At 44.3% G+C, this 129,792-nt stretch overlaps 1 protein-coding gene across 1 annotated transcript; it reads right to left on the bottom strand.

Annotated features, from left to right (window-relative positions):
* Positions 1–8,235: 8,235 nt before the first annotated feature.
* Positions 8,236–111,974, bottom strand: LOC115462199 (EF-hand calcium-binding domain-containing protein 6-like). The gene is made up of 11 exons (XM_030192215.1): positions 111,846–111,974; positions 110,634–110,830; positions 106,619–106,726; positions 105,978–106,043; positions 88,997–89,107; positions 34,537–34,675; positions 27,065–27,189; positions 24,258–24,501; positions 19,645–19,817; positions 9,404–9,572; positions 8,236–8,778 (listed from the first exon to the last, which is right to left on the bottom strand). The coding sequence occupies exons 1-11, from the start codon at positions 111,972–111,974 to the stop codon at positions 8,521–8,523; spliced, it is 1,719 nt and encodes a 572-aa protein (XP_030048075.1). The 3' UTR covers positions 8,236–8,520.
* Between the last annotated feature and the right edge of the window lie 17,818 nt (positions 111,975–129,792).

Below are 129,792 nucleotides of genomic sequence, written 5' to 3'. Positions count from 1 at the left end.
TGTGTGAGTCTAGGGCAGGCTTATGATTTGGAAGATTTTCTGCAATAATGGAATATTGTAAAAACGTCCAGGGCAAAACAATAGGATGTTTTTGGCTAGACCTGTTTCAATAATGATTACGTGCCAAAAAAGTGCCCAAACTGACCAGATTACCACTGGAGGGATAAAAGCATAACCCCCCTTAATGCCTCAGTGGTCAGTGACCCCCTTCCACCCCCTAAGAAGTGAAAGTGATAGTACATACCAGGCAGATATAATGTCCATTCCTCTTACAGCAGCAAGCAGGTCTTTGGAGTACCCTAGTGGTCAGTGCAATGGACTGTAGAGCGGGAGACCCAGGCCGATATCCCCAGGGGCGGCCTGACCATTAGGCCAGCTGAGGCGGGAGCCTTAGGTGGCACTCTACAGGAGCAGCATCTCGGGGAGTGGCTTCATGGCGTTTTACCTCATTACGATGTTCCAAACCCAGCAACGGCAGCAATTCCCATTTGCTGCCCTGCCACCACTAGCACCCACCTCTTCCCTTTACTGCGGCCAACTCTCTGAAGTAACTTCCTGTTTTGTCAGAGGCACAGGCAGCTGCAGTAAAGGGAAGAGGTGGGTGCCGGTGGCGGCAGGGCAAGGTATAGGAATCGCTGCTGCAGCCGGGTTTGTACCATCACCATGACAAGGTAAAACGGCAGGGGGGGGAGCATGTTAGCTCCGCCTCAGGCAGCATTTTGCCTTGGGCCGGCCCTGCATATCCCACTTTAACTGGTACACTTGTGATGAAAAGTGTGAGCACCCCAAACACTACAAAATACCTACTGAACCCATATATAGGTCACCATCAGGCATAAAGTCTATTGTAGTAGGGTACAGTTGGGTACAGTACATATTTTGCTATTCCTGGAGGGCTCACAATACAGTATAAGGGGGTTATGATGTGATGTATTCCTGGGAACTTTTATGTGAAGTCCCCTGCAGTGCCCCCTAGGCTGCCCCACTGTTCTGCTGGAATGTCTATTTAGCCAGACTAGTACGAATGCTGGCCCCCAGACATCCCAGTGGCTTGTTTATGTGTCTTTTTCTCTAGGATATTTTTTGTTTGTCCTTAAAGCACAAAAACATCTAAAATAGGGCAATTTTCAATCCATAAATATAGATATTTTTCTGGTTTGAAAATGACCATGTTTGGCACTGGATATTTGGGCATTTTTTGCAAACATCCAGCATCAGATTTGAACATCATAACAAAAATGCCCCTCCACATATAGGGGCCATTTTACTAATCTGCGGCAAAAAGTGGCCTGCGGCAATGCGAGTGCATCTTTTGGGCACACGCTGGGCCATTTTTTGCCACATCCTGGAAAAAGGATCTTTTCTAAAGGGGCCAGAAAATGGACGTGTGGCAAAATAAAAACCAGCATGCATCCATTAAGGTCTCACGCGCTACCTGGGCAGTAGGCATGCACAGGGCCGCCGAGAGATTGGGCCAGGCCCCGCCCCCACCCCCCTCCATAAGAGCCAACATTTCAAAATTATTGGGGGTGCTAAGCCCAATGAAAATAACCCCTCCTTGGACACATACAAGGAATTTTCTCAATATTGGGGGTGCTCAAGCACCCACAGCACCCACAGAGTCGACTCCAATGCCCCCCTCCATTCACCACTGGGCTGGGCCCCCCTTTTATTCAAATCATAGCGCCTCACCTCGACCTCGCTCCGTGTGAAAGAAGCGCAGCAGCGGCAGTGTGCAGATCGCCTCCCTTCAGGCCTTCCCTCCTGTGTCCCACCCTCGTATGACGTAACTTGCGTGAGGGCGGGACACAAGGAGGGAAGGCCCAAAGGGAGGCGATCTGCAGACTGCTGCTGCTGCGCTTCTTTCACGTGGAGCGAGGTCGAGGTGAGGCGCTATGATTTGAATAAAAGGGGGGCCCAGCCCGGTGGTGGACGGAGGGGGGTGGGTGGAGGGGACTGCGGCGCCGGGCCCCCCTTGGAGGCCTGGGCCTGAGGAACTTTGTCCCCCCTGTCCCCCCTCTCAGCGGCCCTGGGCATGCAGCAAACACAAACTGCTCTTTATCACCGGGTAAGTACCACACAGAAGAGAATAGAAAATATTTTCTACCACGTGTTTTTGACACATGCCAAATTCAGAATTACCACTGGGGCACGCAGTAGCCAGGTGGTAATGCTGATTTGGTGCATGCTGGATGCACGTAGGGTCTTACGCACCTTTGTAAAAGGGCCCCATACTGCCTATAAAATAGGCTTGCCTAGGTGGTATACAATAAAATAAATTAATAGTTAAATAGGGAAAGAAGGCAAGAGGTAAAGGAGGCACAAGTTACAAAAATAAGTAATATAAAATATTATTAAAATAATTATACCAAAAAACAAGTTTCATTATAATCTAGTTAAGATAAAGTAGAATATGAGGTTGAGAATGATGCTACCAGGGCTCAAGCCAACATGGTAAGAAAAGAAAACAATGAATATGAGCTGGGCAAAAATAAGTACATAAGTATTACCATACTGGGACAGACCAATGGTCTCATTTTCAAAAAAGAAGGATGTCCATCTTTCAACATAAATCGGAAGATGGGCGTCCTTCTCACAGGGTCGTCCAAATCGGTATAATCGAAAGCCGATTTTGGTTGCCCCCAACTGCTTTCCGTTGCAGGGACGGCCAAAGTTCAAGGGGGCGTATCGGAGGAGTAGCGAAGGCGGGACTTGGGTGTGCCTAACACTTGGACGTCCTCGACCCATAATCGAAAGAAACAAGGATGTCCCTGACGAACACTTAGACGACTTTTACCTGGCCGTGTTTTTCTTATGACCAAGGCACAAAAAGGTGCCCAAAATGACCACCGGAGAGAATTGGGGATGACCTCCCCTTACTCCCCCAGTGGTCACTAACCCCCTCCCACCCTCAAAAAACATCTTTAAAAATATTGATTGCCAGCCTCAGATGTCATATGCAGGTCCATCACAGCAGTATGCAGGTACCTGGAGCAGTTTTAGTGGGTGCAGTGCACTTCAGGCAGGCGGACCCAGGCCCATCCCCCTCTACCTGTTACATTTGTGGAGGAGACAGCGAGCCCTCCAAAACCCACCAGAAACCCACTGTACCCACATATAGGTGCCCCCTTCAGCCATAAGGGCTATTGTAGTGGTGTACAGTTGTGGGTAGTGGGTTTTGGGGGCTCAGCACACAAGGTAAGGGAGCTATGTACCTGGGAGCTTTTTATGAAGTCCACTGCAGTGCCCCCTAGGGTGCCCGGTTGGTGTCCTGGCATGTCAGGGGGACCAGTGCACTACAAATGTTGGCTCCTCTCACAACCATACGGCTTGCATTTGGTCGTTTCTGAGATGGAAGTCCTTGGTTTCTATTATTATCGCCGAAAATCAGAAACGACCAAGGCTAGGGATGACCATCTCTAAGGACGACCAAATTTCAGGATTTGGGCGTCCCTGATCGTATTAGCAAAACAAAAGATGGACATCCATCTTGTTTCGAAAATATGGGTTTCCCAGCCCCTGGATGGAGACGATTTGCGAGGATGTCCAAATTGAAACGTGGACGTCCCTTTCGATTATGCCCCTCCTAAGGTCCATCAAACCCAGCATCCTGTTTCCAACAGCGAAAATTTTTCATTTTGATGCACGTCCATTTTCGGCAAAAAATTTAAAAAGGCATTTTTTACAGGTGCACTGAAAAATGATTCTGCGCGCACCCAAAACATGCGTCTACACTACCGCAGGCCATTTTTCAGTGCGCCTTTGTAAAAGGCCCCTCTACAAATTTCTACATATAAGAGCAGCCAGTAAAGGAGCCAAGCTCCTAAATGTAATTTTTACATTTTAAGGGCATTTTAAATATCAGAAAGACAATTGCCTCCTCAATCACTCTTCTAAAACCTCTTGCCCAAATGAACAGTTTATTAGCACATATGCATGCCTTGGAAGAGTTACAAAGGCTGATGGGGAAATTTCTAAAAATATGCTTGTATTTCCATGCAAAACTAGGAATATACATATATTTCTTTGCACTGCCCAAACCAAGGCTGGCTCACATCCCTATAGAATCTACACCATTATACCTGCAAATGACACAACCATTTTAAAATGACTCACTGAATATAAAATAAAGATTTAGGTATATTACATAAACTTTTGAAAACGATAATCGCAACAAGAGCTTTCTACGACAAGAACTGTAAGCCACATTGAACTCGAGCTTGTTTCGGGATAATGTGGGATATTAATGTCATAAATAAATAAAAACTCAGACCTCAGAAGACAGCACTTTTCCCAAAAAATGTTAGGATTACTTTAAAGGTCACATATCTCAGTCTGTAATACTGGGAGATAATTCTGTAAGGAGACACCTAAAGTTAGGTGGCAAGTACGTGTATAAATATGGGTATTCTAGTTGTATACATACATATGTGAAATAGCAACAAAACAATCATTGCAGTGGAGGAGTGGCCTAGTGGCACCGGTCTTGCAATCCAGAGGTGGCCGGTTGAAATCCCACTGCTGCTCCTTGTGATCTTGGGCAAGTCACTTAACCCTCCATTGCCTCAGGTACAAACTTAGATTGTGAGCCCTCCTGGGACAGAGAAATTCCCAGAGTACCTGAATGTAACTCACCTTGAGCTACAACTGAAAAAGGTTTGAGCAAAATCTAAATAAATAAATAAATCTTGAGTAACTGGTACCGAGCCAACTTGATCCTGGGAGATCTGAAAGAAGTTGCCTCAGTACCAGTTACTCAAGATAAGTGCAATGATTGCTACAATGAGTTTTGAATGTTTGCACTAGTAGAATTGAACACTGATTTCATTTTGAAACATTTATTGAAATGTTCACATAAGAATGGAAGGTTTTTGTCAATGATAAAGAGTAGATCTTGTTGCTCACATCTGGCTCTACAAATCATATGATTTTGAGTTCTTTGAGGCTTTTCCTTCCTGTTTTAATAGACTGTTGTCTCTATTTTTGGGGAGGAACATATTGTTTTGATGCTATATTATTGATTTTGTGTTTCCATACCCTCATTGGAATATCATACATATGTGAAGACATATGTGCATAGATAACAGTAGTCCAGTGGCATGCTATTTTGTAAATATATGTATATCTTCGATAACTTGTACTTTGCAGGTAGGTGTTAACATGGGCGGAGTCTCTGTAGATTGTGGGCGGTACATGCATTTATACATATATCTTTTAGAACACCATAAGTTATGCATGTATCTCCTGAACCAGCTCTATGGCTGGTGTAAGTGTTTGTGCCTAAACACATACTCGCACTTATACTCAGTTACACTAGTAAGCCCTAAAAAAAAAATAGGTGCCTATTTTCCTTTATATTTATTTTTTATTATTATTTATTATATTTATTGACATTTGCTTTTCTGTAATACAACCAAATTGCATACAGGTACTTTCTCAGTCCTTAGATAGTTCACAATCTAAGGGCCCTGTTTACTAAGGTGCACTAATGTTTTTAGCACATGCTAAAAATTAGCACACACTAATGCTAGAGACGCCCATAAGAATATATGGGTGTCTTTAGCATTAGCACACGCTAAAAATGCTAGTGTACCTACAGCACAGGTTAGTAAACAGGGCCCTAAGATTTTGTACCTGTACCTTTAAAGAATAGGCACCTAATTACAGCCACCCCATTTTACAGAATTGCCCTCATGAGGCATAACAGCAACAACCAACAGAAGAACAAACAATATACAGGACAAAGAAGAAAAGGAAAGAAATGTCAATGAGAAGTTTGTTTAATTCATTTTTTACCATTTAGCTGAACTTGAAGAATAGAAACACTACAAAGAGCAGAACAGATGAACAGCAGAGATCACTCCTAAAAAGAAGTATTCAATGCAGTAAGAAAAACATTGGCCTCAGCTAGTTCAACCCCTAACAAACACACCAGTGTTAAATGCAAAGCTTAGGTCCATGTTTAAGAGGGCTCTTACTGCTGAAAGAATGGAAAACCTGCAGCTTCTTAGGATACAGAGGTTTTCCATTCTTACAGCAGTTCGGGGCCCTTTTACAAAGCGTGCGTCAAATTGGCATTACTACCCAGCTAGTGTATGTGCCTGGCGGTAGTTCTGAGTTTGGTGCTACCGTGGGGATGTTACCGGTGGTAATCGGCAGTTGGCGCGCACTGGATGGTGTTACCACATGGTGCTGTTTTTTTTGTTACCACATGGGTAACATGTGAGCCCTTACTGCTAAGTCAATGGGTGGTGTTAAGGGCTCAGGTCGTAAATAGACGTGAGCTGTTTTTTTTTTCCAGACGCAGTGGAGAAATGGTCCAGCTCGCATCCTATACATGCACCCATATTGCCACAGGCCACTTTTTGGCAAACCTTTGTAAAAGGAGAAAGTGGTGAACCCTATTCGCACAGGTATTGATATATTGCTTATAACTGTTTATATATAAGGCTCAGTCTTTAACAGATTTCAATTACAATGCTAAAATTGAAATGAAAGCACATGAGTGCATTAATGAGACAGAACTGGGGGAGCTTCACCAAGCTATCAAATGTCTGTGTTTAAAACAACTATGAAAACCAATCTGGCCCTGCACAATATATAATTTCAGGAGGCCACATGGAAAATAGTATTATAATAGCTATTCTACATTAGTTAAGTTTATTATGTTGCATAAAAGTAGAATTATTCAAGCATGTCTCTCATAGTTCCTCTGTATTTGAGCATAACCATTCCCAAATAGGCAGGGCAGTGGCATGAATTTTATTTTTTTCTCAAATCCCCTAGATAAAATGCAATAGTTTCCATGAATAAAAGCCAAATCCCTTCATCAGATCAAAACAGAATGAGGATATAAAGACAAAGATTGTGGTCCTCTGATATTCTTCATCTTGATTTCTCAGTTTTGATGTGATGAAAGGAGTATAGCTCCCAAAAGCTGGTCAAGAAATACAGAGGCCCTTTACTAAAACATGTTAGAAAATGGGTTTAGCACGTTTAGGGGTTATTTAGCCAAATGGCAGTGACAGGGCCCCTGCAGGGGTGTCAGCGCATGGGTTTGCCGTGCACCAAGGCCCCCATTAACTGTCACCAGTACAAGACTTAAAAAAAAATGGCCGTGTGGTCATTTGCCATGTGGCCATTTCCTGGAGGAGCCCAGTGGTAACCAGGTAGCGTGCAACACTGCCCGATTACTGCCGGGCACGCCCCCAATGCAAGAAAATACAGAAATATTTTCTAGCATCAGGAATGGCACATGGTGAGGGTTTGAACTACTGACGGGCTCCCCCGGGAGCCCAGCAGTAGAGCTGAAATGCTACGTAGTAAGCCTGCGGTAGGCTTGCCGCACTTTCATAAAAGGGCCCCTTAATGTGGCACATTCCTGAACGCTAAGCCCATTTCTAACACTGGCTTCGTTAAGGCATTTTTCAATTATTTTTTTGTCTTCTTGGAAGAGTTGTGTTGTTCACGCTACTCGCTTTTTGTTGCATTCCCTGCCCATGCCACACCCCCTCTGAAGCATATTTTAAAATATATAAATAATGTGTGCTTAGCGCATGCTAAGAGGCAGATTGCAACAAAACATTTTAGAGCATTTTGCAGTAAGCCTTTTCCCATGCATGAAGCGTGCATCAGGGCTTAACACCCTTTGGTAAAAAGACCCATATTCTTGGTCCAATAGAAAGTGATCACCTTATTTTTCTGTTGATCTTTGTTTCCATTAAAAATTCCTTAAAATACAAGTGTTTAGTTGGCAAAGGACCAATAGTGCTGTTTGCCCAGAGCACTTTGGAAATTTTGCCAAGTACCTGATAGGCGCAATTCTATCCTGTACTCTTGTGGAATGTCACACTTAGGGTTCTTTTACTAAGGGGTGCTGAAAAATGACCTGCGGTAGTGTAGGCGCATGTTTTGGCTGTGCGCAGAATCGTTTTTCAGTGCAGCTGTAAAAACTGCCTTCTTTTGGCAGAAAATGGACGTGCGGCAAAATGAAAATTGTTGCGCGTCCATTTTGGGTCTGAGACCTTACGCCAGCCATTGATGTAGTGCTAAGATCTCACACATTAACCAGGCAGTAATGGTCAACATGTGTTCAAATGCCAATTACCACCCACGCGCCAGAAAATAAAAGTATTTTCTGGTGCACGTAGTGGACGCGCGTAAAAAATGAAATTACCGCATGGGCCACATGGTAGCTGGGTGGTAACTCAGAATTGACGTGCGTTGGGCGCGCATAGGCTCTTACGCAGCTTAGTAAAAGGTCCCCTGACTTTGGGCTGTACTCAGATCCATATATGACTCCCATTCTCAAAAATGACTGAGTGTAAGTCCTCCCGCCTCAACCATGAAGATCTATAGGTAACTGAAAACACTATGCACACTGGTTTACAGCCCACAAGTACCAAGTCGTCCATGTCTAAGATAAGAACAAACAGCTTTTAACTAAAAAAGGTATCAATTTGGACTTGGCGTACATTACAAGACTTTCTCTAATGAGGGTAGTGTATGTTGAAATCCATATTATGGTGCACTTGAAACTGATTTGCCGTTGCTAGATCTTTGTCTTTTTTTGCAAGCTTCTTCCAAAAATGATTTGTAATGAATTTGCCCGTTCAGATTTTGATCATATTTCGACATGATGTGATACACTTCATCTTCATCAAGAATGAGGTTGCAGAGCTTGAGAACAGATCTGAATTCTGGCAGAGACAGGTAGCCGCTGCTGTCAGTGTCCAGTTTCTTAAAGGCTCTGCGGAGAGTCTTCCACTCACCTTGTAACTGCAAATTCAAGGGAAATGATCACTAGACTGTCTCACTGCACACTAATTTTCCACATAATTAGTTTGAGGATACAATAACCATTATAGTAATATATGATATGAGGTAGTCCCTATATGCTGCCCGCTTTGAGAGGTAATTTTCATACTATCCTCATAGATGCAAAATCAGTAGGTCCTTTTTTACCCATGGACTTTGCACTATTGAAAATTGGTACAAAGTCCACAGGTGAAAAATTGCCAAAGTAAATGGTCCCCACAGATTTAAAAAAAAAAAAAAAGGGGGGGGGGGAGGAACCTAAGTAGTTACAGATGACTATTCCTAATGCTATTGCCCAGTGGAGGCTGGCTCTAATTTGATCTGGAAGCCCAAAGGAGCTGAAGAAAACTTCTGAGGATGAAACTCCATGGCTGAGGGATAAAGTAGAATCCCACTTGTTAGGCAGGCAGTGAGCCTGTCAAATGTGTAGCTACAGCTTGATTAAAGCTAGCTTTTATTTTGCATGTGTCTGACATTCTGAGTCATTGTTTGGGGTGGCCACAAACTTGAAAATAGGAAGACACTTTGGTGTGAGAGTAGCCTTTTCAAGGCAGTATTTAGGAGATGTTGCTCCCAGAAGAAATACCTGCTTTCTTATTCTTGCTGTCAGGGTCTCCAGTGCTTCCGGCGGAGCTCCTGCTTTGAACTGGTAGGGCTCTCCTGCTGCTGCCTGCATAACAGCCTCCATGTTGTTTACATTTCTCCAAGTCTGCCTTCGTAATGCAAATGGTTGCAGAAATTCAACATATGAAACACTAGAATCAGAAGGTGAAAAAATATACATAAAAATTATTTTGTGTACAGTAATAACATACCTTGCATGTGAAAGCTGTTAGTCAGGAAATTAACCTGTCTACTTTTGTGATGTTATACCTGGGACTCACTTACCAGTCGACACAGTGGACGAATATTACTTAATTTGCATAAAATAGATACAATTAAGATGAACATTAAAATTTTGCAAGAAAAACATTATTGACAAAAAGAACAGTAACTATTTTTTTCTATTGGATGTTTCAGATTTTAAATTTGACTTGTCAAATTTTTTTTTCTTTTGTTAGCTGCATTTCATTGACCTATATTGCCTATTACAGACAGATGATCAAAAGCCCCACGCTATTCCAAACAGCGCTCCAAAAATAGCACTGGAACAGCACGGGGCGTTATTAGACCTATGATCAGAGATAATTGTATGCAAATTTAAGCACACAATTATCTCTGATCATGGGGTAGAAGTGCAGGAGAATTGTGCCTGAGCACTCGCTCAGCACAATCCTCCCGCACTTGTTTGACAGGTCTGAGCTGTCAAAAGCTCAAACCTGTCAAACACATGGGCTGCAGGTCCATGGGACCACCTACCCCTGCCCCGAGCAACAATCCCCCCCAGGTTCAGGGAGGGCTGGAGATCCGGTGGGTCTCCAGCCCCCCCCCCTAACTCCCCTCAACATTTCCCAAACAGTCCCTGGTGGCCCAGTGGGCGACCAACCCCCCCCCCCCCCGAGCGACAGGGGGGCTGGAGGTTTCTCCTTTATATGGTGTGAAGCCCTGCCCAGCGCATCCCAGGATACACTGGGCAGGGCTGGGCGCCGCCATTCTGCGGCGTCGAAGGAAGAGGAGGGAGGCAGGCTACCTCCCTCCTCCAACCCACAAGGTAGGGGGGGAGGGGTAGGGGGGAGGGAGGGAGGTGGATTGATCACTGAACCACCAGGGATCCTTTGCTGGGGGGGTTGGGGGGGCTGGAGACCCACCGGATCTCCAACTCTCCCTGAAACTGGGGAGGTCGTCAGGGGGACCAGAGGTCCAGCGGACCTTCAGCCCTCCTGTTGCTCGGGGGGGGGGTCACCCACTGGGCCACCAGGGACTATTTGGGAAATGTTGAGGGGAGTTGGGGGGGGGGGCTGGAGACCCACCAGATCTCCAGCCCTCCCTGAACCTGGGAGGGGAGACCAGAGGTCCGCCGGACCTCCAGCCCCCTGTCGCTGGGGAAGTCTTTGGGTTTGCTTTGTTGGGGGGAATGGGGGCCTGCTAGCATGCAAATGCATGCTGGATAGGGCTCACCATTCCTCCCCAATGGTCTGCAAACCTTAACGCCAGCTCGGAGTTGGCGTAGGGTTTGCTTCGGCCAGCGACCCAATCTCTGGAGCGCTGGTCGCTGATTATTGGCAATGAATACGTTTAGCCCTGTTTTTCATGCATTTGCATGCTAATTGCATTCAGAGCCCTCAAGCAAATTGTTTCACGCGCTCGGGGACTCTGATCATGGGGCGGTAGCAAACACCAGCGCTAGTATGGTACTAACAGCCTCTAGCGCCGGCGTTTGCTTCTGATCATGCCCTTGTTAGTGAGGGTGGGTCTCTCTATCTGTCCATTCATACGAACAGATTTTTCATATACAAAAATAAACCTCTGTATAGTGCAGCACCCTGGGGAACTCAAACTCCATACCACAAGATGTGGCTTGCCACAGTTGGAGCCACAGGAAGAATGGAGCTACCCGTGTCACAAGGAGTCCAAACCCCACAGCCTAATAAGATTTAGTCCATCATGATGGGAGCTGCAGAAAGAATAGAGCTGCCTCTACAGCAAGGAGCCAAATTTTGTGGCACAAGAGGATTGAACATGGCTGTAAGGAAAGATAGTAATATGTTAAGGGGAAGGGAAGAGTGCAAGGAAGGAGGGGAGAGAAAAGCAGGAAGATGAGTGAGAACACTCCAAAAAGCATAAACACACCATACCACGTACTTACCTACCCTAAAACCACAAACTCCATGCACAGATTACACTCTCATATGACAGACACCCCACAAAACTCATTTCACATATACTGGCACATGGCCTCCAGACATCCCCATAGGCACATACATGAGCTCTCTTTATACAGACCCCACTCACGAGCATTCAGAATTCCCAAAGATAACCAATCACAAAACAGACTCCATATACTTCCTCCCCCCCTCCCACCCCCAGTATCTGGTACACTTGACAAATATTTTAATATGTCTCTTCCGACAGAGTCCTCTACACAGACATGCCTGAGATGGGGCATGGAAGAAAGGGAAACATGCCATTGTGTCACACTGGCATTTTACTAAGGTATACTCACGTTTTTAGCGCACGCTAAAATTGGGAGCATGCTAAACGTTAGAGACGCCAATGCATTCCTATGGGTGTCTCTAACATTTAGCGTGCGCTAAAAACGTAAGTGCGCCTTAGTAAAAAGCCCCCTATCCACCTTATAATTGAAAGAGAAAAATGCCTAGATTTCGACCCAAATCGGGAGATAGACGTTTAACGTTTATCTCACAAAAACGAATAAATCGATATAATGGAAAGCCGATTTTGGACGTTTTCAACTGCACTCCATCGCGGAAGCGTACAAAGTTGACGGGGGCATGTCGGAGGCGTGGTGAAGGTGGAACTGGGGCGTGGTTATCGGCCGAGGAGAGATGGGCGCCTTTCGCCGATAATGGAAAAAAAGTATGCGTTTGTAGCTAGAATTTAGGGCACTTTTCCTGGACCCTGTTTTTTCCACGAATAAGGCCCCCAAAAGTGCCCTAAATGACCAGATTACCCCCAGAGGGAATCGGGGATGACCTCCCCTGACTCCCCCAGTGGTCACTAACCCCCTCCCACCACAAAAAATGATGTTTCACAACTTTTTATTTTCACCCTCAAATGTCATACCCACCTCCCTGGCAGCAGTATGCAGGTCCCTGGAGCAGTTGTTAGGGGGTGCAGTGGACTTCAGGTAGGTGGACCCAGGCCCATCCCCCCCTACCTGTTACAATTGTGCTGCTTAATGCTTAGTCGTCCAACCCCCCCAAACCCACTGTACCCACATGTAGGTGCCCCCCCTTCACCCCTTAGGGCTATAGTAATGGTGTAGACTTGTGGGCAGTGGGTTTTGAGGGGGATTTGGGGGGCTCAACACACAAGGGAAGGGTGCTATGCACCTGGGAGCTCTTTTACCTTTTTTTTTGTTTTTGTAAAAGTGCCCCCTAGGGTGCCCGGTTGGTGTCCTGGCATGTGAGGGGGACCAGTGCACTATGAATCCTGGCCCCTCCCACGAACAAATGCCTTGGATTTATTCGTTTTTGAGCTGGGCGCTTTCATTTTCCATTATCACTGAAAAACAAAAACGCCCAGCTCATAAATTGTCGAATAAAACATGGACGTCTATTTTTTACGAAAATACGGTTCGGTCCGCCCCTTCACAGACCCGTTCTCGGAGATAAACGCCCATGGAGATAGACGTTTTCGTTCAATTATGCCCCTCTACGTTCCCTAAATAATTCTTACCTTTCCTGTCTACCTATGATTCTCCATCATACATTCACAATCAAGTACAACTTATTCTGAAAACTCTATGCTGATTGTAAAAGAGCACACTTGCAATACCACTGGGAAAAGAAAACATATAACTGAAACCAGTGTTTTCATTGGAGAGAATGGCGAAAATAGTCCAAAAAGATAAACACACTGAGTACAGCAACGTCTAGAAACATGCAAGTCAGGCCACACAAATAGCAGGACTAAAGTTATTTGAATAACTTCATCGAGGTATATTCAGTGGAACTTATCTGGGTGCATTTTTTATACAGAATATCTGGATAATGTTATCTGGCTAAATTTCAAACAAAAAAGGAGACGGTCCAATCCTCACGGATAAGCAACAGCGACAGAAGTGAAGAGTGAAGTCGCAAATGGAGAGGAAACCAAGCATGTATTTTCCACAAACTTCATTGCCTGTTTCAGGAGAACTCGAAATGGCTGTGTTTGGGCTAGTGTGCCTGTGTCAGGCGTGGTGGACTGCATTGTTTTTTTTAGTTTTACTCGCTAACTAGCTTGCTGTTTTATATTTCATGATATGATTGTACATATTGTTTTGAGATATACATTTTTTTTTGCATTTGGCCTGTCCATTCAATATTGCTGATAGATAACCTTTGTTGTAATTACCATATTATCATATATCATTAAATGAATGTATATTGAGAGGCCATTATTGTCACAGTTTATGTGCAAGTATTTATGTATTTATCAGTATCTGCATTCATTATTGTTTTATCTGTGCTCATTCATTTATAGCCATCTGCCATTGTTTTTATTTTTTGCTTTTAACCTTCAATATACTGTTTTTGTATAGGGAAGCGTGAGGTCTTTTATGATTTTAATTTTAAACCATTATCAGTATATATTATTTTCTATTTTTAATTGTGTTAATTAGTGCACCTGTTATTGTTTTATAGATAGATATAGATATATATACTTTTTATGTTTCTTATTTATATACTACTGATGTGTTGTTTATTTATTCTTTGTTGTTTTTGGTAAAGAAATTTCACTTCTGACGCAGGCACACTTGCCAAAACATGATCATGTCGAGTCCTCCTGAAATAGGCAACAAAGGGGCCCTCTTACTAAGGCATGTAGGTGCCTACACGTGTCCAATGTGCATCAAATTGGCACTACCACCCAACTACTGTATGCCCTGGGCGGTAATTCCATTTTTGGCATGCACCCGGCGGTAATCGGCATTTGGCGCCTGGACACTTACCGCCCGGTTAGCGCATGAGACCTTACCACTAAGTCACTGGGTGGCATGAAGGTCTCAGGCCGAAAATGGATGAGCACTGGTTTTCATTTTGCCGCACGTCCATTTTCTGGCACAATTTTTAAAAAATCCCTTTTTTCCCAGGTGCGCTCAGGAAAAGGACCAGCCGGCATCCAAAACATTCACCTACACCAGCACAGGCCAATTTTGGGCATGCCTTAGTAAAAGGGCCCCAAAGTTTCTGGAAATTGCATGGTTGGTTTCCTCTCCAATTGTGATCTCACTCTTTGCTTCCGTATCTGGCTAAATTTATAAGATAAGCTTCCCGCACATTCCTTCATTGCACATTGGGCCTCTTAAATGTCTATTGATTGCAGGGATGCAAACTTTTACAGTTTACTACTGCTATTTATCATTGCTCCAGCATTACTAGGTCTATGCAGCAGTGTATATATATACTAGTAAAAAAGGCCCGTTTCAGAAACAAATAAAACGGGCGCTAGCAAGCATTAGTATGTGTGTGTGTGTGTGTGTGAGACAGTAATTTTGTATGGGTGTGAGAGTCACAGGAGGGGGTGGGGGGTGGGGAACTATGAGCGTACATGAGAGTGTGTGTGTGGGGGGGCAATGGGTCTCTGTGATGCACGTTGCAGGCTGCAGCAGTGCATTTTTGTAAGGGTTCAATAGTAATTGTTGTGTTTTGAGTGTGTGTCTGTGATAAGGTTTTTTTTTGTGTGTATGTAGGGCAGTGACACAGTATGTGTGAGAGTGAGTGTAAGAGTGTATTTTTGAAACAGTGAGAGAGTGTGGCAGGCACCCACATATGTTTATGAGTGTAAGTGAGTATGTTTGAAAGAGTGAGAGAGTGTGGCAAGCAGCAACAGTGCTTTTTTGTAAGGCTTCAAGCTTTTTTGGGGGGGTTTTTTTGGTCAGCCTTCCGCCATTTCCATCCATGTTACTCTGCCCTTCCATTTCCCTGCACCGGACAGCTGACTTGAAGGCAGTGATTGTTCTTGTGTTGTTCCGTTTGCTGTGGGGGGGGGGGGGGGTTTGTGGGTCGGAGGGGTGTGCTTTTTGCGTTCCGTTCCTGTGCCTCCTGTCATTGTACCTTCCACCGTTGATGTGTTTAGGTGCGTGATGGTACTGTGTGTTTTCGCTATCGTTTGTGCTGAAGGCTGCCTTTTGATTTTTGGTTGGGGGGGGGGGGGGGTTTGAAGTTGTAGGCAACTTGTTCGATGTGCCAGAGACGTCGGGATAGTGGTTGTTTCCTGGAAGTGCGTTTCTTATAGAGGCAGCACATACCTGCAGCAGGAGCATGGGCGTCAGAATAGTAATCTCCCGAGTGAGCGATTCCACTCGCTGAGTGTCAGTGCTCTGCCCTCGACGTCATGACGTTGTGACGCGAGGGCAGGGCACACACTCATGGTGGAGCAGCGATCTACACCATGACGGAAGTTGGAGATTTGCGATTTGGCTTCATTAGAATGTTGAGGTTGTGAATTATGTCCGGAAGGGGCATGGCTGAGGGCAGGTCTATGGCTGAGGGCGAGTGGTGCTGACAGCCTAGGAGGGTGAGTGGTGCTGACAGCCTAGCCTAGGAACAGTAGATTCAGTGCTTCACTGAACGTTGGAGGTGAGAATTATTTATATAGATATGAGAGGCGGCTCCTTCTACTTAAAGCTGGCAGTCCAGTCAAGATAACAAATAACTTAAAAAAAATCTGTGGGAATCTGATTTATAAAGAAAATAGTTAAAACCCATAAGGCTGTGATCAGGAGGAATAGGGGTTAAGATTTAAAAGCGGCCTGTGAGTTTTTAGAGTAGATGTGAATAAGGGCAGGGAGAGGCAGCTTATGCACAGTTTGCCTAGGAAGTCACAAATTTTAGAAAAAGATTAGAGGAGTGTGGTAGCCGTGTTAGTCCACTCTTAAGGTTATCAATAGAAATCAAACAAAATAAAACATGGAAATGAAAATAAGATGATACCTTTTTTATTGGACATAACTTAATACATTTCTTGATTAGCTTTCGAAGGTTGCCCTTCTTCCTCAGATCGGATATAAGCAAATGTGCTAGCTGACAGTGTATATAAGTGAAAACATTCAAGCATTACTTTGACAGTCTGACAGGGTGGGAGGATGGGGGTGGGTAGGGGGTACGCATGGGGACATCAAAGCATATCATTGATATTCTAACAGGATGGGTGTGGATAGGTGAGGGGTGGGGTGGGGTGATCGACAGAGAAATACAGCTTTATGGTTTATAATGGGCTAGGAACCCCAGATCCTTGTTAAGTCCTTTCTGTTGGGTGTTAAAATATTCAGTCATTCTGACTTCAAAGGACTTACGTTCTTGTATGGTTTTAAAGTTACCTTTCAGGATTCTCACTGTGAAGTCACTGGTACAGTGTCCTGGTCCTGTAAAATGCTGACCAACAGGGATGGGAGCCCTACTGGCACCAGTATTGTTCATGTGATGTCTATGTAAATTGAATCTTGTCTTAAGCATCTGGCCTGTTTCTCCAATATAGCATCCTTCGTTACATTTTTTACACTGAATGATATATACCACAATGGAAGATGAGCAAGTGAAAGATTCCTTTATGTTGAATATCTTTCCTTTGTGGATGACTGTGGGGTCCTGTGAAATGTTTTGGCATAGTTTGCAACTGGATAAATTACAGGGAAGTGTGCCCTTCTGTTCCTTTTCAGTCTGTGATGGAAGTTTACTTCTGATTAGCTTGTGTTTTAAGTTGGGTGGCTGTCGGAAGGCCAGTACTGGTGGGGATGGGAATATCTCTTTCAGTAATTCATCCTCCTGGAGTATAGGTTGTAGATCTCTTATGATTTTCCTCAGTTTTTCCAGCTCTGGGTTGTATGTCACTACAAGAGGGATTCTGTCTGTGGCTTTTTTCTCCTTGTACTGTAGCAGATTCTCCCTGGGTGTTTTGAGGGAGGAGGCAATATTCTTGGAGATTATTTTGGGGTTGTAACCTTTCTGTTTGAAGGATGCAGTCAGGCTTTTAAGGTGTCTGTCTCTGTCCCCTGGGTCAGAGCAGATACGGTGGTATCTTGTGGCTTGGCTGTAAATGATAGATCTTTTTGTATGTGAAGGATGGAAGCTGGAGTTGTGGAGGTAGCTGCATCTGTCTGTGGGTTTCTTGTATATAGATGTTTGTATACAGCCATCACTGATTGCGACCGTGGTGTCCAAAAAATTGACTTTTTCTGGGGAGTAGTCAATTTTGAATCTGATTGTAGGATGGTATGTATTGAAGGAAGAATAAAATTGTTTCAGAGTTTCTTCACCCTCCGTCCAAATCATAAAAATGTCATCGATGTACCGGTAGTATTTTAGAGGTTTGGTCTGGTGTGTATTCAGAAATGTCTCTTCCAGCTCAGCCATAAAAAGGTTGGCATATTGAGGTGTTGTCCTGGTGCCCATCGCAGTGCCCATTATTTGTAGATAGATATCATTGTTAAAGCGGAAGTAGTTGTGAGTTAAAATGAATTTGATTAATTTTGTAATAGTTTCTGGTGAGTATTGATGGTCCAGTGTGGATTTTTTTTAGGAGTCTTCCACATGCAGCTATGCCATCCGTATGTGGAATGTTGCTGTATAGTGATTCTACATCCATCATGACCAGAAGGGTGTTAGATGGTAGTTGCTTGATATTTTTCAATTTATTCAGAAAGTCTGTGGTGTCTTGTATGAAGCTGTTAGTTTTGTGTACGAGAGGTTTCAGAATTCCCTCTATGAATCCAGATATTTCTTCCGTGAGTGTGCCAATACCTGATATGATTGGTCTGCCAGGGTTTCCCGGTTTGTGGATCTTGGGTAGCATGTAGAATGTGCCCACAGAAGGCTGGTTTGGTATGAGTTTCTTCAGGTGAGGTTGCGCTTGTGTAGGAAATGTTTTGATAAGTTCTTTCAGCTGTTTTGTGTAATCCTGTGTGGGGTCCTCAGTTAGTTTCCTGTAGTATTTATTGTCTGAGAGCTGTCTGTGCCTCTCTTCAATGTATTTTTGTATGTCCATAATTACCACTGCGCCTCCTTTGTCTTCGGGTTTGATGATAATGCTTTCGTTAGTTTGTAGGGTTCTTATGGCCGCTCTTTCTGGTGGGGTAAGATTATACAGGATTCTCTTTTGTTTGTTGGAAAGTTGGGATTTCACCCTATGTCTGAAACTTTCTATGTAATTATCCAGCTTGTAGTTTTGTCCCTCCTGTGGGGTGAAATAAGTGTTCTTTTGTTTAAGGCTGTATTCCAGTCTGTTTGGTGTCCCTTTATTATAGAAATGTGTTTTAAGGCGCATTTTTCTAAAGAATTCTTCTAGGTCTGAATATAGTTGGATTTCCTCTAGTTTACTGGATGGGCAAAATGAGAGCCCTTTGGAGAGTACAGAGACCTCATGCTGTGATAATTGATGGTTTGAGAGGTTTATTATCCCCATTTGGTTTGCATCTGTAAAGGTGTGATCAGTATTCCCTGGTTTATTTGGGCTCTGATTTTCACATGCCTCAGATGTGTATCCAAGTGTCTCCAAGGTGTCTGGGGATGTTGGTTCTGCAGAGCTGTAGCTATTCAAGGATAAGCAGTTTCTCTCTTGATTTTGCAGGAGAGAATATAGCTTTATTTATTTTTTGCAGATAGCAATGTATTGTTTTTCTCCTTGGATGTTATGTAGTTCGTCTTTAAGTTGGTTCACAAGGCGTGGATGTAATTCCTCCATGTTCCTCATGATTACATCCCTTTGGATCTGGGATTCCTAGCCCATTATAAACCATAAAGCTGTATTTCTCTGTTGATCACCCCACCCCTCACCTATCCACACCCATCCTGTTAGAATATCAATGATATGCTTTGATGTCCCCATGCATACCTCCTACCCACCCCCATCCTCCCACCCTGTCAGACTGTCATAGTAATGCTTGAATGTTTTCACTTATATACACTGTCAGCTAGCACATTTGCTTATTTCCGATCTGACGAAGAAGGGCAACCTTCGAAAGCTAATCAAGAAATGTATTAAGTTATGTCCAATAAAAAAGGTATCATCTTATTTTCTTTTCCATGTTTTATTTTGTTTGATTTCTATTGATAAGAAAAAGATTACAATGCATATTTGTTAGTGGATGAAATACAGGAAAACAAAAATTGACTGCTGAACAAGGGCTAAACCTTTAAGAGATTTATTCTGCTATATATAGTTTATTGATTGTTTGATTGATAGTTGTATGTTGCACTTAGTTAAATTAGTGTTCCAACTCACCGTCCATCTTCATTTACTGCAAATTTTTTCATCAACATTTCACATTCATATTCATTCAGGTGCACACAGAGTTCTGTCAAAATATCTTTAAATTCCTCCTTACTGACAAAACCAGTGTGATAGGGATCAAGGTCTTCAAATTCTCTTTTCAGATCATCCCAGAAGAGCTCTACCTAGGACAAACAAAACACTGGAAGTCTGATTATTGCTGCATACATATACAGTCATTGAGACAACCTTGCACAACTATCAGATATACACAAGCGGGTAACTGCAATAATATTTTATTGTGAAGAAAAATCTCATGTATCCAAATTTGGAAGTAGCCTTTCATTCATGGAAGTCTAGAATGACACATTCTTAAAGCTAATGTATGTTAAAACACACATTAAACACCTCACTAACTAGACCCTACAGCCCCGAACATTCAGTGCTGGCCATGTCCAGGCACTGACACTGAATATCCAAGGCTAATTGTCTCTATGCTGGCCACCGGAGCTTATGCAGGTCCCAACTGATATTAAGCCAGGGCACACATAAAACAGTTAAGCGAGGCCCAGTTGAATATCAGCCAGGACTCGCTTAAAGGTTAAAGTGCTCCTCAGCCCTCCTGAAGCTGCTCCCTTCTTCTGACCCGCCTCCCATACTCCCTCCCCAATGAGGGTCACACCCCCTGACCAGGCCATACCCCCTCCCCTCCATGAGATGACCCCACTCCTAAACCCCCTGCCACTCAGAATAGGCCCACTCCCCCAGCCTACCTGAAGTCATTGGTGATCCAGTGGTGTCAGGTCTAAATACCAAAATCCATCTTTTTGGATACAGATGTCTCTTCCCTATCTGAAATTGGCATTGGATGTCCATATTTGGCTCCTCCTTAGTCCTGCCCCAAACATACCCAGAATACGCCCCCTTGCCAAAAGGAGGTACTGTAGTTTTAGACCTCCATATCCTGGCTTTATAAAATCATGATTTGGATATCCATGCAATATGGATATGTAAATGCTGGTTTTCAGACATCAAAAACATGAACAGAGCGTCTAAAATAAGGGCCATAATCATCACATTTTTATTTAATATGTCTTCCAAATATTTTTCATGAAAGATTTTTCTATTTGATGATTGCAAAAAATAGAGAAAGGTGAGGCCTTCACTACGGACTAAAAAAAGCTAGCAAAAAGAAAAGGGTGCATCCAGTCAGAGCAATGACTTTTAGAAACTGGCAATCCGTTTTTAAGAGAAACCGTTTATTCCACATCAATTCAAGTCCATGGAGTAGTGGTTACAACCTTAAATAACAGTGGTAGAGCTGCATCGGACTTCTGAGAAACCATTGGGGTAACCTGTAAGGAAGGATATTTGCCACTTACAACCTTAAAGAGCAGCTCTATGGTTGCATCAGCACTCAAGAAGGCTTGTGTACAACATGCAACAACCATAATTACAAGCAGCATTATGGGTGCATTGACTTCCAAGATGCCTGGAGTAGCCTTGGTTAAAACCTGAACATAAATGAATTTAAAGATCCTTTCAGGACCCTCACTAGTCCAGTTTGCTCCTGGTATCAGGACCATACCACAGCGGTACAGGAAAGAGGTGTGTGGCATTGTTTTCTGGGATGAGAACAATGGTTCTGCCTGCCCACATATAAACTAGAGACCCCTAGAGTGTGTGTACATTTTTATAGCAAGGTGTCATGTGGGCAAGTGAACATCGGTGGTTAGTGTCTTTGTATTGAAGGCTCAGCCTTTGAGCCTAGCTATTGTGTCCAGTGTGGTGTCCTTTGAACCTTGATTTATTCTCTGTGTGTGAACTACATGTAAACATCAGATTTTGCCATCCCTCTGCTTGATTACAGAAGAAAGGGATGAATTGGAGAGTTGGGGGCTACAAGATAGAGCAAGAGAGAGGGAGAGAGAGAGAGAGGACTGAGAAAAGCACCACTATGAGCTTAACTACAGGAGAAAGTATTATTGGGAAAGATTCCCAGTTGGAAAGAGTCTGTGTGGAAGAAGATCCCAAAGAGGACAGACTAAAGTTTAGTCATAAGAGAATAGGTTGACCCAGTATCTGGGAAACCCCTAGATCACAAGAACTGACAAATCAGAGAAACAGATTATAAACACATATGAAGGAAAAGTAAGATGAGTGATTGTACAGTGTTTATCTAATGCTGTACCGCCTCAGGAAGAGACCACCTCAAAGCAGTATTTGTTTTGCACAAGCCATCAGTAAAGTTAGTTGGAGTATCCCATATCAGTCTGAGTGTTTGTGGTGAAAGGGCAATCTATTTCTAGGGCTTGCAGGGAAATCCCTTTTGCCTGGAGAAACCCTGCTCCCTTGAAGAAGAGTATGCATGCACTGAGTGAAAAAGGGGATAGGATAAGAAATTGCTGTTTCAAGGACTGTGGGGTGACAGCTGTCATATGAACTCCCCTGAAAGAAGGTGCACCTCAGGCACCCACCAACTTGAGCAGGAGTAAGCAACTATTTTGTCCAATAATCTCTCTGATAATCGTGGCTGTGTGGATTTGGTAAGAAGGCACGGAAGGGGACCAGGGCACTGGGTTAACTATTAGTCTTGTAATAATCAAAAAGAAGTTAACAAGGCCATGACCTCTACCACCCCTGCTAATGGGGATAGTAGAGGTCAACACTTTGGAACATTTTGGTTCATAGGCAACTGCTCTAACTATTAGGCTATGGCTCCATCAGTTTGGAAGATTTGGATATTTGGGACTAAATTCTATACATGGCACCTAAAAAAGAATTTAGTGCTATTCTATAAATAGCGCTTAAAGTTAAGCAGTGTTAATAGAACAGCGCTTAGCACTGGGAACCACAACTACATTTAGGTGCAACCATTTACACCAACGAAACCTTGGTGTAAATCCCCCCTTTATTCTATAACAACACATGCAAATTAATGGAATGACCCTGATCCACCCATGACCTTCTCATGGCTGCGCCTTCATTTTGGACCCAATGTAAATTTTAATTAAATAAAATTAGCAACAATAATTGCTTGTTATCTCAATTATTGGCGCTAATTGGCTCATTATTCAATTAAATTGCATATGCAAATTGGACATGCACCCAAATTTGTACATGGAACTTTTAGCAACTTTTACAGAATTCAGGGGTTGGTTTAGATATAATGGGAACGGGATTTAAGGAGTTGGGTGGAAAGACATGGGGAGGGGGATATGCTGTTGATCTGTGTAAGGAAGAATCTTAGCTGAGCAGAATGGATGAGCCAAGTGATATTTATCTGACATTATTTACTATGAGGGGCATAATCGAACGGCGTTGGCCAAATCGATGGCTGGCCATCTTTGGGGCCGGCTCCGCGAGGGGGCGGAGCCAAGCGTATTTTCGAAATATGCTTGGCGCCGGCCAAATCGCTTGCCGGATTTACAGCAGGATCGCCGGGCTTACATGAGATGGCCGGCTTCGTTTTCCAGCCATAATGGAAACCGGGCCGAGCCATCTCAAACCTGGTGAAATGCAAGGCATTTGGTCGTGGGTGGAGCCAGCATTTGTAGTGCACTGGCCGCTCTGACATGCCAGGGCACGAACCAGGCACCCTAGGGGGCATTTAAAAAAATTTTTTAAAAACCCAAAAATAGCATCCAGGTGAATAGCAACCTTACCTTGGGTGCTGAGCCCCCCCCCCCCCAAATCACCTCAAAACCCACTCTGCACAACTCTACACCATTACCATAGCCCTAAGGGGTGAAGGGGGGCACCTACATGTGGGTACAGTGGGTTTGGGGGGTTTTTGGAGGGCTCAACATTAACCACCACAAGTGTAACAGGTAGTTGGGGAATGGGCCTGGTCCACCTGCCTGAAGTGCACTGCACCCACTAAAAACTGCTCCAGGGACCTGCATACTGCTGTCAAGGAGCTGGGTATGACATGTCAGGCTGGCATACAGGCTGGCAAAAAAAGTTTTAGGTTTTTATTTTTGGGGTGGGAGGGGGTTGGTGACCACTGGGGGAGTAAGGGGAGGTGATCCCCGCTTCCCTTCGGTGGTCATCTGGTCAGTTGGGGCACTTTTTTCAGACTTGGTCCTAAAAATAAATGGACCAAGTCCGGCCGGCAAAGTGCTCGTTCGTGTCGGCCATTTTTTTTTCATTATAGGGTGAAGCCGGCCATCCCGTAACCATGCCCCCACCCCGCCCCCCCCCGTCCCGCCTTTGCAACCCTACCAACACGCCCCCTTGAAGGTTGACCGGCGCCGCGACAAAACAGCAGTTCGGGCTGGCCAAAATCGGCTTTCAATAATACCGATTTGGCCGGGAACAGGAGATCGCTGGCGATCTCCCGATTTGTATCGGAAGATCGCCGGAGATCCCTTTCGAAAATGAGCTGGCATATTACTATGTAATGGTTCGATCCACAAACTACACCATCAAATTGCTAATGTCCATTTTTTTTACAGTGGTAATTCTCTTGAATTGTTTTATTTGCTGTACTCTTGGAATAAAATTTCCTGAACTGGGTCAGCAATTTATTGAAAAAGATAGATTCAGAAACCATTTTGGAAATTACCAAACTGCTTTGAGTCTTGGATTTTAACATCTTGATCATTTTTCAGTATAGTACTAACCTTTGCCCGAACACGATCCACCAATATATTAGAATCACAGTTGAGTTTTTTAGAACAAATTTTGAAGTCAGAGTCCCCTTTCTTAGGGGGATTAATTTTGGCATTGGGAAAACAGGCCGATTTGGGGGAGAAACCAAAGTGCCTCACAAACTCCAGGAAATCAAGAGTTCTGTCTTGATTTGTGATCAGTGTTTGCCAGAGCCGACGGATTTCACCCAGAGTTATTTCAGGGTTTATATTGAAACTGTCATCAAAACATGGGATAAAAAAGAATAAATTAGCTGATGCTATCAATAATGACAATAATCCTAGTGCATCTATAAAACTATGAAACAGTACTGTCTCAATTATCCGACGTAAATAGGACCGAGCCATTGTCAGATAAGTGAAATGTCGGATCATATGGAAAACAATGGTAACCCCTTAAAAAATGCATGGAAAAACATACTTTATACCTACAAAACAGCATAGGGTATCTGTATTTAAACCATTGTTTAATAGCATTAACCAGCAACAGATCAAACATGGCTTCCTTGCAGCATGTGAAACTGGATAACAGGATGAGAACCTGCGCACTTCTTAACGGCAATACGATGATATTATCAGGAGGTCTGTTGGATATACTGGATGGACAGATTAGCGAAGGTCAGATAATTGAGACTGTACTGTATAGTAATTCTATGGCTTGCTATTCCTTTTATTGAACTAACATAAAAAATTAATTCACAATGATACTCTTTAGATAATTATCAACAGCTGATAAAGGTGTCATAACTACATTCTGCCTGACATTCAGCCCATGGTAGTATGCAGCATCTGAGCCATCCACAGCTGCAGGCTGAACAGACCTCAGATATTTAATGCCAGGACATCTGTGGCTCCCGGCATTGAATATCCAGGTATCAGTGGTCACCCAGAAGTTTTAACCAGGCACTGCCGAAACTGGCGCCTGATTAACTTTTGGCTGTCCTAACTTTATGTTTATATTTATACTTATTAAAATTTGCTATACCGCCCTTCCTGAGCAAGCAGGTCAAGACGGTTTACAAACAAGGCTAAAAACAAAAATAACAAAGAAAAGAATTCCATTTAAACAGGAAAGACACAAGAAAATCAAGAGCACTCAAAACAAAATTAAGGGGGTCTTTTATTTATTTATTTATTTTTATTTGTTACATTTGTATCCCATATTTTCCCACCTATTTGCAGGCTCAATGTGGCTTACATAGTACCGAAAAGGCATGCTAGCGTTTTTAGGACATGCTAAAAATAGGCACATGCTAAATGCTAGAGATGCCCATAGGAATTGCGTCTCTAGTGTTCAGTGTGCACTAAAAACACTAGCACACCTTAGTAAAAAAAAAAAAACCCTAAATACTATCAGTTGGTCACCTAGGCAAAAGAGAAATCACCATTGAGATATTCTGAAAGCTGAAGAAAAATGGTAGGATTTGAGTATTTTATGTGGTTACTGTGGGCCCCTTTTACCAAGCTGCAGAAAAAAGGGGCCTGTGCTGGCATCGGCATGTGTTTTTGACGTGCGCCGAGGACCCCTTTTACCGCAGCTGGGTAAAAGGCAGGTCTTTCTTTTCTGCAGGAAATGGCCTTTCGGCAAGTAAAGCATTTACCATGTGGCCATTTCAGGGGGAGCCCTTACTGCCACCCATTGAGGTGGTGGTAAGGGTTCCCGTGCTAACCTGGCAGTAACTGGGCAGCACACGGCACTGTCCGATTACAGCTGGGTACACATCAGCGCTACAAAAATAAATACATTTTTGTAGCACCAGATATAACTGCGCACTGGGGGTGGGGACTTTTTAGTGAGTGGTAAGCCCACTTTGGGCTTAACGCCGCTTTGTAAAAGGGACCCTTAGCTGTTCAGTGGACTGAAAATTGCCCCTAACCAGCTAAGAAAGAAATCCAGCCCCAGTGTGCCCCTAACCTAACCAATTAGCGGCAATATTCAGTGGCACTAATCGGTTAAGTGCTGTTGAATATCATGTGCCAGGTCACTCAGTGGAGTTTAAACAGACAGGAGTCTCTCCTGTCCATTAAACCCTTTTAAATATTAGGCAGATTATTTTCTAAGACCAATAAAGTTACTGTGCAATACAGAATGGCAATTACATGCCTTTGTGATACTACACACCAGATTAAAACAGATGTTAACTACAGTAACAAACATAGGGGGTCTTTTACTAAGGTGCGCTAGCGTTTTTAGCGCGTGCTAAAAATAGGCATGCGCTAAATGTTAGAGACGTCAATGTATTCCTATGGGTGTCTCTAATGTTTAGCGCCTGCCTATTTTTAGCGCAAGCTAAAAACACTAGCGCATCTTAGTAAAAGACCTCTATAGAAAATGACAGCAGAAAAAGACCATCGCCTATGTTTTCTAAGGTGCGCTATAGGCGCGTTAGCGGTTTTAACGCGCATAAATGGTGGACACCTGTTAAACGCTAATGTGCCCATAGGAATGTGTAGGTGCATTAGCGTTTAACACGCCTTAACTTTAAAAGCGCGTTAAAAATGCTAACACACCTTAGTAAACATACCCCTATGACCTATCCAGTCTACCCATCTACACCAACTTGAAAGCTATTCCATACATCTACTGCTCCTTCCATAAAGAAATAGATTACTTCTATTACAGGCAGAGCTATTCCACTGCCCATTGTACAGTCACTAGGGGTAATTATAAATAACACAAATAATGTAAAAATTCTTATCATAGGAGGAATGGTAGAAGACAGGCTGCCACAGAAAAAGATTCAATCCTGTTTTCAAAAAGTCCAGCAATGTTTTCTTACCGCTTTAAGAGAAAGTACATATTCTCCTGAGTGAGACGTCTTGAATTCATTTCATCCAGCTCCTCGAACTCTTTCTCAATCGCAGAGTAATTTTTATGCAGGAGGTTTTTAATGATTTTGAACAACTTAAAAGAGAAAAGAAAGGAAAGAAGGAAACACTAGCGCTGCATGATTATTCATACATTTGTTCATTTATTTCTAGACACGGCTATCTCTGCTGTGAATTGCTCATTTATAAAGAATCTGTTGTAATGAGAAGGGCTCGTGTGCACCTGATTAGAGGTATCTCCAGAAGTGCTTAGCAACAGGGCCGTGCCGACACGGTAAGCGAGGTAAGCATGGCAGGAGGGCACCATCCTCTGGGGGGCGCCACACCATGCTTACCTCGCCCTCTTCTCCCCAGATCCTTGTCCTTTTTTTTTTGTTTAAATTTACCTCTCCGGCGCGTGGCAGCGTAGCGTTAGTGAGGAGGCGGCGCTCCCCCGCCCCGACGTGTCAGTCTCTTCCCTTCGCTCGGTTCCGCCTTCTTCTGACATCAGAAATGACATCAGAAGAAGGCGGGACACTGAGCGAAGGGAAGAAGACACGTTGGGGCAGGGGAGCGCCGCCTCCTTCTCACTAACGCTACGCTGCCACGCGCCGCAGAGGTAAATTTAAACAAAAAGGAAAAGGATCTGGGGAGAAGAGGGCGGGTAGTGTAGCGATCGTTTTCGTGGGGGGGGGGGGGGCGCGCCGGCGGGGCCAACTGCAGGTGGGCGCCGGAGACCCTAGGCACGGCCCTGCTTAGCAAGCTGAAAAGCTTACCTAATCAAGCACAGTGTGCACCTGAATGAGTGTGGAGAGCATCCATGAGAAAGTGAAACTAAGAGTTGCTGCTGCTGCTGCTGCTGCTGGAGCAGCTAAGGAAAGCCAGGAGTAGAACTAGAACTGGGGCTGCTATTGAGAAGTATAAGGTTCAAGCTGTGCATATTGAAATGTATTAAAAAGCTGAACTGCTGCCAGAGAAGCTGCAACTGAGACAGTTTAGGAATTTGATTTGGAGTGGAAGTTACAGCCAGAGCTGGAGCTAGGTGTCCTGAAATAAGGCCAGCTCCTGAATACACAGCAGACCAGAGGGAGCAAGAGACTCCAAGCTGTTGGTGGAAGATAGAAGCTGCTGCATTATAAACTGCAACTGGAGTAGTTGGAAACCCTGGAGTAGAGTAGTTGTTTCAAGCCAGCACTCCAGCATATACTGGTGGGGAACCAATGAGTGTGCCTTGAGGACTGAAGAAGTAAGACTCCAGGATGGACATTTGGGACCAGGAGTGGGAAAAAGATCTGGTTGACCCTGCAGCAATGTCCTGTAAATTCAGAGGACTACTGGCTGTGGGGCACAGTTGAGAAACAGGAAAAGGCCTAAAAGAGGGTCAGGAAAAAAATCACAAGGGGTGACTGGCAGAGAGCCTACTTGGGTAGCCAAATAAGCTCCAGGAGGAAGAAAAACAGTGGAGTCCCCAAGAGGAAACAAGTTAAGTGACCTGCCAAAAGTCAACCACAACAGCAATAGTAAAGTGTCCTGACAAAGGCAGGGAGCCAGAAGCCAGACAAGTGGCTGGGCAGCAAGTGAAAGCAATGCCTGAACAAAGGACTATGTTGCAACCCAAACCTAGAAGCCACAAGAAGGAAAAGGGGACCTAACACTGTTAAGTGCCTGTCTCATGTGTGGCCCAAGAGATGGAAGGAAGTTAACCACTGTAGTCTAGAGGTGATGAAGACCCATACTGGCTGTCTGTCATGGTGTCTCAACCAGAGGAATAGACAAAGTCCCTTGAATATCACTCGGGAGAGGCTCAGGACCCACCTCAACATTTAGTTAGTGAGTTGGAAGAAGCCGACTGCTACATTAAGATGCTGGTAGATGGTCTATAAAACAACTGTGTCTTGTTTTATAGACCACTAGGTAACTGGAACGAATGCCAATCACACTTCATGGATTTGATATCGAACATCTGCGTAACTAACTCCAATTTACTGATACTAGGTGACATTAACCTTCACCTAGAAGACCCTAACTCTACCAATGCACGAGAATGCAAGGAATTCCTCCAACTATGGGGCCTTAAATGGCCACATATGCAAGCAACCCATGTCAAAGGGCACACACTTGACCTCATCACACACAAACTGTCCACAGACCAGAACCTAATACTATCAGATACTAAATGGACAGACATACCATGGTCAGACCATTACAAATTAAACCTACCCCTACAATGGCGAAAAAAAGGTTCATACAATATCTCCCAGATTGGGATAACAGATGCAGAAGCATATTAGATGAAATAGCACCATTACAAACAAGAACCTCACGTAGGCATAACTTGATACCATGGTATAACGAAGAACTGAAAACACTAAAAACACAAACTAGGAAACTTGAATGAGCATGGAAAAAAATAAAAGATGTACACACACTCAACGCATGGAAACAAACTCAAAGAAAATACAAATATGCAATAAGACAAACTAAAAGGTTATATTACAAAACCAAAATAGGGCCAGACTACAAAGACACGAACAAACTATATCAACTCGTGAACAAATTACTGGACACCACATTAGTCACCACAACCAACACAGGCACCCCATTGGCAGACAAACTCGCCAAATACTTCAACGAGAAAATTGTAAACCTACGCAATACGCTACCACAGAACACCACCGATATCGAAAAATTCATTGAATGTCTGGACCCAATCCTCGGTGAATACCCAGCAGACCGAATTTGGACTAACTTCGCTTTCCTCACAGATGAAACTGTCATCCAAGCGATTAACAGGTTCGCCAAGACTCACTGTAAATCGGATACCTGCCCCAGCTACCTAATAAAATCCACCTAAACTACATGCTGCAACATGGACTCTTCCCTAAAGATAAAGGCAACATCCTACTCACCCCAATACCAAAAGATACAAAGAAAAAAGCAAACAAAATCACCAACTACCGCCTGGTAGCATCTATCCCTCTCGTAGTCAAACTGTTGGAAAGCTTGGTAACCAAGCAACTTACCGACTACTTAAACAAATTCTCAATATTACACGAATCACAATCAGGTTTTCGCTCCAACCACAGCACTGAAACAGTACTAATTACTCTCCTAACCAAATTGAAACAAGAAATTGCAACTGGCAAAAGCATACTTCTCCTTCAATACGACATGTCTAGTGCATTCGACATGGTAAACCATAAAATACTACTAAACATCTTAGAATACTTCGGGATCGGTGGAAGTGTACTCAGTTGGATCAAGGGCTTCCTAACCACTAGAACATACCAAGTGATATCAAATTCAAACATATCATCACCATGGAAATCTGAATGTGGAGTACCCCAAGGATCACCACTATCACCAACCCTTTTCAACTTAATGATGACCCCACTAGCCAAATCCTTATCCAACCAAGGCCTTAACCCTCACATTTACGCAGATGATGTCACAATATACTTCCCTTACAAACACGATCTAACAGAAATCACCAACGAAATCAAACTCTGCCTGCAAATCATGAACTCATGGGCGGATGCATTTCAACTGAAACTCAACGTAGAAAAAAACACACTGTCTCATTCTCTCATCCCAATACAACACAAACACACCAATATAAACACCCCAGATTAAACCCTTCCTGTTTCAGACAGCCTGAAAATTCTTGGAGTTACAATCGACCGAAACCTCACGCTAGAAAGCCAAGCAAAAACCACAACAAGAAAATGTTCCACGCAATGTGGAAACTCAAACGAGTAAAACCTTTCTTCCCAAGGGAAATATTCCGTAACTTGGTACAATCAATGGTACTAACTCACGTGGAGGGGCATAATCGAATGTGAACGCCCATCTCCATGGGCGTCTATCTCCAAGAACAGGTACGTGAAGGGGCGGGACAAACCGTATTTTCGAAAAAAATGGGTGTCCATCTTTTTACCGATAATACGGTTTGTGCCAGCCAAATGCATCAGATTTGTGCGGATTTGAGCTGGACGGTATTGTTTTTCAGTGATAATGGAAACCAAAGGCGTCCAGCTCAAAAACGACCAAATCCAAGGCATTGGGTTGTGGGAGGGGCCAGGATTCGTAGTGCACTGGTCCCCCTCACATGCCAGGACACCAACCGGGCACCCTAGGGAGCACTTGTAACAATTAAAAAAACAAAGCAAACTACCTCTGAAGTCCATAGCTGGCTTCCCTTGGGTGCTGAGCCCCCCAAATCCCCCCCAAAACCCACTCCCCACAACTCTACACCATTACCATAGCACTTATGGGTGAAGGGGGCACCTAGATGTGGGTACAGTGTGTTTTGGGGGTGTTTTGGAGCGCTCCCATTTACCACCACAAGTGTAACAGGTAGGGGGGGGTGGGCCTGGGTCCACCTGCCTGAAGTCCACTGCACCCACTAACAACTGCTCCAGGGACCTGCATACTGCTGTGATGAAGCTGGGTATGACATTTGAGGCTGGCATACAGGCTGGAAAAAAAAAGTTTTTAAAGTTGTTTTTTTGGGTGGGAGGGGGTTAGTGACCACTGGGGGAGTCAGGGGTGGTCATTCCCGATTCCCTCCGGTGGTCATCTGGTCATTTAGGGCACTTTTTTGGGACTTGTTCGTGAAAAAAAAGGGTCCAAAAAATGTGACCCAAATTCGCGCTAAAAATGCCTTACTTTTTTCGATTATCGGCCGAGGATGCCCATCTCTCCTTGGCCGATAAACACGCCCCAGTCCCGCCTTCACCACGCCTCTGACACGCCCCTGAACTGGACAAAACTTAACTCTTCCTCCTTGATTCCCTAATGTGACTATTACTCATGAACCTTAACACAATACCACTCTGTATTTGTCATACCGGAATTGGTGATCGCCATCACGGTACTATGTAAGCCACATTGAGCCTGCAAATAGGTGGGAAAATGTGGGATACAAATGCAATAAATAAATACAGCAAGCCACTGAGTATGCGTATCAACTATGGGAGGAAAAGAAGTCCCTCTAACAGCAACTTGTAGAAGGTAAGGACCAGTTGCAAGGTCAAAGAGAAAAGTGGGAGGGAGACCATGCCAAGCTACAGGACATGGCAAGAAGAAAGACGAGCTGATGGGAGCTCTCACACAACAAGCTAGGAAGTATGTGAAGGAATTACAAAGTATCCGCACTGCTATAGAAGCAGAACAAGAAGGGTTATGGGAAACCACTGAACAGAAGGTAGATAATAAATATGAGGAGGGACCTAGCAAAGCTTGAAGAATGGTCCAGAATTTGGCAGCTGAGACCTAATATTAAAAATTTGCAGGGTCATTCATTTGGACTACAAAAACTTGAGGGAGCGGTACATTTTAGGTAGTAAAGTACTTTTCTGCATGAAACAGGAACAGGCAGGGCTGCCGAGAGGGGGGGCAGGAGGGACAAAATTCCCTGAGCCCAGGTCTCCAAGGAGGGCCTGGCGCTGGGGTCTCTCTCCTTCTCCTGCTCTCAGGCCACCAGCGCTGCAGTCCCCGGTCTCACCTGCCTGCCCTCGGCTCCGTCGACAGCCCCCCTTTAGGCCTTTCTTCACTGTGTCCTGCCCTTGTCTGATGTAACTTCCTGTTTCCACGAGGGCAGGGCACAGTGAGGGAGGGCCCGAAGGGAGGCGATCTGCTGCTTTCACACGGAGGTGAGGCGCTGCCAATTTGAATGCAGGGGGCCCAGTGGCGGACGGAGGGGGGCTGTTGACGGGGCTGGGGTGGGCGGGTGGAGAGCGGGGACTGCAGCACCGGTGGCCTGAGAGCAGGAGAGGAAGGCAGTTGGGGGGGGGGGGGGGCGGGCCCAGCTCAGTCTCTCAGCAGCTCTGGGAACAGGACTTGGGTGTGATTACATGTGATGATCTTAAGGTAGCCAAACAGGTAGAAAAGATTATGGCAAAAGCCAGAAGGATGTTTGGGTACATAGAGAAAGGAATGGGCAGTAGGAAAAAGGAGGTGATAATGCCTCTGTATAAGTCTCATTCAGAGTACTATGTACACTCTGGAGATCACACCTTCAAAGAGGTATAAACAAGATGAGTCGGTCCTGAGGGCAGCTACTAAAAGGGTCAGTAGCCTTCATCATAAAACATATGGGGACTGACTTAAAGATCTCAATATGTATATTTTGGAAGAAAGGCAGGAGAGGGGAGATATGATAGAGACATTCAAATACCTCCATGGCATAAATGCACAGGAAGTAAATCTCTTGCAATTGAAAAGAAGCTCTGGAATGAGGGAGCATAGGATGAAGGTAAAAGAGGAACAGACTCAGGAAATGGCCTCCTAGTGGAGGTGATAGAAACAAAGACTGTATCTGAATTCAAGAAAGTTTGAAATAAGTACATAGGATCTCTAAGGGTAAGGAAGGGATATGATTGGCATGGATGAGCAAACTGGATAGACCATATGGTCTTTATCTGCTTTCATTTTTCTATGTTTCTTTACTAGGCATCTGGTGGTAGCAGTGAAGGGGGAAGAGAGTTCAAGGGGGTCTAGTGATGGATGTCTGGAATGCTCTCTTGGAGGAACTGGTAGAGGTAAAAACATTTTTTTTTCCAAAAAAGCATAGGATAAACAGAGGATTTGTAGAGCCAGGACCATGGAACTGAAGCACTGGTGTAATCTACACGAAACCGCAGTTACAATGCAATACAGGACGCTTCTGTTGTATGGAATCCATGTGTGATATTCTAATCCCAAGTTCCTCAGGGGTTTGCCCTATCATTGCTGTTGTTCCACATTTACTTCACACCATTTTGTGACCAACTGAAAAAATTGAGGGTTGACTATTGCATCTTGTGGAGGATATAATTTCTTTACCTCTTCATAGTGACAGAATATAACCTAATACATTTTTGACTTGCATATATTTCTAATGATATTTACATACTACTCTATTTTAAATATTCTGTAAAAATACCAGCAATTACTTCTGCATCATTTTGATTTTTTTCACACATAATTAAAAAAAACTCTTTCACTGGAAAGTTCTCCTAGTCCACTATAATGGGAAATGCCAAGTTAAGAATAAGAAATAAAGTAGAATTATTGAAAAAAAAAAAAAAAGAAATATTAAGATACCAAAGCACTTAGCCTTCCAAAGTTCCATAGAAACCTATGGAACTTTAGAAGGCTAAGTGCTTTGAAAATATGCCTCTATATGGAAGGGAGTGTCTGAACAGTACCCATCAGCCTTTTACTACTGATTGAGGTAAGTTGGAGTGCTTCAAAGGAAACACAGCTAATGCAGCTTAACACAGATATATTTATAAGGAAACTTTGTAAAGAAAAAGGCACCGAACTGCAGCAGACTTATCTGTGTAACTCCAAAAGTTACTTACATAAATCTTTTGAAAATTGATTCCCTCGTGTTTAGGGGTAGGAGGTGAATAATTTGGCAAGCTCTGTTCTGTATCTAAGATGTTTGCTTATGCGGTACCTGTTCAGGAGTTCTCCCACTGTCGTGGCCTTCTACTGAGGAATAGGCATTGCGGTGTTTCAGTATCTTTCCTTCATCATCAAACTGACATTTCAAGCCTCCTATAGACTTCTCATCAAACAGACTGGGCACACCCCTCCTTTTAAGAAATGAGATACTGATATGTAACGATTGGTTTAAGTGTTGGCACCTAAGTGCTGCAGATAGATGCATAACTTATAGTATTCTATAAATTACATGTGAAAGTTTGAGCTCTGCCTCAGCTCCACCTATGTCTATACACCCCCTTTGCAAATACACGCTGTGTAACTTTAGCAGAACAGCACTTAGGTAGAATTTTGGCAGTTATGCACAAACAGATGTACGTAAATGCTATTATTCTAAATGTTAGCCAGATAGATAAGCTTCGCTTTAAATGAAATACTGGATACTGTAAGGAGTATGGTAAGGAGTCTGGAGAAAGAAAGGGGGTGGGGAGGAACCCCAGCTACCAAAAAGGGAAAGAGGACACGGTGGGGGTTCCGATCCTGCCAAAAAGGGACATAAGAGTAGAACACTACAAGTCCCAGAAAGCCCCAGGAGAGCACCTGGTAAGGGGGAGAAATAGGGTGCACCTCCCAGAGGCTCCAAAAGGGGGCCAACCAAAAAGGGAGAAAGCTGAAGCTCTACCCTGGTGGAAAAGGTGGTGGTGGAAAAAAGGGGCGGGGAAAGAACAACCCCAGAACCCGGTTAATGAGGGAAAAGGGAATCAGCTGGAGGGGGGGAGGGAAGAGGAGAAAATGGACTGGGCTCCAGAGGAGGGAGGAGGAGAGGAGCCAGAGGCAATGGAACAAGGAGAGCCAGAGGAGGTCCCTGAGGAACCGATGGAGCTGTTGGCTCTGACTCAGTCAGAGCAGGAGGTATAGGGGGCTGTCCGGGTCAAGCGGGAGGAGGTCAGGAGAAAAGGCTGACCAAGAGGGTGGGACCCGGAGGCTTTGAGCCCGCGCAAAGCCTTGCTACTTAGTGATACTGTGTTTGAAAAGCCAGGCTACATTTAGGGCTGTGTTTGGAAAAGCCTGCTGCAAGTGGAACTGTGTTTACAGGCCTTGCTACTTTTTGGAGACTGTGTTTGAAAAGCCAGGCTACATTTAGGGCTGTGTTTGGAAAGGCCCTGCTGCAAGTGGAACTGTGTTTAAAAACCTTGCTACTTTGTGATACTGTGTTTGAAAAGCCTGGCTACATTTAGGGCTGGGTTTGGAAAAGCCCTGCTGCAAGTGGAACTGTGTTTACAGGCCTTGCTACTTTTTGAGACTGTGTCTGAAAAGCCAGGCTACATTTAGGGCTGTGTTTGGAAAGGCCCTGCTGCAAGTGGAACTGTGTTTAAAAACCTTGCTACTTTGTGATACTGTGTTTGAAAAGCCGGGCTACATTTAGGGCGGTGTTTGGAAAAGCCCTGCTGCAAGTGGAACTGTGTTTAAAGGCCTTGCTACTTTTTGAGACTGTGTTTGAAAAGCCAGGCTACATTTAGGGCTGTGTTTGGAAAGGCCCTGCTGCAAGTGGAACTGTGTTTAAAAACCTTGCTCCTTTGTGATACTGTGTTTGAAAAGCCTGGCTACATTTAGGGCTGGGTTTGGAAAAGCCCTGCTGCAAGTGGAACTGTGTTTAAAGGCCTTGCTACTTTTTGAGACTGTGTTTGAAAAGCCAGGCTACATTTAGGGCTGGGTTTGGAAAAGCCCTGCTGCAAGTGGAACTGTGTTTAAAGGCCTTGCTACTTTTTGAGACTGTGTTTGAAAAGCCAGGCTACATTTAGGGCTGTGTTTGGTAAGGCCCTGCTGCAAGTGGAACTGTGTTTAAAAGCCTTGCTGTAAATTGAAAGGTGCTGGAAACAGCCTGTCTTCCCCAGGGAGCCGGGTTTTGAGTGGAAAGATCCCTAAGGAAGTGGGACAACAGAGTAAAAGGGCTCTGAGCTGAGGACCAGCAGGTTCTTTTCTACAAGTGGTGGCAGTGGTGGGATCTTTCTACAGGACCTGTCGCTAGAGAGGAGACTGGGATCAGACGGAGGGAGAAGCCCCTCGGGAGGGCCAACGCGGAGAAAGGCGCAGACCCATCTGGGGTTCCGGTAAGCGGGCCGGACGTGGGAGGGGAGATAAAAAAGGGGTCAGGAAAAGAGCCCAACATAAAAAGGGGTAATCGTCCTTGGAGGAGTTTTCTCTGTTGTTTTTCCCCAGGTGGTGGTGCCGGCCTCGAGATGGACCCCAAGGAGATCTTCGGATGGATGACTCTGCAATTTCAAAAACAACAGGAGCTGACCGCCAAAATAGTCGAAGACTCCCTGACCGCCGCTCGCGATCAACAGCAACCCGTACTGAACATGCTGCAGGATTTTTTCCAGAGAGGAGCTGCTACTCCCTGGGAGGAGGGAGCTGGAACTAATGGACAAGGGATCGGAGCAGGAGGAGCGGTAGGACCTGTATCCCTACATTCACTTAACTGGGGAAAATTGTCAGAACAAGATAATGTGGACGATTTTTTAACGGCATTTGAAAGGGTGGCTGGGGCGGCGGGGTGGCCAGGAGAGCAATGGGCTATGAGGTTAGTGCCTTCTTTGTCAGGGGAGGCATTGGCAGCCTTTAGGGATTTATCTCCTGTAGATGCTGCCAATTATGCAAGACTGAAAGAGGCTATTAAAGATCGATATGGCCTCAGTACCCAAGCTTACAGACGCAAGTTTAGAGCCACAAAATGGGAAAAGGGTACCCCCCCTAGAGCCGTAGCAAATAAACTTATGGATTTAGTAAAAAAATGGCTGGAGCCCGAGCAACATAGCCTGCAAGAGGTATTGCAGGAGTTGGTGGTGGAGCAATTCCTTCAGGGGCTTCCCGAAGGAATTAGGGCTGAATTAATAAAGAGGGGATGTAAGACGGTGGAGGGGGTGACGGCTGGGTTGGAGTGCTACCTAGAGGCCCAGCAGTGGGGTACCCCAGGGCTGGAAGGAGGAAAAGCCCGGGTGGTAGAGAAAGAGGCGTCCCCCAAAGTTTCCCTCATCAGGCCAGAGACCCCGACTTGGGGTAGGAAGCCCAAGGTAGTTGCAGGCCCGAGTAAAAAGGCTGCCCCTTTTGGGAACAGGGGGTGTTTTAAGTGTGGTAGCGCTGGACATTTAAAAAAGGATTGCCAGTGGCGGGAGGGATGGATCTCGCGTCTGGAAAAAGGGGGTATGCCCCGGTACCTGACTCAGGTTAAGGTAGAGGGGGTACCCGTTACGGCAATGTTAGACTCAGGCGCAGATCAGTCCATGATCTCTAGAGGGCTCTGGGAACAGATACGGAGGAGGAGACCCCCGGGGAGGGAGATCTATGAAGGAAAAGTGGCCATACAATGTATTCATGGGCCTAAGACGCCGTATGCCCTCCACAGGGTCAACTTACAGGGACCCCTGGGGGACATAAAGCTTGCGGTGGCTATTCTGCCCAGATTACCCCAAGATATGATCCTAGGAAGGATTGGCCCCAGTTTAGGGAATGTATGGGAGAAAAAAAAGTGTTGGTTACCACCAGAGCTCAGTCTAGCCGTGAGGCAGATAGGGGCGGGGAGGACCTCGGGGGTGTTTTTCCTTTTCAAGGCGAGGTCCTGGGGGATCCAGGCCGAGAAAGGAAAGGAAAATCCTTGAAAAGAAAGGAACAGAAGGATAGAAGGGAGGCTCTTCAGAGGGTACAGAGGGAAAGTTACCTGCCGGTGGCCCCGGAGGAATTGAGGGAACAGTTTCCCCAATTTCACCGAGAGCAGGCCACAGACCCTACTCTGGAGTATGCGTGGGAGAGGGCCCACCAGGGGGAAGGCCAGGCAGCCTCCGGGTTCATGGTGGACGGGAATATATTGTATAGGAAGGTGCCTAGCTGGGAGAACTCGGGGGGAGGGAAACAGCTAGTGGTACCCCGGGCGTTCCGTTCTCTGGTGGTAAGGCTGGCCCATGATCATCCCCTGGGGGGGCATAAGGGCTCCCAAGCTACATTAAACCAAATATTGGCCCGATTTTATTGGCCAGGGATTTATGGGGAGGTGGAAAGATACTGTAAATCCTGTCCCAACTGTCAAAAGGTATCGGACAGATTCCCTCCAAAAGCCCCTTTAATGCCGCTGCCTAGGGTAGACCAACGGAGGAGAATGGCCATGGATATCGTGGGGCCGGTGACAAGGTCACAGAGAGGGTTCCTCTACGTGTTAGTGGTGATGGACATGGCCACCCGATATCCATGGGCCCTGCCCTTAAGGAATATTTCGGTGAGGAATATCGCTAGGGAGCTTATAAAAATTTTTTGCGAGGTAGGGTTCCCCCAAGAAGTATTGACCGACCGGGGGTCCAATTTTATGTCGCAGACATTGAGGCAGGTATGGGAAGCCTTTGGAATAAAACATATACGCACGGCGGCTTACCACCCCCAAACAAATGGGATGGTGGAACGCTTTAACCGGACCTTAAAGGGTATGCTAAAAAAAGCCTTGGGGGCGGATAGGACCGGGTGGGACCAGCTTTTACCATTCGTGTTGTACGCCTACCGGGAAAAGGTGCAAGCCTCCTTAGGGGTTTCTCCTTTTGAATTAATGTTTGGGAGGCACCCCAGGGGTATGTTAGATATAGTGCAGGAGCACTGGGTGCCCCCCGAAACAACCGATAAAACCGTGGTGGAGTATTTACAGGATCTAAGGGGCCGATTAGACAGGATACAAGAATATGCCCAAGACCAACTAGAACATAGCCAAGAACAACAGAAGGGGTATTATGACAAAGGGACCCGGGGAAGGGAGTTTTCCCCAGGGGATAGGGTCCTGATATTAATTTCGGAAGATCCCCATAGGTTCTCCTCCCGGTGGAAAGGACCTTGGGTGGTAAGGAGGAGACTCGGTCCCCTCACCTATGAGGTGGCGAATGAGAGGGGTAGAGTACAAACATTTCACGTTAATCTAATGAAGCCCTGGGTAGCTAGGGTAGGATATCAAACCTGTGAGGAAGAAAGGGGGGGCGAGGAGTTAGGGCCTCAAGGGAGATTTTTAAGCCCGGCGAGCCCGGAGTTAATCCCCAGTTACCCCAGGAGAAAAGGAAGGAAATAGGAAGGCTCTTAGAGCGCTTTAAGGATGTGTTGACGGCCTGTCCGGGGAGTACCCACTTAGTAGAGCACGAGATAATCACCGAGCCGGGGAAGATCGTAAGGCAAAGGCCCTATAGACTCTCCCCGATGAAGAGGAGGGAAGTCATTACCCAAGTACAAGAAATGTTAGACTTTGGGGTAATTGAGGAGTCCCACAGTCCTTGGTCCAGCCCGGTAGTGTTAGTACCTAAGCCTGAAGGCGAATGGAGATTTTGTATTGATTTCAGGCAGCTTAATACGATCTCCAAAACGGATGCTTATCCTATGCCGTATATAGAAGAGCTAGTGGACCGGTTGGGAGCTGCTCAGTATTTGACTACTCTCGATTTAACAAAAGGGTACTGGCAGATCCCCCTGTCTCACAAAGCCCAAGCGAAGACCGCTTTTAGTACCCCCATGGGCTTATACCAATTTAAAAGGCTGCCTTTTGGCCTCAATTCAGCTGCGGCCAGCTGCCAACGCTTGCTTGACCAAGTCCTCAGACCACATCAGACCTATGCTGCAGCGTATATGGATGATGTGGTAATCCACAGTGAGGACTGGGACACCCATTTAAAGCAGGTAGGGGCAGTGCTGCAAGCTTTACGGGAGGCGGGTCTTACCCTTAACCCTAAAAAGTGCTGCTTTGCCCAATATAGGGTCAAGTACTTAGGCTATAACGTAGGCCGAGGAGAGGTGCGGCCTTTATTGAACAAAGTTCAAAGCATCCAAGAATTTCCTCGGCCCAGCCGGAAAAAAACAGTTGCGGCGATTCCTAGGTATGGTGGGCTATTACAGGCGATTCATCCCTCACTTTTCCGAAATCGCTACTCCCTTAACAGATATGTTGAAGGGTAAGAACCCCGATCAGCTGAGATGGGGGGAGGAGGAGTTGCGGGCCCTAGAGCAGATGCAGAATGCCCTGTGCCAGGAACCGGTGTTGAAGGCAGTAGATTTCAGAAAACCTTTTATCCTGCAAACCGATGCTTCGGGTAGGGGGCTAGGGGCGGTGCTGTCTCAAGAACACGAAGAGGCAGAGCATCCTGTTCTGTATCTGAGCCGAAAACTCCTACCACATGAGACCCATTATTCCACCATAGAGAAGGAGTGTCTAGCCATAAGATGGGCGGTGCAGGAATGTACAGTCTATCTGGAAGGGCGACCCTTCAAGTTGGTGACGGATCATGCTCCACTGAAGTGGCTTAATTTAATGAAAAACAACAATGGAAGGCTGATGCGCTGGTATTTAGCCTTGCAACCCTTCCAGTACACAGTGGAGCATCGTCCGGGGAGGTGTCTGGCGAATGTGGACGCCCTATCCCGGGTAGGGGACGATACAGAGGAAAAAGGAAAACAGGGGGGGGGAGTGAAAGCTTAAGGGGGGGGTATGTAAGGAGTATGGTAAGGAGTCTGGAGAAAGAAAGGGGGTGGGGAGGAACCCCAGCTACCAAAAAGGGAAAGAGGACACGGTGGGGGTTCCGATCCTGCCAAAAAGGGACATAAGAGTAGAACACTACAAGTCCCAGAAAGCCCCAGGAGAGCACCTGGTAAGGGGGAGAAATAGGGTGCACCTCCCAGAGGCTCCAAAAGGGGGCCAACCAAAAAGGGAGAAAGCTGAAGCTCTACCCTGGTGGAAAAGGTGGTGGTGGAAAAAAGGGGCGGGAAAGAACAACCCCAGAACCCGGTTAATGAGGGAAAAGGGAATCAGCTGGAGGGGGGGAGGGAAGAGGAGAAAATGGACTGGGCTCCAGAGGAGGGAGGAGGAGAGGAGCCAGAGGCAATGGAACAAGGAGAGCCAGAGGAGGTCCCTGAGGAACCGATGGAGCTGTTGGCTCTGACTCAGTCAGAGCAGGAGGTATAGGGGGCTGTCCTGGTCAAGCGGGAGGAGGTCAGGAGAAAAGGCTGACCAAGAGGGTGGGACCCAGAGGCTTTGAGCCCGCGCAAAGCCTTGCTACTTAGTGATACTGTGTTTGAAAAGCCAGGCTACATTTAGGGCTGTGTTTGGAAAAGCCCTGCTGCAAGTGGAACTGTGTTTACAGGCCTTGCTACTTTTTGAGACTGTGTCTGAAAAGCCAGGCTACATTTAGGGCTGTGTTTGGAAAGGCCCTGCTGCAAGTGGAACTGTGTTTAAAAACCTTGCTACTTTGTGATACTGTGTTTGAAAAGCCAGGCTACATTTAGGGCTGTGTTTGGAAAGGCCCTGCTGCAAGTGGAACTGTGTTTAAAAACCTTGCTCCTTTGTGATACTGTGTTTGAAAAGCCTGGCTACATTTAGGGCTGGGTTTGGAAAAGCCCTGCTGCAAGTGGAACTGTGTTTAAAGGCCTTGCTACTTTTTGAGACTGTGTTTGAAAAGCCAGGCTACATTTAGGGCTGTGTTTGGTAAGGCCCTGCTGCAAGTGGAACTGTGTTTAAAAGCCTTGCTGTAAATTGAAAGGTGCTGGAAACAGCCTGTCTCCCCAGGGAGCCGGGTTTTGAGTGGAAAGATCCCTAAGGAAGTGGGACAACAGAGGAAAAGGGCTCTGAGCTGAGGACCAGCAGGTTCTTTTCTACAATACATACAACAAACACACTTTGGATATCCACAGAATTCAACTGAATAGCCAAAGTAAATGTGTTGGTCAATGAACCTTGGTCGTAACACGCTGTGCTTATATCCACTCATACACAGTGTCTTACATACTTAAATCATCATGGTTCAGTGGCCGCCACCTTCCTATATAATGTTTAATTGTTGAGTAAACCTTTTATAGAAATGAAAATCAACTGGCTTATATTATTCATATTACTTAATACTCATTGTAAAGTATAACACTTGATCTAGTCGGCTTAGGGGCACTCTTCTCCGACACAGCACGTGTTTTGCTGAATTGCTTTTTCAAGGAAGTCCACGTTTGGCAAATGTCAGCATGATGAGAGGTGGCTAATATGATCTCATTACTTTGTCATTACAGGGTTAGTTCTATAAATGTGTGCCTGGTGGGAATCTATTATAAAGGAATTTAGGCCTACAGACCTGCAGATCAGATGCAGTTAAGGGATGTGATCATCACCAGCAATGTGGTGGGTGGGGTGGGGGATATTCTCTTTAAAATCGTTGTTTTTGAATGCATGTTATTTATGGCTAATTTTGTTATCTTTGAAGTGTATTGTTGCCCTTTTGCCACAGTGTGCTGCAGCCTGCTTGGATTGGTTCCTGGCTTCCAGCTTTCCACCACAGAGCATGCAGACTAAAGCAGCTGCAGCCTGCAAAGCAAGTACCTGACCAATCGCTAGAGAATGATCCAGACAGTCAAGTAGGAGTCACAAAGTGGTTAGCACTACGAAGCTGAAAGGACAAGGAAATCCTGTGCCAGCAAATTGGTGCCTTAGGGTAAGCAGAAATTTCTTTTTTTTTTTTTTCCTGTTTTGGAATATAAATTCTTTTAATAAAAGAAAAAAAAATATCATGCAGTAAACCAATGGCCTTGGCCAGTCTGATGGCTTGCTGCTCTGGATAGTTTCATCCATTCCTTTCTCCACTCCTCACCCCTATCACCCCAGTCTGATCCCTGATACAATGACATTTCTCAGCACTTACTGAGTCTTACCCCTCTGTTTACAAAGCCACGCTAGCACCGACATAGTCCATTCACTTTGAATGGACTGTGTCGGCATTGCTACGCGGCTTTGTAAACAGAGGGTTAATGTATGTTAGTTAAGCAGTGGAAGGGCTGAGGGCTACCATTGTTGAGCTGTGCTTAGTTAAGGCATCAGTTAGCCTTAATCCAGCTCTGTTTCTCTGGATTTGTCTGAAAGTGTTTCTCGGGTTTTGTTGGCTTCCAGTAGAGTTTCAACTAGCAGGTCATGAGGTTTGCCATCTTTTTATTGCGTTGCTTTTAGGGTGCACCGAGGTGAAAGATTCTGCTAGTACAAGTTGTATTATGTGTGGTAGTAGTGGTAGTTGGGAAGATTGGGGGGGCAGGGAGGAGAGGGAATCAGAGAGGCCACCCTCTTTAACTTCTGCCCTGGGCCCCAGAAGGTCTAAAACCGGCCCTGCTTTTACTAAATTGCAATAAGCACTAATGTGTGCTTACCACAGGCTAAAAAGGACTACTGCTGGGTGTGCTCAGGCATCCCACACTAGTTTTGAGATCGGCAAGCTACCCACACGCTAAAAAAAATTGAAATTATTATTTAGCACTGGGGCGTATCTGGGGGGTAGAGAGTAGGCGTGTTCTGTGCTAATCGGTTAGCTCAGCTACATCGCCATGCACTAGCATATAGTTAGGCATGAGCCCTTACCGCCTACAAAATAGGTGGCAGAAAGGGCTCACACACTAATGGCTACACACTAATGGGAAAATTAGTGTGTGGTTATTAATAGCAAAAATACAAAATGGGGCCATTTTACCACAATTCTAAAAGTGGCCTCAGCATGGGGGAAAGACCCACATAGGGATAGTGCTGACCACTTTTTAGCACTGCTTAGTAAAAGGGTGCTTAACCTTTTTTTAAATGTTTCTTTTTTCTTTTTTTTTTCTTTTCCCAGAAATACAAAAATTTTGGCCACTGTCTGTTGTTTCTGATGTTTGTTTCTCTGATGTTAGACTGTATAAATTTGTTGGCCAGAAAAAAATGCGTCTAGTTACCCCTGGATTCTATACAGCACGACTTAAGTTGTGCACGCAAATCCATCCATATTCTGGATTTGCACACACAACCGAGGGGTCCTTTTACTAAGTTGTGGGAAAAAGGGCCCTGCAGAGGGGGTCATTTTCCCGCAAGCCAGGGCCCTTTATTCTGCAGCCAGTAAAAGCCTCCCCCAAAAATGGCCTTGCGGTGAGAATTGTTACCACGTGGCCATGCAGCGGGGAGCTTCTTTTTAATGCCTATTTTTGTGTGTTTTACTGTTTTGGGTTATCGCCACACAAGCTATTTCCGGGGGTTTTCTTTTTCCCCTGGAAATGGCACATGCTCTGAGCGGAACTACTGCCAGTGGCCACTTTGGGCTGGCGGTAGTCCAGGGAGATCGAGCGGTAAGCCCACTCTGTAAAAGGGCCCCTTAATTAGTTAACAAGTCGATCAGCACCGATAATTGCCAATTAACAAGCAATTATTTATTTATTTGTTACATTTGTACTCCACATTTTCCCACCTGTTTGCAGGCTCAATGTGGCTTACATGGTGCCGGAGAGGTGTTGGTAGACTCCAGAGTAAACAAATACAAATACTAGGTTAGGTTATGGTAGGAAAAGGTTCATGTGGTGGGACCACATAAAGCAGAACAAGAACAGAAGGAATTGTTTGGTGATCATTACGAACTGTAGTGTTGTGGTGCCACGTAGTTCAGGCATTTATGTTGGATCGGGAGGGTATGCCTTTTGAAACAGGTGAGTTTTTAGTTTTTTCCTGAATTGGAGGTGATCGTACGTGGTTTTCACGGCTTTTGGTAGAGCGTTCCACAGTTGTGTGCTGATGTAGGAAAAACTAGATGTGTGAGTAGATTTGTATTTTAGTCCTTTGCAGCTTGGAAAGTTGAGGTTTAGGTACTTTCGAGCTGATGCGGTTGTGTTTTTGGTTGGTAGGTCGATCAAGTCTGTCATGTATCCCGGTGCTTCGTCGTAGATGATTTTGTGAACCATAGTTCAGATTTTGAAGGCGATGCGTTCTTGTAGTTTTTTGCGTAGGGGTGTTGCGCTTTCGAATCGTGTTTTCCCGAAGATGAGTCTTGCCGCCGTGTTTTGAGTGGTCTGAAGTTTCCTTGAGATTTGTTCCCTGCATCCCGCATAAATTCCATTGCAATAGTCAGCATGGCTTAGCACCATCAATTGGCACTAATTGGCATTAGAATATACATGCACAACTGTCTAAGCGTATTCTGTAAAGTGATGCTCGTAAATTCTAAGGTACATAGCTGAAAAGGGGGTGTGGTCATGGGTGTGGAATAGGCGGGTCAAGGGTGTTTCTAAAATCTATGCCTGTTATTATAGAATGCACCAGGTCCATGTGTAATTTAGGCGTCAGCATTTACACCAAATGTTACTTGCCGTAACTGCCCACAACTAAATTTAATCGCACGGACAGGTGCTCGGTGTATTCTATATACAGTGCCAAAATTTAGGCATATTCTATAAATTTAGGCATACTTTATAGAATACACCTAGGTATAATTTTTTCAGCACTAATTTTTATGCCTGATATACAGAATCTAGCCCTTAGTGGGTGGGGGCAATAAGGAAAAGAAAATTTCAAAAACCAAGATTTGTCCAGGTAATTCTCAAACAGTCATAAATATCCTTTGAATATTGGCCTCCAAGGCAGTAAAACCAATTGCTTGAGTGAAACCCAGCACAACCTTTAACACATTTAAATACAGCAGCTATCTTGACAAATCACCCTGCAGGAGCAGACGGCTTCTGATGTGACACCCTGAGATTCACTAGGATTTAAAGATTAGGCTCTTTAGAGTTAGTTACCTCTTAACAGGCTGCTAAGCATTTTCTGAAAACAGGGCATACCTCTGGGAGAAGTTTTCACTGACTGGTTACAGATGCCCCATGCGGTGACAGGGCAGTCTCAGCACAATAGGGTTTGAAAGCGACACTGGCCATGCTCACCCAGCACTTGAAAATCTTGACACAAGCAAACCCAACATGCAGTAGATAAAGAGGAAGAAATAAAGGTGCCCCCTAATGAGTTTTTTTTTGCGCTTGGGTGAACGAAATTGCTGCATCAGGAGGCCGATAGCTGAAAACCTTTCTAGGCTTTTGTCCCAAGAAATGGCAGGCACTTTCCATCCTTTTGAAGGGAAAAAGGGGAAAAAAAACCCAAGAAGGCCCTTTCGAAGTCTTCACGAGAGATGTGGATTTTGAGGGCGACCTTGGGTCATACAGAACTAATCAAGCGAAAACAATAAGAAAATTAGCCTGACAGTCTGCAAGTATCTGAAGACTTTATCAAAAAGAATTAGAAATGGACAAATTCACTGGGAGCAGTAAGGGATCCTGTCTGTAAGGTGGCATTATGCGGGTCGGATTAAATTATTTATTCATTGTTAATTTATTTATTTATGGATGTGCAAATGCCCTGACTGCCGCAGGTGCTGAGGCCTTTCTGAAAAGGCCCGGTTTCAGAGCCAGGGCTCGAATGTTGGTCCATTTAACTCATTCTTCCCCTTAAGGCGATCAAACGCTGACTTTTATCGAGAAGATAGAGGAGGAAAAAGCCATATGTGTTCCAGGAGTGATACAGCATTTGAGCAGCATTTCAGGCTCATATCACAGGATCCTTGCTGTTGGGTTCTATGCAGTTTAATGTCCAGAGGATTAGCAAATGAATGCCTGTGTCAACATGTGAATAATCCCTGGTAGGTTTAAACAGATAGAAAGTTTGTGCTGAAGCTCAGAAAATGTAAGCCTTTCCTTTAGCTTTCCGAAAGAAAATCTGTATTTTCATAAGGCTTATTGAGGTATGAATGATGCAAAATAAAATCATGGTCCCCTCCACTATACCCTTGAACTTATGCACATTTGTAGTGCTATTATAGGAATAACTACAAAGTTTTCCTCTCACTAGTTGGGTGCTGCTTTTTCCAGATCCCATGACTGTGGTATGAAGGAGAATGGAAAAAGCAGTAGAAACAGCCTTAGGACAGGTAACTAGAAGCTCTGTTTTCTGTTTCATTTTGTTCGTGAGGGTTCATCAAGGGCCAGGAGGATTTTATTTTCTGGAGGGTTAGCCGAGAACTGTCAGCCTCTGCTCCTGCTGACCCAGCGCAGAAGCCCGCAGTGGGGACTCCGTGTAGGCCATGACCCAAGAGAAGACTGAAACACAAGAGCTCAGCATGGGGGATGAAAGCAGGAAGTCAGAAATGTGTTGAAAACGCCTGGTAAAACTCGGTCACGGGGGAAACCTCCACTGTTTTTCTGGAAGACCAATACCATTCTTGGTAAAAAGAAGGCGACAAGAAGTTTCCAAAAAGGAGCTTAGAAAACTGGCTCACAATAAATGGTATAAAAGATGTAGGAGTCTAAGGGTTAATTGCTTTTATCAACAGAGCAACAAGGTAAACCTTTTTTCTTTTTCCATTCTAGCCAATCACTGTGTGTGTGTGTGCGCGTGTGTGTGTGTATATGTGTGGAGAAAGGGGGAGGGTAAAATGAATAGGAGAATTAAAGGGTAGTTATAGCCCTAACATACATTATTTGCCCTTTAATGTGTGTTAAAGGGATATAACATGTGTTATATTACTGTAATGCCAGTTAATATTAGATACCATGGGATTCACAGTAATGAGATACAAAGCAGCTCATTACTATTGTAATCCTGGTTTACCCCTTCAGTCAGGGCTGGCAGCTAAGTTCCTGGGGTCAGGTACCTGGGATCAGGTCTCACAAAACAAATTGTGCTTCAGATGAGCTGCCTGCTGAAGACAATCCTCCAGGAGGCCGAAGGGTATTCCCACTCTGGGGGATGCAAGAGTCCACTTTTCTCAAATAATGACCAGCAGTCTTAGTATGTAACTTTAAACTTCAAACCAACAACAGTTCATAACTCAATCCTCATTTCTTCAGTTTAAGTGCATAAGAGGCCAACGTCACATCCTATCAATGTTCATGATATGTCTGTACAAAAAAACAGCACCACGGGCTGGAAAACTTGGGGAATAACTCGAATATTTTCATCTACAATATTCCTTACCCCACGTCTCATGTAGTAAAAGCTACAAAGCACCAAGGCACTTTCACTTTCTGTATTTTAGATGAAAATATTCGAGTTATTCCCCAAGTTTTCCACGTCATCACTGTGACCCCTGACGCAGGTGCTAGTCACCGAAACACGGCCCGTGTCGGGTCAAGGCTCATTCATTAAAGAACTTTGTTCCATTTTAAAGGCCCGTGGTGCTGTTTTTTTGTTTGGACTTTAGTTTGTACTTTGTTCCCTCTCTTTTGTTATAACCATGATATGTCTGTACCATTCCGAATTAGAAATCCTCTGACTGGCTGGCAAGTCTTAGCAGGAGTAGGGCTCCTCCAAATCCACATCCCTCCTTTTCCACCAGGCACTCCTTCCTTTTCTCGGTTCTCCAGACTCTACTCAAACTCCCTCTGCACTCCTGACAGAGGTTTCCAGCAGCCATTCCATAGATCTCCTGTTCAGTTCTGAGACTCCCCCTCGGTACTAAGAGTGCCGGCGGGGGTTAGGAAACCAATGACCCGGACCCAATTTTCACAATCCCTTTTATCACTTCTCCCTGCCCTGCCTCTAGAAGCTGGGATCCCCCCATTTCCACCTACTGGGCCAGCTTTACCAGCCCCCATTGTCATAGTGCCCAGCATCCTGTTTCCAACAGTGGTCAATCCAGGTCACAAACACCTGGCAAGATCCCAAAAAAGTACAAAACATTTTATACTGCTTATCCCAGAAATAGTGGATTTTCCCCAAGTCCATTTAATAACTGTCTATGGACTTTTCCTTTAGGAAGCCGTCCAAACCTTTTTAAAACTCCGCTAAGCTAACCGCCTTTACCACATTCTCTGGCAATGAATTCCAGAGTTTAATTACACGTTGAGTGAAGAAAAGTTTTCTCCGATTCGTTTTAAATTTACTACATTGTAGCTTCATCGCATGCCCCCTAGTCCTAGTATTTTTGGAAAGCGTAAACAGACGCTTTACATCTACCTGTTCACTCATTATTTTATAGACCTCTATCATATCTTGTCATGCTTCTACCGGATTTCTAGGTTAGTGAGCCCTTGGGCCATTGCCGAGGGCGGCAGCGGCAGGAGGAATCACCCAAACACAGACAAGGCAAAACGGAACTGGAACACAGTGGACTGGATCAAGGCTTCACCTACACTTAGCTGCCCTTCACCAGGAGTTGAGCTCCTGGCTGCAAACGGCCGGCAGGACTTACCAGACAGGACAAGAAGGCGGAACTGCAGGACACAGTAGCCAGCTGACAAACAGCAGGTCACACTAGAAACACGCTGGGGTCCCAAGTAGGCAGCAGGCAGACGAATAGTCCAGAAACAAGCTGGGTCTGGGCAGGCAGCAGGCAGGAGAATAATCCAACAACAAGCCGGGTCTGGGCAGGCAGCAGGCAGAAGACTAGTCCAGAAACAAGCCGGGTCTGGGCAGGCAGCAGGCAGGAGAATAATCCAACAACAAGCCGGGTTTGGGCAGGCAGCAGGCAGGAGAATAATCCAACAACAAGCCGGGTCTGGGCAGGCAGCAGGCAGGAGAATAATCCAGGAGACAAGCAGGGTCAAAGACACAAAAGGGAAAAATAGCACAGACGCACTGCAACAACTCTCACCAAAGGAAACTCCTCTGAGGACCTCTGTTGCAAGGCAAACTAGAGACCTACCCAGGTGGTTAATAAAGGCAACCTACAAGGGAGTTCACTAAGTACAAGTACCGCTTGGTTCCAAAAAACTCCCAAAACACTCTGGAAGACTGGAAGATCCGGACCGGACCAGCATATCTTCTGGAACATGGGAAACGGTAAGCCATCAGTTCTCAGCACCCGCCAGGTTTAACCACCGGGGGCCGAGGTGTCTGTAAGCAAGGAACCTGGGCACAACCATGACATATATCCCCTCAGCCGCCTTTTCTCCAAGCTGAAGAGCCCTAGCTGCCTTAGCCTTTCCTCATAGGGAAGTCGTCCCATCCCCTTTATCATTTTCGTTGGGCCCAAGAGACAGGCAGAGCTCCGGAGTCTCAATGCGTGGCTGAGACGATGGTGCAGGGAGGAGGGTTTTAGATTTGTTAGGAACTGGGCAACATTCTGGGGAAAGGGGAGCTTATTCCGAAAGGATGGGCTCCACCTTAACCAGGGTGGGACCAGGCTGCTGGCGTCGGTATTTAAAAAAGAGATAGAGCAGCTTTTAAACTAGAAATGGGGGGAAGGCCGACAGTCGCTCAAAAGTGCATGGTTCGGGAAAAGGTATCTTGCAAAGATACCTCACAAACAGGGAAGATAGGGTTTCTGGATAGTGAGGTTGCACAACAGACCGTGGTAGGCCAGGTGCCCTTAACTACAACTAAAGATCAGACAAAAGATGGCAAATCAATAGTGTCAGGTACTAAGCATCATGCAAATAGGAACAACAAACATTCTCTGAAATGTCTATATGCAAATGCTAGGAGTCTAAGAAATAAGATGGGAGAGTTGGAATATATTGCACTAAATGAAAAATTGGATATAATAGGCATTACTGAGACCTGGTGGAAGGAGGATAACCAGTGGGACACTGTCTTACCGGGATACAAAGTATATTGTAGTGATAGGGTGGACCAGACTGGTGGAGGGGTAGCATTGTATATTAACGAGAGCCTTGACTCAGATAGATTACAAATTCAGCAGGACACAAATCACACCTTTGAATCATTGTGGGTTGAAATTCCATGTATAAAAGGGAAAAAAACGGTGATAAGAGTGTACTACCGTCCGCCTCGCCAGGATGAGCAGGTAGACGCAGAAATGATAAAAGAAATCAGAGACGCAAACAAAATGGGCAATGTGATAATAATGGGTGACTTCAATTATCCAAATATAGACTGGGTAAATGTAACATCGGGACATGCTAGAGCGGTACAATTCCTTGATGAAATCAAGGACAGCTTTATGGAGCAGCTGGTGCAGGAGCCGACGAGAGAAGGAAAAATTCTAGACTTGGTCCTTAGTGGAGCGCATGATCTGGTGAGGGACATTATGGTACTGGGGCCACTTGATAACAGTGATCATAATATGATCAGTTTTGATATTGACCTTGAAGTAACTGTACACAGAAAGTCAAATACGTTAGCGTTTAACTTTAAAAAAGGAGACTATGATAAAATGAGAAGAACGGTAAAAAAAAAACTTAGGGGGGGGCAATTGAGAGAGTAAAAACTGTACAACAGGCGTGGACGCTGTTCAAAAATACCATCCTGGAGGCCCAGGCCATACATATTCCGCAAATTAGAAAAGAAAGACGGAAGTCCAAAAGACAGCATAAGGAGTGTGATCCAAAGATCAACGAGGTTTCTGGCACGATTTCCCTTTGGTAAAATCATGTTGTCTCGGATCTTGCAACTTATTGACTTCCAGGAAATTCACTATCCTTTCCTTCAGCATCGCTTCCATTACTTATCCAATAATCGAAGTGAGGCTTACCGGCCTGTAGTTTCCAGCTTATTCCCTATCACCACTTTTGTGAAGAGGGACCACCTCCGCCGTTCTCCAATCCCACGGAACCTCTCCCATCTCCAAGGATTTATTAAACAAATCTTTAAGAGGACCCGCCAGAACCTCTCTGAGCTCCCTCAATATCCTGGGGTGGATCCCGTCTGGTCTCACTGGTTTGTCCCAGGGGCGTAGCCACAGGTGGGCCTGGACGGGCCCAGGCCCACCCACTTTCCCTCCAGGCCCACCCATCCAAATCCTTCATCGCTGTCGCTGCCTTTTCTCCCGCGGCTTCCGGGAGGCAGCGATCAGCGTTACCTGTCAGTGCCTGCCCTGAAATTGTGCTTCTCTTCTCCCCAGGCTTCGCTTCGCCCCGCTCCTTTCTTCGCTCATCGCGCTGCGCTGCTATTCAAACAGGCAGCTCCGCTCCTCTCTGCCGCGTCTATCCGGCCCTCTGATGCACTTCCTGTTTAGTAGGGCCGGATAGACGCGGCAGAGAGGAGCGGAGCTGCCTGTTTGAATAGCAGCGCAGCGCGACGAGCGAAGAAAGGAGCGGGGCGAAGCGAAGCGGGGCGACGCGAAGCCTGGGGAGAAGAGAAGCACAATTTCAGGGCAGGCACTGACAGGTAACGCTGATCGCTGCCTCCCGGAAGCCGCGGGAGAAAAGGCAGCGACAGCGATGAAGGATTTGGATGGCGGGCCTGGAACAGTAAGTGCTGGATTTGTGGTTGGTTGGGGGGGGAGGGGGGAAGGGATACTTTTGCCAGGGACAGAGTCGGACTTGTAGGAGGAAGGGGATTAGAGGGAACTGGGAAGGAAGAGAGCTGCTGGAGGTGGGAGGAAAAGGAGGAGAGGATCAGGATAGAAGGGAGAGAGCTGCTGGACATGGGAGGAAGGGGCTGGAAAGCTTCTGGAAGAGGGAGGGAAGGGAGAGAGCTGCTGGACATGGGAGGAAGAGGAGGAGAAGACTGAATGGAAGGGAGAGAGCTGCTGGACATGGGAGGGAGAGGAGGAAGGGGCTGGAGAGCTGCTGGACAAGGGAGGAAGAGGAGGAAGGGACTGGAGGGAAGGGAGAGAGCTGCTGGACATGGGAGGAAGAGAAGGAGGGGACGATGGAAGGGAGAGAGCCTGAAGGAAGGGGAGGAGGGGACTGAATGGAAGGGAGAGAGCTGTTGGACATGGGAGGGAGAGGAGGAAGGGGCTGGATGGAAGGGAGAAAGCTGCTGGACAAGCTAGGAAGAGGAAGAAGGGACTGGAGGAAAGGGGGAGAGCTCCTGGACATGGGAGGAACAGGAGGAGGGGACTGGATGGAAGGGAGAGAGCTGCTGGACATGGGAGGGAGAGGAAGAAGGGGTTGGAGAGCTGCTGAACAAGGGAGGAAGGGACTGGAGGGAAGGGAAAGAGCTGCTGGACATGGGAGGAAGAGAAGGAGGAGACAATGGAAGGGAGAGAGCTGCTGAAGGAAGAGGAGGAGGGGATCTGGGTGGAAGGGAGAGAGCTGTGGGAGGAAGAGGAGGAGGGGATCTGGATGGAAGGGAGAGAGCTGCTGGACATGGGAGGAGAACTGGAGGGAAGGGAGAGAACTGCTGGTACAGCACAAGGAGGGAGGGAAGGGAAACAGAGATACCAGACCAAGGAGATGAAGGAAAAGGGAATATTAAACCTACAGCTTGAGGGAGGGAGGCAGGAAATCAAGCAACCAAACCAGATGCTGGAAAGAGGAGGGAGTGAGAGGGAGAGAAGCCGGATGGGGTAGGGTCAGAGAGGGTAGAGATATATTGGCACTGGGGATAAAGAGAGGGAAGAAGATGGACAGAGTAATATAGGGACACAGAGAAAAGGAGATACTAAACATGGAGGAAGATAGAGGTACAGAGATGGAAGAAGATGGAAGGATGGCAGAGAAAGAGGGAAAACAGATGGAAGGATGGCAGAGAAAGAGGGAAAACGGATGGATGGGGAGAGAGACACTGGATGGAAGGATGCAGAGAGAAAGGGGAGAGACTGGTAGGATGTGGAGAGAGAAGGGACACTGAACAGAAAAGGGTAGAGAGATAGACACTGGTTAGAAGGAGGGAGAGAGACATTAGATGGAAGGATCAGGAGAGAGGGTAGATGGGAAGAAGGATGGGGAGAGAAAGAGGGAAGACGCTGGATGGAAGGATGCAGAAAGAAAGAGGGGAGACTATTGGAAGGATGGGGAGAGAGAGGGGAGACACTGGAAGGATGGGGAGAGAAAGAGGAGAGCTGCTGCATGGAAAGGGGGAGTAGTGAAAGATTGGAGAATAAGAGGAAGGGGCATGGGGAGAACAAGGGTGAGAAAAAGATGAAAAGCCATAAGTAGATGAAGGAAATTAAAGAATGGTAGTAAGAATGAATTAAATCTGGACACAGAGAGAGGCAGAAAAATATTGAAGAAAGCAAAGAAAAAGGAGAGAAAAATGACAAATGGCCAGGAAACCCTGGCAGAAGAGTTAAGCGAAAACGAAGGAAAGCAGAATCTAGAGACTGGGAGCAACACAATGAGAAAAAGTAAATGGCCATACAACAAAGGTAAAGAAAATAATTTTATTTTTAATTTAGGATAAAGTAATATGGTGTTAATAAAGTTTCAGAGACCAATACTTCCTTCCTTAGGTCAGGAGAGGATACCGTAACAGCATTATACAGACCTGAGGCAGGAGGTTTTGGTCTCTGAAAGCTCACTGAAAAGGATTACGCTATTAAATAAATTGTCTGAAATCGGATGCACTGAAAAGCAGCACTTTACCCTGTGTGACAAATGCATCTGAGTGTGACTAAATTTTGCTGGGGGGTGGGGGGGTACAGAGAAAATTTTGTGCCCACCCACTTTGGGTTCAGGCCCACCCAAAATTGGCAGTCTGGCTACGCCACTGCTTTGTCCACCTTTAGATTTTTAAGTTGTCCACACACACTCTCTTCCGTGAACAGTGCTATATCCACTCCATTCTCACATGTACGTTTTCCAGTCAAACTCGGTCCTGCTCCAGGATTTTCTTCTGTGAAAACAGAACAAAAGTATCTATTTAGCAAATTTGCTTTTTCTTCATCATTATCTACATAGCGGTTCGCAGCATCTTTCAGTCTCACAATTCCCTTTTTAGTTTTCCTCCTTTCACTAATATACCTGAAGAAATTTTTGTCACCCCTCCTTACATTTCTAGCCATTTGTTCTTCCGCTCGCGCTTTCGACAGACACATCTCTCTCTTGGCTTCTTTCAGTTTCATCCGGTATTCCTCCCCATGTTTCTCTTCTTGAGTTTTTCTGTATTTCAGGAACACCAACTCTTTAGCCTTTATTTTCTCAGCCACTTGTTTGGAGAACCATATTGGTTTCCTTTTCCTCTTGCTTTTATTTACTCTCCTTACATAAAGGTTTGTGGCCCTATTTATAGCTTCTTTCAGCTTGGACCACTGTCCATCCACTTCTTGTTCATCCTCCCATCCCATCAGCTCCTTCCTTAGGTATTCCCCCATTTTACTAAAGTCAGCATGCTTGAAATCCAGGACTTTGATTTTTGAGTGGCCGTCCTCCACTTTAGTTGTCATATCAAACCAAACCATTTGATGGTCACTGCTGCCCAGGTGGGCACCCACTCGGACATTTGACACACTATCCCCATTTGTGAGCACCAGATCCAGCGTTGCTCCCTCCCTCATGGGTTCCATCACCATTTGTCTGAGCAGAGTACTTTGAAAAGCATCCATGATCTCTCTACTTTTTTTCTAATTCCGCAGACGGAACTTTCCAATCTACATCTAGCAGATTGAAATCTCCCAGCAACAGCACCTCTCTCTTCTTTCCCAACTTATGGATATCTTTGACCAGATCTTTATCTAGATCATCCAATTGTGTCAGAGGTCTGTAGACAACACCCATGTGTACAGAGGTTTTACCATCTTTTTTTAAGGTTATCCATATCGCTTCTTCCTTTCCCCAGGTCCCTGACATTTCAGTTGCCTCGATGTCATTTCTCACATACAGAGCTACTCCTCCACCTTTCCCACCTGTTAAATAATTTCTGGTTTTAAAAGAGAAAAAAATGAAATCAGGTGTATTATTTCCACTAATATTGGACAATAAGTATGTTTCCAATGAGATAAATTGACTATACACCTTTTTGGGTTTGAAGAAGCCAACCAGATGGTCAATGTGGAATAATGATTCAGATAAATAATAACTGGGGATAATCAGGTTAATACCACGTTTTCTTTGCAGCTTTTAACTCCTAACCCTTATTCACTTGTTCAGAACCCTTATTTTATCATCCTCACTTTAATATTCCCTTATCTCTTGTTTGTCCTGTTTGTCTGTCCTAATTAGATTGTAAGCTCTGTCAAGTAGGGACTGTCTCGTCATGTTCAAGTGTACAGTGCTGCGTACGTCTAGTGGCGCTTTAGAAATAAGTAGTAGTAGTAGTAGTTTACTGTTGTTTAATTGATCTCCTTGTCTTGTTTCACTCTTCCTATTTTGTGGTCTAAGGAAGAGTATAGAATTACCTGATTGAAATAATTCTTGTGTGTTATTTTCTCTGTATTTCTGGCAAGTTATTTTAGTGCTTGTAAAATTAAGTTGTTATAAATAAAATAAAATTAAAAAAAGAATACCGTAGCCTGTTTAATCTTTAAGCAATGTGATCATTCTACACCTTTATTCATTGGCTTCCAGCTCGTGCTTGAGCAAAGTTTAAATCTTGTACAATTTTTAAGATATTATCAGGCTTATTTTCGAAAGAGAAGGGCGTCCATCTTTCGACACAAATTGGGAGATGGGCATCCTTCTCCCAGGGTTGCCCAAATCAGCATAATCGAAAGCCGATTTTGGGCGACCTCAATTGCTTTCCATCACGGGGACGACCAAAGTTCACGGGGGCGTGTCGGAAGCATAGCAAAGGCGGGACTGGGGCATGCTTAACACATGGGCATCCTCGGCCGATAATGGAAAAAAGAAGGGCGTCCCTGACGAACACTTGGCTGACTTTACTTGGTCCGTTTTTTTCTTGCGACCAAGCCTGAAAAAGGTGCCCGAACTGACCAGATGACCACCGGAGGGGATTGGAGATGACCTTCCCTTACTCCCCCAGTGGTCACTAACCCCCTCCCACCCTAAAAAAAACTTTAAAAATATTTTTTGCCAGTCTCAAATGTCATACCCAGCTCCCTGACAGCAGTATGCAGGTCCCTGGAGCAGTTTTAGTGGGTGCAGTGCACTTCAGGCAGGTGGACCCAGGCCCACCCCCCCCCTACCTGTTACACTTGTGGTGGTAAATGGGAACCCTTCAAAACCCACCACAAACCCACTGTACACACATGTAGGCGCCCCCCCCCTTCACCCCTTAGGGCTATGGTAGTGGTGTACAGTTGTGGGGAATGGGTTTTTTTTGGGGGGGGGGTTGGGGGGCTCAGCACCCAAGGTAAGGGAGCTATGCACCTGGGAGCAATTTGTGAAGTCCACTGCAGTGCCCCCTAGGGTGCCCGATTGGTTTAGCGGCAATATTCAGTGGCACTAACTAGTTAACTGCCACTGAATATTGTGTGTTGCATTTCTCACTGGGGTTTAACCGGGCAGGAGCCTCTCCTGCCTGGTTAAACCCTTTTGAATATTGGACAGACCAAATTCTTTCTAACAATCACCCAACTCTTATAAACCCCCCCCCCCCTCCCATTTTCAGGACTGAAAAATCCTATAAATTTAATCCAGAATCCAAATCTAGTGTCCTCTAATAATCGCCCACCCTAGAATTCAGCCATTAGATTATTGGAAAAATCTCTCCTCCATCGCCATAAAAGTCTGAACTGCTTATTGAGCCCCCTGGAGTAATCCAGTCCTGGCTTTGGTCCTGAAAATCAGTAAGGGATCCTTTTACTAAGGTGCGCTGAAACATGGCTTGCGGTAGTGTAGGTGTGGATTTTTGCTTGTGCACCGGTCCATTTTTCAGCACGCCTGTAAAAAAGGCCTTTTTTAAATTTTTGCCTAAAATGGATGTGAGACAAAATCAAAATTGGCGCGCGTCCATTTTGAGTCTGACCTTACCGCCAGCCAGTGACGTAGTGGTAAAGTCTCATGCGGTAACCGTGCCGTAATGACCTATGCGTGTCAAATGCCACTTGGCGCACATCCGATACACGCGTTTGAAAATAAAAATTATTTTTCAGACGCATATATTGAATGCGTGCCAAAATTGACATTACCGCAACAGCTACGCGGTAGCCGGGCGGTAACTCCATTTTGGCGCACATTGGGCATGCGTAGATGCTTAAGCGGCTTAGTAAAAGGACCCCTAAATTTGTTTGTGTATCTGGTTCCCATTCAATGGAGTATGTGCTGGGCAGGTGCCTAGGTGACACTTGAACCTGGGGTTGCATAAGTTATGATTAGTGAGAAGATTGCAGGATTTTCTATCTCCTGAAAATTTCAGACTAGCGATTCAGAACACAGTAATGACTCATTTTGATAATTGTAGCTTATGTTTTGCTTGTATTACAGTTGCACAAAATGTAGACATAAGATTGGTGGCAAAATGTTCAAAGTATGAGCATATTACACCTATATTACCTGTCCTACACTGGCTTCCTGTGATATGGTGGATTCAATTCAAGATCTTCTTGTAATCCACAAGGTTTTAAATAAGGAAGCTCTCATCTAATGTAATAATTTACTCCTGCAACGTTCCAATGTCTCTCACTGCGTTCGTAACTATCTCCTGACGTCACTCTCCTGCAGTAGAAGCCTGCTTGCCTGACGTCAGGAGATGTTACTACTCTCTGTCTCTGTGGCCTCTGAGTGCAAGGAGGATGTGTGCGAGTGCCCCAGCCCTTCGTACGTGGCAGCTGCTGTTTAAATAGTTTTTACGCCACTTCAGACAGGCTGTGATTTGCTGCTCCGTGGGACCACAGGAACAGTGAACCACAGCCTGTCTCAAGCGGCATCTGTACTTGGTGGACTTGAGTGTTGCCGGCCGAGCAGGAAGTAAAACTTTTTAAACAGCAGCTGCCACGTACGAAGGGCTGGGGCACTCTCACACGTCCTCCTTGCACTCGTAGGCCACAGAGACAGAGGGAGGGAGGCACTGGGCAGCAGAAATTGGAGAGGGGGGTCCTGAGATGAGAGAGAGGGGGGAGGGGGGAGGTCCTGAGATGAAAGGGGGAGGGGGGTCCTGAGATGAGAGGGGGGAGGGGGCAGGGGTCCTCAGACGAGAGAGGGTGGGGGGTCCTGGGGGGGAGGAGGAGGGGGTCAGGAGGGGGAGGAGGAGGGGGGAGGATGAGGAGGGGGAGGAGGAGGGGGAGGGGGCCCTGGAGCCTTGCTAGCGCCCGTTTCCTTTCTGTAGGAAACGAGCCTTTTTTACTAGTTTTATATATATATATATAGCAGCTACTTTGACAATTTACCCTCCTCCACTAGAATTGCATTCTGCTGAGAAGAGCTTGTTGGATATGCCAGCTTTCATGAATTTCACTCCAGTACTTTTCAAGTGGCAGGTCCACAATTATGTAATGCATTGCCTGTTGAATTATGTAAGGTGGAGTGGAGGAGTGGCCTAGTGGTTAGGGTGGTGGACTTTGGTCCTGAGGAACTGAGTTCAATTCCCACTTCCAACACAGGTAGCTCCCTGTGACTCTGGTCTGGGCAAGTCACTTAACTCTCCATTGCCCCATGTAAGCCACATTGAGCCTGCCATGAGTGGGAAAGTGCAGTGTACAAATATAACAAAAAAAAAAAAAAAAGGTAGTTTCATTTCACAATTAAAGACATACATATTTAAAAAAGCTTTTCCATGAGCCAATCACAGTATGGTGTTTTTGCTCACTATTGATAGCTGGTGATTTTCAGAGAGTGATATGAACATGTGATGATTTATTTAGTGTTCTCATTGTTGTGTTTTATTTGTTGTAGTCAAGTGATTGGGTTTTAAGGTATGAATATGTGTTTTATCTGTAACCTGCCAAGAATTGTAGATTGAGCAGAACACAAATTTTTAAATAAAATAAAAATATAGCATGAGAGCAAATCTTTAAATTTCAGTTACCCCAAGTACCCCACACGGCCACTACCTTCCTCCAGACACCTATATGCCCTGACATTAATTATTGATTCTGATAAGCAATTGTCAGAGTCATGCTTAAAATAACTTTAAAAAACACATACACTCCACAGACCTAAACACACTCATGGGGAGGCCTCTTTTTATCTCAGCTACAGCATCTACACTTGGAAGTCTGTGCATGATTTTAGTTGGGCAGTGAAGGGCAAATTTTAGCCAAGTCATTTTGCTCAAGTAAATGGTAATTTATCAGGATAAATGGCTTTGAAAATCATCTTTTATGGGGCTGATTTTATAAAGCATTTCCTGCTTGCAATGCATGTGCCATACACAGAAAATAGTTATTATAAAATCTCATGGGTGGATATGTGTCTACAGGTAAGCAAGCAATAAGTGGACCAGGGGTATAGTTTCGTCAGAGCAAAGGCAAAGTGGTAATGTAGACACAGGGGTAATGCTGTAAGGCATTGCCTATTCTAGTCATTTAGTGTATGTAGACACATATGTCCATAAATAATGATTTTTTGGGCTACAAAAAATTCTGTAAGTGCACCAATATTCAATGGTATGTACTTTGCAGGTGGGCCTTTACTAGCGGCTGACCGAAACTGCTTTCTTCAGTAGTTTCAGCTGAAACTGAAACAGCAGCCAAAATATATCTCCTGGTTTTGGCCAAAGACAAAATGGAAACTGAAATCTAAAGATTGGTTTTGTGAATGTGAACCAAAGAGGCCCACTGGGGAATTGTCAGAGCTTGTAGCGGACATCTCTCTGCTAAATCCAGAGGAGATTATTACCCTCCAATCCCTGGAACTGCAAACACAGACTGACAACTGGGACAGCCATTTTAACAAGGACTTCTCAAACAAGTCTGGCACATTTAGGTTCCCAAGTCATTGCAAAGTGGTTAGTGTAGTGAAGAGTGACCCAAGGGACCCAGCTTCAAAACCCACTTTAACTTTTAAATTTGCTAGAAGCCTAAAAAATAAGATGAGAGAGTTGGAGTATATAGCACTAAATGAAGAGGTAGATTTAATAGGCATCTCAGAGACCTGGTAGAAGGAGGACAATCAATGGGACACTGTTATCAGGGTACAAATTATATCGCAATGATAGAGTGGATCAAATTGGAGGGGGGGGGTTGCGCTGTATGTTAAAGAGGGATTTGAGTCAAACAAAATAAATATTCTACATGAAACAGCAGCGTGGAATCCTTGTGGATAGAAATTTCACGTGTGAAGGGAAAGAGTATACTGGTAGGGCTGTACTACCATCCTCTAGGACAGAATGAACAGATAGATGAACAAATGATTTCAGAAATTAGGAAAGCTGGAAAATTGGACACCAGTATAATAATGGGTGATTTCAATTACCCAAATATTAACTGGATAAATGCTACATCAGGGAGCGCTAGGGAGGTAAAATTCTTAGATGTAATAAATGCTTCTTGGAGTAACTGGTCCAAGAACCAACAAGAAGGGGAACTATTTTAGATTTAGTCCTTAGTGGAATACAGGGCACAGTATGAGAGGTAAGGGTGTAGGATCCACTGGGAAACAGTGATCATAATATAATCAAATTTGAGCTGATATCTGGAGTGGACACTACAGAAATCTACTGTAGCAGCGTTCAATTTTTGAAAGGGTGACTATGACAAAATGAGAAAATGGTTAAAAAGAAGCTGAAAGGGTCAACTGCAAAGGTTAGGCCTTTAAATCAGGAGTGGATATTGTTTAAAAATTCCATCGTGGAAGCCCAGACCAGACATATTCCTCTTAATAACAAAGGTGGAAGGAAGAGCAAATGACAGCCAGCGTAGTTAAAAAGTGAACTGCAAGTGGCTATGAAAGCCAAAAGAGCATCCTTCAAAGAATGGAAAAATTATCCAAATGAAGAAAATAAGAAGCAACATAAGCAGTGTCAAGCTAGATGCAAAGCACTGATAAGGCTAAAAGCGAATATGAAGAAAAACTTGCCATTGAGACAAAAACTAAAAGTAACATCTTTTTCAGATACATCAGAAGCAGAAAGCCTGTGAGGGAATCCATGAGACCATTAGATCATGAAGTAGCAAAAGGGAAACCCAGGGAGGAATCCATGAGACCATTAGATCATGAGGGAGCAAAAGGGGAACCCAGGGAAGACAAGCCCATAGCAGAGAGGGGAGGGAGGGGAGGAAACAAACATGACAAGGCACAAATCACAAGGTCAGTTTTGGCCGAAACCATAACTATGGCCACAGTCCTTTGGCCAAAGCCAGGCAGAAAAAGGATTTTGGACCAGTTTTGGCACCGTTACTAAAACCGAAACTGAAATTTGGTCAGCCACTAGCCTTCATATGGGCAGAGTTTGGGCAGACCACGGGTAAGACACAGATTTATTGGGGCTTCTTAAGATGTTGCTTCAGCAAGTTCAGTTAGTACAAAATGCAGCTGCATGGTTTTTGACAGTAAAATAAAGATATGAGAGTATTACTCCAATCCTAAGAGAACTACTTTGGTTCCTAGTTCCATCCAGCAGAAAATTTAAAATCTTGCTGTTAACTTTTGAAGCACTGAAAACTGCTAGCCCTGGTTATTTATATGATAAAATGCAAAGATATACTCCAGGTAGAACCTTGAGATCCAGTCAGGCCTGCTGTTGCTGATGGTTTCAAACTGATAAGGAATTCAGAGGATTGAGGATGAGAACCAGGATGTTCTCTGTTACGGCCTCTACCTGGTGGAACAATCTGCCTAAAGAATTGGAAATGGAAAATAATGAGAAACAGTTTAAAAAGAATTTTAAAACATGGCTTTATCCTGGATGATATTGAGTTAGGGAGCTGGATTTTTATGTTTGAGGTATTATTTTGATGTTATGTGTTACTTTAATCGTAATTCTGTGATTTTATGTAAACCATTTTGAACAAACTTTGGTATTGCATAGGCAGTATATAAGTATTTTAATAAAGATAAAAAATGTTAAAGTACTATAATCCACATAAGCTCTATGGCTGCCGTATGTACTCGCAGCTACAATATAGGTGCGTATTTGACCTGTTATGCTAGTATTCTTTAGGTGCTTATATTTCTTTATGGAATAGGCTCCAAATAGACACATAATTGGTGCCTTAAATCAGGTACCGCTTTATAGAATTACCCTCAGAAAGCTAGGTCAAAAAGGTAACATTCAGATCAGGACATTCTCAATTTCCAGCCTATTGTACAAAAGGCCCACGGAACTTGGAGCTTTTGTAAAATACTTATTAGGGCAGTGAAGACAGTCGCATGAATTTTTCTAAACATAGAGCAGGAGCAAGCATTTTAGAAAAAATACAAAGATCAGCATCACTCAGCACCTTATACATGTCAGCACTGGCATGTAGGTAGTGAATTTCACTACCCATACAGGTAAATACCAGACACTTTTAAGCATCACTTATAAGCAGCAATAAAGGAGCCAAGCTCCCAATAGCAATTTTAACATCTGAAGGCCTTTTTAAATACCATATGGAGTGGAAGAGTAACATTGGGTTGACAAACATGGAAGCTAGGTTAAATTTCTGCTGCTTTTCCTTGTGGTCTTGGGCAAGTCACTTAACCCTCTATTGCCTTAGTTAGAAACTTATGAGCCCTGTTACTAAGCTGTGCTAAAAGGTGGCCTGCACTATCACTAGCGCAGGGCTTTCTCATGCGCCAAGGCTACTTTTAGTGCAGCTGTAAATTGGCCACGTTTTCCATTTCCACTATTAATGGCCACGCATTAATTTTCCCATTAACGTGTGGCCATTAGCACGTGAGCACTTACCGACAACTATTTTCTTGGCAGTAAGGACTCATGTGCTAATCCTGTGCTAATTGGTTAGCACACAGCAATGTAGCTGTGCTAACCGATTACTGCAGAGCACGCCTACTTTCTGCCGTCAAGCATGCCTGCAGCAGTAAAAAATAAAAAGCATTGTTTTATCATGTGGGACACGCAGGAAGATCCAAAAACTACCACAGGACGCCTGAGCACACCCCATGATTGTGGTTTTGAGCCTGCAGTAAGCACATGTTAGTACTTATCCCATCTTAGTAAAAGGGTGCCTTAGATTGTAAACCCTCTCCATATTATGAACTCATGGGCGGATGCTTTTCAACTGAAACTCAATGCAGACAAAACACAATGTCTCATTCTTTCATCGCAACACAACAAGTACAAGCCCACTTATTTAAATATCCCAAACTTTACCTTTCCTGTCTCAGAAAGTCTGAAAATTCTAGGAGTTACAATCGGTCAAAACCTTACACTAGAAAACCATGCGAAAAACGCAACAAAGAAAATGTTTCACTCAATGTGGAAACTCAGAAGAATAAAACCTTTTTTTCCCAAGAGAAACATTTTGCAGACTGGTACAATCATTGGTACTATGCCAACTAGACTACTGCAATGCTATCTATGCTGGGTGCAAAGAACAAATTATTAAAAAACTTCAAACTGCACAAAACACGGCAGCCAGACTCATATTTGACAAAATGAAATATGAAAACACCAGACCCTTAAGAGAAAAATTACATTGGCTTCCATTAAAAGAACGCATTGCATTCAAGGTTTGTACCCTGGTTCATAAGATCATACACGGTGAAGCTCCGGGATACAGGTCAGACCTCATAGACCTACCAACCAGGAACTCTACTAGCTCATCTCGTACGTTCCTTACACTATCCCAACTGTAAAGGACTGAAATATAAACTAACATATGCATCTAGTTTCTCCTACATAGGCACACAAATCTGGAATGAATTACCAAAAACCATAAAAACAACCCATGACATAATTAATTTCCGTAAATTACTGAACACCAATTTATTCAAGAAAGCTTACCACAATAATGCACCCTAATTGTTTATTAACAAGATGTACACTGGACTTTCACAATATTTAATTCTTTATTTTCTAATCGCTCATACTAATTTTGAAGTTTAATATTCATGATTGTTCAAGCTAAGTTATCATGATTTTTATTATAAGATGAACTTTCCTAACTGAATACCTACTCCATTCTGTCTCCTCTACCTTAACTATGTATTTCTTTTTCCGGAACTGGTAATCACCACTACGGAACTATGTAAGCCACACTGAGCCTGCAAATAGGTGGGAAAATGTGGGATACAAATGTTATAAATAAATAAAATATCTATTGTACTTGAATGTTAACTCATCTTGAGCTACTACTGAAAAGGTGTGAGCTAAATCCAAATAAAAAAATATAGTTACAATTGCAATTACAGCACTTATATGCCACTAAACCCATACATCTGATTCTATGCGACTGACAACCAAGTGACATCATAAATCCACATACCACAGTTTAATATATTAATCAATTTACAAAAAATAAAACTCAAGGGGCCCAATATTCAGACTGCAGGAGTTAGCCAAGCTGACTCCTGTGGTCGGCGCTGAGCACAGATATTCAATGCTGGGTCATTTCCGATGACTGGCGCTATCTGTTTTTGGCCAGTTTCAACTTAACCACACAAGCCGATATTCAGCACTGGATGGTTATGTTGAAACTGGCCACAGATAGGCCTGCTATTTTGGCAGCTGAATTTGGCTGCCAAACTTAGCCATCAATGTGCTGAATATTAGCAGATAGGTGGTTATATCATGCGATATAACCGGTTATCCGCTAAGTGCTAACCAGCAATATTCAGCGGGAGATAACCAGCAATCTCTCGATGAATATTGCCGGATAGCCGGTTAAGTACCATTTAACTGGCCAGGAGCTGTTCCTGGCCAGTTATAATGGTTTTAAATATTGGGGGTGAAGATCTAGTTAGGCACCATTACTCGATCTAGTTAGGCACCATTACTCGATTCTAAATCCCTGGCCACAACATCTTGCTTATAGTGGGCGAAAGTCAGCAGGATGGTTGGAGGCTATAGTCCAGGTAAAAACAAGCCACATTAGTGCAGGCGGATAGATATGCTGGAAGCTAGAGGGGTCTTCCTTGATAAAGCTACATAGAGAAGCATGTGCCGTGTCGGAAGCGACCCCTGAGCCGACTAGACTTAATATTGCACTCAAAAGATGAGTATACAGTCAATAAGAGCGTTTATAAGCATTTAAAAGTAAACACACAGTATAAATCATTAAAAGAGTACCATTAGGATACGAACAGCAAACGATACAGAGCGGCGGTGGTCAGAAACCAGTGAGGATTGCAACAAATAAGACACTGTGGTTAAAAGAACTAAGCACAGTGCATTGTTACCGAGGTTTACTGGCACCACAACTCTGTTCATTGGTATTGAAAAGTATGGAGGTTTACGAAGTACAGTAGCCTTCTTTGTTTGTAATTGAAATTTTTTAAATATGCATGTACTCTGGTGCAAAATCAGGAGTCCAATGCACCAATGTGTTGTATATCTCTACTTAAACAACAATGATAGCTTTAGACTGCCTGTGCACAAGTTGTCATTGTGAAATGCACAGCAAATTATGCATTGGACACCTGATACAGGTACTGTTGCCAAAACATGGCCATGTTGAGTCATGATCCTCCATTTGTGCGTCTTTATTTTGTTGTAACCTATCTACAATTTAGAATAAACAGAAGTTTTGACGGACTCCTTGGTTTTGTTGTTTTTTTTATCTCACTCTCCTGGTTTGACTGTATATTTTGTTTCAACCACCCAAACCATGCCCAGAACATGCCCCCTTAAAATCTATGCATTCTGCAACATCTACATGAGTAAATAAGGGCACTGGGAAATCTGCATTTACACATTTAAATTCTGCTATCTGCACGTATAGGTTATTCTAAAATAACCTCCATTCTTTATATAATACATATATACATGCATGGAGTACATACACACAGGGCTTTTTTGAGGGGGGTACTTGGGAGTACTGAGTACCAGCACCTTTTCCAATTGTTTGCTAAAACTGACCCATGGACTCCAAGTTTTAATGAAAGAGCTCAGGCTCTACACACCAATTCTGCCTCGTCATAGATTCTGTGACTGGTTGCAGGGTGCCTGGCTACTGTGGAGAGGATCCCTCAGTGATCACCCCACCCCTGAAGGATGGCCTAGCATTTGAGTTCCGGCACCTTTTTTGCTAGAAAAAAGAACTGCATAAACATATTTACACATGCCTTAGAGCAGGTGTAAATTTACACAAGAGCATGTTTCCACTACTGGGGATAGTTCTGCTATCTACTATATGAAGGCACATAGGTGCCTGTGTTGCCTGCATAAAATAAGCAGTTTTGGGGAATTTTTTATAGTCTTCTGCTAACTTGGATGATGTGTTTTTGACTACATCTACCATTTATGGAGCCATGCCATCTGTGCTTTAATCAGTTTTTGTGCACCTTACTTGAGGACTTTGTATTTTTTTTTTCTGCACACTGCAAAACTAGGGAATGAGCCGTCTTAATGCAAGTATCAAACCAGCAAGGCAAAGCTGATGTTTAACATCTCTGCATTCAATGTTGTTCGCACATAGACAGTTCAAAGTATTTGTTTAATACCTTCACCAGACATGACTAGGAACAGAGACAGTTGAGAGAGACAGGGGTAGCGCTGACTCACACTGCCAAAGAAAATAAGAAAAGCCTGACAAACCGCGAGCTAAGCACTAGACAGGCACATAGATGGAATAAATGTGCTTTTTTTTCTCATGCAAAGAAAAATTAGATGCAAACTTTACATTTAAAACTGTATTGTTCCCCCTTTAATCTGGCCACCATCCGAGTAGTGATCTGGATGTTAGAGAAGAGATGAATGGAAGACACTGGCAGGGATTGAAGCTTTGGGATGAATGTGGAAATGTAGAATGGATGTTTCTTTTTTCCGGCTTTGAGTTGACTGTTGTTTCTGTCTGTTTTTTAGAACTGATCCAAGGGGGCAGGGAAGTCAGTGTGGGCAGCTCTAAGGAAGCCCCCTCTCTACAGCTGCAGCTCAGGGGATTAGGACGCTTCATCCACAAGGCAACATTACACAAGTAGCCTTTGAACAAAAGTCATGGATACTATTAATGATATGGTAATCCTTAATCGAGCTACCTCCCATAGTGATTATACTGACATGGGAAGAATATCTAAGTCGTGGAAGCAGCCCACAACAACACTGTGCTATTGTTCCAGACTAGCTTCACCAGGACTAACTTTTACCGCCATCTCTAACGTCACCTTTCTCATCCATAAAAAAAATGTAAACGAAAATCTTTATCCTAAATCTTTTTTTTTCCATTTTTCTTATTTGTTTCCTGCCAGTTCCCACACACACATTTAATATCATCTCAAAATTTCATCCTGCAAGAGCTTCCAGGAACCATTTCCATCCAAGACCAAGACCACACAAAGGTTACTTCAGTGAAGATGTTTTAATTGGTTGACAAAAGAAGTATAATCCATTTGACTTGCAAATGCTTGTCTCTTCTCTCTTAATAAGGCATACAGAATTAAAGTACTGTATTTCTTAATACAATGCTTGAATTACTTGTGTCCTTACTATCCTCAGCTACAAACGGGTAAGCACTGTGATGGCCAAATATTGAACAGATTAAATCCAACTTATCATACAGAGGGAATACATTTACTAATAGGAAATATGAGGTCAATATTCAGCCATTGGTGGTTGGCGCTTTTTTTTAAACGCTGATTGCTTCCAGCTAAATTACACCTGGATATTCAGTGTTGGAACTGAATATCTAGGTCTTTGGAGGTGCCTGGATGCTGTCCAGGTATGGAAATCGAATACATTAGCATCTAACTTTCAAAAGGGCAACTGTGATAAAATGAGAAAAATAATAAGAAAAAAAATTAAAAGGAGTTGTTGCAAAGGTCAAGAGTTTAAATCAGGCATGCAGATTTTAAAATACCATCTTGGAAGCCCAGACCAGACATTTTCCATGTATTAAAAAAAAGTGGAAGGCCAAGGAGAGAGAGCCAATTGAGCAGAAGAACTCAGCACAACATTTGAAGTAACATATTTATCCTTTTATCTACTAGTTGGAACAGAAGAAGTTGAAGCAACCTTGACCTTCCTTTTCCCCATCTTCAAGTATCCAAAAAGAAACCAACAGGATTGCCATCAAAATACTCCAAAATGCACATGAGCCATGAGGCAGGGGCCACTTTGTGGGGAGACAGTTGAAATACTGTTGATGTTGAATGATTCCACAGTAGGGGCAGAGACTTTTATTTGGCCCATCACAATTTACCAGGCCCTCCTTCTGCAGTGGCTGCTGGCTACTGACTATGTAAAAGCAGAAAATAAACACAGTGGAAGTGACCACATGGACAAAGCTTGGTGATCCAATATATAAACTCCTTTATAGTGGAGGAGTGGCCTAGTGGTTAGTGTGGTGGACTTTGGTCCTTGGGAACTGGGTTCAATTCCCACTGCAGGCACAGGCAGCTCCTTGCGATTCTGGGCAAGTCACTTAATCCTCCATTGCCCTAGGTACAAATAAGTACCTGCATATAATATGTAAGCTGCATTGAACCTGCTATTAGTGGGAAAGCACGGGGTACAAACGTAACAAAAATGACACTCAGGTCTCAGATGATGATTACCACACAATACAGATGATATATAATATCCAGACTCAACACAGGCCATGTTTTGGCACTGTTGCCTTCATCAGGAGTCCATTAGAAGAGTGTGGTTTTCTTATAATATTTTTAAAAATAACCAAAAAGTCACTATCTCAGTGAGCACTTTTTTCCAGAGCTCCTAACAAAGCAAACTCGAGAAAGTGACTTTTTGGTTATTTTTTAAATAAAAGATCTTATATATTGGATCACCCAGCTTCGTCCATGTGGTCACTTCCACTGTGTTTGTTTTCTACTTTTGTGTTCTGTTGGATTGGATTTGGTTTTCTTCTTTCGTGCTGTGGACCTCATTGACTATGTAAAGTATAAAGTTCAATCTCTGGAGAACAGTCCTCTATGATGTGCTGCACTTTAGATTTTCTTTTTCATGTCATTGTTGGTATGATTTAGTTTCCTTTAATATTATGTGTTATTTCCTTTTGTATTGGAAACATTTCATAAATAAAAGGTGGAAAGAAGGCCAAACAACATCATGGTTAAAAGGTGAAGTGGAAGAGGCTATACTAGCCAAAAGAATATCTTTCAAACGTGGGGAAATCTGAAATCTGAAAGAAGAAAATAGGAAGCACTAGCAAGTTAAATGCAAAACATTGATAAAATAGGCAAAAAGAATTTGAAGCAAATCTTGCTGTAGAGGCAAAAACTCATAATAAAAACTTTTTTCAGGTACATTAGAAGCAGCAGGCCTGTGAGGGAATCAGAAGAAGCATTACATCATTACAGAGTAAAAGGGGCACTCAGGGAGGACAAGACCATAGCGGAAAGACTAACCGTCTCATATTTAAAACAGGAATGGCTCCTAGCTGGTTATACAACACTTAACCAGCTATCTGGCAATATATTGTGTTCAATTCTGGTCGCCGCATCTCAAAAAAGATATAGTGGAATTAGAAAAGGTACAGAGAAGGGTGAAGAAAATGATAAAGGGGATGGGATGACTTTCTTATGAGGGAAGGCTAAAGCGGCTAGGGCTCTTCAGCTTGGAGAAAAGGTGGCTGAGAGGAGATATGATAGAGGTCTATAAAATAATGAGTGGAATGGAACGGAAGATGTGAAGCATCTGTTTACGCTTTCCAAAAATACTAGTACTAGGGGGCATGCGATGAAGCTACAATGTAGTAAATTTAAAACGAATCGGAGAAAATATTTCTTCACTCAACGTGTAATTAAACTCTGGAATTCATTGCCAGAGAATATGGTAAAGGCAGTAAGCTTAGCGGAGTTTAAAAAAGGTGTGGACGGCTTGCTAAAGAAAAAGTCCACAGACCATTATTAAATGGAGTTGGGGAGAATCCACTATTTCTGGGATTAGCAGTATAGAATGTTTTGTACTTTTTTTGGATCTTGCCAGGTATTTGTGGCCTGGATTGGCCACTGTTGGAAACAGGATGCTGGGCTTGATGGACCTTTGGTCTTTCCCAGTATGTCAATACTTATGTACTTATGAGCAGGGGCGTAGCCAGCCTTCCGTGGGAGAGGGGTCCAGAGCCCGGGGGGAGGGGGCACATTTTAGCCCTCCCCCCGGCGCCGCCCCCCCCACCGCCGACATTGCCGCCCCCCCCTCCCGCCGCGAACCCGCCGCCGCTGCAGCCTACCTTTACTTTTGCTGGCGGGGGATCCCACTCCCCGCCAGCCGACGTCTTCTTCTTAGTCGCTTCCTGCTCTTCAATTTGTTTGCTGACGTCCTGCACGTTGTACATGCAGGACGTCAGACTCAGAGAACAGAACTGTTCTCTGAGTCTGACGTCCTGCACGTACAATTACATGCAGGACGTCAGCAAACAAATTGAAGAGCAGGAAGGACTGAGAAGACGTCGGCTGGCGGGGAGTGGGATCCCCCGCCAGCAAAAGTAAAGGTAGGCGGCGGCGGCGGCGGGTTCGCCGGGAGGGGGGTCCTGGGGTGAATCTGCGGGGGCCCCGGCCCCCTCAGGCCCCACGTAGCTACGCCACTGCTTATGAGATAGATGGCTATTAACTGCTGAATATCGCCGGCTAGCACTTAGTAAATAGCCAGTTATATCTTGTAATATAACCAGCTATCCGCCGATATTCAGAGCATCACCAGGTAAGTTTGGTGGCCAAATTAGGCTACCAAAATATCTGGAATATCTTTGGCCGGTTTAAACTTAAGTGGCCAGAGCTGAATATCGGCTTGGATGGTTAACTTTAAATCAGCCACAAAACACCCGGCTATTTAATGTATGTCACCAGAAATAGCCAGCATTGAATATCCAAGCTCAACACCGACTGTAGCAGGCAGCCCAGTTACCTCCCATGGTCTGAATATCGGGCCCTGAATGAATTCTTTCCATCACTCTTTACTGAGGAAGATGTAAGGGAGCTACCTGTGCCAGAAATGGTATTTAAAAGTAATGATTCAGAGGAACTAAAACAAATCTTGATGAACCGGGAAGATGTAATAAGCCAAACTGACAAGCTAAACAGCAGCAAATCACCTGGACTGGATGCTATGCACGTCAAAGCATACATGAAATTTCATATCTTCTATTAGTAATATGTAACCTATCATTACAATCATCTACAGTGCCTGAAGATTGGATGGTGGCCAACATAATGTCAATTTTTAAAAAGGGTTCTTGGGTGATCCAGAAAACTACAGATTGGTGAGCCTGATGTCAGTGCTAAACAAAATAGTAGAAATTGGGGGGGGGGGGGGGGGGGGGGGAAAGAGAGAGCCAACAGTAGCCCAGGAGCACATGGTCGGTGTGTAGTATCCTTGAAGGGTACTATTGAAACAGGACATTTAGGGAATTCCAATAGAAAGGTTTCAACAATGGTGAGAGAAAGCCAGGAATGTTTAATGGAAGAATAGAGTAAAGGATGCAAATTATCCTTGTCAACTTCTAAGCAGCTTTTAGATGCAAGGAAAAAACATAATTTGAAGTCTCTCTGTACAAATACTAGAAGCCTAAAAAATAATATGGGAGAGTTAGAATATATAGCACTAAATGAAGGGGTAGATACAATAGGCATAAGAGACCTGGTAGAAGTGGACAATCAATGAACACGTTATCAGTTTACAAACTATATCAGAATGATAGAGTGGATCAAATTGGGGGGGGGGTGTGCTACATGTTAAAGAGGGAATAGAGTCAAACAAAATCAATATCTACTATAATAAAACTCACCCTCAACGTTCTGAAGACAACATTCTGAAGTCACTCAGTCACTCACTGAAGGGTTCATGGATTCATGGTGGTGAAGCCACAACACTGACTATGTCTCTCTGCCCCGCCCTCGCATGACGGCCCAATCAGAAAAAACACCCTCAACATTCTGAAACACAAAGGACCATCACAACACCGTTCCCAGGCAACACTAGGCAACATAAGACGGACCAATCAGAGGAAACTACGTGACAATAAGGGAGGAGCATTCCCCAGCAGAATGGCTCATTATCTGTGCAGCACGGAGAGCACAGAACCACCGCTGGAACGAGAGATGAATATTCCTGCTGTGGGTATGTGCAAAAATAGACCGGGGGAGGGGGGGGGGGGAGAAATTTTTAAATGCCTATTGCCAGTACTGAAGAGTGCCAGAGGGCCTATAGCACAGACTATATTTGGGATCGCTTGACATGGAGTCAGAGGAGCCGGAAAACAACGTGCCCGTCACCATCTGGGACGTGGGCGAACAGGACAAGCTGCGGCCCAGCTGGAAGGATTACCCGCGACCCAGCCAGCAGCAAACAGCGACCAAGGAAGGGGGAGGAGTACTCCTTCCCTGCCTAGGAATCGCTGGAGACTGGCTGCCAAACTAACGAAACAACCGCACACCGACGCACCACCTCCATCATTCGAAAGGCATCCACTCTTTCTTCAACAGAAATGCAAACTAATAATACAAAGCAAACAAAGAATACATGGTTTCTCAGGCGGCTGCAGGTAACTCCCCACCCCCTTCCTCTTCCCCTTTTGCCGAAGCGGCCAAGGACGTGCCCAACCATCCCCAGCCTCAGGCAAGCTGTCTCCCACCTCGGGGATTCCCTGAGCACCCGGAAAAAGACAGCGCTGATTCCTGCAGCGCATAAATGTTCCAGCATTCCCCTGCAGCCGGCCTGAAATGGACCAAACATACCGGATCACCCCCCGATGGCCCGAGACCGTGCTCTTCTCCCTTCCGCCAACTTAAAACAACCATCCCCGTCCTCAGGCAAGCCGTCACCCACCTCCAGGATGCCCAGAACCCCAACCCAATGGAAAAAGATGGCGCTGCTTCCAACAGCAAATTTCTCTTCCAGCATTCCCCTACAGCAGCCCTGAAACGGCCAAAAAATACCAACAGACAAAGAACGTGCTCCTCTACCTTCCGCCCATCTAAAACAACACTGCTGCCTCAGCACAACACAAAAAAAAATGGAAAAAAAAAAACACCACTGAACAAAGGCTGACCCCCCTACAACCACATTTACATTTCACCAACGGAAAGACCCCCCTCCACAAACCTCCTTGACAGACAAAACCACACACACACACAATACAACAGAAACACACCCTCAAAGCCACAGACCAATCCAACCCACTTTGCCAGCACAAACAAAACAAAACAAAAAAAGACACACATCAACAACCTGCACACACACCACACCCTCACACACTCTCACACACACACACACACACACACACACAAAATAACTCTGTGACACATACATACACACACACACAAAAAAAAACACATGCTAGCGCCCGTTTCATTGGTTTCGGAAACGGGCCTTTTTTACTAGTTCTATATAAAACAGATAGCAGCATGGAATCCTTATGGATAGAAATTCCATGTGTGAAGGGAAATAGTATACTGGTAGGGCTGTACTACGTCCACCAGGACAGAATGAACAGACAGATGAAGAAATGTTTACAGAAATTAGGAAAGCTGGCAAATTGGGCAACAGTATAATAGTGGGTGATTTCAATTACCCCAATATTGACTGGATAAATGTTACATCAGAAAGCACTAGGGAGGTAAAATTCTTAGATGTAATAAATCACTGCTTTTTGGAGCAAATGGTCCAGGAATTGACAAGAGGGGGAGCTATATTAGATCTACTCCTATGAGAGATAACACGGTTGGATCCGCTGGAAAACAGTGATCATAACATGACCAAATCTGAGTGGAGGAGTAGCCTAATGGTTAGTGCGGCAGACTGAGATCCTGGGGAATTGGGTTCAATTCCCACTGCAGTTCCTTATGATCCTGAACAAGTCACTTAGGGCTCTGTTTTCTAAGCTATGTTATAGGTGTACTAGTGTTTTTAGTGCACGCTAAAAATTAGCACATACTAATGCTAGAGACACCCATATATTCCTATGGGTGCCTCTAGAATTAGCGCGCACTAAAAATGCTAGTGTACCTTAGTAAAACAGGGCCTTTAATCCTCCATTGCACCAGGTACATGAACTTAGGTTGTGAGCCTTCTACGGACAGAGAAAGTACCTGCATATAATATGTACAGCACCGGGTACATCTAGTAGCACTATAGAAGTGATTAGTGCCACAGCCACAAGGGGGCTTTGCAATCTGTCACAGCCACAGGGGGCCTTTGCAATCTGTCACAGATTCAGAGTGGACTGCAATCAGGGCTGTGGCAGACAAATCCTCTGGGTTGGCACAGGGCAGGAGTAGCAGGATTCAACAACAGGACAAGGACCGGATCCAGATGAGGCAAGGAAAGGAAGGCAAAGGGGTGGAACTGGAACCCAGGTAAAACAAGGCAAGACTCGGAACTAGGCTAAAACTGGGTTCAGAATAGACAAGACAAAATTGAACCCCAGGCAGAGCAAGGCAAGATATAGAATTAGGTTAAAACTGAGTCCAGGATAGGCAAGACAAGGGCAAAGTAAGAACTGGATCTGGACAGGACTGGACAAGACAAGGCTAACCACAACTGGACAAAGCAGACAGGCAAGATAGAAGCTGGATCCAGACGAGGCAAAACAGCAAGGCAAAAGGGCTAGAACTGAACCCAGACAGGAATTTGGCAAGACACAGGAACAAGGCTAGAACTGGGTTCAGACAAGGCAAGGCTAGGCAGGGCAAGAACTGGATCCAGACATGAGAAAGAGCAAAACAAGACAAGGCACGAGACACAGCAGAGCAGGAGCTGGGCAACAGGGACAAACAGAAGCAGACTAAAGACAGGGCAGGAACAGAGCTTAGCTGTAGCAGAAACCAGGATTGGATCTTGGCTGTAGCAGGAACTAGGTACAGAACTTGGTTATAGCAGAAACAGGAGAAGAGCTTGGCTGTAGTAGAAACCAGGAACAGAGCTTGACTGTAACAGGAACTACAAACAGAACTTGACTGTAACAGGTACCAGGAACGGAGCTTGACTGTAGCAGAAGCAGAGCTTGGCTGTGGTGGAAACCATGAACAGAGCCTGACTGTAGCAGAAACAGAGCTTGGCTGTAGCAGGAACTAGGAACAGAGCTTGGTTATAGCAGAAACAGGAGAAGAGCTTGGCTGTAGCAGAAACCAGGAACAGAGCTTGACTACAGCAGAAACAGAGCTTGGCAATAGTAGAAACAGAGAGTGAGGCTTGGATAGACTGGAGTGGGGCTTGGATAATCTCCGAAATGAAGCTTGGAGTCCGCAGAAGCAGCAGAGACAGATCACCAGAAAAAGATGAGTCTGGACGAGGGGGCACGGTCATGGCAGTGACAATTAGCAGTAGTAGCTGATATCTGGAGTGAAGTCACTAAGGAAATCTCCACAGCTCGAAACCTTGGGGTCATCTTTGACTCTTCTCTCTCCTTCTCTGTTCATATCCAGCAGATCGCCAAGACCTGTCGTTTCTTTCTTTACAACATCCGTAAAATCCGCCCCTTTCTTTCCGAGCACTCTACCAAAACCCTCATCCACACCCTTGTCACCTCTCATTTAGACTACTGCAATCTGCTTCTTGCTGGCCTCCCACTTAGTCACCTCTCCCCTCTCCAATCGATTCAAAACTCTGCTGCCCGTCTCGTCTTCCCCCAGGGTCGCTTTACTCATACTACCCCTCTCCTCAAGTCGCTTCACTGGCTCCCTATCCATTTTCGCATCCGGTTCAAACTTCTTCTACTAACCTATAAATGTACTCACTCTGCTGCTCCCCAGTATCTCTCCACACTCGTCCTTCCCTACATCCCTTCCCGTGCACTCCGCTCCATGGATAAATCCTTCTTATCTGTTCCCTTCTCCACTACTTCCAACTCCAGACTTCGCGCCTTCTGTCTCGCTGCACCCTATGCCTGGAATAAACTTCCTGAGCCCCTACGTCTTGCCCCTTCCTTGGCCACCTTTAAATCTAGACTGAAAGCCCACCTCTTTAACATTGCTTTTGACTCGTAACCACTTGTAACCACCTGCCTCCACCTACCCTCCTCCTTCCTGTACACAATAATTGATTTGATTTGCTTACTTTATTTTTTGTCTATTAGATTGTAAGCTCTTTGAGCAGGGACTGTCTTTCTTCTATGTTTGTGCAGTGCTGCGTACACCTTGTAGCGCTATAGAAATGCTAAATAGTAGTAGTAGTAGTACAGTGGCAGCATTTAATTTTCAAAATCAGGAAAATGGTTTAAAAGAAGGTAAAAGGATTGGCCACAAAGGTTAGGACTTTAAATCAGACATGGATGCTCTTTATAAATACCATCTTGGAAGCCCAGAAAAGACATATTCTATCTATTAACAAAGATGGAAAGAGCAAATGACAGCCAGCTTCGTTAAAAGGTGAGGTGAAAGAGGCAATTGGAGCCAAAAGAACATCCTTCAAGGAATGGAAAAAGGATCCAAAAGAAGAGAAAAAGAAGCACATAAGAAACTGGCAAGTTGGATGCAAAGCATTGATAAAGAAGGCTAAAAGAAAATATGAAGAGAAACTTGCCACAGAGGCAAAAACGCATAGTAACACCATGTTACTATGAGTTTTTGCCATAGGTGTAGTTTGACTGTTCCATGGTGGGGGGGGGGGGGGGGGGCAATATCATATTTATTTGCATACTAGTTAAAAAAGGCCCGTTTCTTCCAGAAATGAAACGGGCGCTAGCAAGGTTTTCCTCGGAGTGTGTATGTTTGACAGAGTGTGTTTGACAGTGACTGTGTGTGAGAGCGAGAGAGTGAATGTGCAAGTGTGTGTGTGTGTGACAGAGAGAGAGTGAGACTGTCTCCTCTGTCCCCTGCCCCCCCTCCAGCCACTCAGCGATTCTTCTCTCTCCCTTGCTTCCCCTCCAGGCACCCAGCGATTCCCCTCTGTCCCCTGCCTCCCCCTTGTAGCCACCCAGCGATTCTCCTCTCTCCCCTGCCCCCCCCTCCAGCCACCCAGTGATTCTACTCTCTCCTCTGCCCTCCCTCCAGGCACCCAGCGATTCTCCTCTATCCCCTGGCCCCCCCTGTAGCCACCCAGCGATTCTCCTCTCTCCCCTGCCCCCCCTCCAGTCACAGCGATTATACTCTCTCCCCTGCCCCCCCCCCCTCCAGGCACCCAGCGATTCTCCTCTGTCCCCTGGCCCCCCTGTAGCCACCCAGCGATTCTCCTCTCTCCCCTGCCCCCCCTCCAGCCACAGCGATTCTACTCTCTCCCCTGCCCCCCCTCCAGGCACCCAGCGATTCTCCTCTATCCCCTGGCCCCCCTGTAGCCACCCAGCGATTCTCCTCTCTCCCCTACCCCCTCCAGTCATAGCGATTCTACTCTCTCCCCTGCCCCCCTCCAGGCACCCAGCGATTCTCCTCTATCCCCTGGCCCCCCTGTAGCCACCCAGCGATTCTCCTCTCTCCCCTGCCCCCCCTCCAGGCACCCACCGAGTCTCCATCGCTCCTTTGAAAGCCCTGCTTGTCTGTTGCCTTCCCTTCGAGTTCGATCCCTCTGAGTCCCGCCTTCTGATATCATTTCCTCTTTCCGCGAGGGCAGGACTCTGAGGGAACGAACTGGAAGGGAAGGCTACAGACGGGCAGGGCTTTCAAAGGAGTGACGGAGACTCGGTGGGTGCCTGGAGGGGGGGGGCAAGGGAGAGAGGAGAATTGCTGGGTGGCAATGATGGACTGGGCAGGCGGGTTGGGCATTTTTTACAGACTGTTGATTGGTTCCTCGTTCTTGTGAAGTTGCGGGACAGTGAGAGCCAATGAAACGCTGAGCTACAGACTTATGAACCCTACACTGCCACAGTGCCATGGAGTCAGCTTCAGAATGTTGGAGGTGCTTTTTATTATATAGGATATACATCTCATACATTTTCATTATGGTTATCTGAAAAAATAGACTGGATAGGGACCAAGATTATTGGACAGTGAATATTTTTTCACTGAAATAAGCTAGCACCAAGGGAAGATTGTCTCATGGTGCTCCCACTCACATCCCCAAGGGCAGTGCACACTATCCCTCTCCCCTTCCCCTCACACACTTCCCTAGAACATCAATACACCTCCTACTGGGAAAACAGAAAACGTTGGACTGTTACAAATCCATAGGTGGAAAATATACCCTAGCAAAACACACCACCACTCCACAAAATGGTCTCAGCAGTCCAACCACCTGACCTTCCATCACCCCACAACAGCATAAAAGGGGTCAGGGATCCTACCACTTCTACCCCTCCCACACACACATAAAAGGCAATTCTATAAGATACCTAAATATAAAGTGACCTATTATAGAATTCCCTTACGTACATAAGTACATAAGTATTGAAATACTGGGAAAGACCAAAGGTCCATCAAGCCCAGCATCCTGTTTCCAACAGTGGCCAATCCAGGTCACAAATACCTGGCAAGATCCCAAAAAAGTACAAAACATTCTATACTGCTAATCCCAGAAATAGTGGATTCTCCCCAAGTCCATGTAATAATGGTCTATGGACTTTTTCTTTAGGAAGCCATCCAAACCTTTTTTAAACTCTACTAAGCGAACCCCCTTTACCATATTCTCTGGCAATGAATTCCAGTGTTTAATTACACGTTGAGTGAAGAAATATTTTCTCTGATTCGTTTTAAATTTACTACATTGTAGCTTCATCGCATGCGCCCTAGTACTAGTATTTTTGGAAAGCGTAAACAGACGCTTCACATCTTCCCGTTCCACTCCACTCATTATTTCATAGACCTCTATCATATCTCCCCTCAGCCGCCTTTTCTCCAAGCTGAAGAGCCCTAGACACTTCAGCCTTTCCTCATAGGGAAGTCGTCCCATCCCCATTATCATTTTCATTGCACTTCTCTGCACCTTTTCTATTTCCACTATATCTTTTTTGAGATGCGGCGACCAGAATTGAACACAATATTCGAGGTGCGGTTGCACCATGGAGCGATACAAAGGCATTATAACATCCTCATTTTTGCTTTCCATTCCTTTCCTAATAATAACTAACATTCTATTTGCTTTCTTAGCCGCAGCAGCACACTGAGCAGAAGGTTTCAATGCATCATCAACGACAACACCTAGATCCCTTTCTTGGTCTGTGACTCCTAACGTGGAACCTTGCATGATGTAGCTATAATTCGGGTTCCTGTTTCCCACATGCATCACTTTGCATCCCTTCCAAATCCTCTTTACTCCCTGAAAAGTTTGCATAAGTTTCCTCATTTTCTTCCTCCTCCTGCTGACCTCCACTTTCATCCTCCAATCCATCATAGGCAGTCAGTGATTCGGCTGTTTGCGGATGATCAGATGGGTGGGACTAAGGTGGTGGGGTGGGAAGGGGTAAGTTAAAATCCTTAGGGTGGGGGGAACTCCTACATCAATAGTAAAAGTACAGTAGGGGCATTTTTGAACACAGCAAGGAAAGACCCCTTTAAGGTCTCTCTGGTGCAGATCCAACATCTGCCACCCCCAATTATTTCTCTTACTGATAATATGCACACTGAACCCCACTCCAGGGAATTATGTGCCAAAAATTTTTAAATAATGTAAGGCAAAATAATACTGCACAACTCCACAGAGGAGGAAGCAATGGCAGCATAACAACACAGCGGAGGAAGCAACATATGAAACAGAATAGTATTTGCAAAATTCTGGTAATACATGCAGGTACTTTAAAACTTGGCCAGCAATCAGTTTATTTATTTATTTATTTATTTATTGCATTTGTATCCCACCTTTTCCCACCTATTTGTAGGCTCAAAGTGGCTTACAGAGTGTGGTTATGACATAATCATTTCATATTAACAGGTACATTTCTTATAGTTTGAATGTTGTTAAGAGAAGATAAGCATAGTCGTTCTAGCACCTTCCTGTTGGCCATGTGAACAGTAATGTTCGGCAGCTCTGCAACAGAAATCCTGTGGTTTCCAGGAACCATAAAATGATTTGCCTAGTAAGTTACCAAATAGCCACCAGGCTTTAGATCCGCCAATCTTTAGTTAATTGTTGGGTTACCAAACATGTTTGGAATACATATCATCTGTATTAGCTATACCTAATGGTTAGAGCAGCAGGCTGCCAACCAGGGAAGCCAGGGTTAAAATGCCACTGCGCTCCTTGATTTCTTGGACAAGTCACTTAACACTCCATTGCCTCAGGTACACACTTAGACTACAAGCCCTCCAGGAAAAGGAAATATCTACTGTAGCTGAATGTAACTTGTCTTGAGCTACTACTGAGAAAGGTGTAATCTAAATTCAAATCCAAAATCCACTATCAGACATATTTAATCCTTTAGTGTCCAATGTTCCCGTAATAAGCCATATGGGAACAGATTGATGGGAACATTGGACAAGTCCATTCCCAAGTCCATAAACCACTACTAAATGGACTGGGAAAAATCCACAATTCCAGGAATAACATGTATAGAATGTTTGTACGTTTGGGAAGCTTTCCAGGTGCCCTTGGCCTGGATTGGCTGCTGTCGTGGACAGGATGCAGGGCTCGATGGACCCTTGGTCTTTTCCCAGTGTGGCATTACTTATGTACAAAACACTACAAATGTCACTAATTTCCAGGAGTCACACAAGAAGGGCCTACCTAAGAAAAAGCTGCTCCATAAAAAGGGCCTACCTAAGAAAAACAGCACCAGAACATCAATACACCTACTGGAAAACTAAACAAGCCAGATTAGTACAGATTGATCCTGCATAGGCATTCAATGCTAGCAGAATACCTGGTCTCTTCCACACTCGCAGAATGCAGATAAACCCTCACCAAATATAGAATATGTAACTACATACTAAAAATAGAAAAATGTAGACAAAAATTAAACTGAACTCCCAAGCAACCAGACTTTGCACACAATACACCAGAAAATCAGTAGTGTGTACCTTCATACTGTGCAAAATATAAAGATAGGTGTAAATTTCAAAACCTGACATATTCTATATACTACATTACAAATTAAGGGGTCCATTTACTAAGGTACGCTAATGGATTTAGCGCATGATAAATGCTAAGATGATCATTTTATACCTATGGGCTTCTGAGCATTTAGCATATGCTAATCACTAGAGTGTGCTAAATCTATTAGCACACCTTAGTAAAAGGACCCCTAAGCATGGTATACTGTCCAAACCAGAAGAAGGTGATTTAGGCTCTTGAAAGCTAACCGAAAAATGTATTCACGTAGTCCAATAGAAAACCATTTCCTTTTTTCCACTTTGCACTGTTTGTAATATTCTAGTTTTTAAATTAAAAATATATATTTTTTCTACCTGTGTGGTCTGGTCATTTAATGTTTCTAATCGTGTTGATTCCAGTCTCTGGTTTCTGCTAACTCTCTTGCCAGAGTTTCCTTTTCCATTTGTCATTTTTCTTTCTCCTCCTGTATTCTTCACTTTCTTCATTACATCTAGATCCTGAATTGATCTGTTTCTTCCATTTATTTTTCTGCCTTTCTGTCCAGATTTCATTATTACTAACCAATTTCCCTCTTTTCACTGCATCTACCTACAGGTTTCCATCTCTTTCCCTCACCCCTGCCCCCTTCCTCATATTCCCCAGATTTTCACTGTCTGTCCTCTCCTTCTTCCGTCCTCTCTCCTCCTATTCCATCCCCTTTCCCCCATTCCATCAGCATCTTCTACCCCCTCTCCCTTCCACCTAGTGTCTCCTCCTTCTCTCTCTTCCCCTTTCATCCAGCATCACCACTCTCTCTGCCTCCCCCTTCCTCCTGTCTCTCATCTCCCCTTCCATCCAGCATCTCCCACCTCCTCCTTCCATTCAACATCTCCCATCTCTCATCCACTTCCATCCAATGTCTCCCCTTCCCCCTTCCATCCAGTGTCTCCCCCTCTCTCTCCCCCTTCGCAGCATCTCTCATTTCTCTCTCTCTCTCTCTCTCATTCTTTTCCATCGTGTCTACTCTCCCCCTTCCATTCAGCATCTCCCCTCTCTCTCCCCCCTTTGCAGCATCTTCCATCTCTCTCTCATTCCTTTCCATCCTTTCCTTCATCCCTCCATTGAGCATCTCCGCCTCACCCCTCCATTGAGCATCTCCCCTCTCTCTCCCCCCCTTTGCAGAATCTTCCATCTCTCTCATTCCTTTCCATCCAGTGTCTCCCCTCCCCCTTACCTCCAGCCATCTCCTTATCTATCTCCCTCTTTGCTGCAAATCCCATCTCTCTCATTCCTTTCCATCCAGTATCTCCCCTTCCTCCTTCTCTCCAACATCTTCCCTCTCTCTCTCTCTCTCTCTCTTCCCCTTCCATTGCCTCCCCCTTCTATTTACTGTCTCCCCCTATCTATCCTCTTCCATTCACTGTCTCTCCAGGCTTTCCCCATTCCATCTAGTGTCTGTCTCTTCCATCTAGAATGTCCTTTCTCACTCCCCTTCCCTGATGCAGCCATCCAGGATCTCATCTGACACCTGTCCTCTCGTTCACTCTCTCCAGTCCCCCCCCCCTCAGGATCTCTTCTCCCTGCCTCACTTGTCCTCTTGCTCACTCTCTCCAGCCCACCACCCTCCGGGCAAGGTTAGGGACATAGGCGCCAAACTACTAGCTTCTCCTCCCGGTTGCTGCTGTGGCAGCCTGGAGGAACCACAAGCTTCCATTCTCTACCCTGCCATTCCCTTCCCTGCCTCTCCATCCCTTTGCAGCCGATGCAGATACAAAGCAAAATAAAAACGTGCACGGGACTGTGCTCCTGCACGCGCTGCTGACGCTTCCCTCCTCCTCACTCCTGAAAGAGGAACTTACATTATGAGGCAGGTGAGGGAGGAGGAGGGTAGCCGGCAGTGGCACACACAGCAGGAGTATGGCCCTGCGCACGTTTTCATCATGCTTTGCCAAAGGGGGGGGGGGGGGTGAAGGGAGTGAGCAAGAGGCAGGAAAGGAAATGAAAGGGAAATGCACGGAAGTTCGTGGTTCCTCCAGCTTGCCACATTAAAGACCGGGAGGAGAAGCTAGTGGTGGTGTTTGCTTATGTCCTTATCCCTGCCCAGGTAAGGGCAGCTTGTTTGGGGGGGCAATGCTCCCTCTTGCCTCCCCCAAACTACACCCATGGTAACACCTTTTTCAGGTATATCAGAAGCAGAAAGCCTGTGAGAGAATCCGTGGGACCGTTAGATTATCAAGGAGCAAAAGAGGCACTCAGGGATGACAAAGGCCATAGTGGAGAGATTGAATGAATTTTTGCTTTGATCTTTATGGAAGAAGCGCTGCGTACATCTAGTAGCGCTATAGAAATGATAAGTAGTAGTAGTAAGATGAAAGAGATCTACATATACCAGAAATGATTTTCAAGGGTGAAGATGCAGAGGAACTAAAAGAAATCTCGGTGAATCTGGAAGATGTACTGAGCCACATCAATAAATTAAAGAGTAGTAAATCACCTGAATGGTTTGCTCCCTAGGGTACTGAAATAACTCAAACATGAAATTGCTGGTCTGCTATAAGTGATCTGTATCCTGTCATTAAAATCATCCATACTACATGAAGATTGGAGGATGTCCAATGTAATGTATGTGGTGATCTGGGAAATTACAGACCGGTAAGCCTGACTTCAATGCTGGGCAAAATAGTGGAAACTATTATAAAGAATAAAATTACAGAACACATAGATAAACATGGTTTAACGGGAAAGAGTCAGCAAGGATTCAGCCAAGGGAAGTCTTGCCTCATCAATTTGCTTCATTTCTTGCAGTGGCGTAGCCAAGGGTGGGCCTGGGTGGGCCCTCAGCTCAGGCCCACCCAGTAGCAGCACACCTATGATGTGGCTGGCAGGGATCCCCAAGCCCCACCAGCCGAAAACTCCCAACGGCTGTCCCTCCTGCATACCTTGTAAATAGCAGATCTTCGCCTGCAGCAAGCAGCGACTGCTACATACTGCTCGCACCAGCCCCACTCCCTTCCCTCTGATGTATTCCCCGCCTATGTGGAAACAGGAAGTTGCATCAGAAGGAAGGCTCTGGGGACAACATGAGCAGTGTGTATTAGTTGCTGCTCACTGCTGGTGAGAATCTGATATTTAAAAGGTATTTAGGAGAGGGGGGGGGGATGTTTGAGAGACCATATGGCATGCAGGCGAGAGAGAGAGAGAGACCAAATAACCTGTGGGACAAATGGAGTTCTTCTGCCCACCCATCTTGGACCCAGGCCCACCCAAAATTGGGTGTCTGGCTACACCCCTGCTTTGAAGGTGTGAATAAACATATGATAAAAGTGCACTGGTTGATGTAGTGTATCTAGATTTTCAGAAAGATTCTGACAAAGTTCCTCATGAGAGACTTCTGAGAAAATGTCATTGGATAGGAGGCAAAGTTCTGTTGTGGATTAGGATTTGGTTATTGGACAGAAAACAGAGAGTAGGCCTAAATGGCCATTTTTCTCAATGGAAGATGGTGAATAGTGGAGTGCCTCAGGGATCTGTACTGGGACTACTACTATTTAACATATTTGTAAATGATCTGGAAATCGGAACAATTGAGATGATTAAATTTGCAGATGACACAAAAATATTCAAAGTTGTTAAAACATATGCAGTTGAAATTTAATATGTACAAATGTAAAGTGATGCACGTTGAGAAAAAAAATCCAAATCATAGTTACCTGATGCTAGGGTATACCTTAGGAGTCAACACCCGAGAAAAAGATCTAGGTGTCATTGTAGACAATAAGCTTAAATCTTCTGCCCAGTGTGCAGCAGTAGCCAAAAAAGCAAACAGGATGGTAGGAATTTTTAGGAAAAGAATGGAAAATATGACCAAGGATAATATAATGCCTCAGTATCACTCCATAGTTTGATCTCACCTTGAATACTGCATTTAATTCTGCTCGCCGTATCTCAAAAAATATATAGCGGAATTAGAAAAGGTTCAAAGAAGAGCGACCAAAATGATAAAAGGGATGGAATTCCTCTCTAATCAGGAAAGGCTAGTGCTCTTCAGCTTGGAAAAAAGATGTCTGCGGAGGCATATGATTGTGGTTTACAAAATCCTGAGTAGTGTATATTGAGTAAAAGTGAATCAATTTTTTACTCTTTCAAAAAGTACAAAGGCTAAGGAACACTCAATGAAGTTTGTTGTTTGTATTCAGAATCATGAAGTACAGCCAGAGAGTAGACAAGCTTTCACTTTCCAATCATCGCACTTCTCATATAACCAACCTTCCAAAAATCTTTTGCTGTCATTCAATTACTTGTAGAGTATAAATATATCTAAACTCTATCCACAATAACTTGATTCAGAGTCAGAAATGAATGTGAGGCAAAAAAAAAAAAAGCAAGTTGAATTTAGCTTTTTCAGATGTACTCCACTGCAAATCGGATATGAGTATGCATTTTCAGCAGAGGGGCTATCCCAAAAATGTAGTCAAGCAAGCTTTTAAGAGAGCATTTAACACTTAACGTGAATGGTTATTTTTTTGATTCACGGCATACGTCAAAGTGTTCACAAAGTGGGACCCCAGTTTGTGTCCTCCTCTTTTCTAGACAAGCTCAGCAAATTAGTGGAATTATTTGTAAACATTGGGCTATTTTACAACTTTTACACAATTTTCAACATTTTCCACATTTTGCCCACAAATGTAGTAAGAATTTGGGAGAAATAATGAGTAACATTTTATCAAACACTTAAGAAAGCTCCACAGGGGGCCATTCACCTTGAGGTCATTGCACCTATTATAGATATTCTATGACTACTCAGACAGTAGTAAATCCAAAAACAGATAAACTTTTTATGTTGCGGTGCAAGACTGATTGTAATCCCTTAAAGTTTATTTTTGCAAGTCAATGTCCTTGCTCGTATTTTTATATTGGGGAAATAAAAAAGAAAAGAAAACTTAGAATAGCAGAATATCTTAGTAACATTTGTAATGAATGATTAGAAGCCCCCTTCGTGAAACACTGGTGTACAGCACACTCAGAGCGTGATTTATGCTTTGCGGTTTTACAACAGTTATCTCTAATAGAGGAGGAAACACATCTGAGATTCTTTTATGCATGGAACAAAGATTCTTCTACCAGTGGGAGACAATGAGGGGAATTTTCAAAAGAAACGTCCAAGTTGCGATTTGGATGTCTTTGCAAAACGTCGAAATCCAGGGGCGGGGGTAACCTGTATTTTCAAAATAAGATGGACGTCATCTTTCATTTCAAAACTACCGTCAGAGATGTCCAAATCCTTAAATTTGGACATCCCTAGATTTGGACGTCCTTGGATCTGGACGTTTCTGACTTTCGACAATTTTCGAAACCAAAGACGTCCATGTCAAAAACATCCAAATGCAAGCCATTTGGACGTGGGAGGAGCCAGCATTTGTAGTGCACTGGTCCCCCTGACATGCCAGGACACCAACCAGGCACCCTAGGGGGCACTGCAGTGGACTTCATAAATTGCTTCCAGGAACATAGCTCCCTTACCTTGTGTGCTGAGCCCCTCAAAACCCACTACCCACAACTGTACACCACTACCATAGCCCTTACAGGTGAAAGGGGCACCTATATATGGGTACAGTGGGTTTGTGGTGGGTTTTGGAGAGCTCGCTGTTTCTTCCACAAATGTAACAGGTAGGGGGGATATGGACCTGGGTCCGCCTGTCTGAAGTGCACTGCAGTACCCACTAAAACTGCTCCTGGGACCTTCATGAGCTGTCATGGACCTGAGTATGACATCTGAGGCTGGCATAGAGGCTGGCACGAAATATTTTTAAAGATGTTTTTTGAGGGTGAGAGGGGGTTAGTGACCACTGGGGGAGTAACGGGAAGTCATCCCCGATTCCCTCCGTTGGTCATCTGGTCATTTCGGGCACCTTTTTGTGCTATTAAACATTCAGGAAATATGCATCCCTGTGCTTCATTGGATTTAGTATTTTCACGTAACTGATTTAGTATTTTCAATTGTCTGATTCTATCCAATTCAACAAGAAATTTTTCTTTAAATCCAAGATTAAATATAAAAAGACATATATCTATATCTACATGCCTATATCTATAGCTATATATCTATCTATAGGGCCCTTTTACTAAGCTGCACACAAAGTGGCCTTTGCACGCCCTTGCACAGGTTTCTCCTGCACAGTAAGGGCCCCTTTTACAAGCTGCTGTAAAAGGGACCCTGAGGTAGCGTTGGCACGTGAATTTGACACAGAACCATAGCCCGCAGTGGCCCTTGGTGCTGTTTTAGATTTTGTACATGTGGTAATGTCGCCATTAGCACACAGTCATAAAACAATTACCGTGTGAGCACATACCGCTACCCATTTTGTAGATGGTAAGGACTCACCTGGTAATCCTGCGCTAACCAGTTAGTGCACGCTAATAATATGAATATGTTAACTGATTAGTGCAGGAACAGGCTCCCCACCCCCATGACACACCTCTCCAAAAACAAATAGACAATTTTTAGCATGCGGATTAGCTCATGCTAAATTGGCACTTATCGCAGGATGCCTGAGCGTCTCCTGCTGTACGCCATTTAAAGCTGCATTGGGTGCTTATTGACACCTAATGCTGCTTAGTGAAAGGTCTCCTATATTTGTTAGGGGATGTGCAGTTTCAATTCATTTTTGAAAAATATGACTTTTTCTGGTTTTCACGGATTTACTTTATCCCCCTGTTTACTAAGCTGCGCTAGCGGCTGCTGCGTGGCAATGCTGATACAGCCCATTCAGAGTGAAAGGGCTGTGTCGATATTGCCTCCCGGCAGTCCCTGGCTTATTTCACACATTCATGTTGATAATTTACTAAAAATCTGCATTACAAATATGAAAATTAACTATACATACATTAATTCTGATGAACATTAAATTGATTTTTTTGTACATTTTTAAGGTGTCCTTACAAACTGGATGGATGCCAATACATGCACATCCATAATGTGTATAATAGAGTTTATATAATAATATTTACTAATACCATTGATACATGAGATAGAAGAAACATGCCCTTTCTTATAAATAGATGCCAGAGTTAACTTATATTCATAAATGCAACATTCAGAATGATCTGTAAAGAAGCATTTTACATAGTCAGGTTCTGATCTAGGCCTGATAGGTATTTTGTTTACTACAATATCTGTAAGAAACTATTTGAAGAAAGGAAAAAAAATCAAAGGAGCAGTACTGTATCTGACAACACTGTGTAACACCTCTAAAAACTGAACAAATGAACAAGAAAATGTAAGAAAATAGTGGCATACCAGGAATCAAACATGGCCATGAACTGTAGGTATCTGACGTTGCCATCCTCATCAAGGGGGCTTCTATCCAGCAGTCGCTCCAGCTCTTCATCAGTAAGCTCCAGGCCAAACCTGAAACAAACAGCAGTCAGCACCAGTCACTCACGGAGTTCACCTTTGGGTCAGCAGGACCCACAATACCCCAGGCATATGGCTGCCATTAACTCATTGTCACACAGCCTCAGTCCTCCAGAGCAGGAGCACCATGTGAATATCAGAGGTTAATCAGGATTTTGATGGCTTCAGTTTTTCTGAAAGAAAGAAATTCTTGCCCAGAATCTCAGCAATGGTGGGTTTACAGACACAGATACACCAGCATACTGAACTGCTCCTGATTGTCCCCTATAAACCAGTTTATTCATTAAACTAAAACACTGGTATTGCTTAAACAAGTTAACACTGAAAGGCCTTTCAGTCACTCCCATCCACTATGAAAGAAAATAGTTTAAAAAAAAAGTGGCTTTTTGAGGAAAAAAAAAACAGTGTCTTACTGCTTTTGCAAAGCATTTCATAATGGCTTTCAGGACATTTTTTGCATACGAATATTTAAAAAGTGGCAGTGTTTATTCATCAGCAAGAAAGTGTCTTCATCTCTGAAGCCCAACCAGAGCATAATCCTTGCAATACTGACATAAATAAGAAGGAAATAATGGCAAACAAGGCGGTCATTCATCACCTTGCAGAACTAATAAGTGGCAGTGGACTTTATTTCTATAGGAAAGGAAGAGTGATAGTATTTCCTGCACCAGACACTGCAATACAAATATATGGTGAATATCCTATTTAAATGTCACTTAAATTTGTACAATTATTTGTACAGGCTGACTGCACATACAATTAGAAGAGACTCCAACAAGATATTTCTCTTAGATTCTTTTTTCTTTTTCTTTTTAGAAATATCTTTGGGGGGTCTTTTACTAAGGCACGCTAAGAATAGGCGAGTGCTAGACATTAGAGACACCCACAGGAATACATTGGTGTCTCTAACGTTTAGCGCGTGCCTATTTTTAGCGTGCGCCAGGGGCTATCTGCTTGGGGCCACAGGGGCCTGGGCCACAGGGGCCCGGGCCCCCACAGATTTCGCCCTGGACCCCCCTACCACCGTCAACCCTACCCCGCCGTCGCTGTCACCTACCCCCGCTGAGGTTCACTTCCTCCTGCTGGTGCCTTTAAAAACCCAACCCCCGCCAGCCCAGCCGAGGTCTTGTTTAAGTTCTTCTTCCTTGTGCTGTTGAAAGCTGCAGCCTGCATCCCTTCCAGTTTCAGACAGAGTCTGACGTCGCAGCACGTTGTACGTGCAGGACGTCAACGTGCTGCGACGTCAGACTCCGTCCAAAACTGGAAGGGATGCAGGCTGCAGCTTTCAACAGCACGAGGAAGAAAAACTTAAAACAAGACCTCGGCTGGGCTGGCGGGGGTTGGGGTCCCCCGCCAGCTGAAGTAATATTTTTTAAGGCACCAGCAGGAGGAAGCGGACCTCGGCAGGGGTAGGTGACGGCGGTAGGCGGGGGAGGGTTGACGGCAGTAGGGGGGGCGGCGCCCAGGGGGGCTATAATGTGCCCCCTCACTCTAGCCCCTGCCCCCCCTACCGCCGAACCTCAGATATGCCCCTGGCGTGTGCTAAAAACGTGAGCGCACCTTAGTAAAAGACCCCCTTTATTAGCAAATAGGCATAATGCAGAAAAAAGTGGTTATTACTGTTTATTAAAATGTACTATATTGCTCGAGCCCATAGTATACATGGAATTAAATCCAGAGGCTTGGAACTTCAACCTGGACTCAATATAACTGATCTCTTGGAAAGTTCACTGGAAGTTGTTACTCATCAATCTACCTTATTAGTTTCATTTGCATTTGAATCCGATCGCAATAACATTTTCAGACTATATTTTAAACATTTGAATGACACGTTCTTGGGTGAAAAGATACAAATTTTTCCAGATCTAAATAAGGACACACAGAAAAGACGAAAAGAATTTATGATGTTAAAACCTAGAGTGCTCGCACTAGGGGGCACCTATGTTTTAAAGTTCCCATGTAGGTGTCTTATATCTATTAATAATGTTAATTACCTTTTCTTAGACCCAAAGAAAATGTCAGAGTTTATAATGTCAAAGGAAAAGGATGTAGTTCCAACCTGAATTCTAACACAGATAACGCTGTGTATACTACTAGCGGGTCGATTTTGTGTTCTCCTCTCTTTTTTTTCATTTTTTATTCTTCTTTCTCTTTTTTTCCAGATCTTGCTCCCCAAAATTGTGGTCAAATATAAAAAATTTAATTTCCTTTAATCCCAATTGGGAATTGTTTTTGTTAGTTCCTTATTGATTATTTTCTAATTCTGAGCATTTATATGATATGAATGTAAAATTATATAATGGAATAAATAAAATTTTTTTTTAAATGTACTATATTGCTTGGCTTACTCAGGTCACAGTGGTTTACAAGGTAATCAAAATGGAGTCAATAAATTATAACAAAACAAACAAAAAAACCCAAAAAGAACTCCATTAACAGATTGGAAAGACTTCAGTTCAAATATTCTAGACTCAATCATTCATACTTAAAATATAGGGGAAAGGGAAATGATATACTGCTTTTCTGTGGTTTTTGCAGCTACATTCAAAGTGGTTTACATAGTATATACAGATACTTATTTGTACTGGGGGTAATAGAGGGTTAAGTGACTTACCCAGAGTCACAAGGAGCTGCAATGGGAATCAAACCCACTTCCTGAGGGTTAAAATATACTGCACTAATCACTAGGCTACTCCTCCACTATAAAAATGTCTATAACCTATATGTCCCTGACTCTCTATAGGTACCTTAGTGGCAGCCAGCTATTCCTCTAATGGATGGGGTATTGTAAATCTCTTTGGATGCTACAAGAAAGCAATGTATAAATGGGATAAAATAAATAAATAAAGCAATACCTTGATAATTCTCACTGACTGGGTCCATATTTGGAATTTTCCGTAGCATTAAACATTTTCTGGAATGCTGCTGAATATCTGGTCAGATAAAGCCGGCATTATTCGGGTAGTTGTAACATATTCAGACACACTCAGGCCAGATAAACAGTCTCAACTATTTCTTCTATTATAACTCACAGCAACAACAGGTGCACCCTCTATTTCTTAGAGGGATGAGAGAGAGTTACATAACAGCCAGCATGACCCATCACATCTCCCTCTGTTTAACTAAGAGCTTTCTATATATCAGGCTGGTTTTCTTATGACTCAGCCAAATTATGTCCTGGTGAGTAATGTGATCTGCGACAGTTCCACAGCTGACTGCAGCCCAGGTATTGAGGAATGTGACACTTTGGCATAGCTTTGGTAGGCTGGGGGTAATCCCTCTCGAAACACCAGCCCACTGGTGGCCACTGAGATGACAGAAAGCACTGAGTCAAGGCAATGGTGTAAGCAAGGCATACTCCAGGCCAAGATTTCACCCTGGTCCCAGTCGATTCTCAGGTTGTGTTTCTGAAGCCATGGGGGCCATAAAATAATGGAAATTGCTGTCTGGAGGACGTACAATGGCTTCTCTGTGAAGTGCCCCAATTATCAGATGCAAGAGCGCTGTTTTAGCCTTCATATGTCCTTATATAATCCCATATACTGAAGAAACCAGTATAGGCCTCAGAAGCTCCTGGGTAGGAATGTTGTAATGCCAGATGAGAAACACAACAGAAATCCACCAAGGTAGAGAACCCTGAAGTCTCATGGGATCTACTGACAGAAGAAGACAAGTAGGAAATCGACCTCAGACTACAGAAATGAGAAGGACAACCTTGATACTTAAGGGAGATTTACTGATAAGAGACTAGACACAGTACTGTGTATTGGCCTATGGCCTGCTTCAGGAGTCTAAAAATCAAATGTATAAAAAACAATAAACAATACAGTATAAACAATAATATTAAAATATAGACATAAGTACATAAGTATTGCCATACTGGGAAAGATCAAAGGTCCATCAAGCCCAACATCCTGTTTCCAATCCAGGTCACAAATACCTGGCAAGATCCCAGAAAAGTACAAAACATTCTAAACTGCTTATCCCAGAAATAGTGGATTTTCCCCAAGTCCATTTAATAATGGTCTATGGACTTTTTCTTTGGAAGCCATCCAAACCTTTTTTAAACTCCACTAAGCTAACTGCCTTTACCACATTCTCTGGCAACGAATTCCAGAGTTTAATTACACGTGAAGAAAAATTTTCTACGATTTGTTTTAAATTTATTACATTGTAGCTTTATCGCATGCCCCCTAGTCGTAGTATTTTTGGAAAGCGTAAACAGACGCTTCACATCTACCCGTTCCACTCTACTCATTATTTTATAGACCTCTATCATATCTCCCCTCAGTCACCTTTTCTCCAAGCTGAACAACCCTAGGCGCTTTAGCCTTTCCTCATAAGGAAGTCGTCCCATCCCCTTTATCACTTTCATCGCCCTTCTCTGCACCGTTTCTAATTCCACTATATCTTTTTTGAGATACGGCAACCAGAATTGAACACAATATTTGAGGTGCGGTTGCACCATGGAGCGATACAAAGGCATTATAACATCCTCATTTTTGTTTTCCATTCCTTTCCTAATAATACCTAACATTCTATTTGCTTTCTTTAGCCGCAGCAGCACATTGAGCAGAAGGTTTCAACGTATCATCAACGACGATACCTAGATCCCTTTCTTGGTCTGTGACTCCTAACTTGGAACCTTGCATGACGTAGCTATAATTCGTGTTCCTCTTTCTCACATGCATCACTTTGCACGTGTTCACATTAAACATCATTTGCCATTTAGACGCCCAGTCTCCCAGTCTCGTAAGGTCCTCTTGTAATTTTTCACAAAAATATTAAAACAGGAAAATGATAAAAATCATATATATCCAGTCCTGTCCCAAAGGTCCTTTTCAGGGCCATCCCAGGTCCTGGTTTGCTGGGCCTGTCCCCAAGGGTCCTCTTCAGGGCCATCCCAGGTCCTGGATCATTAGGCTTGCCCCCAAGGGTCCTTTTCTGACCCGCACAATTTGACACATATATAATCCTCTGTACATTATCTATATTCTGACCAAGGATTGCATTTTTTTCAAAATGTAGAATGGATTTTTTAAAATGAGGCATAGAGATTTTTTCATTTGCAACCCTTCAAATAGTATATGCACAGAGCATTATAGGTATTGTCAATTATTCCAAGTTCTGCATTCTTTACCATGCCACATTTCAGTATATATATTTGACATTTTATGTTTGTGACTTCAGTTTAGAGATTTACACTTTCTCATACTCTCAATTGTGTAGTCACTATCTGTATCGGCATCAGCCGGGTTCAATATTTTCAGATAGCAAATCTACGACCCATTAAGTTATCCTTGTTTCCATCATATATTTACTAATATTTTTGAGTATGGATTTGCATAACATCATTGAAGCCAGTAAACATATCTATCTATCTATCTATCTATCTATCTATCTATCTATCTATCTAATGTCTCATCAGTTAGATTTCACAATATGGATCCATTGCTCTTGTCCCATATTCTCTATGCATTCAAAGTGTTTTTCATTACATCCTTATTGGCAATTTATCTACACTGCATATTGTATAATTACTGAAATTTATGGCATATCTTTTGTAGACCTTTCCTTTGTATTCTTTACATTGAAAAGATACGACATTGGAGATTTTGTCACAGGTTAGTCCATATACACTTTTATTCATGTGTACATTTCTATCCACATGTGTGTTACTCTTATCTTCTTGTATTTTTTATACATACGTTATGTTTGCTTATATTTATACATTCTTCCCTTTCATTATCGTCATTTTGAGATATACTGAGCTGAAGGCAGACATCTGAAGCGGAGCTGGATAGGAGCCAGAAGCACAGGACAGGGGACCAGAATGCAGCAGTTGCAAAGGCAACGTCTGAGGGAGTCCAGGCACCCTAAATATGCCAGACGGGATGATTTCATCAAGCCGCGCCAGCGACCAATGGCTCCTTAAATGTCTGGCTGTGACGCGCACTGGTATTGGGGCGTGGTGGGTCAGATGCAGGCTGGGGTGTGCCAGAGGCACCAGAAAGACCTTGCCCCACAGTCTACCATGGCAAAGGGGTGAGGGCTCTCTGAAGACACTGTTCTGTGAGTCGGGGTGAGTTGCGGGGTGATAACATGATCGTGGCCATGACATATTCAACATTTTTGAATTGAAATATGTCAATTCCCTTGTTTTGCATGGCCAAGTAGGCACAGGGTAAGGACATAGGAGTTCTTGAGCAATGTCCAACTGGATCTTGCATATATATATATATAGAGAGAGAGCACCTGTGGACAAAGTTCTCAATTGCGTGATTCATAGATGGCAAAAAAGCACCTCTCTAGCAGGTCAAATGCATCCGTTGATACCAATATGACTTGCATGAATTCTTTCAAGCATCTTTTACCTGGCTCAGGCCAGAACATACAGTCATTGCCCTGTTTGACAGTCAATTTATTACAGAAGTTGTGAAAATGTCTAATCTCTGGCGGTAACATCTCATCATTAATGGGCCATTGTTTCTAGATCTGCTCTTTCACAGCCTGGTGGATCGCAACACTTTCTCCAGCTTGCTGAAAAGAAGCTACTGTTTCAGGCACCACAAGCAATGTTGTCTCCGAGTAGGGTTACCATATGGCTCCAGAAAAAGGAGGACACATTGATCCAGTCCAGGTTTTGCTTCCATTGAAAACAATGGAAGCAAAACCCAGACTGACTCAATCTGTCCTCCTTTTTCTGGAGACATATGGTAACCCAATCTCCAAGTAAGACGCCTCATCAATCATTAAGGTCAACTGTTTGTAAAAATCTCCAACTGTGATCTGTTTAGGACTATCAGTGGAAATGCCTGGCTTAGTGTGTCAGTAATGTCCACTTTATTTCCTAGTACATATTGAAATTCAAAGGTATATGTCTGAAAGCAATGTATCATTCTCTGTAGTCATTTAGATGCAGTGGCCAGGGTTTTCTTGAAGATGGAGACCAGTGGCTTCTGATCAATTTGAACAGTCACTTGTATAGTGTAGATATAAGTACGAAAATGCTCTAATGCATAAACTATGGCTAGAAGCTCTTTCTCAATTTGGACATAGTTTTGCTCCACTTTTGTCAATGCTTGGGATACATATACAAGAGGTTTTCCATTTTACAAAAGGCAGGCCCCTAGACCAATGTTTCCCAAGTCCAGTCCTGAAGTACCCCTTGCCAGTCAGGTTTTCAGGATATCCACAACGAATATGCATCAACTTGATTTGCATACACTGCCTTCATTATATGCAAATGTCTTTCATGCATATTCATTGTGAATATCCTGAAAACCTGATTGGCAAGGGGTACTACTACTACTACTACTATTTAGCATTTCTATAGCGCTACAAGGCGTACGCAACGAGTACGCTACAAGGGGTACTCCAGTACAGGACTTGGGAAACACCACTTCAATAGCCTTCAGGTGTCTTATATATTCAGGTACAGTAGGTATTTTCCTGTCCCTGGAAGGCTCACAATTTACAAAAGAGAAAAAAAATAAAGCTGAAGTGGGATTTGAACCTAGGTCTTTTGGTGCTTAGTCCACTGCACTAACCATTAGGCTACTCCACAGGTTTGTCTAGAATGCCTTAAACTTATTTTAGAGCCTGATATCCCTTGCTGGTTTCACATTCAGGGGAGAAGGGGGACAGTAACCACTGGGGAATTAAGGAGGTATCATGCCTTATTCCTTCCAGTGGACAGACTCTCAATCAGAGCGCCTTTCTGTAACCTGGACGTGAAAAGTACAAGATCTAAACACAGATGTCCATATTTTTAGATATGGATGTCCTTTCTACTTCTATAATCAGAGGTGGGCATCATACTTTGGGCCTTCCCTAGTCCCATCCAAAACACTCCCAGACCATGGCTCCCCCCCTTGCCATCTGGACATACTGCACTGTTAGCTGTCCCTATACTGCCTTTATAGAATTGGGATTTGGATATCCATGCAATATGGACATCTAAATGTCAGTTTTCAAGCATCCAAAACAAGAATAGAGCTTCTGAAATAACCACCTAAGTGTCTAATAAAGTCATGTGAGTACACAGAGTTAGAGGACTTAATCATCCATGACAGAATTGTTAGTGGCATCTGGGATGACGCTGTACGGTAGAAGTTCCTTCAGATAAAAAGGCTAAGCTTTAGTGCTGCCATTGCAATATCCTGTGCGAATGAGATTGCCTCTAAGCACATGAAAAACATGATCGGTAAGGAAAAAGTACAGCAGCTGTCCCAGCCCAAGTCAGAGCACAGACAGCTGCAAATACAGTTGGACTTTAAGTGGTTAGAAGCCGGGCAGAAGGCCGTATGCTTGTACTGTAGCGGCAGCAATGAAGTGAAGAAGGAAGCATGCCCTGTTTATGGGAAACTGCAAATTCTGTATGAAAGAGAGTCACTTTGCCAGTGCATGCAGAAACCGGCTTAATATGCACTCTCTGACTGATGACAGAGAAAGCCTTTTAGCCTTAAGAAGAGGTAAAAGCAAAACCATGAGAAAGTTATATGCACGCATGCAGGTTGGAGACAAGCTAGTGAGGTTCCAGTTGGATACAGAGGTCAAAATAAATCTCTTGACGGAAGAGAGCCAGAGAGGATCTCGGATCAGGATATGCTCATTGGTCTCCTAAAGCTAATGTAACCCTGGTCTCATCACACATTTCCGGGCACCAGCTAGCTCTTCAATTCAGCACCAGAAACCAGGATCATAGCAAAAGTTTTATTTTTTTCTGAGCTGGACATAGGCTGGGCTGGACTTACTCTGGTAGGCTGTAGGGTTTTAAGCCTCACTTTTAATTTTCTTTATCAGTCTGGAAGCAAATCAATTATATTCTCACTCCAAAGAAACTCTCCACGCCAGGCTTCATAAAACAAATGCAAACTTTACTGGAATGCTGTAACAGGCAGATATCCAAACTTCATGCTTCTGGTAACAAACAGTTCTCTCAATATCAACACAGTTCAATTTGTATCCAGAACGGTTAGTTTGCTGAAAGAGGTTTTAGTGCCAGTCCAAGACTCTTGGTGTAAGAGTTCCAACTCTTATTTAATTGTCTATTTACAAATCCTAGGGTATTTACAGCTCCACAAATCCAATACCCATCCTTTTGGGCAGAATAATCCAAGGCTGTGCTTGCAGCGCTGTTTGCAGCAAGCTGTCCCGCTGGGTTTTGTCCAGCTGCCAGACCCACTTAGGACCAGACCAGACCAGGCATTATAGTATTTTCATTCTTATTCACCATCCCTTTCCTAATAATTCCTAACATCCTCTTTGCTTTTTTGGCCGCCACCACACACTGAGCAGAAGATTTCAGTGTATTATCTACAATGACACCTAGATCTTTTTCTTGAGTGCTGACCCCCAAGGTGGACCTTAGCATCAGGTAACTATGATTCGGATTATTCATTCCTATGCAATCACCTTGCATTTGTCCACATTAAATTTCATCTGCCATTTGGATGCTCAGTCTTCCAAGGTCTTCCTGCAATATTTCACAATCTGCACGTGTTTTAACAATCTTCAATAGTTTTGTATCATCTGCAAATATAATCACCTCACTCGTCGTTCCAATTTTCTTATCATTTATAAATATGTTAAATAGCACCAGTCCCAATACAGATCCCTGTGGCACTCCACTGTTTACCCTCCTCCATTGAGAGAAATGACTATTTAACCCTACCCTCTGTTTTCTGTCCAATAACCTATTCCTAATCGACACCAGAACCTTACCTCCTATCCAAAGAACTTTATCAAAACCTTTCTGAAAATCTAGATACACTACATCAACTGACTCACCTTTATCCATGTCCTCTCAGGTTCTTTTTAATGACCAGCTGTCCATCTCACAGAAGGCTGACCTAGAGCAGTTGGTAAATCTGAATCAAGATGTATTTTCTGGAGTGCCAGGCTGGACCTATCTTGCAATTCACAACATTCTCACTGAGCCTGGAATGGTAGTCTGGCAACATCTCTATAGTATTCCAGAAGCCCAGCAGGAAGCTGTGGTGAAAGAGTTTGCTGAAATGTTAGAACTGGGCATCACGGAGGAGTCAACCAGTAACCGGTCATTTCCTATTGTGCTGGTGCCAAAGCCAGATGGAAATATCTGGTTTTGTATTACATAAGTACATAAGTATTGCCATACTGGGAAAGACCAAAGGTCCATCAAGCCCAGCATCCTGTTTCCAACAGTGGCCAATCCAGATCACAAATACCTGGCAAGATCCAAAAAAAGTACAAAACATTTTATACTGCTTATCCCAGAAATAGTGGATTTTCCCCAAGTCCATTTAATAACGGTCTATGGAAGTAAATAGGAGATTTTTTAATGCATGCATAATGCAAGAAATTCACCTCCAGGTCCATGGCAGTGTAGAAGGTTAGTCGAGCCAGTGTTTTCTCTCTTTTTTTTTCTATGACCATATATACAGTACCTGCAACTTTAAAAGACAGAACAGAAGTAACAGCACAAATCTGTGAACCTTGTTTTGCACATAAATATTAGCTTCACCAAAATTATATATGCAAGAAACGTTTTGTGAGGTTAATATTGTGCACAGAGCAACATTTCAGTTCATGCATAGATGTGTTGGCACTTTTGTTTTCTTCAGACTTGTGCACAGTGAAGTCTCCCTTACCACAAAATCTTTGTGCTCATATGTTCGGTAGGCTCTCGCTGATTAGCACCCAGGTTCTCCATGATTTAAGTTTGTATCTCAGTAGCTTACTGCATCCACACGGAGTATTTTCTTTCTAATCTCATGGTGCTATATAAATGCTAAATAATAGTAGTAGTAGTAGTAGTAATAGTGGAAGCCATACGCTCAGCCATCAGTTCAGCCCTCTGCATATGGGCACAACCATACAGCTTTCTGCAGTAACCCATTAGTGAGAGGCAGACTTCTGTTTCTCCAGAGTAAAATCCTCTGTCTCCTCTATTCTTAAGCTCATTGAACCAAACAGAAATGCGGAAATAAACTCCATACAAAGAATTTTCTGTCCTTAGGATATCTTTACCTTTAGGTCTCTCTCCTCTAAGTCTAGGTCTACCAACCTTGAGTCTTGACCCTTTCCAGGAAGTTTTTCAGAGGTAAAAAAAAAAAACACTTCAAAACCTCACTGGTGCACATTCTTCAAACCCCGGGTCTCTTGGTCCAAGGACTACACTCAGCAGCTCCAAGTTTGAGAGCCGACTGCTCCTTGGAATAAGAAAATAAAAAGACTTCTTTTCCTCTGCCCTTAAATCACTTTGATGTAGGAACCCACTTCTTCACAATCCAGGAAAACATTCCCTGAGTTGCTCCTCAAGAAGGGCAGAAAGAATCCCAAAATGAAAGATAAAAAAATCTTTCCATTAATAAATTAGAATATCTCTTGCCATGAGGGGAATATGTTTTACATAACCACTCCCTCTGGGCATGAAATGTTAGTAGGGATAAGGCTATATCTAATGCCACAACAACTGATATGCCAGCAGATGCTAAACTAATAATCTCTGAGGCAGGTAATTAGCAGGGGCTTTCTTCTTTTCCGCTACAGTAGATTATGATGCTTGTTAAAATTGGCAGATTATACATGATGACCGTTGATTTAAACAGGTTAGTACTATAGGTATAGTTTGGGGTGGACATGAGGGGAAGCGTGCACCCCTCCCATGTCCCCTCCCCCAAAGTTGCAGGTGCTAATGCTAAATAGGACCCTCTTCTCCAACAGCTAAATCAATTTGCTTACCCTTTACCCACACAAAGTAAAAAAAGGAAACTTACACCTATGGTTAGTGCATAGGTCCAAAACTGATTTAAAGTTTAAACAGTATGCCCCAAATTTATTATTTTATTGCAGTTCACTTTGATTTTAGATTCATTCTGAAGTTCTATAATTGTCTTTTAAGCAATAACTTGATGATTGTTGAGAATTACGCCTTGTAGCGCTATAGAAATGCTAAATAGTAGTAGTAGTAATAGTAATTAAAAGAGCATGGTACTGAAAATTTAGAAATGGATTTTATAGATAACCCTAAACAAATCATGTGCTGCCATCTAGTGACAAATCTATAATATAGCATTTCTCCTTGCTCCAAAGGTAGTAACACAGTATCTTTTGGTAGAGGCCCATGATCAAGTGCTGCCACCTCCCACCTTCACCCCCAATGCATTTCCTGTCAGGGGAGACAGGTTATAGCAAAGCTTAAGCGTGAGTCTCTATTGAAAGGTCCAATGCCAATGCTGAATAACTCTGGAGCCGCAAGAAACAAGCAGGGCAGCGGTGAGGGCAGCAGGGGGAAATGAAGGAGAGGGAAAATTTAAGATACCACTCTGCTGTCACATCACCACCACCCCAAATGTTGCCATTCTAGGTGGATGCTTAGTCTATCTAGTAGCAGGACCAGCCCTGGTGGGCAGCCCAAGTCCTATCAACAGAAAAGAAACACAACCACCTGAAGTGAGAAGTGGAGAAGGGAAGAGCAAATGATAGTGGTTGAATTGGGAAGGGTGAGAGGGAGTTGGAGACAAAGGGATAAAGAGGACAGATGGGGAGGGGGCAGCAGGTAACCTTACAGTTACACTGGAGTCAACTAATTGACATTGTATTTCAAACTTTTGCTCTGACTGAACACCATAATTTATGGATTTAAGACTGGAACTTGAATATCGTGTGCAGTTCTGGATATTCATTTCAAAAGAGATATAGAAGAACTGGAAATGTACAGGAAAGAATAACCAAAATGATAAAGAGGATAGAATGGTCGTAGCATAGGAGCCGACTCTGTGGGTGCTGTGGGTGCTTGAGCACCCCCAATACTGAGAAAATTCCTTGTACTGTATGTGTCCAGGGAGGGGTTATTTCCACTGGGCTTAGCACCCCCAATAATTTTGAAAAGTTGGCTCCTATGGGTCGTAGTATGATGACAAGTTCAATAAGTTAGGCCTCACTAGCCTGGAGGTAATCAAGAGAAGGTGTTATTGAGGCCCATAAAATCATGAGTAGGATGGAAGAAGAGGTGAAGATGGAATAGTTGTTCAACAGGGGGCAACAGTCAAACAAATGCGTGTACATAAAGTACTTTTTACCTGCAAGCCTGACATCAGTTTTCAAAAGGAAAACTTTCCCTTTGAAAATTCAAATTGAAATTTCAAAAGGAAAACTTTCCCTTTGAAAATTGATTCAGGAAAAGTATGCCCATGGATTTACAGCTGCTTCAGTAAAAATTTAAGTGCATGCTTCTAGAAATCCCAAAGTATGTGTCCTCTCCACCCCCAGCTCCTCCTCAGGAATGCCTCCCTGACAGTGGCATAGGTAAACACCCAATTTTAGGTGGGCCTAGACCCAAGGTGGGTGGGAAGAGGAACCCCACCCTCAGCTTTCTGCTGGGCATTGCCTGGCATCTCTTCCCCCTCCCCAGCAGGCAATCTAGGCTCTCAACTGTACCCCCTCCCCCCACATACCTTTTACACAACACTTCTTCACCAGCAGCGACCAGCAACCAATGCACACTGCTCAGTGCCAGCCCACAGCCTTACCTCTGACATAACTTCCTGTTTCTTCATAGGCAAGCCTACATCAGAGGAAAAGCTGTGAGCTGGCCCTGAGTAGCATGCATCGGTTGCTGCCCACTGTTGGCGAAGAAGTGGCATTTAAAAGGTGCACGGGGGGAGGGATGCTAGGGGGGGTTCAGTTGGTGGGACTTGGGAATCCCCACCAACCACATCACAGCAACTGGGTGGGCCTGAGTCTACTGCTCCCACATATGGATTGGGTAATTTTCAAAAGCCCACTTTTTGTGCATAAAACCCTGTTTTACCAATACCGATACAATGCATATAACCTACATATACCTTAACCAGTTCAATGCGAATAACAATTTTTAAAAAAATCTAGGCATAACTAGAGAAAATACTGGATATAAAAACCATATCTTGTTTCAAACTACCATTGTGAAACACATTTTTAAAATAACCAAGTTTTGAGATGTTTTCTAAACTGGAAATAGTTAATAATTACACATTGAAAAGTCTTTAAAAATGATCTTCTCTGAGCTATGGGACAGTCCATGAAACTAGCAAGTAGCATATTTAAAATTTTATTGGACAAAGTATTTTTTCACTCAGTGTATAGTCAAGATGTTTAATTTGTTGCCACAGGATCTGGTTAGGACATCTAATGTAGCCGGATTTAAAAACCAATTAGGAGGCAGGTCTGGATTTAGGTATAGGCAACATAGGCACATGCCTAGGGTGCCAAATTCTGAAGAGGCCCAATAACTAGAGCCTGGTACTCCCCACTCTTCAACCTCTTTTCACAGGTCTTCTGTCTGTGGATGCCATCCCCCAGATTCTATATATGGTGCCCAAAATTGGGCGCTGATCAAAGATGTGCACCCAACTAAATTGGCCAACAAGTCAATTGATGCCAATAATTGGGTACTAATTGGCACCAATTTGGATTTGCGCACACATTTTGCTACACCTCTTATGTTCTTATGCTCATATATCTAACAGAGGTGACACCAGGAGCTCATATGCACCAGTGGCATAGCCAGACAGCCAATTTTGGGAGGGCCTGAGCCCAAAGTGGGTGAGCACAAAGTTTTCTCTGCCCCACCCTACCCCCACCTCAAAATATAAATACATTAACTAATGAAGATCCCCTAGCTTTGTCAGCTGAAGACTTTCTATGAAGGTGGCTAGAACTCCATTTTACCAAGCTTGACAGGCAGCAGCAACGTCCCTAAGCCACTGATGCTGGCACCCCACACATGCTTAGTTGTCTGTGGCTCAAAGATATTGTTGCTGACTTCAGAGCTTGGTAGAAGGGAGTTCTGTCTTTGAAGGAGGGCCTCATCTGGGGATGCTTGGGGTCCCCACCAGCTACACAGCAAGGATGAGGACGGGTGTTAGATGTGCTAAGGCCCAGATCAGAAAATAAGGAAGGGCCCCCTCCCTGATCCCCTCTTCTCTGCCTCCCCTCCGATTTCCCCACCTGCCATTATTATCACACTGAGAGACCCTCACCAAATACAGAACAAGGGTTCACAAGTTAGAAATAAAAATATTTTGACAAAAATTGGAACCCCCAAGAAGTTAAACAGCAACAATGGAGAACTAAAAACAGAAATGCATTTCCTTTTCTACTGAACGCAATGCAAAGACATTTGCTATGCACATTTCCCAAAAGCTAACATATTCCATTTAAAACATTCAAAATAAAATGCTTTTTTCTACCTTTGTGGTCTGGACATTTTATTTTTCCAACATGTCGGTTCCAGTTTCTTTTTTCTGCTTTAATTTCTGTCATCTGCTAATTTTCCTTCAAGTGACTGCTGTCCATTTGTCTTTTCTCCTCTCCTGTCTAATCCCTCACTACACCTGCCTCTGACATATTGATCATTTCTTTTTAGCTCTTTCCTCTCATTTTGTTTCTTTTCTGCCTTTCCGTTGACTCAAATTTCCCCCTCTCACCCTTCTCCTCCTTTTTACTTTTCAACTACCTATCATGATATAAGGCTGTCTTATTTCAGGGAGTGGATCCTGGTTTCCTGGCAGGTGGCTCACAGCCAGTCACCAGCATCAGCTCCATGGTTCGAGTTAATTCAAGCAGGTTTTGAGCTCCAGTTCCTGAAGACGCCTTGAGCGAAACATGATGTCATGTAGAGCTTAGAGCCTAAGCTTAGAGAGTTGGGACACAATTTGTGTCAATTGAGCGTTTGAACTGTGCATGGTTTCTTGTGGAACCTCCTCATTGAACAGCAATGCTTATGGATGTTTGAGATGACCGGGGACGGCAAAAGTGTTTGTTGTCATTTTCATGATAGTTATGATAGACTTTAAGCTATGTTTTCTACAGTGACTATTTACAATACCTTGGGTTTTGGCAGGGTCATCAGAGATATTCGTAAATTTTAGACATTTGGGTCTATTCAAGCTATATATATGTGTGTGGGGGGGGGGGGGGGGGATTGGTCCAAGGAAATACATTGTCATTTTGATTTATATGAATAAGATTTTATGTAATTCTTTAATAAATTTGATATTTAACATTGTGAATTCAATTGTAGGTAATTGGTTTATGCTATATTTTAGAATATTATCTTTTTAGATTGTGAACCCTGTTTTAGTATTTTCATTAACGATTATGCATGAGATAGATTTGCATATAATAGAGGTAGTATCCATGCAGATGTACCTCATATGCACATTCATTATGGATATCCTAAAAACCTGGCCTGTTTGTGGCATTCATAGCCTGAACTCCTACATCCCTGACTTAGTGCATCAGACAGCCTTGGGCCTGCTCTGTCTAGATTGCATGTCTGATCCAAATAGCCCAGTAAACTGTGAACAACGGCCACTAGTATGATTGTGTGGGGCTTTATTTTCATGGTGCAAATGGACTTTTCACAAACCCAAGGGCATTGAAAGAGACTTTGTCTGTGCTGTTGTGAAAGGAATTGAGAGCAGGGGTTGTTTATTTATTTGGATTTTGCTCACACCTTTTCAGTAGTAGCTTAAGGTGAGTTACATTCAGGTACACTGAGTATTTTCCTGTCTCTGAAGGGCTCACAATCTAATTTTGTACCTGAGGCAATGGAGGGTTAAGTGGCTTGCCCAAGATCACAACGAGTGTGCACGGCGCTGAAAGCAGGACAGGCCACCAACAATGTAAGACAAGCACGGGACAGACACCTTAGCTGGCAGGGGGATTTAAACTGGCCACCTCTGGATGTCAAGGCTGGTGCTCTAACCACTAGGCCACTCCTCCACTTGATGGCCCCAAAACTCCCCAATGAGTCCTTGCATTCTATCAGAGAATGGAGCAGGAGTTACATTATAAAGTCCTGTTTCTGGGAATTTTAGTAAGTCATTCTTACCTGCATTCTATTGCTGCTTGAAATTCCTGCTGACTGATAACATTCCTCTCAAGCTTATCGATTTTTCTGAGGCAAAAAGGCAAAAAAAAAGAAAGCTATAAGTGAAACTGGTAGGCTTATAGAGGAACAATTGGGGAACGAGGCCAGTGCCAGGCAAACTTCTATGGTCTGAACCCTGAAAATGGCAAGGACAAATCAAGATCAAGTATGCATATATAGTATTGCATCATATCTTATGCTACAAGTTTATCTTGTTGGGCAGACTATGTTACTCCATGTAATATTTAAACACCACAGCCAGCAGGCCATTCAGAGTGGTGAGAAAGAGAGAATTTGAGAAATCTGGCTCAATCTTTTGGTGGTAGAGTTCCCCCCCCCCCCCCCCCCCCCCCCCACACTATTTCTCAAGCGTGAAGTTCTCTGCTCCTATGCATTCTAGTTTTCTGGTTTTTCATGTGTGAAAGATTGGTCATCTCTCTCTCATGCTTATTCATAGTGGGATTTCTAAAAGTTCAACTGGCTGTGGGATCCCCAGGACAAGTTTTGGAAGCCCTGCCCTGATAACATTCTCCAAGAACTTTGTGAAACACACATTTTCAACAGCATTAATGTTTTAGAACAAAACAAGAACTGGCACCTACTGAAACATGGCCAAGAGTGACAGGAAATCGGACTGAAACAGATTCATAAGCTTGACTTCAACTGCAGTCAGTGTAGAAGCTGGACTGATGGCACATTCCCTATGAAATCTAGCAAAGATGACAATAAAGTAGAGTCAGAAGCAACATAGACACTGCTTATAAAAGTCATTCTCTCCAAATACCCAGTAAACCTGAATGTAACTCACTTTGAGCTACTACTTAAAAAGGTGTGCGCAAAATCCAAATAAATAAAAACCTGTGAGTGTGGAGCAGTAGTCATAACCTGATCACAAGCCCACCAGTGATTAACCCTAGCAGTAGCTCTGCTTTTTCACTGATAGGCCTGTAGAAGGAGGAATTGTGAGAAACCAGCGAAAACACAGAACACAATATATGATGGCTCTCTTAGGGATCCTTTTACAAAGGAACACTGAAAATGGTTTGCAGTACTGTAGGCGAGAATTTTGGGTGCGCGCCGATCTATTTTTCAGCGCGCCTGTAAAAAAGGTCTTTTTTTGCCGAAAATGGACGTGCATCCATTTTGGGTCTGAGACCTTACCGCCAGCCATTGACCTAGTGGTAAAGAATCCGGGTGGTAATGACCTACGTGCGACAAATGCCACTTGGCGCGCATCCATTACACGCGCTGAAAATAAAATATATTTTTCAGACTTGCGCATCGGACGTGCGGCAAAAATGAATTTACTGCAAGAGCCATGTGGTAGTTGGGCGGTAACTCCATTTTGGCGTGCGTTGGGTGCACATAGACGTTTACGCGGCCTAGTAAAAGGGCCCCTGGTCAGTGTTAAATAAGTAGAAAATAAAACACTGAATTTTAAGGGAAGGAAATAAGAAAGAACACTGACCTGCCTTCTACATGCATTAAGACACTAATCTCAATAGGTAATTCTGCTGAGTAGTATTTTGTTAAACCACTTCTGAAAATAAAATTGTATTTTTTTTTTTTTTCAAATACCTGTGCTAGTATAACAGACTACTAAGATCCCCCTTTATCAGTAAGAATTGGCAGGTTATAAAGTCAGACTTGCCAAGACTCCCACATTCAGTAGGTGATTCCCGTTTTCGTGAGTCATCTAACATACTCCCGAGGCAGAGCCAAAAACTCCCACTCAGCAGTCTCCCCTTCCATTGGCAGTAGGAGATATATTAATAAGATTTCATCTCTTGTTGATGCAAAACCAGTATCATGATAAGAGCTGCAAAATCTCACAGCTCTTATCATGAGCCTGGTCCTGCAGCAGCAGGAGGTGACATTTTATTAAGGTGGCTCCTGATGCCCGAAGGGGATGTGGCTTGTGGGTGCTGTGGTCAAGGAATTGAGGATTGTCAGGGGGTGGAGCCAGGAGATGGGATGGGTAGGGCTGGGGGTGTGGTTGGAATCACCCACCCACTGAGCCCTCGATCAAGCAGAAGCAAACTGCATATGTGAAATTCTTTTCTAATGGTGCACCCTGAAGGAGCTTGCTGCGGTGGCATCTGAGAAGCTGCTCTAGTGAGGTGAACTGTTGACTAATCAGTTTATTTTATTTTATTTATTATTTATTTGTTGCATTTGTATCCCACATTTCCCCACCTACTTGCAGGCTCAATGTGGCTTACATTATGTCGTAGTGGCGATCGCCATTTCCGGAATGAGAAATACAGTGTATTGGATAGTTTTTATTGACAGAGTGGATTTAAATTATTGACCCCTGACACAGGTATTTATTATGAAACATGGCCCATGTTGGGTCTTTCATTAAAGAACTGCTTTGCTATCCCAACCTTGGAGGCCTTTGGTGCTTTCTACGTGTGTATCTATTGTATTTAGGTGCAAATATTTACACACGTTCTATGGCTGTGCCCAACCTTGAAAGCCTTTGTTGCTTTTTTCTGCTATTTTGCCTTGTTCTGTGTACTTTGGAATCCTGCTGCTGTTGTAGATAAGCATGTGACATATTCCATAAGTTATACGCATAAGTGTAAGTCCTGACCATGCTCTGCCTGCACTCCACTCAGGTGAATGCCCTTCCATCAGATATGTGATATGTAAGATATGCAGATATTTACAGAATAGTGCTTAAGCAGATTTTCAGTATTTGTATTCAGTTTAAAACTATGGGGGAAAGGGTTGTACACTATGGAAACTAGTTAATAATGCTTTTCTTCACTCTCTTTTTTTTTCTAAGACTGAACTAGGCCCTGCTGTGCCTTCTAAAATCTATCTGTTAATGCTGTGCCAGAAAATTAAAGTTTTCAAACTATGGGGAAAAGCGTATGAAAACTAGTTAATAATTTTTTTAATTCTGACTGTGATTATCAATAACCTACAATTCCTCTTTTAAACCCAATATTTAAGTTATCAAGCACAAAGCAAAATAATGCCACTTACCCAGAGAAATGTCCTCTTCTCTCAGAACTTCTCAGAAATGGCAACGAATTCCAGAGTTTGATTACTCATTTAGTGTAAAAATATTTTCTCTGATTCATTTTAAATTTACTACTTAGTAGCTTCTTTGCCCGCCCCCTAGTCCTAGTATTTTCGGGAAGAGTAAACAAGCGATTCACGTCTACCTGTTCCACTCCACTCAGTATTTTATCATATCTCTCCTCAGCCATCTGTTATTCAAGCCAAACAGCCCTAGCTGCTTTAGCCTTTCCTCATAGGGAAGTAATCCCATCCCCATTATCATTTTCATCACCCTTCTCTGTACCTTTCCTAATTCCACTACATCTTTTTTGAGATGCGGTGACCAGAACTGCATGCAGTATTCTAGGTATGGTCGCACCACAGAGTGATACAAAGGCATTATAACATTCTCAGTCTTGTTTTCCACTGACATTCTATTTACTTTCTTAGCCACCACTGCACATTGAACAGAGGATTTCAACGGATTATTCACGATGACACCTAGATCCTTTTCCTGGGCAGTGACTCCTAATGTGGAACCTTACATCACATAACTATGGTTTGGGCTCCTGTTTTTCATATGCATCACTTTGCACTTGCTCATCTGCCATTTGGATGCCCAGTCTCCCAGTCTCATAAGGTCCTCTTGCAATTTAACAATTTTGAATAACTTTGTGTCATCAGCAAATTAATTACTTCACTAGTTATTCCCATCTCCAGATCATTTATAAATATCTTAAAACCCCTCTTGATGCTTTTGAAACATGGACCATGTCAGGTTTTGAGCTAATAACAGAGTCCTAGATTAAGGATTGTTTTCAATCAAGCTTATGTGGAGCATGGCTCAGGAGTTTTGGGAAGGAATTTCCATTGAGACAGTATGACTCATCCTGGGTGACAATGGGTTTGGGTATATTTGCAGTCCATACATCTACAAGGGACAGCAAAGCTCAAAGATAAGTGATTGTTACAAATTGGAAGAGACAATAGATTACTGTGAACTATGACAAGATTTTTTGAAAATAATTTTAAATAAAAGTGATAAGAGCATGAACATTTATTGTATACCATATCTGAGACTGATGTGAACAATGGTATATTTCTCAGTCTAAGTCTTTTTCTATTGACATATATGTAAAATCATTGGTGAAGAGTACTCATAATGCATGTGATGTGATTCTACATTTTAAAATTTTATTATGATATATTAATAAAAGATTTTTTGGGACAGTTAAAATGATATATTGTAAACAGTAGTAATTATATTGGAATAATTGTAACCCTGCATATGATTTGAAATGAATATTCAAGAGAGAAATTTGCATACAATGGAGGCAGTCAGTATGGAAATCTATCTCATATATATTCATTAAGAATAATCTGAAAATCTAAATGGTTTATGGCCCAAAGTTTGAGAACCCCCTGATCTAATCATACATCTCCTCAACATTGATGCTGAAAACAGCTTTACATGGAAAAAGAGAGCCTCACCCACAACTAAACTCTAAAAGCCTTAATCTTCATTAATAATCAAGTGCAGGGCAAGTGCCCCATCAGTCATGGAAACTGAGGTAAGTAATCGAAGCTACAGGAGTTTATACTGACTTGTGTTTTGGGTTGGAGAGTATTTTGTGTGTGATCCCTCTGTCACTGCGATCCTGGAAGTTTCTCAGGAAGTCCATGTAGCTGATGCCTGACAAGTTGTTCTCAAGGTCACACCTTGCTAGGAAAAGATTTAAATGCTCCTTTTTCAGATGCAAATCAAATTTTTCCAGGACTGACAGGAAGTCTTCCTTCTCCACCTTCCGAAAAATCATGCAACACGAATCAGGGATTTGGTTACTTCATGTTAACATTCAATGGTGCAGAGCTCTATTGGCCATGCTGGTCTTGGATCCTAGTGACCTCTTTGTAGGTCGTTGTAGGCTTTTACCATGAGAAGGACTAGTCTGTGGTATCTCAGTACCACAGGTTAATCACTCCCACAATCCATGAATAACACAGCTTGCAATCAACCTCGGAAGCTGCATTATTCATACAGCCTGGGAGCATTGCACTGCTAAGCTGTGGCCCAATGCTCCCAGGCTGCATCTTAAAAGGACCAGGCAATCTAAGATGAATCACTCCCTTCCCAAAGCCTCCCCCCAATCAGAAGGGCAACGGATGCTCTTATATGGGAATGTGACCTCTACTACTAGTACTGCGAGACTACTGCGAGGAGTCACCACCAGTGCCATTTTGGAAGAAGGCCATGGCATCAGTGACTGGGGATCACTCCTGCTCACATCATTAGACACCAGATAGGTCCGGTGAGGGGGGGGGCTTTAGGAGTGTGGGGGCTGGAATAAGATTTTTATTTACCTTGGGAGAGGGAATACTTGTAATCAGTGGGTTTGGTCACTAGGAGAACATTCTGGTTGGGAGGTATCTGGGAGAAGCAGAACAATGAGGGTGGATTTGTGGAGGGAGCCCAGCAGGAACTTTCAGCAGGTGAGTGATCTGCCCACTGATTAGGATTTCATATCCTGGCCTCTGTAACATAAGGCCCGGGAGCACTGGGCTGTGCCTTGGCAGCCTGATGCTCCTAGGCAGATGGAATAATACTGCTTGTGAGGTGGCTCATAAGCAGCATTATTTGTTTACCCCAGAAGTCAGCAACCTGTGGTATCAAGATACCACAGGTTGGCATCTCCTGTGATAAATCAAGGTGTGATAAAATCCCGCTTTTTACCACACCTTGATAACTTACCCTCCAGATATGATACTGGATACTGTGCCTCTTTCCACCTATTCAGACTATTAAGTGGCATACTGTACCTTGCCCATTTTTTCTGGATCATGTTTTTCAAATTCTTCTTTCATATGCTTGAAACCTTCTCTGAATTTGTCTTTCAGCCACTTCTCAATGCTGAGGGAAGTTTTGCGTTCCAGCTCTGCCTTTGACATTTCTCTGGTCTTCCCTTCAGGTAAGATACAGTAAAGGGTAGGTTGTATTAGGAAGCATATGTCTTCACAGTTAAAAAAGAAAGTAGTATCTACTAGCAATCGGTTAAACTATACACTGGGGCCTATGTACCAGGTTTTCTCCCATTTTGGAGGTAATTTTATGAAACGACAAAAAAGGAGGTAAAAAGAACCTCACGGAACTGTGAGACGCAGAAAAAGAAGAAGTGAGGACAATCCAAGGAGGATAACAAAGAATTCTTTATTTGAAATACTAAAAACCGACCTGACACGGCCGTGTTTCGGCCCTAAGGCCTACCTCAGGGTTCTTGATCAATCTCTGGTGTTGCAGTGTAATATTCTACACTGGAGAAAATAAGCACACAAGTCTTGTGAATCAAATGCTTCATTTGTCTCCTCTCTTATGAAAAATGCCGAATACCTTTCAGGCTTATTTTCAAAAGAGAAGGATGCCCATCTTTCGACACAAATCGGAAGATGGGCGCCCTTCTCCCAGGGTCGCCCAAATCGGCATAATCGAAAGTCGATTTTTGGCGTCCCCAACTGATTTCCGTCACGGGGATGGCCAAAGTTCCCAGAGGCGTGCTGGAGGCATAGCGAAGGCGGGACTTGGGCGTGCCTAACACATGGGCATCCTCGAACCATAATCAAAAAAAGAAGGGTGTCCCTGATGAGCACTTGGACTACTTTACTTGGTCTTTTTTTTTGTTACGGCCAAGCCACGGAAAGGTACTCGAACTGACCAGATGACAACTGGAGGGAATCGGGGATGACCTCCCCTTACTCCCTCAGTGGTCACTAACCCCCTCCCACCCTCAAAAAAATTTTTTAAAAATATTTTTTGCCAGCCTCTATTCCAACCTCAAATGTCATACTCAGGTCCATCGCAGCAGTATGCAGGTCCCTGGAGCAGTTTTAGTGGGTGCAGTGCACTTCAGACAGGCGGATCCAGGCCCATCCCCCCACCTGTTACACTTGTGGTGGTAAATATGAGCCCTCCAAAACCCACCAGAAACCCAATGTATCCACATCTAGGTGCCCCCTTCACCCATAAGGGCTATGGTAGTGGTGTACAGTTGTGGGTAGTGGATTTTGGGGGAGGGTTGGGGGGCTCAGCACACACGGTAAGGGAGCTATGCACCTTGGAGCAATTTCTCAAGTTCACTGCAGTGCCCCCTAGGGTGTGTGGTTGGTGTCCTGGCATGTCAGGGTGGATTTGGTCATTTCTGAGATGGGCATCCTCAGTTTCCATTATCGCCGAAAATCAGAAACGACCAAGTCTAAGGACAACCATCTTTAAGGTTGACCTAAATTTCCAGATTTGGGCGTCCCCGACCGTATTATCGAAACGAAAGATGGACGTCCATCTTGTTTCGATAATACGGGTTTCCCCGCCCCTTCACGGAGACATCCTGCGAGGACGTCCTCAGAAAAACTTGGGCGTCCCTTTCGATTATGCCCCTCTTTGTCATAAAGCGAATAGGGACAGATTTAAACACCTCAATATGTATACTTTGGTAGAAAGGCAGGAAAGGGGAGATGTGATAGAGTTGTTTAAATATCTTGGTGTCATTAATGCAGAAGGAGGCAAGTTTCTTTCAATTAAAAAGAATTTCTGGAATGAGGAGGCCCAAGATGAAGGTGAAAGGGATCAGGCTCTGGAGAAACATGAGGAAATACTTCTTCATGGAAAGGGCAGTGGATGCGTAGCACAGCTTCTCAGTGAAGGTGATGAAGATGAAGACTTTATCTGATTTCAAGCATGTGACAAGCACATAGGATCTCTAAGGGAGAGGAAGGGATGGTAGTTGGTATGAATTGGCAGGCTGCATAGGCCCTATGGTCTTTATCTGCCATCAATTTTTTGTTTCTATAAAATTACCTTCTGTGTGTCTAGAGTACACAGGTCCCTATGGGGAAGACATTAAGGATTATTGGATTTTTCATACATCTTTTACTCTGTAATTTTTTAATATTTTGCTTTGTGTCAAAGTATGCTTTAGGCAAAGCTTCTGCCATTTTCAAATTACACAACAGTGACATTTTTTTCTGCCAGATTTTTGCACAGTTTTCTAAAAGCATGATATTTTAAAGAGGTTTTTCTTTTTTGGTGGGGGGGGAGGGTATTTTTGAAGCATCCTATGTGTAAATAGCATTTACATGTAAAGGGTAAGGGTCATGGACTTGATATACTGCCTTTCTATGGTACAACCAAAGCAGTTTACACATTCTATGAAGGTACTTTCTCTGTCCTTACTGGGCTCACAATTTGTTTTTGTACCTGAGGCAGAGGAGGACTACACAAGGAGCTGCAGTGGGTCTTGAACCCAGCTCCCCAACCTAGCCATTAAGCCATTAGAAAGCTACTATTTACACATGGATACCCACACCATGAAGAGATTTCAAGGGGCGGGGGAGGGGCAAGGTTTGGTTGTGCCATGGATGGGGAAAAAATCTACATGTGTATTCTCCATTTTACAAAGGGAATGCATGTATATGGGAAAATATTTCCCCATCAGGGATTACACCAGCTCAAAGACACACACAGACTTTAACAAGTACTCATTTCAGCCATGGCTTTGCACAGGGGATTAAGGAGTATCTTTACAAGAGAAATTACATAGTAACGTGGAAGGGAATAGTCGAACGGCGCCAGCGAAATACATGGCCGGCTATGTATTTTGGCGGCGCCGCAAACAGCTGGCCAGACCCGTATTTTCAAAAAAGATGGTGGCCATCTTTTGTTTCGATAATACGGTTCCAGCCAGCCAAATGCTTTGGATTTGGCTGGGGTTTGAGATGGCCGGCATCATTGTTTAGCGATAATGGAAAGTTATGTCGGCCATCTCAAACCCTGGCCAAATTCAAGACATTTGGCCGTGGGAGGAGCCAGCATTTTTAGTGCACTGGCCGCCCCTGACATGCCAGGACACCAACCGGGCTCCCTAGGGGTCACTGCGGTGGACTTCAGAAAAGCTCCCACGTGCATAGCTCCCTTACTTTGGGAGCTGAGCCCCCCCCCCCCAAAACCCACTACCCACAAATGTACTGCACCCACTAAAACTGCTCCAGGGACCTGCATGGACTACAACAGGAAACAAAACAGGGCACATTCTGACCCAGTAAGCAGGGGGAAAGCACCAGGGGAGCAGAGCCTACCAACTACCAATACCTACACCCACCACAATGCATTGCTGATGTGACTCTGCAGTGCAAATAACAGAAAAGGTGTCACACTCACCCCAGAGCCACATCACAAGCAGGAAAAGGCTGTCAGAGGACAGAACACATTCTGCTGTCATGGAGGTGGGTACGGCATATGAGGTTGGCATACAGGCTGGAAAAAAAGTGTTTAAAGTGGGGGAGGGGTTGGTGGGAGGGGGTTAGTGACCACTGGGAGACTATGGGGAGGTAATCCCCCATTCCCTCCAGTGGTCATCTGGTGAGTTGGGGCACCTTTTTGAGGCTTGGTCGTGAAAATAAAAGGACCAAGTAAACCCGGCGAAATACTGCTTAACGCCGTTTTTTTTCATTATCGGCGAAAGCCGGCTATCTGGTAGCCACACCCATATCTGCCCATGTCCTGCCTTCGCTTCACCGCTGACACGCCCCTTTGAAATTTCGCCGGCAAGGTGACGGGAAAAAAGCAGCTTTCGATTATACCGATTTCGCCACTTTTCCGAGATCGCCGGCCATCTCCCGATTTGTGTCAGGAAATGGCCAGCGATCACTTTCGATTATGAGCTGGATAGTAACATAGTAGATGACGGCAGAAAAAGACCTGCATAATCCCTTGTTGTTTGTTTCTTCCTCCAAAATCAAGAAAAAAAAATTGTGGCCTCACTACTTAATTCATGGCACTTACCTATAGATAACTACACAACAGCAAAATCACTGTTTCCACATGGAAGTTGCTAGATTTGTGCCACTCATTTTTTCTACATGTATATTTACGAAATAGCTCCTCCTGCTGCATGTGCAAACATACGTGCATTCTTGCATGTCCTTTTAGTTATTTTACAAAAAGCTCTGACTTGGATATCTCATTTCTGATCTCAAACCGTTATGTAAAATGGACCTTCACATGTTATGGGTGTAGGGATTTAAAAGGGAGATGCTGTATACTTTTCAATCAGACTTAATATTCAAGCCGTCTGGCTTCTCTTTGTACTTTTAAAAAGTGGCGCCAACTGACAAGATGAATAAGCACAGTAGAGATGACCAAAATGAAGGATAATAAAATCTGGTTCTACCACTTGGGCCCCATTCATTAGCATTTCAAGTCTTGACTGTGCTGAGGCTAGTAGTTATCCTAACCTCACAGAGGTAAGGGGGGGGGGGGGGTCAGCAAGATTGACTGAGGAGGGAACATTCTGAAGTAAAGCGTTGTGTACACAAAAGAGGATGTCAAAATGAGCACACAATTATAACTGATGTGTGTCAGAGCAGAGGAAAAAGAGCTAACCCATGAGCCAGCAATATCATACTCCTGCTGAAATTCTGCACGACTGCGGAACGCAGAATTTGCACAGAATTCTGCAGCTGCAAAGAATCTGTGCTCTGAGAGGAATTGATTGGCTCGCTGGCTCCCAAGTACGCCCTGGAGGTCTAGAGGGCTTTTCGGGGGCAGGAAAGAACCCCACTTTTTGTTGCTCTGGGCTGGTGCCGCCGCGTTTTAAAAATGGCTGTTGAGATCTCAAGCGGTAATCTTGTGAGAGTGTCGCAGGAAGTCTCGGTGGCCGTTTGGAAGGGGTGGTGGCACTGGCCCAGAGCAGTGACAGCGGACAGGAAAGAGTGGGGTTCTTACCATCCCCGAAGAGGTTCTCCCATGCAGCTCCTACCTCACAGGTGAGTGGAGGGGTGTACAGGGGCATAGCCAGACTTTACAGTTTGGGAGGGCCCAAAGTTAACATGGGGGCACTAGGCATATAGGCATGAGTAGTGCTTGGTATACTCCTAAATAATGTCTTGGAGTGCACTTGATAACTGATTTCTAAGTAAAATGTCTACTGCATCAACGTAAACAACATGCAGGCTTACAGAAACCTTGGAAGCACCGACATTTTTAAATGAAGTTGCATTATTCCATAACTTAAACTTTACCGTTATAGTAGACTTGAGTCTGGTCAACCTCTCAACATACATCACAGTATCCTGGAAAATAATTACTGCAGTGGCACATATCCAATATGGCTACCACATTACTTTATCCTGAATTATTTTTCTACCTGTTGGTCCTAGTCTCTGGTTTATGCTTTCTTCTGTCTTAACTCGGAGCAGGTGGGGGGAAGAGGGGGTGGTGGTTGGGAAGCAAGGATAGGGGAGGACAGACTTATACGGTCTGTACCAGAGCCGGTGATGGGAGGCGGGACTGGTGGTTGGGAGGCGGGAAATACTGCTGGGCAGACTTATATGGTCTGTGCCCTGAAAAGGACAGGTACAAATTCAATTCAAGGTAAGGTATACACATATGAGTTTGTCTTGGGCAGACTGGATGGACCATGCAGGTCTTTTTCTGCCGTCATCTACTATGTTACTATGAGCACTCTCCACTACAGAGACTTTAATCCAGATATTGTATTGCCAGGATAAGATGATGAAATTAAACACCTATGGGTGTAGGGAGCAATATATTAAGGTGAGGGACAGTATGCAACACAATATTAGCGATGCACAAGCCTAAATCACTCCCAATCTTATCCTTTCCAAGTCCATACATACTTACAATTCACCACCACTCAAATGGGACATTTTCCTGATATCAATAATTTTAATGTTTAGAGGACAGTTGACTGACAGAGCAGCTTTGCAGTTAAAGGTGCTACCACAGATAAATCTTGCCCCTGTTTTTTATCCACTAGCTCTGCCCAAACAGCACTGTGTCCACAAATGGCACTAAGCAAGCAGGGAGTTGTCCAATAAAGATATTTCATTTTATTTTGTTATTTGCATTATCTTTTGGCAGTATAGTGTCTCTCCCTATCGGAGTACTGAGAGAGAGGGGGAGAGAGAGTGAGTGACTGGTGGGGATTAAAGGACACTTAGAGAGAGAGAGAGAGAGAATAATTATTTGTATTTATTTTTATTTATGAAATTTATATCCCACATTAGCCCAAGTAGCACTCAGGTTCAATGTGGCTTAACTTAACAATCAGATAAGCATGAACTTGTTCAAAGCATATTAACAGAAAGTAAAATACATCACATAACGTTAGACCAGTAAAACTTGAGTTAGGAACAGAAGTAATTAAATACTTAGGAGCCCTGTTTACTAAGGTGTGCTAGCTTTTTTAGTATGAGCTAAAAAATTAGCACACACTAATGCTAGAGACACCCATAGGAATATATGGATGTCTCTAGCATTAGTGTGTGCTAAAAACCCTAGCGCACCTACAGTGCAGCTTAGCAAACAGGGCCCTTAGTGATTTAAGCTAGATAATTGAAATATGGAGGAAAAAGATAAAGAGCTAGGATTAACTGGGATAGACAGGAGTAGAGAGAGGTGGGATGAGGTAAAAATGCCATGAGTTCATTTGAGAAGAGTGCTTATTTCCTTAAATGCTAGACTGAAGAAGTGGGTTTTCAATAGACTTCAGAATAGCAAATAATCATCGGTGCATTTGATGGTTTTAATAAGGAGCTCCAAATTTTAGGACCCTGTTTACTAAGCAGCATTATAGGCGCGTTAATGTTTTTAACATCCGTTAACCATGTACGTGCCTTCAATATCCCTATAGGCGCCTACATGGTTAGTGTGTGCGCTAAGTATAGGCGCGCTAAAAACACTAATGCACATTAGTAAACAGGGCCTTAAGTGCCTTGATATGAAAAGTTAGCAGTATGGATTGTTTTGTAGGTCACTTTCTTACAATTCGGGAAATGTAGGATAAGATATTCTCTAGATGATTTAGAGGCATTAAGGGGCCCTATTAATAAGCAGCGTAGGCACCTATGTGTGCTCAATGTGTGCCAATTTGGAGTTACCACCCAGCTACTGCGTGGCCCTTGCGGTAATTTCATTTTTGGCATGCGCCCGCTACGCAAGTCCAAAAAATAATTTTTATTTTCTGATGCACGTCAGCTACGCGTGTCAAGTAGCATTCTACATGCGTAGGTCATTACTGCCCTGTTAACATGCGAGACCTTACCGATAAGTCAATGGCTGGCGGTAAGGTTTCACACCCATAATGGACACTTGCCAATTTTTATTTTGCCATACATCCATTTTCGGTAAAAATAAGAAAAGGCCTTTTTTACATGCACGCTGAAAAATGAATCTGCACGCACCCGAAACCCATGCCTACACTACCGCAGGCCATTTTCAACGCACCTTAGTAAAAGGACCCCTAATTGAGGGTAATTCAATGAGGTTGCTCATGTAAATTGGGGCCGAACCATACAAAATTTTGGAATGAAGGTACATAGCCAATGCAAATTGTACAGAAGAGGATTGCATTGGTGAAGCGTGATACTCTGAATATGAGACATGTGGCAGTGTTTTGAGCAGTTTGTAGTTTTTTGAGGTGATCCCCTTTAAGTCCTGCATAAATAGAGTTACAGTAATCAAATTTTGTTAGGACTAGGGATTGAACTATGATACGGAAGACTGATTTTGCGAAGAATGGTCGTAGTCTCCTCAATTTCCATAATGAATTGAAGACACTTGAGACCACTTTGGAAATCTGATTATCTAGAGTGAGGATTTGGTCGATTGTGACTCCTAAGGATTTCATAGTTGAGTCAAGGGGATATGTGATGTTCTCAATGGGAAATGATTTAAGATTTATAGCATGATGAATATTAGTAACTATTAAGAATTTAGTTTTATTGGTGTTGAGTTTTAATCTGAAATTGGATGCCCAAGATTCCATTAGAGAGATACCTAATCTGAAGTTATGAGTAATTTACCGATATAATGATGTTATAATTTTAATAAAGTGGAAAATAGAATCAACCTATACCTAAAATTTTATTTCACAGTGCGAAACCAACAATGTACATTAAGTTTAAGTACTCTCTCAAATCAACCAATTGCCTGAAAAATAAATACCTATATTTGCAGCTTCATAACACCCAGGATCAGAAATCCTAATCAAAAGTTATACCTGGAAATTCAACATGGTTTGAAGATGAATTTCGAAACTCAATTCCCAGCTTTTTGAGGAATGAATCGCCTTTAAGAACCCCTGATCCATCCATGTCATACCTACAAGTGTGAAAAACAAGCCTTTCAAAATTGTTTTTTCTACATTGCATTATGAAATTACTGATCTGTTCTACTTCGTCTGCTACTCTCAAACTTCTGTCAACTTGAAAAAATATTTTGCTGTTGAATGGAAGTGCAGGTGAACTAGCTCATCAGCCAGTCAGCAGTGTTCCAATAATTTGGGGTTAATTAGGCTTTTGTTAAGACTTAATGACAACATAGCTGACAGAAATTCATCAACATCTGAGCCTGGATTTTCCTGCTCAAAATGCAGACTAAAATCATCATTAATTTGCAATTTAGTTATATCAATGTTAGTAAAAACCAAGAACTGAAGACAAAAATCAAATATGCTATCAGGGCCAACCCAAGGCTATCTGACATCCTAGGTGAACCTTCAGATGTGTACCCCACTGCAACCCCAGGCGGTTCAAGACCCTCTCCTCGCACCTAGTGTATCCATTTTCCTATCTCCTACCCAAGTTTCCAACTCATTCAGTACTTAATACACCACTTACAAGAAAACTATCAAAGCAGTTTACAAATTTAATGTAGGAAAGAAAAGGAAGAAAAAGAACTACAATAATACAAAAAAGGAAAGACACCAGAGATAACAGAAGGAATCTAGGAACCAACACTGCAACATATCAGGCACCCATCTCCTAATTGGACAGCGAAGGACGTCTAAGACCCAAATGCCTGACGAAACAAATATGTGGTAAGTTTAACCTTAAAATCAGATAAAGAATGTGCTAGACGAAAGTCCAGTAGGATGGAATTCCATAAGGTAATGCCTTGTACACTAGCAGGCTTATTTTCAAAAGTGATCGCCGGCGATCTTCCGACACAAATCGAGAGATCGCCGGCGATCTCTCAAAAGCGGTGAAATCGGTATAATCAAAAGCGGCGTTTTTGACACCATCGCTGCTTTCCCGTCGCCGCACCAGCGAAAGTTCAAGGGGGCGTGTCTGCAGCGTAGCAAAGGCGGGACATGGGCAGGCATGGGCGTGGCTACCAGATGGCCGGCTTTCGCGGATAACGGGAAAAAAAAGCGGCATTAAGCAGTATTTCACTGGGTTTATTTGGTCCTTTTATTTTCACGACCAAGCCTCAAAAAGCTGCCCCAACTGACCAGATGACCACCGGAGGGAATGGGGGATGACCTCCCCATAGTCCCCCAGTGGTCACCAACCCCCTCCCACGCTAAAAAAATACAAATAAAACCCTTTTTTTTCCAGCCTGGATGCCAGCCTCAAATGTCATACCCAGCTCCCTGACAGCAGTATGCAAGTCCCTGGAGCAGTTTTAATGGGTGCAGTGCACTTCAGGCAGACAGACCCAGGCCCATCCCCCCCTACCTGTTACACTTGTGGTGGTAAGTGTTGAGCCCTCCAACCCCCCCCCCCAAAACCCACTGTACCCACATGTAGGTGCCCCCCTTCACCCCTTAGGGCTATGGTAGTGGTGTATAGTTGTGGGGAGTGAGTTTGGGGGGGATTTGGGGGGCTCAGCTCCCAAGGTAAGGGAGCTATGCACCTGGGAGCTATTTGTGTATTTTTAAAAACTTTTTAGAAGTATCCCCTAGGGTGCCCGGTTGGTGTCCTGGCATGTCAGGGGGACCAGTGCACTACAAATGCTGGCTCCTCCCATGACCAAATGCCTTGGATTTCGCCGAGTTTGAGATGGCCGGCAGTTTTTTCCATTATCGCTGAAAAACAAAACCGGCGATCTCAAACCCAGCGAACTCTGGCATTTAGCCGGGCTAAACCGTATTATCGAAAAAAAGATGGCCGGCCATCTTTTTCGATAATACGGTTCCGGCCAGCTGTTGTGCCGCCGCCAAAATAGATCGCCCGCGACTATTTCGCTGGCGATGTTCGATTATGCCCCTCCACATAGTTTATTTCTAATAGAGGAAAGATGAACAGAGGCACAAGAAAGAACCTGAAGGAGGTGGCCTTGTGAAGAGCGAAGTTTCCTTGAGGGATTATAAGGCAGCAAAAATTGAGAAAGATATATAGGGTAGCCAGAATGTAGAACCTTGAATTCTAGGACTGACAGCTTAAAAGACACCCGATAAGAAACAGGGAGCCAGTGTTCAGCCCACAGAAGGGGAGTGAAATAGAGGGGCATTTTTGAATGGGGACGCCCATCTCTAAGGGTATCCATCTCTGAGGATGTCCCCGCGAAGGGGCGGGGTATCCCGTATTATCGAAACAAGATAGGCGTCCATCTTTCATTTTGATAATATGGTCGGGGACGCCCGTTGGCCTAAGAGATGGTCGACCTAAATGTTGAGATGGTCATCCTTAGAGATGGGCGACCTCGGTTTTCGCCGATAATGGAAACCGAGGATGCCCATCTCAAAAATAACCAAATGCAAGGCATTTGGTTGTGGGAGGAGCCAGCATTCGTAGTGTACTGGTCCCCCTCACATGCCCTAGGGGGCACTGCAGTGGACTTCATAAATTGCTCCCAGGTGCATAGCTCCCTTACCTTAGCTGCTGAGCCCCCTAACCCCCCCCCCCCCAAAACCCACTATCCACAACTGTACAACACTACCATAGCCCTTATGGGTGAAACCTACATGTTGGTACAGTGGGTTTGGGGTGGGTTTTGGAGGGCTCCCATTTACCACCACAAGTGTAACAGGTAGGGGGGGATGGGCCTGGGTCTACCTGCCTGAAGTGGACTGCAGTACCCACTAAAAACTGCTCCAGGGACCTGCATACTGCTGTGATGGAGCTGGGTATGACATTTGAGGCTGGCATAGAGGCTGGAAAAAATGTTTTTTAATGTTTTTTTTGGGTGGGAGGGGGGCCTCCACTCTAGGTGCCGCGCGCCTGACAGTACGCGGGGCATTTTTTCTTTACATTTATTTTCTCCCAGTTACTACTTATGGCTCCAGTACACTTTTTCTTCTTGGTACTGTCCCTTCCTAATCTGTTTCTCCATCTGAAACCACTGTACACTGCAGGAACACATTGTCCACCCTCTGTATTCATCATCTCACCATCTCTTTTTTCCTCTTTCTTTTTCTCAGCCTTCAACCTTTAACATTTCCTTCCTTCCATTCATCCATCTCCTTTCTATCTGAGTACATCTTGCCTTTGTCACTGTTGTCATACCTCTCCTACCCTTCTCCGTACTCTCTTGCTCCTTCTCCTGCTCTCTGCTGGGGACATTAATCCCAATCCTGGTCCTCCACATCAGCTATCCTCCTATTTGTGCAGGTCACACCGTGATATCTCGAATCTAATTTCTGTTCCTCTCCTCCCCCCTTCTTCCCTGCCTTTCTCTTGCGCTCTGTGGAATGCTCACTCTGTCTGTAACAAACTTTCCTATATCCATGACCTCTTTATCTCTCGTACACTCCATCTGCTTGCCCTAACTGAAACTTGGCTTTACCCTGAAGACTCTTCTTCGGTCGCAGCCCTATGCTATGGAGGTTATCTTTTCTCCCATACTCCTCGCCTGGTTGGCCGCGGAGGTGGTGTCGGGCTACTACTTTCACCCTCTTGTAGATTTCAACCTCTTCTTCCAGCTCAGTCTCACTATTTTTCTTCCTTCGAAGTCCACTCCATCCGCCTATTCCCTCCTCTGCCTCTCCGAGTAGCAGTCATTTATCGACCCCCTGATAAGTCCCTTTCTTCCTTTCTCACTGACTTTGATGATTGGCTTTCCTTCTTTCTTGAGCCTTCATCTCCTTCTCTTATTCTTGGGGATTTTAACATTCATGCTAATGATCCCTCTGACTCTTATGCTTCTCAGTTTCTTGCTTTAACATCCTCTTTCAATCTTCAACTGTGCTCCACTGCCCCCACTCACCAGAATGGCCACTGTCTTGATCTTATCCTCTTCTCAAACTGCTCACTCTCCAATTTCTGTGCCTCAACTCTTCCCCTCTCTGACCATCATCTGATAACTTTCAAACTTAAACACCCTCCTCCCCAGTCCCATCCAATCTTAACCAATATATTTAGGAATCTTTAGGCTATTGACCCTTCTACTCCATCCTCCAGTGTTTCAAATCTCTTCTCTACCAGTATGTTATCCAAGTGTGTCAATGAGGCTGTCTCTTTCTATAATACTATTCTCTCCTCTTGTCTGGATACTCTCGCTCCTCCCATTCCCTGTTCTGTAAAACGTACCAAACCCCAGCCTTGGCTGACCTCTAGAATCCGCTACCTACGTTCCTGTGCCCGCTCTACCAAACACCTTTGGCTGAAATCCCGTGCCCATGCTGACTTCATACACTTCAAATTCTTGCTGACCTCCTTCCAGTCTGCTCTTTTACTTGCCAAACAGGACTATTACATCCAGTTGACAAATTCTCTTGGCTCAAACCCTCGACATCTCTTTGCCACACTGAACTCTCTCCTCAAAGTGCCTTCACCTCCCAACTCCCCCTTCACTTTCCCCCCAGATTCTGGCTGAGTTCTTTCATGATAAGGTTCACAAGATTAAACTTGAATTCTCAACCAGGTCACCTCCACCTCTCCTTCCCTTAGTCCATTCTCTCAACCCTCCAACCCCTGCCTCCTTTTCTTCCTTTTCTGAAATCACTGAAGAGGAAACTACACATCTTCTTTCCTCCTTAAAACTAACTACCTGTTCCTCTGATCCTATTCCCACCCATCTACTTAACATTATCTCTCCTACTGTCGTCCCTTTTATCTGTCATATCCTCAATCTTTCACTTTCCACTGCGACTGTTCCTGATGCCTTCAAACATGCCGTAGTCACACCACTCCTTAAAAAACCTTCATTGGACCCTACCTGTCCATCCAACTATCGCCCCATCTCCCTCCTCCCTTTCCTATCCAAGATACTTGAACGTGCTGTTCACCGCCGTTGCCTTGACTTTCTTTCATTTCAAGCTATTCTTGATCCACTTCAATCTGGCTTTCGCCCCCTTCATGCAACTGAAACAGTGCTTGCTAAAGTCTCCAATGATCTATTCCTGGCCAGATCCAAAGGTCTCTATTCTATCCTCATCCTTCTCGATCTATCTGCTGCTTTTGACACTGTTGATCACAGCCTACTCCTTGAAACGCTGTCCTCACTTGGATTTCAGGACTCTGTTCTTTCCTGGTTTTCTTCTTATCTCTCCCAGTGTACCTTTTGTGTATGCTCTAGTGGATCCTCCTCTACTTCTATCCCACTGTCAGTTGGTGTACCTCAGGGATCTGTCCTGGGACCTCTTCTTTTCTCCATTTATACTTCTTCCCTTGGTACTCTGATCTCATCCCATGGTTTTCAGTATCATCTTTACGCTGATGACTCTCAGATCTACCTCTCCACACCAGAAATCTCAGCCGAAATCCAGGCCAAAGTATCAGCCTGCTTGTCTGGCATTGCTGCCTGGATGTCTCAGCACCATCTGAAACTAAACATGATCAAGACTGAGCTTCTTATCTTTCCCCCTAAACCAACCTCTCCTCCTCCCCCATTCTCTATTTCTGTGGATAACACTCTCATCCTTCCTGACTCATCAGCTCATAACCTTGGGGTCATCCTCGACTCCTCCCTCTCCTTCTCTGCACATATTCAGCAGACTGCTAAAACCTGTCGTTTCTTTCTCTATAATATCACCAAAATTTGCCCTTTCCTGTCTGAGCACACTACCAGAACCCTCATTCACACTCTTATCACTTCTCGCTTAGACTATTGCAACTTGCTTCTCACAGGTGTCGCGCCCCTTACCTGCGCCGCCTTGCCCGCTGGGATGCCCCGCTCCGCGAGCAGGGGAGAGCGGGGTATCGCTGGCTATGGGCGGCGTGGGCGGAGAGTTGTACCCGCCTCCTGGGCTATGCCGGTTCGCCGCTTCAGCGCGGTGGCGGCCGGAGAGCGCCGGCGCTGCCAAAATGGCCGGCGCTCTCTTACTAGCAAGTCTCTTCCGGGTGCGGGACCTGGGAGCAGAGGAAACACCCCTTCAGGGTCCGGATTGGCTGGTCGCGGCTGGACTCCGCCTTCTCTCTGGGACCAGCCTATCCGGAGCCCTGGGGCTGGTTGTGGGCCCCTCCTTTCTAACAGCTGTTGAGTGTTCTCCAGATGGAGGGGGCTATTTAAGGGCAGTCGCTGGCAGTGTTCGTTGCTTCGGCTTCTACTTGCGGATCCCTGAGTTCTGTGTTTTGGATTGCCCTCCGTTTGCCTCTGATCCTCTGATTGAACCTGGACTTTGCTTTTGCCTGCCGCCTGCCTTTGAGCCTCTGATTGAACCTGGACTTTGCTTTTGCCTGCCGCCTGCCTTTGAGCTTCTGATTGAACCGGGACTTTGCTATTGCCTGCCGCCTGCCTTTGAACCTCTGATTGAACCTGGACTTTGCTTTTGCCTGCCGCCTGCCTCTGAGCCTCTGATTGAACCTGGACTTTGCTATTGCCTACCGCCTGCCTTTGAACCTCTGATTGAACCTGGACTTTGCTTTTGCCTGCCGCCTGCCTTTGATCCTCTGATTGAACCTGGACTTTGCTTTTGCCTGCCGCCTGCCTTTGAGCCTCTGATTGAACCTGGACTTTGCTTTTGCCTGCCGCCTGCCTTTGAGCTTCTGATTGAACCGGGACTTTGCTATTGCCTGCCGCCTGCCTTTGAACCTCTGATTGAACCTGGACTTTGCTTTTGCCTGCCGCCTGCCTCTGAGCCTCTGATTGAACCTGGACTTTGCTATTGCCTACCGCCTGCCTTTGAACCTCTAATTGAACCTGGACTTTGCTTTTGCCTGCCGCCTGCCTTTGATCCTCTGATTGAACCTGGACTTTGCTTTTGCCTGCCGCCTGCCTTTGAGCCTCTGATTGAACCTGGACTTTGCTATTGCCTGCCGCCTGCCTTTGAACCCCTGATTGAACTTGGACTTTGCTTTTGCCTGCCGCCTGCCTTTGAACCTCTAATTAAACCTGGACTTTGCTATTGCCTGCCGCCTGCCTTTGAACCTCTGATTGAACCTGGACTTTGCTATTGCCTGCCGCCTGCCTTTGAACCTCTGATTGAACCTGGACTTTGCTTCTGTCTACCCTAGCCTGTCCTTCTTCGGAGGTCTCTGCCCTGATTCTCCAGGTAAGATCAGAACTGTCTGGCTGCCAGACGTTGTTTGGCCCAAGGGCTCACTTTTCGTGACACAGGCCTGACAGAAAGCCGAAGCCATGAGCTCGCCAGATAAGCCTGATCTAACCGACTTGGCCCAAGCTCTCCAACAGCAGCAGGCCCAGCTTAACAGATTGTCTGGAGTACTGCAAGATGTGTGTTCCCAGATGTCATCACAGCGAGCACCGGCTCCCGGGGCAAGTAGGACATCTCCACCTCAGCCTGCCTTTCGTTTGCCGGAACCTCCCCGGTTTAACGGCACACCCTCCGCATGTCGCGGATTCTTGAACCAATGTCAGATGCTCTTTGACATGCAACCTGCCTCTTTTCCTACGGACAAACAAAAGATTACCTACATTATTTCATTACTCTCCGGTGCGGCCCTGGCATGGGCTTCACCTCTCTGGGAGCAACAGGATCCTCTCCTTTCGGAACTTGGAGAATTCCTGCGTCGGTTCCGCATGGTCTTCGATGTTCCAGGGCGTCCCTCCTCTGCTGCAGGAGAACTACTACGGATCCAGCAAGGAAGCAGTACGGTTGGAGCCTATGCTATTCGATTCCGTACTCTGGCAGCGGAACTCAAATGGAATCAAGAGGCTCTTACGACCATTTTCTGGCAAGGCTTGAGTGGGCGCATTAAGGACGAGCTAGCCGGCCGGGAGATCCCTAGTACCTTGGACGCTCTAATCTCTCTAAGTACTCGGATTGATGTCCGCTTCCAGGAACGGGCACGAGAACAAGTTGCCTCTCGTCCGCCTCGCAGGTTTTCCCCTCAAAGACCACGAACTGTCTCTCCCCAGGAGGCGGTGGTTCCGACTGTGGAGGCACCGGAGGTGCCTATGGTGATTGGCAGGCACCGATTGACAGCTGTGGAACGAACCCACCGGAGGGAGAATAAACTATGTATGTACTGCGGGAAACCTGGCCATTTTGTGAAAGGGTGTCCCAACAAGCCGGGAAATGCTTAGACCCTAGCCTTGTGAAGGGGGTGGTTTTGGGTCGTTCAGGAACCCTTCCGGATAACTTAATGACTGTACCTATTATCTTACGTTGGCAAGAATTCAGGATAAACACCCTAGCCTTGCTAGATTCAGGAGCAGGAGGCAACTTTATTGATGCTAGGCTACTTCAGGGCCTAGGAAGGCCGGTTATTTCCTGTAAACCAGCTCTTCAAGTCACTTCCATTCACGGCTCTACTTTACCTCAGCCTATTACTCATCTCACTCTCCCGCTTCAGATGCAGGTGGGCCTTCTTCATCATGAGGAGATACAATTTCTTATTTTACCTCAGGCCATCCATCCTGTAATTCTAGGTATGCCCTGGCTGCGGCTGCACGCGCCTTACATAGACTGGCCTTCGGGAGAGATCAGCCAATGGAGTGGTCATTGTTTTGAAACTTGTCTGACACCAGTGCACCCTCTTCCTATTAATGTGCCAGCGCTACCTGGAGCCCTCCACCCCTGTGATGCTCATCTTCCGAGGGAGTACGAGAAGTTTTCTGATGTTTTTGATGCCCGGGAGGCAGATTCCCTCCCGCCCCATCGCCCGTTCGATTGTCCCATTGATTTGTTGCCCGGCACTATGCCTCCTCGAGGGCGATTATATGCTTTGTCCCGGGAGGAATCTGCTGCCATGCGGGACTACATTCGGGACAACCTTCGTAAAGGATTTATCCGTCCATCCTCTTCTCCTGCCGGGGCGGGGTTTTTTTTTGTCTCTAAAAAGGATGGGTCCTTGCGGCCCTGCATTGACTATCGAGGACTTAACAACATCACAGTCAAGAACCGTTATCCCCTTCCGCTTATCCCGGAGCTTTTTGATCGACTCCAGGGGGCTGTCATTTTTACTAAGTTGGATCTGCGAGGGGCCTACAACTTGATTCGTATCCGTCAGGGGGACGAGTGGAAAACTGCCTTTAATACTCACGAAGGCCATTTTGAGTATCGGGTCATGCCTTTTGGACTGTGTAATGCTCCGGCTGTATTTCAAGACTTCATCAACTTCATTTTCCGGGATCTTCTGTATTCTTCAGTCATTGTTTACTTGGACGATATTCTGATCTTCTCTGCTTCACCTCTGGACCATCCCGGGCATGTTCGCACTGTGCTTCAACGACTCCGGGATCATCGACTGTTTGCCAAGTTGGAAAAGTGTGCATTTCATCAATCCACTATTCCTTTTTTGGGACATATTATCTCTGCTGTTGGATTACAAATGGATCCTGCTAAACTGCAGGCTATCCGGGACTGGCCGCTTCCCCAGGGTCTCCGTGCCTTGCAACGTTTTCTTGGCTTTGCTAATTACTACAGACAGTTCATTCCCCATTATTCGCTCCTCACAGCTCCTTTGACAGCCCTTACTCGGAAGGGGGCGGATGTTCGGCATTGGTCTCCTGCTGCCCTGGAGGCTTTTTCTGCCTTAAAGACGGCTTTCTTGTCTGCATCTGTGCTCCGGAGTCCTGATGTCACGAAGCCTTTCATCGTGGAGGTCGATGCCTCTGCTCTGGGGGTGG

Source organism: Microcaecilia unicolor, chromosome 2 (assembly GCF_901765095.1).
Source record: "Microcaecilia unicolor chromosome 2, aMicUni1.1, whole genome shotgun sequence".
Taxonomy (NCBI): Eukaryota; Metazoa; Chordata; class Amphibia; order Gymnophiona; family Siphonopidae; genus Microcaecilia; species Microcaecilia unicolor.
This window is presented reverse-complemented; position numbering and strand designations above follow the sequence as displayed.

Excerpts from the sequence above, each read along its gene's own strand:
- LOC115462199 (XM_030192215.1), bottom strand. The coding sequence starts at position 111,974 with ATGTCAAAGGCAGAGCTGGAACGCAAAACTTCCCTCAGCATTGAGAAG. Across the intron at positions 106,727-110,633 it reads CTCTCCAACCCAAAACACAA|ATTTCATAGGGAATGTGCCA; the intron begins GTCAGTATAAAC and ends CATCTTTGCTAG. Across the intron at positions 9,573-19,644 it reads GCAGTAAATGAAGATGGACG|TGTTTCATATGTTGAATTTC; the intron begins GTGAGTTGGAAC and ends TTCTGATTCTAG.